At 39.3% G+C, this 144,179-nt stretch overlaps 2 protein-coding genes, 1 long non-coding RNA gene and 1 other non-coding gene across 9 annotated transcripts; 1 reads left to right on the top strand and 3 right to left on the bottom strand.

The window, feature by feature from the left end:
* Positions 1-11,664: 11,664 nt before the first annotated feature.
* On the bottom strand, positions 11,665-119,253 carry POC1B (POC1 centriolar protein B). 6 transcript variants are annotated; one of them, XM_027107160.1, is made up of 12 exons: positions 119,036-119,250; positions 118,283-118,367; positions 97,848-98,019; positions 93,431-93,610; positions 70,755-70,862; positions 70,509-70,624; positions 68,835-68,899; positions 66,678-66,746; positions 65,787-65,939; positions 51,220-51,300; positions 16,472-16,690; positions 11,665-13,138 (listed from the first exon to the last, which is right to left on the bottom strand). In XM_027107160.1, the coding sequence occupies exons 1-12, from the start codon at positions 119,048-119,050 to the stop codon at positions 13,034-13,036; spliced, it is 1,368 nt and encodes a 455-aa protein (XP_026962961.1). In that variant the 5' UTR covers positions 119,051-119,250; the 3' UTR covers positions 11,665-13,033. The 6 variants fall into 6 exon arrangements, with proteins under 6 accessions (XP_026962961.1, XP_026962960.1, XP_026962962.1 ...); XM_027107159.1 differs by having other exon boundaries at positions 68,835-68,968; positions 119,036-119,249; XM_027107165.1 differs by lacking the exons at positions 11,665-13,138; positions 16,472-16,690 and adding exons at positions 46,913-46,954; positions 47,956-47,958 and having other exon boundaries at positions 68,835-68,968; positions 119,036-119,253.
* On the top strand, positions 13,145-16,465 carry LOC113620817 (uncharacterized). The gene is made up of 3 exons (XR_003432930.1): positions 13,145-13,455; positions 14,207-15,227; positions 15,736-16,465. It is a non-coding gene; the product is annotated as an uncharacterized LOC113620817 (long non-coding RNA).
* Positions 36,383-36,484, bottom strand: LOC113621394 (U6 spliceosomal RNA). Its single transcript, XR_003433178.1, has one exon. It is a non-coding gene; the product is annotated as a U6 spliceosomal RNA (small nuclear RNA).
* Positions 113,085-118,276, bottom strand: GALNT4 (polypeptide N-acetylgalactosaminyltransferase 4). Its single transcript, XM_027107158.1, has one exon. The coding sequence runs from the start codon at positions 117,712-117,714 to the stop codon at positions 115,966-115,968; it is 1,749 nt and encodes a 582-aa protein (XP_026962959.1). The 5' UTR covers positions 117,715-118,276; the 3' UTR covers positions 113,085-115,965.
* Positions 119,254-144,179: the final 24,926 nt, after the last annotated feature.

The following is a 144,179-nucleotide window of genomic DNA, read 5'->3' on the forward strand; positions in this document are numbered from 1 at the left end:
CAGTGTGATGGTAAATGGGATTGTTTCCTTAATTTCTCTTTCTGATCGTTTGTTGTTAGTGTATAGGAATGCAAGAGATTTCTGTGTATTAATTTTGTATCCTGCAACTTTACCAAATTCATTGATGAACTCTAGAAATTTTCAGGTAGCATCTTTAGGATTTTCTATGTGTAGTATCATGTCATCTGAAAACAGTAACAGTTTTACTTGTTCTTTTCCAATTTGGATTCCTTTTATTTCTTTTTCTTCTCTGATTGCCAAGGCTAGGTCTTCCGAGACTATGTTGAATAAAAGTGGCCAGAGTGGACATCCTTGTCTTGTTCCTAATCTTAGAGTAAATGCTTTCAGCTTTTCACCATTGAGGATGATGTCAGCTGTGGGTTTGTCATATATGGCCTTTATTATGTTGAGGTAGGTTCCCTCTATGCCCACTTTCTGGATTGTTTTTTTATCATAAATGGGTGTTGAATTTTGTCAAAAGCTTTTTCTGCATCTATTGAGAGGATCGTATGGTTATTATTCTTAAACTTGTTAATGTGGTGTATGATACTGATTGATTTGTGGATAATGAAAAATACTTCCATCCATAGGATAAATCCCACTTGATCATGGTGTATGATCCTTTTAATGTATTGTTAAATTTGGTTTGCTAGTATTTTATTGAGGACTTTTGCATTTATGTTCATCAGTGATAATTGGCCTGTAACTTTCTTTTTTTGTGATATCTCTGTCTGGTTGTGGTATCAGGGTGATGGTGGCCTCATAGAATGAGTTTGGGAGTGTTCCTACCTCTGCAATTTTTTGGAATAATTTCAGAAGGATAGGTGTTAACTCTTGTCTTAATGTTTGATAGAATTCACCAGTGAAGCCATCTGGTTCTGGACTTCTGTTTGTAGGAAGTTTTTTAATCATAGTTTCAACTTCAGTACTTGTGATCAGTCTGTTCATATTTTCTATTTATTCTTGGTTCAGTCTTGGAATATTGTAACTTTATAAGAATTTGTCCATTTCCTCTAGGTTGTCCATTTTATTAGTATATAATTGTTTGTAGTAGTTTCTTATGATCCTTTGTATTTCTGTGGTGTTAGTTCTAGCTTCTTTTTCATTTCTAATTTTATTGATTTGAGCCCTCTACTTTTCTTTCTTTATGAGTCTGCCTGAAGGTTTATCAATTTTGTTTATCTTTTCAAAGAACCAGCTTTTAGTTTCATTGATCTTTTCCATTGTTTTCTTCATCTCTTTTGCGTTTATTTCTGCCCTGATCTTTATGATTTCTTTTTTTGTACTAACTTTGGGTTTTGTTTGTTGTTCTTTCTCTAGTTGCTTTAGGTGTAAGGTTAGGTTGTTAATTTGAGATTTTTCTTGTTTCCTGAGGTAAGATTGTATCTTGTAAACTTCCATCTTAGAACTGCTTTTGTTGCATCCAACAGGTTTTGGATCATCAAGTTTTCGTTTTCATTTGTTACTAGGTAATTTTTTATTTCCTCTGATTTTTTCATTGATCCATTGGTTGTTAGGTAACATATTGTTTAGGCTCCAAGTGTTTGTGTTACTTACAGTTTTTTTCCTTGTAGTTAATTTCTCATCTTATAGTGTTGTGGTTGAAAAAGATGCTTGATAAGATTTCGATTTTCTTAACATATACTGATTTTTGCTTTGTGGCCCAGCATGTGATCTGTCCTGGAGAATGTTCCATATGCACTTGAGAAGAATGTCTATTCTAATGCTTTTGCATGGAATATACTATAGATATCAACTAAGTTCATCTGGTCTAATGTGTCATTTAAGACCTGTGTTTCCTTATTTTCTGTCTGGATGATCTGTCCATTGATGTAAGTGGGGTGTTAAAGACCCCCCCCCCATTATTGTGTTACTGTCAGTGTCTCCTTTTATGGCTGTTAGTGTTTGCCTTATATATTGAGATGCTCCTATGTTGGGTGCATATATATTTCAATTGTTATACCTTCTTCTTGGATTGATCCCTTGATCAGCACGTAGTGTCCTTTGTCATGTGTAACAGTCTTTATTTCAAAGTCTATTTCTTCTGAGATGAGTATTGCTACTCCAGCTTTCTTTTGATTTCCATTTGCATGGAATACCTTTTTCCATTTCCTCACTTTCAGTCTGTATGTGTCCCTAGATCTGAAGTGGGTCTCTTGTAGACAGCATATATACGGGTCTTGTTTTTGTATCTGTTCAGCCAGTCTGTGTCTTTTGGTTTGAACATTAAATTCATTTATGTTTAAGGTAATTATCTATATGTATGTTCTTATTGCCATTTTGTTAATTGTTTTGGATTTGTTTTTCTAGGTCTTTTTTCTTCCCTTCCTCTTTTGTTCTCTTCTCTTGTGATTTGATGACTAACTTTAGTGTTGTGTTGGGATTGCTTTTTCTTTTGTGTGTGTGTGTATCTATTGTAGATTTTCAGCTTGCCGTTACCATGAGGTTTTGATATAGCCATGTATATATATATATATATATATCTCTCTCACATACAAGATTGTTTCAAGTTGCTGGTCTCTTGATTTCAAATGCATTTACAATATATCCTGCATTTGTACTCTCCTCGTGATTGCTGGTTTTGATATCATATTTGTATGTGGATGACTTCTTACCTTTACGTTTGCCTTTATCAGTGAGCTTTCCCATTCGTAATTTTCTCATTTCTAGTTGTGGCCTTTTCTGCCTAGAGAAGTTCCTTTAGCATGTGTCATAAAGCTGGTTTGGTGGTGCTGAATTCTCTTAGCTTTTACTTGTCTGTAAAGCTTTTGATTTCTCCCTCGAATCTGAACGAGAGCCTTGCTGGGTAGAGTATTCTTGGTTATAGGTTTTTCCCTTTCATCACTTTAAATATATCATGCCACTCCCTTCTGGCCTGCAGAGTTTCTGCTGAAAAATCAGCTGATAACCTTATGGGGATTCCCTTGTATGTTACATGTTGCTTTTCCCTGTTGCTTTTAGCATTCTCCTTGCTTTAATTTGTGTCAATTTGATTAATGTGTCTTGTTGTGTTCCTCCTTGGGTTTATCCTGTATGGGACTCTCTGTGCTTCCTGGACTTGGGTGACTGTTTCCTTTCCCATGTTAGGTAAGTTTTTGGCTATTATCTCTTCAAATATTTTCTCAGGCCCTATCTCTCTCTCTTCTCCTTCTGGAACCCCTATAATGTGAATGTTGGTGTGTTTAATGTTGTTCCAGAGGTCTCTGAGAGTGTTCTTATTTCTATTCATTCTTTTTTTAAAATATGTTTTGTGACAGCGATCTCCACCAATCTGTCTTCCAGCTCATTTGTTCTTCTGCCTCATTTATTCTGCTAATTGATTCCTTCTAGAGTATTTTTCATTTCAGTTATTGTATTGTTCACCTCTGTTTGTTTGATTTTCAAATCTTCTAGCTCTTTTTAAAACATTTCTTGTATCTTCTCAGTCTGTGCCTCCATTCTTTTTCTGAGATCTTGGATCGTCTTTACTATCATTACTCTTAATTCTTTTTCAGGCAGATTGTCTATCTCCACTTCACTTAGTCATTCTTCTGGGGTTTTATCTTGTTCCTTTGTCTGGAACATATTGCCCTGCCATTTCGTTTTATCTAACTTCCTGTGTTTGCAGTCTCCGTTTCTGAGGCTGCAGGTTTGTAGTTACTCTAGCTTCTGGTGTCCATACCCTGGTGGGTGAGGTTGGTCCAGGGGTTTGTTCAGGTTTCCTGGTGGGAGGGACTGGTGCCTGCCCACTGGTGGGTGAAGCTGGGTCTTTTCCCTCGGGCAAGGCCATGTCAAGGGGTGTGTTTAGAGGTGGCTGTGGGCTCAGGATGACTTTAGGCAGCCTGTCTGCTGATGGGTGGTGGTGTGTTCCCATCCTGTTGGTTGTTTGGTTTGAGGCATCCCAGCACTGGAGCCTGCAGGTTGTTAGGTGGGGCCAGGTCTCAGTGCCAAAATGGCGATCTCCAGGAGAGCTCACGCTGATGAATATTCCCCTGGGCCTCCACCACCGTCGTCCTTGTCCCCACAGTGAGCCACAGTCAACCCCCGCCTCCCCAGGAGTCCCTCCAAGACCCACAGGTAGGTCTGGCCCAGGCTACTGTGGAGTCACTGCTTTGCCCTGCATCCCAGTGCACATGAAACCTTGTGTGGACCCTCCAGGAGTGGAGTCTCCCAGTCCTGTGGAGCTCCTGCACTCTAGCCCTGCTGGCCTTCAAAGCCAAATGCTCTGGGGACTCCTCCTCCTGATGCCATACCCTCAGACTGGGGAGCCTGACATGGGGCTCAGAATTCTCACTCCTGTGGGAAAACCTCTGATATAATTGTTTTCCAGTTTGTGGGTTATCCACTCGCTGGTTATTGGATTTGATTATATTGTGAAAGTGCCCCTCCTACCATCTTGTTGTGATTTCTTGTCTTTGAATATAGAATACCTTTTTTGGTTGGTTCCATTCTTTTTTATTGATGGTTGTTCAGAAGTTAGTTGTGATTTTGGTGTTTTCATGAGATGAGGTGAGCTCAAGTCCTTCTACTCCACCATTTTGTCTCGAACATGTTTTGTTTTGCTGTTAAAATAAGGAAACCAACTCCTGTTGAGCCCAGAGCTCACTGTTTTTTGCTACATCTGGAGTGGCAGGTAAAATCCCTCTTGAATCCTGGATCCTTGTGCCATGGCTTTTTTTTTCCCCCTGAGCTTTCAGAATTATTTGAAGCATTTCTTGGGAGTAAACTTTCTGAATCTTGTATAGGTAGCATCCTTCCCAGTCTCTTCTGGGAATGCCTCTTGCATCTTATTGATTTGAGTAGATATTAAGAGATCTCATTAATGGCTGAATGATGAATCCTTTACATTAGAGAAACTTCTAAATTGGTAAATTTTTAGAGAGTTCTCATTATTAACAGCTGTTTCATTGGTAACTATAGAAAAACAAATTAGAAGGTGGAAAAAATATTTAGTGGTTAACCTAAGAACTCCCTTAATTTAAAACAAACAAACAGAAAAACGGTTTGGGAAGCCTTATTTGTGGTCTCCACTTCCCCTCAATGAGTCTCACAGATGCTAATAAAAACAGTAGGATTATTAACAGGTTGATTAACAGAGAATAAGAAAAAACTGAAGGAAAGTCTAGAGACTTCCTCCCAACGAGGTGGAAATTTTAAAAGTACTTGTCCCAAATGGATAAAGAAGTCTTTAGATGGTTATTAAGAATTGGGATAAATTAAATGGACATCAGTGGTATTAAAACAAAGATTTGACACAACAATACCTAAGGTTGGATGACCCAAAGAGACCCTCTTTTTGGTTCCCAACGTTAAAGCAACTCCAAACGAGTTTGCTGTATTTCTCCCAGCTTATACATATACTTAAAAATGTTGGAAGAAAATTACTCTGAGATATTTGATGAACAATTACTTGCAGCAACAGTTAGTCCTAGTTAAAATCAAGTTAAAATATTGATGAACGGGCCTGAGTCCCTTGGCTCAACCCCTCACTGGGGACCCCAGAGCCTTTTATACAAAAACAGATAAATGGTCAGGAATAAAAAGAAAGTAAAGCTTCTAGGACTCCTTGTAACAGCAAGGCTTTTTTATTGTGTCCTAATTGAAACTAAAAGCTAAACGTGTAAGAGTTGATATAATTGAGATGAAAGTTTATAAAAATTGGTATATTTAAATATGCTTTATTGAAGATAGTTACATCTCTTTTGCCTAATTTTATTGTGGGATAAACAGTATATCTCACTGGGGAATGCTTCCCCTGCTTGGTACTATAAGACAGGGCATATGAATCTGTCTCTCAGGAAACATTAATTAAACATACTAAGGAAACCAATGGGGTTACCTGAGACTGTACAATATAAAGTAAAATCTGCAAGGTAATATTCAGGGGCTAATAAAATAAAAAAACCACAACAGAAACTTTGCTCTGGGTCTAGCCTGTGCACTCAGAAAGCGGGACTTAGTTGAATGCTTTGTGCAAGCTTTTGAAGGCTTGATAAATGAAACTAAAATTCTAGAACATAGAACTCTTGAATTTCAGTTTAGTTGGAAATCTTCTCACTTATATGAAAAAAGCAAATGAAAGGAAATATAGTTGGGCAAATCAATCTTTTAATATCATTTAGGAGGCAGACCAGTTCTTTGGAGAATTAAAAGCAGCTATCTTTGTCTTGCAAATCTCTACAAATCAGAAGTTTAGATATAACCCACAATGACCTGAGACTGAGCCTTATCAGTTCAATCAGAAAGAACCTGAAGCCAAGGAGAGAAAAAGGGAAAAAGTGGCCTTTTAAAACTCGAACAACTGGAAAGGCTCCCTCACCTAGAATCTAAATTATATCCTCCTTAAGTGTTTATCAAGGACAAATAAAAATCTTACGTCTTTTCCACAAAGAGTAAAGCCCTAGTCATCTGAGCAAATAAATTTAACTTATTTCAACTATTATTTATAAACTAAGTTTATATTGTTTATAAACTTATTTTATATTGTAAGTTTATATCTAAGTTTATATTGTAACACCTGATTCATAACTAAGTGTTAAAGTGAAGCTATGAGATTTCTAATTATGTCTTTTTATGTCTGTGTATATTATACATATAACATATCTCTACCTCCAGAAAATATCAAAATTAAATTTATAGAAGAGCTTTGTTTGACTTGAAAGTAAGCACTTACAAATAAAATATTTCTAAATATAAAAGAAACTGGTCAGAATGAATTTGAGGGTCACATGATCTAAGAAATATCCAATATTAAGTTAATATCTGGTATTAAAGCTAGCTTAGGCTTGTTGGTTTATCAGTATAGGTCTTTTATTGTACCTAGGTTAACTGAAGGTCAGTAAGGTCATGTTATTTCTGTTGGAGAGTTTGTCAGCAAGAAGAAAAAGTTAACTTGGTATATTTTCATAACTTGTAAAACAAAAGTAAATGAGGAGTTTTCAGGTGAACTCCTTAGGAATTATATTTGGGGTATGTCTGTCTAAAATAGTTTCTCCAGATTTCTGGTAACTTGAGTTTTGCTAAGTTAAATGATGGGAAATTATTGACTATCAAAGTCATTTCAAATAAGATAAAATACTGGAACATTAAATGCTAAGCAGGTCTAAAATTACCTACCTTTGTATCCTTATAAGAGGGAAAGAGGAAGGAAATTATGCTATGAGAAGATGTATGTTTCTGGAGGTTATGGATTTTTCCAATCAGGAAATGCTGGTATGACAGAGTTCACAATTACTTGCTGCTTGTCAGTTTTTGCTAGAGATTAAGGTTTTTAAGGGTTAAAGTGGTAATACGTAGTTAAAGCTACTAAAAGTGAGGGAAACATTTCAGTATGCAAGGAAAATAGGATGTGTGTCTTCAGTAAAAGAAGGTATGAGGCATGGAAATACCTTTTGTTAAGTGAAAAGAGTGATTTTTGTTCTAGAGCTTGTTCTTGATGGAAAAATACGGGACAAACGCATATGGATTCAGAAAGTCATGAAAGGTTTATGGAAAGGGAGCCCTGAAAAGTCGTTTTGTGCATGGTTAGGCTGAGATTAAATTTAATGAGGTAAATGGATTTTGTTAAGTGGGCTGGTGCAGGACTGGATTTGGTTCCTCTCTTTGTTAAGAGAACAAATTTTTCTTGGAATACTGCTTTTGTGTTCCTTTACCTTTAAGTGATTTGTATTTGCTTTTGAAATATTTTGTCACTTACGTTAAGTAAGTATTGTTAAAAAAAAAATAATAAGTATTGTTTCACAGTGACCTATGATCCTATTTGACCAAGTGTCTTGAAACCTTTTTGATATTTTTGACAGACTTCTCAAATATCAAATTTAATTGAAGTTCTTTTGACCTCCAGCTAACTCAGGGATGCCTCAGAGGAGCCCTGAGGCACCTTAGAGAAATGTTAAACTAATTAAGCTTATTTGGTGTGTTAAATTACTTGAAGCATTGTTAAATGATTGGAGACAAACCTTAGGTTATATTGTATGGGTAAATGTCATTAATATAGATATTCCAAAATTTATATGAAATTCCTAAAAATCTGATATGTCCTGTTATGTTATCAGTCATAATTCTATTTATTATCTCAAAATGTTGTATGTCACAAAAATATCCCAAGTTTCTTGTCAATTGCATTGTAATTAGATCTTTAGCAATACCATTTTAAATCTTTGTCATTTAAAAACAATCATTGTTTTACTCTGATTGTATAAAATATGAGGATCTTCAGGAAGATTCATAAAAAGGACTTTTTGATAAATTAAGGTTTCTGATAACTTTTATATCATACAACTGAACTGGGTAGGAAAGTTTAAAACTCTAATGAAAAAACCTGATGACTTCATCCAGATCAACAGGAATTAGTTACATGGGACTGAATGAACTGATACATAAGACAGTTTTATGACTCTCTGCTGAAATATACTGCCTTTTAATCTTTTCCAGAAAATCTTTCCTCTTATGCTGTGACCTGCAACAAGTTGATAAAGTATACTTTTGTAAATGATTATGAAACATTTAGCTTTTTCTCTCTACCTGATTCTTCCAGAATTTGGCTTCTCCAGGTGGCTCCCCTGTGGACTTGATGGCTTATTGCAACCAGATTATAACTAGTTATGCTAATCATTGTTTTAATTTGCTCTCTTGTTGTTTTCAAATTATTTATACCTTGTGTCTCTCTCTGCTGTACTATGACCTTATTAATGTTACTAGCTATATTACTTATTCTGTCTATTTTATAGGATTGTTATCTCTTGCACTACCCAATGTATAACCAGGCCTCTGACAAAATTAATGATGGCTAAAAGTCTTGAGGTAGTTGATCATATATAACTCTACATAGAATAATTGTAATAGTGCATGCAACTCTAGATACGGGAAGAAGCAACAAAGGAAAACATTACCTGGATCATAATAGTCTAGTAAGACAGCTGATCCAGAGAATTTTAGAAGATCAATAGCCCTAATCCAAAAAATGAGCGGATTGAATAGCCTATCACACAATCTTCGCCTGATCTAGGGATGAGCCTTCCTAGCACTGTGGGACAAAATTGGTCATTAAATGCCTCCCAAACGGTGGTTGAATTTATGACCAAGAGGAAACGTTGTGGACATAGAATGTTACCAGCATTTCAGTAAACAAAGGATGCTGCAGCCACTGCAGCCACCAACTGTGCACCCTGAGGGGAATTCAGGATGGAGAAAAACAGGATACTGGCCCTAGATAGTTAAGGTGCATATCAAAGGAATAATTTCAATAAGCCCCGACTCTTGCATCTTCCCATACATGGAAAAGTGCTAAAATTCATTAACTTGAGATGTCTGGTTTTTCTCTAGCAGTAATCTTTTGATGTTCTGACTACCTGTTCTTGTTTGTTTTGTTTTGTTTGTATTGTTTTGTTTGCAAAACTCCTTTATATCCTGGCTCCTGTCTTAACCGCTTTGTAAATAATCCCTCAGAGCTATCTGAGAAGCTGTATCTTGGGCTTAAGTGCTCAGTAAGCCCACTGGATAAAACATAATGCTCAACTTTTAGGTTGAGCATTTTTTTTGGACACCTATCTGTTGAGCTCAGCCTATGAACGAGGTACTGTGATAGATGGGGAATATAAAGGTGACAGTGCTTGGTTTTTGAGAAGGTCGGTTCACAGTGGAAGAGGCAGGACTGTAACTGTGTTGCAACCTGTGTTGTACCAGAGCTATATACCAGAGGGAGTGAATGGAGGGTTACTATTCCATATAGGCTGGTTAGGAAGAGCACCTCTGAAGAGGCAGAATGTGAGCAGGGCTGGAATGTTACGAGGGATACCTGGGGACAGAGCTCCAGGCAGAGGAAATGGCAAGTGCAAATGCCCTCAAGTACAGATGCCCTTAGGTGGGAACCATTTTGCTTCTACAAAGGGAAGCAGAGAGGCCACTGCTGCCAGAGGGCAGTGAGTAAGGGTGACCCCCAAGGGGGAGGGGAGGTCTAAGGTGAAGAGGTTAGGAGCACATCACTACTGTCAAGTCTTGGGCTTTTACTCTAAGATGGTAAGTCCTGAAGGGTTTGGAGCTGAAGAGCCACATGTTTGAACTCGGGCTTTTCTTTTTTTTTAACACCTTTATTAGAGTATAGTTGCTTTACAATGGTGTGTTAGTTTCTGCTTTATAACAAGGTGAGTCAGCTATACATATACATATATCCCCGTATCTCCTCCCTCTTGCGTCTCCCTCCCTCCCACCCTCCCTATCCCACCCCTCTAGGTGGTCACAAAGCACCGAGCTGATCTCCCTGTGCTATGCGGCTGCTTCCCACTAGCTATCTATTTTATGTTTGGTAGTGTATATATGTCCATGCCACTCTCTCACTTTGTCACAGCTTACCCTTCCCCCTCCCCATGTCCTCAAGTCCATTCTCTACATCTGTGTCTTTATTACTGTCCTGCCTCTGGGTTCTTCAGAACCATTTTTATTTTTATTTTTTTTAGATTCCGTATATATGTGTTAGCATATGGTATTTGTTTTTCTCTTTCTGACTTACTTCACTCTGTATGACAGACTTTAGGTCCACCCACCTCACTACAAATAACTCAATTTCGTTTCTTTTTATGGCTGAGTAATATTCCATTGTATGTATGTGCCACATCTTCTGTATCCATTCATCTGTCGATGGACACTTAGGTTGCTTCCATGTCCTGGCTATTGTAAATAGAGCTGCAGTGAAAATTGTGGTATGTGACTCTTTTTGAATTACGGTTTTCTCAGGGTATATGCCCAGTAGTGGGATTGCTGGGTCGTATGGTATGAACTCAGGCTTTTCAAGAACCACTGTGGCCTGCTGTGCAAGGGTGACAGTGGGAGACAGTTAAGAGGCACTGCAGACATCCAGGTAAGAGATGATGGTGGCCTGGGTTTTGGTGGCTGATGGAGGTGTGAGAAATGATCAGGTGTTTCATATGTTCTCATGAGATTTGCTGAAGGAATGGGAGTGGAGAGTGAGACCAAGGATTTAAGGATAACTCTGAGGTCTTCAGCCTGAGCGCCTTGAAGGAGAGTTGCCATTTATGGAGATGGGAAGACGAGGGGAGGAGCTGGCTGTGGGTGGGGGTGAGGCGCAGCAGAGTTTGGCTGTGGACATATTCAGAGGCTGCCTGCCATGTTGTCCAAGTGGAGATGTTGATCATGCAGTGAACATGCAGCTAGGACAGATTGAGAGGCTGGCATCTGACGAAAAGAAGCCTCAAAAGCATAAAAGAGGTGTTGGGGGGCTTATAAAATAACCCTCCTGAAAAAGTGTCAAGGCTTTTAAACTTACATCATCACTGTTTTTATATCACTTATAAAGTTCTATGACTGTAAAAGGTGTGGCAATACCATGTTGCAGGAAGTGGCTATAGCTGGACAGTGGTTTCTAAAGTGTGGGCCTGAGGCCAAGAGCATTAAATCTCCTGTGAGCTTGTTAGAGATGCAGATTATTGGGCCTCACCAGACCAGACCTAGTGAATCATAAACCCGGGGCAAAGGGCCGGAACTGTTTTGACAACTTCTCCAGGAGATTGTTATGAAGGTTAAAGTTGAGTGAGCTAGATAAGAAGTTTAGCATTTCTAGATTTTAATCATTTAAAAAGAAACAACTTTTTTAAAGGTAAAATGTCTTTATTGTTTGAAGCATTAAAAAAGTAGATAAAAATTGGTATGACATTTCATTTCTTAGTCTTCTCAATGAGGTTATAAAAATACAGTGCCACTTAGTCTTATAAACTCTTGAATCTGTCTAGAAGTTCACACTTAGTATTATCTAAAAAGTCACTTAAAACACACGAGATGATAAAACAAAATCACCTCATAAATACAATCAAAATTGCTTTGAGAAATTTCTAAATATAGACTCCTAGATAAATAGGACTTTTTTCTTTTCCAAAGCATAGACAGTATTTTCCCCATGATATGCCTACAGGCATCATAAATGTGGACTGCCTTCTCCTACCTTCTGTTCTAGATATAGGTTAACAGAAATGCAAACTAAATTCAGTTTTTTTCAATTTAATCTCTTATTTTGTTTAAGATAAAATTCTTAATTTAAAACCAAGATCTCTTAGAATGCCTGGCTCATTTTCATTTTGTTTCAAATCACAATTCATTAAAAAGAAAATAGGAAGACGATGCAAATGTTCTTTATTCAGCTAAAAAATCACCCTAAACATTTCTGAAGAATGTGAACATACATGTGTGAATATTTTTAAATATTGCTGTTGCATCGTTCTGGGTTTTGAGGATTCTGCACTAACTTAATCTTTGTAAACTGAGATCACAGGTTTGGATACAACCAAAATCATTCAGTGCATTCATCTACGGAAGCAGATTTGTACACTTTACATATTTCTAACTCTTCTTTTAGGTTGGTCAAAGAATAAACAATGTATACCATAAGTTAAATCGAAACCCCCTGCCGTATGTCCTGTATGTGCTGTTGCTAATTAAAATAAGTGTATTCTTGCTGTGGAAATTCTGCGGTTTGGGAGTTGTATGAGATCATCTTTTCAAGGCATAGGTAAAGAATTTTTTTTTTTAACAGAAAGAAATACAAATCAGATCATTAATTCATTCTCTGCATACAAAATGCTGTTTTAGAGGTTCTGCATACAAAATGCTGTTTTAGAGGTAAGTGAATTATTTCACCCCAAGGGTACTGTTTACACTAAAGAAGTACACCAGGTGTTTAAGGAATTGCCTGAACGTGGTCAATTTGGAATAACAGTGAAATACAGAGATTTGACTACTTTACTGGCAGGATTTGGACTATTAATGAAAACTGACATTTAAAATAATATGGGGGAAAATACAGAGCCACTTGAACGTGTATCACTTTATTACTGCAATCATAAATGGTAATAATTTGAATTAGTCCTCGGCATTGATTTGTGTGTTTAAATTAGTCCTTAATTATGCCTTTTCTGCCTTTTGTTCACCCTTTTAAGAAATGCCATGATAATTAGCACATGGTTGTGTTGCATAAAGCATCTTGTACTACCTTCCTGAGTACGTGTACATGTGTTCATTTCTCGTGCCTCTGCTCATATCTTTCTATTCAACTTTTCTGTTGGATAGCATTGAAAAGCCTTTGCTGATTTTCAAGGCAGTCTTTCAGCTTATCCTCTGTCAAAGTCAGTCGCTGCTCCAGGATTGAAACAGTCTGCAAAAAAGGGGGACAAAATAATCAATGCCTGGTGACCTGGTGGTGAGGATGATGATGATAATCTCAGCATTGATCTTTTTCAGAACTGGAATGCCACCCTTTTGCCAGGAGGTTGGCTCAGAAATGAACCCCAGAACTTGCCCCGCTTCTGTGCCCTAACACAAGGCAAAGCACTGTCAAGCAGTTTGAGGAAAAGAAAAAAAAAGGAACCATTTGAGGAAGATGGAGTAAATGATCAAGCCTCTGTAGGCAATTCTGAAGTCTGATCTTCTAAAGCATTGCTGCCAGAGAAGAGGCCACAGGAGGCATGTTAGGTAGTGTCACAGGTGACATGGAATGTGGGAGGTGGGGATGGAATGCCACATAACCCCACCGCTACTTAAATGGCATCACTGGTCCTTCTGTCACAATCAATCCATGACGGACCATACCTATATTACCCTAGACGGCTGGATACCTAGCTTACTTTGAAAATATAGTGACTGCTACCCCTTTCTGCACCCAGAAGATGACAGCAACTCATAGGGTTGTTAGGAAGACTGACTAAATGAAATACCGCATGTAAAATGCTTAAGCTGGTGCCTGCCACACAGGACTTCGTGAATCTTAGATAGTCTAACTCCTTCAGCTCGTGAGTATATAACTACACACACGCGTGCGACTACTTGTAAATCTAATTGTGATAAACCACTTCATCTTCAGTCTTCTATCTTTTTAAAAAAACTATACGATAAAATAGATTCAGGAAGTTGCACAAAAAACGTGTGGCACTTAATGAACTCTCAGGAGAAAAGCACCCTTATGACCAACACCCAGGTCAAGAACTAGAACTCTGCCAGCCACCCCAGAGCGCCTCGCGTGCACCTTCCCCCATAACAGCCCCTATTCTGACCATTATAATAATCACTTTTCTGCAGGTCTTTATGGTTTTATCTTTCAAGTGTACATCCCTAGACACTATAACTATATCTTACCCATTTTCAAGATTTTATGTCATTTAAAGTCTTTTAATCTACAGATCCCTACTCTCTCCATTTATTTTCTTTATAATTTGTCTTTGGACAGGTTCAGGCCATTTGACCTGCAGTGCCTCTACCAGTCTGGATTTTAGGGACTGCGTACTCTGGGTACAGTTTAATCTGTTCTTCTACCCTCTGTATTTTATGTAAATTGGAAGCTGGATTCAAAGGCTTGGTAAGACTCAGGTTAGATCCCTCGGTAAGACTATTCTTTCTTTTGAGGGCACAATAATAACATTTGCTTCTTTTTCTGTGTTGTCAGTAGCTACTTAATGTCTAGATCTATCGATTCTTAGAGATTGCCAGTGATATTTTAATTCCATCATTTAAAAAATGTATTAGTTGGGATAATTTATACAAGACACTTCTCTCATATATTATTTGGTTACCTGCTAGTACAGTTCATATAGGAAAAGCAGCATAATAAATGCTTGGTTACAATTGATTCCCTACCAGCCTCTGAAGGCAATCAATCAGTTTAAAAAAAAAAAACTATTTTGCTCTCATATTCCATACTATAGCTCATGATTCATTGAAATTAACGGCAATGCTGATAATACTTTCTACTATTTCTTGAGTGCCTACTATGTGCCAAGCATTTTGCCTGATACTTATCACAATGTAAGATGCAAAAGCTTTTGATATGTGTATCATCAACACCTTTAACCCTGGTTAACTCCACTCACCTACCAACCATCTTAAAAGTTATAATGAGAAAGTGATACTACAATCTGTACTGAATTATAAGCACTGCCACTGGGTTAGGAGATGTTCAGTCATCTGTAATTAAAGTGAATCTGAATATGTTTATTTTACTTGTTATTTGCCCACAGATTCACACTGTTCCCATTTTGCAAGTGTGCTGTGCCTGCTTTTAACTTTTCATATTTGAAGGAAAGTCAGTCCTTAAAAATTAAAAGTAAAAAATTACAGACTTTCAATAAAGTTTAAAGGGATCCATTTTAACCTTAAATCAGGAAAAAAGAAGGCAAAATGAGTCACGAAGCTGACAGAGTAGAAGATGGAAAGACCCTAAAGAGGACTTGCCACCCAATGTGACAGTGCAGGTGAGGAAGCCAGGGCCCTGGGAAACAGGCCAACCAAAACTAAAGCTGGCATGAAGCTGAGAGAAAAACTGCCTTTTAAAGGAAAGTCCGATAAACACAGTCACCTCTAGCACAATACTGCAAAGCAAAAATTGATGATTTTCCTATTATTTTCATTGAACAGATCTTACGACTCCAAGGTCGTTCTCACAATTTGTCATGACCCACATCCACATCCTTTAACTCCAAGGCCCTGAGATGTTATCTAAAGGGTAAAATTTTTAATTACTGGCTCTTAACCCAAAATGGAACCTTAAAAGTCCGATGCCAGGGCCTTGAATTCTCTGGAGATGAGAACTGGACGTCTGAATGATTTTAACTGCCCTGGCGATTAGAATGTACAGCCAGGGTTGAGAATAAGAATTAGATGATTTCTATGCGTGAGCAATTTCAACTTGAAATATTTATTCTGCAAAAGTAACTGACGTCTTCTCTAGTTCACATTATAGCCTCTTTCTGTATAATTTAGGACAGTGTCTGCTCTGGATCCTCATTCTGTTTATCAAAGAGGAACAATAAGAATTCTTCAAAGGAAACACTGAGCAGAGCTGGAAGGGCAACCTCTGATGTATCCATCTTAATACACCGCTTCCATTAAATGACATCTGTATTTCCTGACCAAGAGTTGGAAGACCTTTGATATATTAAGATCCCTTCTTGCAAAAGTATATTGGCATCAAAGGACTGGGTAATATTCTAAAAGGGGAATGTGGAAACCTCACCTCCAGAAGAACAAGAGCATCAACGTAAGGAGCTTTGGAATGAGGGAAGTTAAACATTGGACAGAGAGAACTTCTTCAGAGTGAAAAACTAAAGCAATGCCAAAATTTCATTCTAACCGAAATGATTAATCCCAATACATTTTTCTTATTGCCCTAAATATTTCTTTGATAATGTCCAAATCTGAATACATGGCATCAGAAATTCTTACGGCAAAACATTACTGTCCAGAATCAAATAATACATTTGTAGCGTGAAGTACATGGTCTCCTCTATTCGCTTGTGGGCCTCAGGTGCTAGATAGAGTACAGTGTGTGTGTGCAAACATGCATACGTGTATATGTGTGCATGGGCTCTGACTTTGCCTCCATAAGGTTTAGAGTGGCTCAGCACAGCAGGCGCTGCTATATTAACTACCACCTTTGAGCTTGCCTTGCTAAGAAAGAAAAACTTCTTACGACCAAGTGAAAAGTGCGCCAACCCACCTGTGTCAAAACATTGAGCTGTTCCATGATATGCTCTAGCGCGTCGGTCACAGCGAGTGGTATGCTTCGCTGATTCTCAGAAGGGAGGTCACTCATTTCTTCTGTTTTCTTTTTCAAGGTTGTAGGTGAACATTCTGATGACATTAAAGAAGGGTTCAAGAAATATCCGCAGATCTCTTCACCCTTGTCTGGTAGAGTATGAACAGTGGTTTCCGTTGTCTTTGACACCATAGAAAAGATAGGAAGAGTTATACTTTCCAAACTTTAAAATGATATATATTAAAGTTTTCAACATTCCTCTTTTAAAAGCCCAGCTTTCATTTAATTGTTCATCTTCAACTACAGCAAATTATGGAAATTACAATTATAAGAAGGAAAAAAAGGCTAAAAAAGGATGGATGAAATTCACGATTTTCCTTGATTTTTTTTTTCAATAAAATTGTATGTATCTGTCTGAAAGATCAGGTGTTCTACCATTAAAAAAGTGGTTACATGCTAATTCTTGATTTTTAAAAAGTCACATCCATTAAGGTGAGTATTATTTGATTTCTAGGGGGAGGAGACAAGATGGCAGAGTGGAAGGACTTGAGCTTACCTCCCCTCATGAAAACACCAAAATCACAGCTAACTGCTGAACAACAATCGAAAAAAAGATGAGAACCTACCAAAAAGATACTCTACAGCCAAAGACAAAGAAGAAGCCACACAAGACAGTAGGAAGGGTGCATTCACAGTATAATCAAATCCCATACCACCAGGTGGGTGACCCACAAACTGGAAAATAATTATATCACAGAGGTTTTCCCACAGGAGGCAGAGTTCTGAGCCCCATCTCAGGCCCTCCCCCAGCCAGGGGGACTGGCATCAGGAGGAAGAGGAGCCCCCCAGAACATTTGGCTTTGAAGGCCAGCAGGGCTAGAGTGCAGGAGCTCCACAGGACTGGGGGAAACAGAGACTCCACTCCTGGAGGGCCCACACAAGGTTTCATGTGCACTGAGATACAGGGCAAAGCAGTGACTCCACAGGAGCCTGGGCCAGACCTACCTGTGGGTCTTGGAGGGACTCCTGGGGAGGCGGGGGTTGACTGTGGCTCACTGTGGGGACAAGGATGACGGTGGTGGAGGCCCCAGGGAATATTCATCTGCGTGAGCTCTACTGGAGGTCACCATTTTGGCACTGAGACCTGGCCCCACCCAACAACCTGCAGGCTCCAGTGCTAGGATGCCACAGGCCAAACAACCAACAAGGCGGGAACACACCACCACCCATCAGCAGACAGGCTGCCTAAAGTCATCCTGAGCCCACAGCCATCTCTAAACACACACCTTGACATGGCCTTGCCCACCAGTGGGAAAAGACCCAGCTCCACCCATCAGTGGGCAGGCACCAGTCCCTCCCACCAGGAAACCTGCACAGCCCCCTGGACCAACCTCACCCACCAGGGTGCAGACACCAGAAGGTAGAGGAACTACAAACCTGCAGCCTCAGAAACGGAGACTACAAACACAGGAGTTAGATAAAACGAAATGGCAGGGCAATATGTTCCAGACAAAGGAACAAGATAAAACCCCAGAAGAATGACTAAGTGAAGTGGAGATAGACAATCTTCCTGAAAAAAAAGAGTAATGATAGTAAAGACGATCCAAGATCTCACAAAAAGAATGAAGGCACAAGAAATGTTTCAAAAAGAGCTACAGAAGATGTAAAAATCAAAGAGGTGAACAATACAATAACTGAAATGAAAAATACTCTAGAAGGAATCAATTAGCAGAATAAATGAGGCAGAAGAACAAGTGAGCTGGAAGATATTGCTGGAGATCACTGTCATGGAACATATTAAAGAAAAAAGAATGAATAGGAATAAGGACACTCTCAGAGACCTCTGGAACAACATTAAACACAGCAACATTCACATTATACGGGTCCCAGAAGGAGAAGAGAGAGAAAGGGCCTGAGAAAATATTTGAAGAGATAATAGCCAAAAACTTACCTAACATGGGAAAGGAAACAGTCACCCAAGTCCAGGAAACACAGAGAGTCCCGTACAGGATAAACCCAAGGAGGAACACAACAAGACACACATTAATCAAACTGACAAAAATTCAAGGCAAGGAGAAAATGCTAAAAGCAACAAGGGAAAAGCAACATGTAACATACAAGGGAATCCCCATAAGGTTATCAGCTGACTTTTCAGCAGAAACTCTGCAGGCCAGAAGGGAGTGGCATGATATATTTAAAGTGATGAAAGGGAAAAACCTACAACCAAGAATACTCTACCCAGCAAGGCTCTGGTTCAGATTCGAGGGAGAAGTCAAAAGCTTTACAGACAAGCAAAAGCTAAGAGAATTCAGCACCACCAAACCAGCTTTATGACACATGCTAAAGGAACTTCTCTAGGCAGAAAAGAAAAGGCCACAACTAGAAACAAGAAAATTACAAATGGGAAAGCTCACTGATAAAGGCAAACGTAAAGGTAAGAAGTCATCCACATACAAATATGATATCAAAACCAGCAATCACGAGAATACAAATGCAGGATATATTGGAAATGCATTTGAAATTAAGAGACCAGCAACTTGAAACAATCTTGTGTGTGATATATATATATATATATATATATATATATACATACACACATACACACACACACACACCCCTATATCAAAACCTCACACCTATATCAAAACCTCACGGTAACTGCAAACTGCAAATCTACAATAGATACACACACACACACAAAAGAAAAAGCAATCCCAACACAACACTAAAGTTAGTCATCAAATCACAAGAAGAGAAGAGGAAGTGAAGAAAAAAGACCTAGAAAACCAAATCCAAAACAATTAACAAAGTGGCAATAAATACATATAATTACCTTAAACATAAAGGAATTTAAGGTTCAAACCAAAAGACACAGACTGGCTGAACAGATACAAAAACAAGACCCGTATATATGCTGTCTACAAGAGACCCACTTCAGATCTAGGGACATATACAGACTGAAAGTGAGCAAATGGAAAAAGGTATTCCATGCAAATGGAAATCAAAAGAAAGCTGGAGTAGCAATACTCATATCAGAAGAAACAGACTTTAAAATAAAGACTGTTACAAGAGACAAGGGCAGTACATGATGATCAAGGGATCAATCTGAGAAGAAGGTATAACAATTGAAATATATATGCACCCAACATAGGAGCATCTCAATATATAAGGCAAACACTAACAGCCATAAAAAGAGAAACTGACAGTAACACAATAATGGGGGTGGGGTGGGTCTTTAACACCCCACTTACATCAATGGACAGATCCAGACAGATCAATAGGGAAACACAGGCCTTAAATGACATGTTAGACCAGATAGACTTAATTGATATTTATAGTGCATTCCATTCAAAAGCAGCAGAATAGACATTCTTCTCAAGTGCACATGGAACATTCTCCAGGATAGATTACATGCTGGGCCACAAAGCAAACCTTGGTATATTTAAGAAAATGGAAGTCATATCAAGGATCTTTTTTGACCACAAGGCTATGAGATTAGAAATCAACTACAAGGAAAAAAACTAAAAAACACAAACACGTGGAGGCTAAACAATATGCTACTAAACAACCAATGGATCACTGAGGAAATCAATAAATACCTAAAGACAAATGAAAACGAAAGCACGATGTTCCAAAACCTGTGGGATGCAGCAAAAGCAGAGAAATTTACAGTGATACAGTCTTACCTCAGGAAACAAGAAAAATCTCAAATAAACCTAATCTTACACCTAAAGCAACCAGAGAAAGAACAACAGACAAAACCCAAAGTTAGTACAAGGAAAGAAATAAAGATCAGAGGAGAAATAAAACAATAGAGACAAAGAAAACAACAGAAAAGATCAATGAAACTAAAAGCTGGTTCTTTGAAAAGATAAATAAAATTGATAAACCTTCAGCCAGACTCATAAGGAAAAAAAAGGAGACCTCAAATCAATAAAATTCGAAATGAAAAAGAAGTTACAACAGACACCACAGAAATACAAAGGATCATAAGAGACTACTACAAGCAACTCTATACCAATAAAGTGGGCAACCTAGAAGAAATGGAAAAATCCTTGGGTATAATATTCTAAGACTGAACCAGAAAGAAATAGAAAATATAAACAGACCAATCACAAGTACTGAAATTGAAACTGTGATTAAAAATCTTCCAACAAAGAAGAGTCCAGAATCAGATGGCTTCACAGGTGAATTCTATCAAACATTTAGAGAAGAGTTAATACCTGTCTTTCTGAAACTATTCTAAAAAACTGAACAGTATAGAGGTTCCTTAAAAAACTAAAAACAGGGCTTCCCTGGTGGTGCAGTGGTTGAGAGTCTGCCTGCCAATGCAGGGGACATGGGTTCGTGCCCCGGTCCAGGAAGATCCCACATGCAGAGCGGCTGGGCCCATGAGCCATGGCCGCTGAACCTGCACGTCTGGAGCCTGTGCTCCGCAACGGGAGAGGCCACAACAGTGAGCGGCCCGCTTACCGCAAAACAAACAAACAAACAAACAAAACAACTAAAAACAAAACTGCCATATGACCCAGCAATCCCACTCCTGGGCATATACCCTGAGAAAACCATAACTCAGAAAGAGTCATGCACCCCAATGTTCATTGCAGCACTATTTACGATAGCCAGGACACGGAAGCAACCTAAATGCCCATTGACAGATGAATGGGTAAAGAAGATGTGGTACAGAAGATGTGGTACATATATATACAATGAGATATTACTCAGACATAAAAAAGAATGAAATAATGCTATTTGCAGCAACATGGATGTACCTAAAGATTATCATACTAAGTGAAGTAAGTCAGACAGAGAAGGGTAAATATATGATATCACTTATATGTGGAATCTGAAAGGATGATACAAATGAACTTAATTACAAAAGAGAAACAGACTCACAGACTTTGAAGACAAACTTATGGTTACCAAAGGGGACAGGTCAGGGGGAGGGATAAATTAGGAGTTTTGGATTAACATCTACACACTACTATATATAAAATAGATAATCAACAAGGACCTACTTATAGCACAGGGAATTCTACTCAATATTCTGTAAAAACGTATATGGGAAAAGAATCTGAAAAAGAATGGGGAGATATATATATATATATGTGTGTGTGTGTGTGTGTGTGTGTATATATATGTATAGCTGAATCACTTTGCTGTACACCTGAAACTAACACAACATTGTAAATCAATTATACCCCAATATAAAATAAAAAACTATTACTTTAAAAAATGAAAATAATAAGCGTTGGTGGAGAAATTGGAACCCTCATGCATTGCTGTGGGAATATAAAATGGTCACCTGATGTGGAAAACAGTTTGGCTATTCCTCGAAAGGTTACAACACAGAATTAGCATACAATCTAGCAATTCCACTCCTGAGTATATATCCACAAGAACTGAAAGCAAGGACTTGAACAGATACTTGTACACCAATATTCATAGTGGCATTAGTCACAATAGTCAAAAGATAAAAACAACCCAGTACCAATCAACAAATAAATGTATAAACAAAATGTGGTACACACATACAATTGAATATTATTTAACCATAAAAATAAATAGAATTCTACTACATGCTACAACATGGATGAACCTTGAAAACATACTAAGTGAAAACAAACAAGACACAAAAGAAAATACCATATGATTCCATTAGTATGAGGTACCTGGAATAGGCAAATTCAGAGAGAGTATAGGTTACCACGAGCTGGAGGGGAGAAGAAACATGGAGCTTATGTACCCATTGCTTAATGAGGACAGAGTTTCTGTTTGAAATGATGACAAAGATCTCAAAATAGTGGTGATGGGTACATAACATCGTGAATACTTAACGCCAGGGAACTGTACACTTAAAAATGGTTAAAATGGTCAATTTTACAATTGTATATTTTACCACAATAAAACAAATAAGCCCTCCGAACATATAGCAATAAAAATCTAAAAATAAAATTAAGAAAACAACTCAGTCTTCATGAGCATCAAAAAGAATAAAACGTTTAGGAATAAATTTAACAAAAACAGTGCAAGGCTTATATACCAAAAACTACAAATAAACCATCAATGAAAGAAATTAAAGACCTAAATAAATGAAAAGACATTCCATACCCCATGTTCATGGAACGTAAGACTTAATATTGTTAAGATGGCAATATTCCCCAAATTGATATATACAGGTTCAATACAATCCCCATCAAAATCCCAGCTGCCTGTTTAAAAGAAATTGACATGCTGGTCTTAAAAGGCATATAGAAATGCAAGGAACCCAGAATAGCCAAAAGAATATTGAAGGACACAGTTCAAGACTCACATTTCCCAGTTTCAAAATTCACTACAAAACTACAGTAATCAAGACAGCATGGGACTGGTATAAGGACAGACATATAGATCAATGGAATAGATAGACCTTTCCATATACGGTCAATTGATTTTTGACAAGGTTGCCAAGATAATTTAATGGAAAATAATAGTCTTTTTCAAGAAACTGTGCTGGAAAAACTATATTTTTAAATTCAAAAGAATGGATTTGGGCCCCTACCTCACACCATGTACAGAATTAACTCAAAATGGATCATAAAGTTAACTACAGGAGCTAAAACAATACAAATCTTAGAAGACAACATAGGAGTAAATTTTCCTCACCTTGGATTAGACTGAAGCTTCTTAGATACAATACCAAACTAACAAATGACAAAATAAATAACAAATTGGACTTTATCAAAACATAAAAACTTCTGTGCTTCAAAAGACAACAAGAGGGACTTCCCAGTGGTCCGGTGACTAAGACTCCATGCTCCCAATGCAGGGGGCCCGGGTTCGATCCCTGGTCAGGCGGCTATATACCACGTGCCGTAACTAAGAGTTTGCATGCCACAATGAAGACCCTGCACGCAGCAAAGAAGATCTTGCATGTCTCAACTAAGACCCGGCGCAGCCAAATAAATAAATATTTTTTTAAAGTAGGTAACAAAGTGGGAACAAATCTCGCAGAATTGGGGAAAATATTTGCAAATCATGTATTTGATAAGAGACTTGTATGAGAACATATAAAGGATTCTTACAACTCAACAATAAAAAGACAACCCAGGGGCTTCCCTGGTGGCGCAGTGGTTGAGAGTCCACCTGCCGATGCAGGGGACACGGGTTCGTGCCCTGGTCCGGGAAGATCCCACATGCCACGGACTGGCTAGGCCCGTGAGCCATGGCCGCCGAGCCTGCGCGTCCGGAGCCTGTGCTCCGCAACGGGAGAGGCCACAACAGTGAGAGGCCCGTGTACCTCAAAAAAAAAACCAAAAACAAAAAAAACCCAATTAAAAATGATCAAAGGATTTGAATAGACATTTCTCTAAAGAAGATGATACACAAATGGCCAATAAGCACATAAAAAGGCGCTCAGTATCATTAGTTATCAGGGAAATGCAAATCAAACCCACAATGAGATACCAATTCATACCCACTAGGATGACTAAAATAAAAAAGAAAGAATGTAACAAGTGTTGAAGATGTAGAGAAACTTGAATCCTCATACATTGCTGGTGGGATTGTAAAATGATGCAGTCACTTTGGAAAACAGTTTGGAAAAATTCCTCAAAACATTAAACATTGAATTACTATGACCCAGTGATTCCACTCCTTGGTATATGCCCAAGAGAAATGACATCCTTTACATATATCCACCTAAAACTTGTACATGAATACACAGCAGCATTATTTAGAATAGCCAATAAAATGGAAACAACCTATATACATCAGAATGTTGTGATAATTAATGGAAAAACAAAATGTGGTATTATCCTTACAATGGATATCAGTTACCCACAAAAAAAGAATGAAGTACTGATACATCCTACAACACGATGAACCTTGGAAACAGTAGGCTGAGTTAAAGAAGCCATACACAAAGGCCACATATTATGTGATTCCATATGTATGAAATAGTCAGAATAGACAAATACAGGAAGACAGACTGAGATTAGTGGTTGCCAGGGGCAGGGAGGAGGAAAGAATGGGCAGAGGTCCGTAATGGGTATGTGGGTGATGAAAATACTCTAAAATTATTTTTGGAGTGATTAAATATTCTAAAATTAGACAGCACTGATGGTTGCACAACTTTGTGAATATTCTAAAAATCATTAAATTGTACTCTTTAAAATGACAAGTTTTCTAGTATGTGAATTACCTCATTAAAGCTATTTTAAAAACAAAGAATCCAAATATATGCATCACAGAAATCACAGAATTTTTTAAAATTTTTATCAGTTTTTCATTCCTGGTTGTCACTGGCATATAAGAGTTCCAGACAGAAGGTACCTCAAACATGGCAAGTGTACTTCTAATGATGATGGTGGTGGTGGTGATGATGATGGTGACAATCAGCAAGTACAGAGCTTACTGTGTACTTGCATTGTTTCAAGCGCTTTACACATGTTAACTGGTTTAATCTTCACAATAACCCGATCAGGTATGTTCTGTTCTACTATTCTCATTTTTCAAACTAGGAAACAGAGATACAGAGAGACTAAATAACTCGCCCAAGCTCACACAGGTAGGAAAGGTGTATGAAACATAACCAATCATAGATCTAAGAGATGCCAAAGCACTCTGGGTATTGTAACCTTGGGATCAAAGCCACTGTTCTCCATGATCTTCCCAACCATTTTTAGGAAGATGAAAACTTTCAAATTTCCCTCTGTCATAATCTTACTAATTCATCATCTGTTGAAAATAATAAAAACAAACTCAAAATCTACCACCCCCAGTTCAAACTTATTTTAAAATATGCATAAAACACATCTCATTACTCCTACCCAGCTGAGTGTATCTGCTCTGGTTCTTTTTGTTTGTTCACTTAACAGATACTTCTGGAGCCTCGCTCTGTGTGAGGCGCAGTTCTCAATGGTGAGAACCCAGCAGTGGGTGGCAGGCCCCAAGACTCTGCTCTCCTAAAGCTTATGTTCTGGTACCTTCAGTCTTTTGGTACCTTATCTTTTCTACTTTTGTTCTGTTGCATACCAGCCTATGTTTATCTCCAAAACCATCCTGGTCTCTGAGCAGTTATGCTCTGTACCCAGTTTTCCACCTTTGTGATATACCTGACGATATTAGGGTCTGAACCTAAAATACCTGAATGAAAATGACTTTTTTTGGGCAGAAAGCACTCATTAAAATCCACACCCCCCAAAGAATCCTATTACTAATGCTTTGAATTACTTAACTCTGTGTGATGAAGAAAATCTAAAACTGTCCTTGAAATGTTCAGAAGCAAAACTAGCAATCATAGATCACAGAACAAGTTCACATAAAGGATTTTTAATGCCACTCATTAGCTGGGCCCAGAAGCACCTATGACCTACTTATTCATGTCCTGAGCTAAGGGAACTTAGAAAACAACCTACAGCACTTATCTACCGGGGTCCCCAGCTATTGGCTGGTGGCAAACAATGAAATGAAAGCAGTGTAAAAGTGAGTATGGAATATCTGAAGAATTCACCAAGAAGTCCTGTCTCACAATCACAGTCTGCATTCCTGGTCCTAGGCAGCCACCTCTGACTGGGGACATTGTATGGATGGCCATGCACAGCCATCCTCACCTTAAATAATTCCTGCTCAAAAGACAGACTTTTTTTTTTTTTTTTTTTTTAACACTGCTTCTGCTGTGCCTTCTCTGCCCTCCTAGCATGACTGAATCTTTTTTGATCTCCAAATTTCAGCTTGTCACATCTTCAGAAAAGTAGTCCCTGACCACCCTAATGAAGGTGGTCTGTCTACTGGCTACCATGGCCTCCTGATTCTTCCGTAACTGATCAGAGTTGTCTTTTCCTTCTCCATTGTCTGTCTCCCTCACTAGACTGTGCTATGCCTACTCTTCTGACCACTGTACCCCCTGGATTTAGCAGAAACATAAATATTTTTGAATATCTTAACCACTCACATGCAGAGTTTATCACCGTTCTCACAGATGGAAACCAAACTCTCTATGACCAGGACAGTCTTTTTTACACGGATCACAACATACCTAAGTATGTACACACATGGTCGCAAATATAACTAATTATAGTAGCAGCTCTGGCCCTTCGTGGGAAAAGCCTCAATCTAATTAACAAATTGGTCATCGAACCCTGGGGGAATTCCAGTCAGGGTGGTTAGTGAAAAAGGGCAGTAGGAGATGGGCAAAGAAAGATTTAAGGCCGTAGACAGTCTAGGCAGAAAAAGATCCCAATAACCTTAACAATAGTTTTCTTGTTTGGGATCCCCCCCAAAAAAATATATATATATACTATCATATGACACATAAAAATGAATAGAAAAGGGAAAAGGGTATGGGCAGAGAGACAAAAAAAGTACGAGATCTCCATCCCACTTAGCCAACTGACAGATCTGTTCTCTGGTCTCTCAAAGCTATCTGGACCTAGATATGAGCAGATTCTTTCCCACCGACCAAGCCTGCCTTTGCTTCCTGTTTGTACAGGAAAAGAACAAGATGCACAGCTTGGGGAAGTTTCAATGCTCTCATTCATAAAATTTTAAAAAAAATGAAAAGGGAAAAAAATATATTTAAGATTCTGGGTTATTAAAAGTCTAGCAAATGAGGCTGCAGTACCTGCTTGCTCCCAGTTCACTGAGGTCCTCTCCTACTTCAGAGTTGCTAATATTCATTTTTTGGGTGAATGCTTACTGAACACTGACATCATACTAAGCATTTACCAATGTTAAATGTGAGTACAATGTGATACCAGCAATCAAGGAGGAGTCTCTATTATGGGGAGAGAATTAAGACAGAGCAAGGCTTGGATCCCCTGCAGTGCCTGGCATATACCGGCAGTGAATAAGCAAGAAACACAAGCAAATGACTGTAAGAACAGAACAAATGCTTTGGAAGTCCATAAAAGGAAGAAATCACGCATGTTCCCTTACCTCTTACTTTCTTTGCAGACACTTGAAGTACAGCAGGGTAACAATAACATTCATTCATTGATTCAGCAAATGAAGGCCTCCTATACTTAGGCATTAAAGCTACAGCAAAGAACAAATCAGATATGGTACCTTCCTTCAGGAGCTTACAGTTCTCCAGGGAAGCAATTCCTTCAAATGGATGGCAGGGCAGTTACCACGCTTAAGTTCTCCTTGGATAAACTCATGGTTGCCATCTCAAAGATGGGAAATACAGCCTCACCAAGTGCACAGAATGAATGTGTGTGGCTAAGAAATCCTTCTCTCTACAGGTTAAAAGTCTCCACTTTCCCTCTGAACATACAAAATAGAGTAAAAAATACAGAGTTGACTGATGCAAACTACTTTGATAGTCCTGAGAGCTATATATAAAACCTGTCACATTCTGGGGACAAACGACTCTTAACAGGTTGTTTAAATGCCATGATTAATTTTAATGCATAAAGTTTCATTTGTCACATTAGAGAATGAATTCTTTTAATGCATCAACAGAAAGTGAAAATTGTGGCATTTGCAAGTAAATTTTTATTGGGAAATTAACCATTCAACAATGTAATCAAGGTCTACACATTTAAACTACTACTATTTATATCATTAACAATGAAACATTCAAGATACTGTGGTGCCCAATTACATACGGAAGTTCATGCATTATATTTATTCTCTTTCTTCCTCGCCTCTTCTCTCCCCCTCCTACTACCCTTCCTTCTTCCCCACTCAACTGTCTGGGCTGGCAAGTCAGAACTAATCACTGGCACCACTTCACTCTCGAGGAGGCAAAAGACCTGTACTCTGAAAACTACAAGACACGGATGAAAGAAATCAAAGATGACACAGACAGATGGAAAGATATACCACGTTCTTGGACTGGAAGAATCAATATTGTCAAAATGACTATACTACCCAAGGTAATCTATAGAGTCAGTGCAATCCCTATCAAATTACCAATGGCATTATTCACAGAACTAGAACAAATAATTTTTAAATTTGTGTGCAACACAAAAGACCCAGAATAGACAAAACAATCTTGAGAAAGAAAAACAGAGCTGGAGGAATAATGCTCCCTGACGTCAGTCTATACACAAAGCTACAGTCATCAAAACACTATGGTACTGGCACAAAAACAGAAATATAGATGAACGGAACAGGATAGAAAGCCCAGAAATAAACCCACGCACTTATGGTCAATTAACCTACAACAAAGGAGGCAAGAATATACAATGAAGAAAAGACAGTCTCTTCAATAAGTGGTGCTGAGAAAACTGGACAGCTACATGTAAAGGAGTGAAATTAGAACATTCTCTAACACCATACACTCTCATAAGTCTTTGTTGATGCCATTAGTAGAGCATTCATCACTTCTCATTATATTTGTGCTTTCATGTCTAATATTCCCTACCAGGTCATGGGGATTACTCTCGAGGGTAGGAGCCATAACTTGGTCATCTTTCTTCCTCAGGTGCCTAGCATAGTGCATGAGACACATACAGGGCTTAACATTTGTTGAACTGAATTCAACTGACCGTCCTGCATCTGCTGAGCCATCCTCAAAATGTAAATATTAATAATTTGACAGTATTTGGAGAGAACTATTGATATAAACTCAAAGTCAAGCCAGTACGATTCTCTACTAAAAATTACTATCTTAAAGGCCTCCTCAAAGGCACAATGAGGGAGCAATGGAAGCATTTATCACTTAACTGCAAATCACTTCTTGATTTTTATCCCCCAAAAGTGTATTTGATGGTTTCTGGTGAAATAGCATAAGGATCTTCTGACAAGTGTGAACATGCAAAAGGAGGTACTTCACGTGTACAGATAAGCAGTGACCTGAACTGCAGATACATATTTAATAAATGGGTTAAAATAAGTCAGTTTGGGCTTATACTTAACATTTCTAGTTTTGATTTAATTCTGTAAGTAGAGAACAAAACAGACCAAAGTCAGCAACGTCTATCCCAAAGTGGTCTTGATCCCTCTAGCTAAAGTGAGTTTCCCATCACTAAAGGTTCTAAAGTAGACTAGGGATGATCACTTATCAGGGATATTGTGAGAAGTATACAAACATCGGATCAGGAAATGCAAACTGAATGCCCTTTAAAAGTCTGTTCCATTCCTGACATTCTGAGATTTTTTTTTTTTTCCTGCGGTACACGGGCCTCTCCCTGCCGTGGCCTCTCCCGCTGCGGAGCATAGGCTCCGGACGCGCAGGCTCAGCGGCCATGGCTCATGGGCCCAGCCGCTCCGCGGCATGTGGGATCTTCCCGGACCGGGGCACAAACCCGCGTCCCCTGCATCAGCAGGCGGACTCTCAACCACTGCGCCACCAGGGAAGCCCCTGAGATTTTTTAAATCACTACACACACACACACACTCTTATAAAATGCCTGCCTGAAACAGACTAGGATAACAAAAAATACCTTTTGCCTGGACAAAAATAAAAGCAATTTCAAAGAAAGAATGGGTCATTTATCTTCAACAATAACAATTAGAATAGGGATTAGAAACTCCAATAATCTTTATATGGGATATAAAACAATGAAGACATACCATTTATTCAAACAAAATTGTTTTTACTTAGCACCTTCGTGCCAGGAAAATTCTAGGTGCCAGAGATATAGGAGTATATTAGTTTCCTACCACTGCTGTAACAAATTACCACAAGTTTAGTGGCTTAAACCAACACAAATTTACTTACTATCTTGAAGTTCTGAAGGTCCAAATAGATCTTATGGGGCTAAAATCAAGGTGTCAGCAGAGCTGTGTTCCTTCTGGAGGCTCTAGGGGAGAATCTGTCCTGGCCTCTTCCAGCTCCTGAGGCTGCCTACATTCATGGCTCTAGGCTGCATCACTCCAATCTCTACTCCTCTGATTCCTATGGCTCCCTCTTCCCTGTAAGGACCATTGTGACTGTATTGGACCATAATCTAGGATAATCTCCCCATCTCAAGATCCTTAACTTAATCACATTTGCAAAGCCCCTCTGCTGTGTAAAGAAACATATTCACAGATTCTGGGGATGAGAACTTGGACATCTTTACGGACCACTGCTCTGCCTAACACAAGAAATGATTACACAAAAGAGACCCTGTTGGGCTTCCCTGGTGGCGCAGTGGTTGAGAGTCCGCCTGCCGATGCAGGGGACACGGGTTCGTGCCCTGGTCCGGGAAGATCCCACATGCCGCGGAGTGGCTGGGCCCGTGAGTGAGCCATGGCCGCTGAGCCTGCGCGTCCGGAGCCTGTGCTCCACAACGGGAGAGGCCACAACAGTGAGAGGCCCGCGTACCGCAAAAGAAAAAAAAAAAAAGAGACCCTGTTGACATGGGGTTATATTCCAGTGAATAAATATATAGATATGTGATGTAATGTCAGGTAGTAACAATGGTTATGAAGAAAAATAAAGCTGGGCAACGTGTTATATTATGATTTAGCTCCACTGATGATGCATTTTTAAATTGGGGGCATGTTAAGTTTGAGATGCCTATGAGCCCTCCAAGGGGAAGAATCATGAATACAATTGGAAATGTATGATTCTAGATTTCTGTGGAGAGGTTGGGGCTGAAGATATAAATTTGGGAGTTATCGGAATATATATACATATATTTACCAGTTTTTATAAAGGATACAAATGAACAGCCAGGTGAAGAGGTACATAAGGCAAGGTCTGGAAGGGTACCAATTGCGGAAGCTTCTGTTCCCTTGGAGTTGGGGTATTCGGCATATAACTATTTACAGCCATGGCTCTATGATCAAACAAGAGGGAGAAGCCAAACAAGAGAACAGCTGCAAAGACTTTAGAAGGCAGGAAGAGAAGGAGCAGGAAAGGTGACTAACGACCCATGAGGTAGGAGGGGTACTGGACCCGAAGGTAGGTAAGGAAAAAGTTTCAAGGGGAAGGGAGTGATCACTAAGATCAAGTCCTATAGAAAGGCTAATTCGGATAAATACTGGGACCTTGACAAGAGTGGAATGGTGGGGACAAAAGCTTAACTGAAGTGGATTCAGAAGAGTAGAAAGTGAAGAAATGAAGACTGAATATATGCCTTTCTTTTGAGGAGTTTTGCTATAAAGGGGAGCAGAGCAATGAGACAGGACTTGGAAATGGATGAGGGGTCAAATGAAGTTTTCCTTTTTAAAGATGGGAAATACATTACAAACGTGGGCTGATGGAAAAGATCGAACAGAAAAAGAGCACTGATGTCACAGGACGGTGAGGAGATAACTACTTGGTAAATGGATTGCTAGGCAGTACTGAGTGCCCCTGGAGCTTTGTATAAATAAATTTAAAGGGAGATCAGTCAGCATGGCAGTCTAGTCGAATTCAGTTGCTTGGGTGTAGGTAGAGAGTCGGCAGAAAAAAACAGATTTAACCAGGCTGAAGTTTTTTGGGGTGAGTACAATGGAGAGAGAAAGGGGCAAGCGTATGGCTACGATGATGGACTATAGAATCCAACCCCATAAAGGCGAGACACACAGACACAGAAGGTGGGCAATGAAAAGGCAGAGGCTCAGTGGACTGGAGGTCCTTCTGGGGTTGATGAATTATCAAAACTGAAGGACTAGAGGAAGTGGTGGCCAGTGTGTGGGAGGTTTTACACTGAGTTTACTGTTAACACAAAGGATTTAGACAGTCACTGAGTTCATCTGACCAAGAGAGGATGGCTGTCTTTCAGAAGTGACTCAGAGTGTTGCTCTGTCTTTGGTTCTTTCCTTGAGATCAAAAGCCAGTGTTAACCAAGAAGTGGATGGATTAATCAGAAAAACAGAATGAAGAGCTATGGAGTCACCCATGTGGGGCTGTCACAGGACCACAACACAGGCAAGATTCGTTCCCAATTTCTAAAACTCTTAAGAAGAAAAGGCTGTTAATCCTGAAGAAGAAAACCACATCTCTTCTATGTTGTATCTGCACAGTGTATTGTATATCCTTGTAGGAACATACCCACCTGATCCAGTCTCATTGATTTAAAAATACTTCTAGGATAAAATCAGAGAATGTCATGTGAAATTTGTGTCTCCCAGACTAAAGTCGCTGAGCGGAGAAAGCCTTCTGTTTATCCCTTGGGAAAAATCATACATCTTTTTCTCAAAGAGAGAAAAAGAGGCTTTGGGGATAAGGTTTTACTGAGGGCTTTGATTTTTCTTCTTCAAACCAAATTGGACGTTTCATGTTTGTCAGAAGACTTGAAAAACCCCCCCGCCCCAATGCAACTATCAACTAGGAAATCTGAGTGATTAATTCAGTGCCCTTGAAAATGACAGCCGAGGCCATAAATCTATCTTTGTCTTTAATCTTTACTGTCATCTCCAGAGAAGCTTATTAATTTTGAAGCCATGAATAGGTAGGATACAGCTAGGACAAATAAAATCTGTACAAAAATTTCCTTTCATGTTTCACTATTTACATGATTAGGCAAACAAACTATGCATCCCTTAAAGGAATATTTGTCTTGTAATGCCTTATGCTGAGTCTAGAACTGTGCACTGCACCAGATAAATTTTAATTAATGATAAAGTACTTACCAGAATTATCTGGGGGAGGTGGAGGGAGACAGCAGGTAGTCAGTGAACTAGAATTAGTACTCTCTCTTCTGAGTTAATATAAAACTAAAAATTCTAATCCCAGTATTCTAGACAAGTAGAATACCAATAAAACTTTCTATAAATTCCAAAGAGAAAACAAGTAGTCATTACATCTTTTGTGAATCCTGCTGCTATACCCCAAAGGCCTACAGAATAAGGGATTCATTCTTATTATCTCTTCCATATAGAATCAACAAGAATATTTTATGCAAGTTGCTGAAATGACAAGGGCAGAAATCAACCATTATTTATAGCGATACCTTACTGTGTTCAAAAAAGGTGTGTGCACGTGTGAATCTAAATTCTGAGGCAGGTAATAACTTATATTGTACAATGATGTACTTTTTTAAAAGATATTTTACATTCAAGTAAGGATTACATCTTGGAGAAAACTGAAGTTTGACTTGGAAAACCACATTTGGTTTAGTTTCACCCACATCATGTCTCCAAAAAGCCATCTGTTCACCTTTCAGAAAGCTGCCCCTTCTTTGCATGCAGAACAGCAATCAAGTGAAATGAATACAGGCGTGAATAAGCAATGCAACCTCACTGCAACACTAACATTTCTGAATGAATCTGTAATCCCTCTTTTTATCTCATAATAACTGATTTTTTAAGTTCCAATTTTGCTTTCAAAAATTCGTTGAAAATAAAACTACTAAGTGAAGTAAGTCAGAAAGAGAAAAATATCACATGGTATCATTTATATGTGGAATCTAAAATATGACACAAATGAACCTATCTATGAAACAGAAACAGACTCACAGACATAGAGAACATACTTTGGGTTACCAAAAGGGTGGGGGAGGAATGGATTGGGAATTTGGGATTAGCAGATATAAACTATTATATGTAGAATGGATAAACCACAAGGTCCTATGGTATAGCAAGGCAACTATATTCAATACCCTGTGATAAACCATAATGGAAAAGAACATGAAAAAGAATGTATATATATGTATAACTGAATCACTTTGCTGTATGGCAGAAATTAACACATTGTAAATCAACTACAATAAAGTAAAAATTTTTAAAAATTCAATGAAGAGATATAAGAATAATAAAGCAACCCTCTCCCCTACCTTAAGAAACAAAGTATACCCTTTTATGACCTATCTCCCTACCTTTCCCTCTTAAAGGATACCACCATCTTGAATATTGTGTCTATCATCCCAATCTATGTCCCTTTACTTTTATCACATAGGTAGACATCCCTCAACAGCAGTATTGCTTTTGTGTGTATTCGAGCTTCACATAAAATAGTATTAGATCTCTTTAGTATTTTCTGTTAACCAACATTGTTGGATTTGTCTATGGTGTCGCAGGTAGGTCTACTTCACTTATTTTCCCTGCCAAATAGTATTCCATTGATTGGGTATTCCACAATTTATGTGTCCTTTGTACTGTTAACTAGCATTGAATTCCACAGTAAGCATTCTTATAAATGTCTCCTGTACACAGGTAGGTGAGTTCCTCTAACGTGTCATAGTTCAGTTATAGTTTTACCAGATACTTTCCCAAATGGTAGAATCAACTTACTCTTCCATGAGCAGAAGAAAATCCCCCTTTTTCTACAAAGTCAAAAATATTTGATTGTCAGGCATTTTAAATTTTAACAAAATTATGGGCAGGAAATGGTATCCCATGGTTGTAATTTCATTGTTTGTTTCCTTGATTATTGGTAACTTGAGCATATTTTATGTGTATATTGATCATTCTTCTGCAAATTACCTATTTAAGTCCTCTGTCCACTTTTTAGTTGGTCTGCTTTTTTCTAATTTATATTTAAGAGTTCCTTCTATAGAGAGAAATACAAATCAAAACAACAATGAGGTACCACCTCACGCCAATTAGAATGGCCATCATTTAAAAGTCTACAAATAACAAATGCTGGAGAGCATGTGGAGAAAAGGAAACCCTGTTACACTGTTGCTGGGAATGTAAGTTGGTGTAACCACTGTAGAAAACAGTATGAAGGTTCCTCAGAAAACTAAAAATAGAACTACATATGATCCAGCAATCCCACTCCTGGGCATATATCCAGACAAAACTATAATTCAAAAAGACACATACATCCCTATGTTCTTAACAGCACTACTCACAACAGCCAAGACATGGAAGCAACCTATATGTCCTTCGACAGATGAATAGATATATAAGATGTGGTACATATATACAGTGGAATACTACTAATCCATAAAAAAGAATGCCATGTGCGGCAACATGGATACAACCAGAGATTATCATACTAAGTAAAGTAAGTCAGAAAGAGAAATACCATATGATATCACATATATGTGGAATCTAAAATATGACACAAATGAACCTATCTATGAAACAGAAACAGAATCAGGGATATAGAAAATAGACTGGTGGTTGCCAAGGGGAGAGGGAGGTGGGGGAGGGATGGAGTAGGAACTTGGGATTAGCAGATGCAAACTGATATATAGAGAACGGATAAGCAATAAGGTCCTACTGTAGAGCACAGAGAACTATATTCAATGTCCTGTGATAAACCATAATGGAAAGAATGTGTGTGTGTATATATATATATATATGTATAACTGAATCACTTTGCTATATGGCAGAAATTAACACAACATTGTAATTCAACTATACTTCAATAAAAATTTTAAAAAGTTGCTTATATATTATGGATACCAATACTTTGTTTATATCCACATCCCCTACTCTGTGGATTGTGTTCACTTTTATGGGATTTTTTACAGAAGTTTTTTGTTTTAAATGTAGTCAAATTTATTAAACTTTTTCTTTTATGATTTGTACATTTTATATTTTGCTTAAGCAATCCTTGCCTACCCAGAATACATAAATATATTCTTCTGTTTTCCTTTAGAAGTTCTGAAGTATGGGGTTTCTCACTTAAGCCTTTAACCCATCTGGTATTGATTTCATTTGTGGTTAAAAGTAAGAATATAATTTTTTATTTTTCATATAGCTAGCTGTCCCAGCAACATTTATTGAACAGTTGACTTAGTGACAAACCCATCTTCATGGGTCTACAAAATCAGGCCTTTCATAGACCAACCATCTGCACTTGTGTGGGTCTGCTTATGTGCTCTCCATTGTGGACTCTTTGTCTCTCTAACAATATCACACTTAGAGCTTAAAGAGTCCCCAACCTTCAAATTTCTTCAAAATTGTCCTATTTTGGGACCTTTGCTCTTCCATGTATGCCATAAAATCAACTTTTTAGGTTTCATGAAAAATCTTAATAGGATGTTTATTGGAATTGCCTTGAATTTGTAGATTTATTCAGGGAGAACTAACGTCTTTATGACACTGAGCCTCCCTAACTACAAACATAATATTCCAAAACACGTGGAACATTTAATAAATTTCAACTTATCCTCTCGTGGAGGCCACTCTAATATTTTCTGTATCTTTTCAATTTTAGTATACGTGCTGCAAAAGCAAATACACCCCCACCGTTTTAGTATCATGATAATGTACATGGAGAGCCGACCAAACCAGCAAGCCAAATGTTGTCCTCAAATAACTATCCTCACTATTTTTATGAAACACAAAATTATCAGAGTCAGGATTATTTAGAATAAATTTATGAAAAATTATTTCCTGGGCTTGCTGACTCTCTTAAGGTAAATAATGCCATTCTTTGACCTTTTTTACAGGCCTATTTTCTGTTCCTCAAAACTCTTCAAGTGCCAAGTTCAGGAGAAGTGAGCTGTGTGTTAAAAGTCATGAGATAATTTTTTTTTTTTAATTGCACATACACAGGAACTCATGCTTTGCTCACTTCAATAAGACTAGCTTCTTTACTGTGTTTTAATACTATGAAGAGGCAATTTTAAGGCAGGAATTTATCCAATCATTTAACAAAGCTACATCCAGAAAACATCTTTTAGAGGGCAAATATTATATTTATTTATGTTCTATTCACCATCTAGCATAATGTGAACATTCTAGTACGATTAATGATAAAACTGTGATTATAACAGTATGTATATTCACAGCTGGGTATTGAGAACCACTCTTCTATTTATTGTTCATTATATCATTCAGAAGACAGAGAGTGAAAGCTTTCTATGAGATCGCAGTATACACAGTGCACTTTATGTAAGTTTGCTTCAATTTGCATTTGCAAAATAATGAAGTCTTTCCTCATCCTCCCCAAATAGATGCAATTTGCCTGTTCTAGATCTCTAGAAAAATTCAATTTTTTTTCTTAAAGGTAATTATCAATTTTCCCTGCATTTCTGCTGTTTGTGATACTGTATAATTATCCATGCTATCATATAATATGGCGCTATATTAATGGGGCATCAAGTCACACGGACTTGGGTTTAATCTTGTCTCTTCTGTGTACTGACTGTATGACCTTGGACAAATTACTTGGCTTCTCTAAGTGTTAGTTTCCTCACCTGTAAAATGAAGAAAATAACCCTGGGCTACATTATAAGGTTGCTGTGAGAATACAGGTAAAGAGTTTAATCTATAGTTTGTGATCAATTACCTATCATTATCAATATTATCAAATTGTGTCCTCCCCCCAACTCCACTAAAATCTAAATTGCACTTTTCTAGAAGGCAGAAGCCATAGCTCACCTTCTTTCGGATAGCTGACAATATGGTGAGTGCCTCCTATGTGTAAGGCATACATAAAGTAATTAATAAAATTTGTTGAATTAAAGATATTTTTCTATCCATTATATTCAAATTAAAAAAAAATTCTTCTGTCTGGTTTCTCAAATAAGTTAACAGGCTACTTAAGGGCAGGTGGAAGTTCAAAAAATAAATGAACAAGCCATACTAAATAAAGTAGTAAATGGATAAGCATATGCTGAATATACATTTAAAATGAAAATCACTGTTCAGCAAATCCAAAACAAAATATTAAGACATTTTCAGATATAGTTAAAAAAGAAAAAAGTTTCCATTTTCAGGCAGCTGCCTGAGAAATGTACATAATACTTTTTTAAAACACTTAGTAAACAAAGATACAACATCTTTTTAAAAATTCTGGTCCCATCATTTAATGTGTGAAAAATGATTTCCTAATAATAATACAGGAAGCCAATCTAACATCAAGCATTTAAATCTATGAATCTCATCTGAAATATTTAACCCCTTGATAAATATTATATAACTGGACATAGTTGAAAAATTATGGCATAAAATCTTCAGGACAAAGAGCTTATGAGTAGAAAATCAGTAACAAATACTTCATTATAAATAAGAGGCCATGATAACAATATTACTGTTTGATAGACATACTATATTTTTCTTTCCTACAGTTTTGTATATAGAAAGGTATGGGTGTTTTGCTCCTTTCTAATTTTGCTGGTGGAAGAAACTCAGAAACCAAAGGATAACAACAATGACTGATAACTAACAAGGACCTACTGTATAGCACAGAGAACTATACTCAATATTATTTTAATAACCTGTAAGGGAAAAGAATCTGAAAAAAAAGTATATATATATATATATATATATAAAAATATATATATATATATATAACGGAAACTAACACATTATAAATCAACTATACTTCAATTAAAAAATTAATTTTAAAATGACTGTCTTTATAAAGAAAGATTTTCCTTTCTTTTTTTTTAAACCAATTATCATGGGGAAAATGGTCCAGGAGAATTAATGTTCAAATGCTACCATAAAGTTCAAAAATATTTTTCACAGATGTCATGAGTCAAAGAGAATATGAACTATATTCTATAACTTTATTAAAAGTGTGGTTAAGAATCATGAAAATTTATCTACACTAAACACACACCCAGAGGAGTAAGCAGGAAGTTCTTAAAAAAGGAAGCCGTGACACCACTAATGCACGTCTGCTACTTACAGCCATTAAATGCAACCAGTTTTATCTGCTTTATATTTCAGTCACAGTATTCACCAAATAACCAGCATTATTCAAGCAAACAGTCTTCTAATTACCACTCCTGATGAATGAGATGAGATTACTGGTGATCATCTATTTGTCATAATCATTACCGTATTTAGTATGAAGCTGCAGTTCAGGGATCACCCTGTGGGACCTCACGGCTTGATCAATCAATTAAAGATTCCCAGATCTATACTTCTGCCTGGATGCTCCATACCCAAGACCGGTCTCTGTCCTATCTTGGTAAACAGTGCCATTATCTACTCAGAAGCTTCAAATTTGGGAGCTATTCTAGAGTCTTCCCTCTCCTATGTCTAATCAGTAAACAGAACTTAACTCTTTCTCTTCAAGATCTCACAGCTCAGTCTCCTCTTCTTCATTTCCCCCTATGTTACTGCTCAAGATCAAGCACCCCCCCCCCGTATCTAGATTATGACTGCACTTGCCTCCTAATTTTCATGCCTCCCAGCCTCACCTCCCTCTAACCCCTCCTTTATCACATCTCTAGAGTAACTGTCCTAAAACTCAAATTTGCTCTTGTCATGGTTCCCTGAATTCACCATCCCCTCTTAAGCCTTGTCACCTATACAAATGCTGAACTCTGTCCGTGTTCTGCATAATGGTAGGCAAATTCTTAAAGAAACAGCTCAAGTTTCAACCATTTCCAGGAAGTTATCTCTGATTAAGTTTTCTGTCCCCCACCCAAATTTTCTAGCACTCACACACATGCTCATGTGTACACACACACACACACACACACATACACACTCCTTATTTAACCACTCCACTGATGTACTACTCCCATAGCAACTTAGGCATTTATCACTATTATTGGACTCTTTCATCTGTGCATTCTCATTCCTTGGTATATAATAGACGCACAGCAAATGTATTCAATAAAAGAAAGAATAATCTATTCTAGCTGTCTCTTTGCTCACCCTGCCCCCTCCACTCACTGTTCAACTCACTTCATACTGGCTCGCACCTGTATTAGTCCATTGAAAAAGCTCTCCAAAAGGTAACCAAAAATTTCTGCTAAATTGATTATTATAAAAATCCTTCTCTTGGCTTTCAGCAATGTCGACACTCCCATCTTCTTTAAACACTCCTCTCTTGGCTGTCCTGATACCACATTCTCCTGCCTATCCCTGGGCTCCAGCCCTCTTCTCAGTCACTAGAGCATACCAAGGTCCCTGCAAGCCAGTCTTTGCATACACAGTTCCCTCTGCCTAGAACACTCCACTACTCCTAATCTTCTCACATCCACTCTTACTGAAGCTTTAGATCAGCACTTCTCAAACTTTAATGAACACATAAATCACCTGGGGATCTTATTAAAATGCAGAGTCTGATGCAGTAGGTCTGGGGTGGGACCCAAGACTCTGCATTTCTAAGAAGCTCCCAGGTGATGCTCAAACAAACCATGGACCACATTTTGAATAGCAAGGTTTTATATCTCAGCTTAAAACAACTTTTTCAGGGAAACTTTCTCTGATTTCGCCTCACCTATACTCCTGACTTAGTCAAATGCCCACAATTCATACTGTCACTGTACTATGTAACTTTCCATGATAGCTTTTGCTTATCATTATAACCCACATTCATCCTCCTCCCTCTCAACCCCCTACTCCTATCTAGTGCCTGGCATGTTCATTTTTGAGAAATGAATGAACAATGTCTATTGAGTCAGCCCCTAACTTAGGCTGAGTCACTTCCCTTCGTGATGCTGCACACCAAAGGTTCACTGCCCTGAGCTCAGCTCCTGCAGAAATACAGCTCATCTGTGGTTAGTACTCTGAAAGATTTTCTATTCCTGCCAAGATTTACTCATTTGGGGTCTGCAGAGCTATGGCAGGAGAGTAATTAATTCCATATGTACTCGTTTTGCTACTCTAACAAGCTGGTTGGCCACAGTCTACTAGTACTCCAGATTTTCTTGTGCCAGGTATATAAGCAGCAGAGGAAAAAAAGCAAATCCTAGTTAATGTGGTCAGATCCAAATCTCCCACCCTGGTGTGAGGACTGGCACCAGGAAGGGTAGAGGCAGGAGGAAAAGACAAAAACTTTCAGTACATTCTGATTTTTTTCCATTAAAATTTCATTGTTTAGCTTCTCATAAAATTCATTTTTCCTTTATATTTAGGAAAATAAGTTTGACTAAAAATACTGTAGGAAAAATTATATAAGTTAATGGCTGGATACAACAGCTAGAACATTTGCATGAAATAAGTTGTGATGGGGAATATACTGGAAGAGCTTAATTGCATAAAACATGACAAGTAGAAGCAATGCCACTGTTGCCAAGAGAACTGCCTGGAAAAAGTGCCAAAGCAAAACTAAAACAAATAAAACATAATTTGAGATAAACCCCAGGAATGTCATTTCGCTTGACTAATAAATACATAAAAATAATCATAGCACATAGTAACAGAAATAACAAGATCCTAATGCTTGATTAAAATATTAATCATATAATACCTTAGGGAAAACTATTGCTCTCTAAATAGAAAGTTTCAAATACATTTCAGGGAAGAGATAATTTATTTTTAAATAGAATTTATTTTTTCTCAATTCTGTGTCATAAACGTATCAGTTTACTCAATTTAAAAAATGGTGATATTTTAAAAAACATATTATTTGTTTAAAATTTTTCATGTCATTTAATTGTATATCAGAAAGAGGTTGTTTTCCCTGAGTTGGGAGGAAGAGGGTGTGACTCTCTGATAGATTAGTGCCCAAAATGTAAAACAGCCATAGTTTTATGGCATTTATAATTCACAGAACATATATAAACGATTTCTTGAAAAAGAACAAAGTTTTTAAATAGTGTTAACAGCTTGAATTTTTTTCAGTAATTTTACTGTGTACTGAATTTTACAGAAAGTACACAGAATTTTCTAAAAGTACAAATCTGGGAGAGTGCATTTCTTAGTCAAATTCTTCAAAATTTCAACTGATTTTCCAAAGCACACAACTGTCTTCACTTTATCTTAAAATAATGCATTTCCAGTTCTGTTTAAAACAAGTAATTATTTATCAACAAATAATTAAAATTTCATTAGATGATTAATTATTATCCCTAAAATGCATTGTTTCTGAATTTAGAATAACATTTACTCTGGTACTTTGCCTGATGCTAGATGTCATTTAAAATGAATTTAGTTTACACAATATCAAGCTTAGAGAATGGACAAAATGGGACACAGATTCTTTCTACTGAACCTGTAGCTTCAAACAGAAGAACTTTCCGAGTGAATTACAAAATGTCTTTTAAAGTTTCAGCTATGGGAACAAGGTGTACTATTACTGTAACACTGTAATTATGGATTTGGGCATGCTTTCAAGCGTAGCCCATAAGATTTCCAGCCCAATAAACAGAATATTTACCAAGAAAACATAGCTCTGCTTAAAAATAAAAGTCAATGGAAAATAGGATTCACTTCATAAAATTCACACTGTAGCCAAATCTGATGGAAACTATCACCTATTCCACAAAGGAAATAATATCTGCACACACCAGAATGAATAGCAATAACACCACCAAAGAAAACTTAGGCACACACAATTCTTGCCACAAAGAATACTCTTTCTTAAAAAAAAAAAAAAAAAAGAACAAACAAAAAAATGAAAATAATTGATTGGGTGAGGTTGGGGACCTGGGAAGAGCAGTAAAAGAAAAGTAACTACAAAGCCCTACCAAGGAGGTAAAGCCCATGCTCAATTCTTGTCAACTGGCATAGTGATGTTCTTTATGGCAATTCTTCTACTGACCCAGAATCAAATTCAGAATCATACACATGCATTTAGCTGTTGTTAAACATGGCATGGCTATATAATATTCCATCACTTGATGTACTATAGTTTTATTTAACTAATACTCTCTTAAAGGATATTTGACTTGTGTCCATTTGTTGTTATAAGTAATGCTGAAATAAACATCCTTGGATACAAGTCTTTTTCTGTACTTCTGTTTCTCTAGGATGGTTTAGGATCTTTAGGATGATCATTCAGGATCCAGCAGGAAAACAGAAACCACAACAGTTATTTTAGCAGAGAGAATTTAATATAGGGAACTGGTTAAAAAGGTTTGGAAGTCTGCAAAGGCTAAAAGGGATCACAGAGGTGAGAAGAAATAGTAAATGCATGAAGCAACTAACTCTAGGGCTGAAGGAACAAAGGAAAGAAGTTGGTTTGTTAGAAACTTAGACACTTAGAGGCCCCTCACTGAGTTGAGATGGTTTGTTCATAGGAGGGAAGAGGAATGTTCATTAAAAAGACATTCTGAAAGGAAGAGGAAATGCCTGACATTCCTTTTCTCCATCTCCCCTTCAACTTAAAACAAACAACATGTAACTCTTATGTGCTTCAGTAAAATAATCCAAACAAATACATGAAAAGTAAAGGAATTTTGCCACCATAAATGCTGAAACCCACCAAAATTCTGTAGTGATCTGGAAAGCAGTTTAAAAAGAACATATGATATAAAAACTGGGCTTTACAGTGGCCATCATTATCTCAAGTAAAGGAAAAAGAAAATACGTAGGAATTAGGGGAAAAAAATTATACCAGAACATTCTTCAGTTGTAAAAGTCATTCCAAGTCAGTCTCAATGTTTAAATTATAGGGGTTGATGGATCGGCTGGTTTGAAGCAGCAGAGTTTTCTGTGTGCTCAAGGATGTATGATTGTGCACACAGTATATCTTCTACTGACGCCTGACTGTTTCAGAAAGTAAAAGCAAGGAGACTGAAAGACATAGATGGAACTCGGCAAGAACCAGCACTGGGCATCAGCAGCCAGTTCACTCAGATTACGAGGGTTTTAATCCCTCTGAAGTCCTAATATAGTTTACATAACCTGACTTCATAAAGCACAAAGAACTGACTGAAAAATTCATTTCAGCAGACTTGCTGACTACTTCCACCGAACAATTAGCTGTCAGGTGGCTAAGTAAAGGAGCAAAGCCAACTAGCTTCACTGTATAAGCAGCACCAAATTACTCAAAACCAGATGGGTGTAATGTACAGAACAGCTGAAAGGGAAGCTCGCTATCTTCCAGGCAACTCTGCCAGACCTGCCAACGGCATTTAGCTCCATAGTAAACCATCCTCCAGGTCAGCAGGAAGCTCATTATGGGCTGACAGTCCAGGAGACAAGCACTTTGCAGAATGCTCCCCTAGTAATTTCCTGTGTGAAAAGCTCACTGCTGTTCCTGCATTCCTCAGGGTGCATTTCTTCTCATCTCCGAGGATGTTGCTCTTCCACAGGAAGAGGAAGGAACCAGTTGTTACTGGGTGTGTGGGCTGAGGCTGTCGGGCATTTTCTGCACGCCTCAGTTTCAACTGTGGGAACTGGGGATGTGGCTTAGATTCCCAGGCCTGTGACAGTCCAGATGACTGCAGCAGTTTAGAAATACAGTAGCTCAGGAAGTTGGAAGGCAGAAATAATACCTGGAACATCAAAACCTCCAGTTCCCAGAAATGTGCTAATTTTCTAAAGGAAATTAAAAAACGTATTTACTCTGTTGGGCTCCCAAATAGCATGTTTTATAAAATCCTTTTGTAGAGTTCTCTCTCTCTTTACATTTCATAAAGAAAAGTTTAAGTCCTAAATCACTTTTGTCAACAGGTTATAAAGACCAGTTTCACTGCATAAATTTTTAACTAGGACTATGCTTAAAAATTTACTTAGTATAAAATTTTTGGTAAAAGGAAACACTCATTAATGTAAGCTTTCTTTCTCGGTGACCTTGAAACTTAAAGGGAATGAGGCTCAAATTAGTTAAGTCGTTAAGGATAGTTAAATCAAACATTTGGGACTTATGATTATTATGATTTTTATCAAAAAGTATATTTTATTTGGAGGAAAAAATAAACCCTCTGACCCACACTATTACTCTCTTTTTACAATTGTACTATCTTAGTAAATCAACTTTTAAAAAAAAAAGCCACATTGCTTTAACAGACTAAAAGTTTTAGTTGCTTTTTTTCCCCTATAATCCCCAAAACACATTTTTTTTTAAAGGTCAGCTATCACATTCACAACTGTTGGTAGTTCTTATAACATACAGGTCATGATGTACTCCTAAAGCAAGGATGCAACGAATCTGGGAATCGTCTTCTCCTCTCTCATGTTTTCTCTATCTCGAAAATAACTTGTATCTGAAAAAACCATAAATGTGTTTTCTATTCTAAAGGGTGAGAGATTTGTGGAAGTGTATTTCTTCTTATTTACTTGTTAGTTTTATCATGTACATCTTATTTTTAAAATGCTTTATCTCTTTCAAATTCAAAGGGTAATGTTTTAAAATTATTTCTCAGCCCTGATAAGAATTCATCTTTTACTCCTACTAAGCATCTTAACTTTTTGAGACACTGGATTAAAAAAAAAAAAAAAAAAAAAAGAATCACTGTATCTCACTTGACATATTCACTATCATTTGAAATTAAGACTAAATAAGGATAAAAAAATATGAGGATAAAAAATGAGGATAATAAAATGAGGATAAACTGTGGAAAGCACCTCTGTGTACAGTCCATAGGCGGATTTTACAAATGCCTGTGTTCATTTTCTTTCAAACACTTCGAGTGGGAGCAGGAGAAAAGTCCCGAGGGCCACTGAACTGATGTCTAAAGATACCATGAACACGTCTGTTTCCTAAAGCTTAGCAAGCAACAACGTTACAAACATATCTAGTTTCAGAAATCATATGCCCCGAATTTACAAATCAAATGCTACCTTATAAACTGTTGCAAAGTTCAAACACTTAAAAAAGAATTTCACCTACCTCCAAATTTAGAAGCTGTTTATAGGTAAATGCAGGAATGTTAGCATACAGAAAAGCAGTGTAAGCAGGAGGTTTGCACAATATGATTTTTATTGATTTTCCTGGAAAGGTAAATGAGGTATCTGGGGACGATGCATCACATATTGCCATTTTACACTTTCAAGTTACAAATTTTAGTTTTGAACATTTAGGTTTCATACACTGTGTTCTTTCAAGTAAGTCTTTCCAAATCTTTGCTTACATAAGCAGTTAGGAACTGGAATAGCTCTGAACTGGTTACGCAATGTTGTCTAGTAACCAGGACGAACTGTTGCCACAACAACCATGGAGATATCCTCTCTGCAGCTGTAAGTTTACTCTTTGTATGTCCTTTTATTTTATCAATATATCAATATTTTTCAGAGAGCATATATCATATGACAATCTCCATGAAAGTGGATAACTTTTTTCTTCCTAAAAATAGGTTGATGCGACAGCCTTTCCAAAAGGGAAACCAATAAACATCGCTGAAAAATGCAAACCTAAAGGACACCTAGGAAGGAGGACTATGTTTTACCACTGTGGTTCTCAAAGTCACAGAAACAGCACAGCCTCCCTTGCTTTGATTCAGCTGATCACCTTCCTAATCGCAGAAAAGAAGACAGGGAAATCACAAATCTTTTTTTCTCTCAGCAACCCCTCTGGCCAAATGATGCTGAGCCAGGAGATAAGCTGGGCCACCCTGAGATTACTCAGGGCTGCGCTTTACTATCCCTGGGGAAAGGAGACGGAATCCCACAGCGGACATCCAGTCCATTGGCTCCACCTTCAAAATACATCCAGAATCAGATCGCTTAACACCACCTCCTCTGTTACGGCCCTGGATCAAGCCACTTCTGCCTTCTGTCTGATGATTTCATTAGCTTCCAAACTGGTCTCTTTGCTCCCCTCCACCATCACCCCCAGCTGATTCTCAACACAGTAGTCAGAGTGACCCTGTTAAAACACTCATGAGATTATGCCCCTTTCTCTGCAGGAAACCCTCCAGTGGCGGCTCCTCACTCCCAATCTGGCCTTCCAGCACTGCTCCCATGGCCTGGAGTACCTTCCCAGATAGTCATCTAACTTGTTCACGTCATTCCTTCAGTTCCTTCCACAAATGTCACCTTTCACATGACTCTTGTCCTGGCCATACTATCTAAATGCACCCTTCTTCCTACCTAACTTCGGTGCTATTTACACCTTTGCATTGTTTCCGTCTACTATACTACATGGTCTACTTTTTTTAAATCTGTGAATTGCTTGTCTCCTCCTCTAGAATATACAATGTAGGCTTCTCTGGGGCAGGTATATTTTGTTACTCAAGAAGTACTGATTGAGAGCTAAAAATGTGTGTGAGTAGGTATGCGCCCAGCATCCTACCACATCTGCTATCCACTGAGTTAGGCAACGCAGAGACTCCAGATTAGACAGCTGCACTTTTATTACCATGGTACATATTGTATTTTCAATTACTTCTAAGGCATCTACTTATACCTTGCTTTCCCCACCTGGAATGTCTCTATCAAAATCCTACCCATCTTCGGTCAGGTCAAGAACTGGTCAAATGTTTTCTGCTAGAGAAGTCTTCTAGTTTCCTCTAGCCCATTCATGACCTTTTCTGAATCCTTCTGTTAACAACCTTTCCTTTGACAATCATATACCCTTAGCATCTAGTATCTTGAAACTGCCACTTACTTCTTACACTGTTATTTCTCTCTGGCTTGGCTGTAAGTTTCTTGAGGTGAGGCGGCCAGCTTGACATCCTGTCTTCAGTATATCATATGATACCTCCATGCAGTGTGGCTTTAAATATTTGACTGATGGAGCAAGAAAAGACTGTAGACCTTGATTTTCTTCTATGATATAACTTCAGATTCTCAGTTTATTGTAAATAATTAATTTAACCTGAAAACTGTCCCTAATTCTAAAGAAAGGCATAAATACTACATTCATACTCTACACAGTTGCCAGAGTAAAGACAAGGACACTCTGAGTTCTCTGAGTCCAGTGCTTTGAGTCAATCAGAGTAATACTAGCAAGATCATCAATTTCATTATGTTCATTTGTTGGACAAATAGTAATAAAATACATCAAAACCTAGGAATATAGTTTACCTAAAAATAACAATTTTAATAATCCTAGAGTATTTTAAATAAGCTCTGTTTAGTTAGTATTTAAAAAAACACCACTTTATATAAGGACACAGAAGAGAAATTACTGTCTTATTTGCCTTTGGGGAGAGAGGAGCTGAGGATGTAGTCACACCACATGTGCTATGCTAAATGCCTTGTACAATTTTGATGACAAAACCTTCGTCTATTTCTAATAGAATAAATGAAAACATTAAAAGACTCAATGGGAATCTTGAACTAAATAATCTTTAGAAGATCAGCAAATAGCAAGAGACAACATAATTGGAATAAGATTCAGAAATTTGAGATCAACATTTTTAAACTATGTCTATGTGACAGCCAGTATATCCCTTTACAGAAACTTTTTTTTTTTTTTTTTTTTACAACAAAGCTTTAAAAATGCAGATTGGGAACAGCTTATTTTGATCCCGAAATACTGTATCAAATTTCCTGCCTGGCATTAGAGACACAAGTGCAAGCCACAAAGATACCAACTGTTACACTGTATGCCATAATTTCTTCTCTGTTGTAAGAAGGCATCAGAGCATAGATATCAATACACTTAGATCTAGAAATCATCCTGAATGTAATATTAAATCAAGTCAAAACAGGAACAGAAGCCAACTATTTCTTATACCATAAAAAACCTGCTTTTATCCTAAGAAATTTCACAAACTAAGTTTTAAAGAGTAACCTTTTTACATCTTATCTTGATGAAAATGAATTTCTAAAGAAACTTTCTTCCAGTCTGCAAAAACCAAACAAACAAATCCCCAAAATAAACAGCAACCACAATAACAAAAACCAAAACCATCTATAAATACTGATTTTTTTTCTTTTTTGCTTCCAATACTTCTCTGTGTCTTTTCATTATAATTACATGTAAAGTTCACACCACAATAGTGCTTCATGCCAGAATAGAAACAAATCTCCTTTACATTTATGTTTGATTTGTTGTGCAGAAGCAAAAGAAAAGCAGCCGATACAGAGGAGATGACAGATTAAGAATTACCACTAGATTAATGGAAAGGCAAACGATTACAGTGATTGCACTTTAGTTTTCTAACCACTTATCTATCAATGAGCAAAAGAAAGACACATACATTGAAAATTTAAAGGAAAGCTCTTTAAAGATACTCTTTATAAAAATCCAAATGCTTCATGAATATCTGTCTTCAGAAAATGTGTCAGTAAAATAAATAAAATCAGGAGTCCTTATGTCTTGCCAGGAGGCAAGCAGCTATCTTCCAGATTGTAAAAAAATCTAAGGGGGACATAATTAGCCTAATTCCAAACCAACTTATAGCAAACAAGTTTTTGTTTTGTTTGTTTTATTTTTATGTAGCATCAAGCACACAACTCAAAGTAACAGTGCAGTCTTCCTTTTAATGCTTATGTGTGGGGCTGAACCATGGGAAATCACTGATATGTATTAGATCGTTTTTGCCTACAAAATGGCAATATCATATAATTCAGCCTAATAGTATCCCTTATGTGGGTAATAACTGTACTCTTCAGTCTTATTATTCTGCTTTGTAACACAACTGCAAAAGTGTCACATGTTTATTATTAAAAATTGTCTTCCCCGTAGAGAACAGACTTGTGGTTGCCAAGGGGGACGGGGGGAATGGACTGAGAGTTTGGGGTTAGCAGATGCAAACTATTACATATAGAATGGATATACAACAAGGTCCTACTATATAGCACAGGGAACTATATTCAATATCCTGAGATAAACCATAGTGAAAAAGAATATGAAAAAGAATTATATATATGTATAACTGAATTACTTTGCTGTACAGCAGACATTAACACAACATTGTAAATCAACTATACTTCAATTAAAAAAACAAAAAAAGAATTGTCTTTTTGAAATCCCGTGTACCCTGTATTCCCGAGTTAGGGTTCTATAACATGGACACTTGACTTTGGCACTTCTGCATTACCATCCAGGGACAGACACCCTGCTATCGCTTGCTAGGTGGCACTTATGCCCACCTCCATAGCACACTACTGAGAACACATGGATTCCTCAGGTCATGAGGTTTTGCAAATTTCAAAGGGTAATGGCAGGGAGAGTGAGTCTCAAAGCTCTGATCAAAGATTTTTGATGATCTCTGATATCTTCTAGGCCAGAAACACCCAATTTTAGTCTACCAACTACCTCACAAGAAGGCAGCACATCTCAAAAACCACCTACCTTTTGCTCCTCTCACCAGTGAGGCAAAAACCCAACTCACCAGAATTTGTAAACTTCAACAGTGAGACTTTTGAGTAATTCATTGAACATAAGTATTGAGCACCTACTATAAGCTAAGCACTGTGGCAAGAATTCGATGTCTAGTTAATTTTTTTTTTTTTTTTTTTTTTTTTTGCGGTACAGAGGCCTCTCACTGTTGTGGCCTCTCCCGTTGCGGACCACTTGCTCCACGGCATGTGGGATCTTCCCGGACTAGGGCTCGAACCCGTGTCCCTTGCTTTGGCAGGCGAATTCTTAACCACTGCACCACCAGGGAAGTCCTCCCATTCGTTCTTATAACTAGTTTTGCCCTGACTAGCAGAATTGATGGCAGAAATAATCTGCTTTGCAAAGATTAAGCAGACTCAAATTGAAATGCTAAAACTCTCAATTTTTGAAGTCTTTGGATACACTTAGTAAATAAATTATATGTATGAAATTTTTAAAAACAAAATTGCAAGTGTTAGAAATACTTCTTAATTTCTGGATTATCCTTCAAGAGAGACGAACAAAGGGAAATGATTGCTTTTCTTACACCTTCTAAGGAGACTAGACGTAAGTTTAGCACCTCTGAAAGGCAATTACCAAAGAAGGAAATCTGTTCTGTGACAGCAAGTGAAATGTCACATGGGTGGCACCTTAACGGGAGATGAGACGGTATGGATTCTACTGAGCTCAAGGTCCTCAAATTGAAGCTTTTCTAGAAATTGGTACTGCTCCCCCTTGTGGTTATTTAGACACATTGTAAATATGACTTTTGTACAAGGTTTTTTCTATGCTAAGGTGTTAGGCTATTTAGCCCATTTTTTATGTTCTCTCCCACACACTTTTTTTTTTTTTTTTTTGTGGTACACGGGCCTCTCACTGTTGTGGCCTCTCCCATTGTGGAGCAACAGGCTCCGGACGCACAGGCTCAGCGGCCATGGCTCACGGGCCCAGCCGCTCCGTGGCATGTGGGATCTTCCCGGACTGGGGCACGAACCCGTATCCCCTGCATTGGCAAGCAGACTCTCAACCACTGTGCCACCAGGGAAGCCCTCCCACAAACTTTTTAAGGAAAATGGATTGTGCCAAACAATTAAATACCATTTAAATGCCAAAGAAAACTTACTGTGGTAGAATCAAAAGAAAGGATGTCCACAACAGGTGGAGTAGAGGTCTGCAAATCGACTACATCAAGCTTTGGATTAATCTGTATATATACATTAAAAAAAGCTAATATTAGATTTTTATACCATAGGAAAGTGGATGTCATTTCTAATAATCTAGAGGGTATTTCCTAATATATTCTAAAATGAAAATATCCATATATTAGCATGGATACAAAAATTTTAAATAAAATATTAGCCTATCAAATCTAACAATATATAAGAAAAGATCATTGTGAGCAAGTTGAATTTATCCCAGGAATAAAAAGTTGCTTTTACATTAGAAAATCAATGGGATTCACCTATTAAGGGATTTTAAAAATAAAATGAAATGACCCACCTCAAAAGATGCAGAAAAAAATCCTAGCCAGTTCAGTAAGACAAGAAAAGGAAATAAAAGCATTATGATGTAAGAATTAGAACAGAAGAAATAAAAATTGTCATTCATATATAATTATCTATAAAGAAATCCCAAAAGAATCTACTGCTGAATCATTAAAACTAAGAGAGTTTACTAGATCCAAAATTGATATACAAAGTCAATTACCTGTCTGTACTTCAGCACACAGAAAATGTAAATTTTTAAAAATCATAATTTATAATGCCATAGAAATTTTTTAATACATCAGGAAAAAACCCCAAAAATGCATATGACCTTTAAAGAAAAAAACCTCATATAAAGATATTAAAGAAGTCTTTAAAAAATAGGAAGCAATCTGATAAAGAGTTCAGAAGCAAAGCCCTGTATATATGGAAAACAAATACAAAGGAAAAATGGTGCCACAAATCAATAGAGGAAGGATGACTTGTACCTAAGAAAACGGGCTCACTAAATAGATCCCTGCCTAATACTACATACAAAGATGGACAGCAGATAAATTATAAACCTAAATGGTATGTTAAAACTACAAAGTTAGTAGAAGTAAATGTGTAAGAATATCTTTCTGACCCAGGGTAGAGAAGAATATCTTAAAAGCTGCAAAAGTAAAACCATAAGGCAAAAACTAAGTAAATTAAAAAAAAATTGATCCATCTGTTTGCCCCAAAACTAAGGATTTCTGTTTAACAATGGTTACCACAAAGTTAACAATCAGATAATGGAATAGGAGGAGATATTATATCTGAAACTGAAAAAGGACAAATACCTAAAATATATAAGAAAAACCTACAAATCAATGTGAAAAGAAGAGCAATCCTAAGGAAAAAATTATAGAAAACCTAACAGTTATCTAGAATATGAAGAGATTTTCAGAAACATTAGTAGTAATTAGAAAAAGGACGATTAAAGCAAAATACTGCTTAACACCTATAAGACTGCAAAAGCTAGAAAGCTCAATGATGGTGACATTGTTTAGAGCAACACTGTAATGGCAAAAACAGGAACAAACCACAGTCTTGCAGAAACTAACACAACATTGTAAATCAACTATATGTCAGTAAACAGTAAATTAATTAGAAAAACAAATCACAATCAGAAATCCCCACCTGTTTATCAACAGTAGAATAAATGTATAATCATGGGAATTACTACTGTAGTAAATTCACTGAAATCCTATACAGCTGTGAAAATGAATGAAATACAACTATGTGCAACAACATATGAATGTATGAATTCAGAATCCATGCACATGAATCTCAGGATTTTAATGCTAAATAAAGGAGGCTATAGTAAAATATATGCAGTATGATTCCATTTATATAAAGTTTAAAACTATCCAAAATGAAAAAAAATCTCATTACTGATTCAATCATAAATAGTAAAATTTGAAAGAAAAGCAAGGGAATAATTAGAGTGGTGACTACTTCTGAGGGAGATTATTTCAGAATTCAGAAAAACAAAAAGGGAAAGAAACCACATGATCACCATTTATTTACTAAACACTATGAATACAAAGAAGTAAACAAAGGGCAAGAGAGATAGCAGAACTTGGTATCAAATAAATGCTACCAGCAAAAAGCATACTGATGAACCTCAAAGGAGAAACTTGACTGAGCACTTAGTGAGAAAGGCTTCCCGTGGAGGAAACAGAGCTTGTGATGGCTCCTTTAGAAAAGGTTTATAAAACAAAAGCAAAAAGAGAGAGACAGAGATGAGGTTACAAGCCTCCCTGAGCATAGAGGCAGAATGCTGACACGATACTGCTGCACAGGGCAGCGACAAGAGAGGGTGGCAAGGGTCAAATTGTGAGGGGTGAAGGAATTTGGGAAGGCACAGAAAAACTGGAGGCTAAAATGTGCTTTACAAAGATCAATCTGACAGGAACATGTAGAGTATCAAGAATAAAGTAGGGGTTAACAGTGAGGACAACACTGCAACAGTCAGGGACTGTTACAAACAAGAGGAGTGGAATTATTTTAACAGCACTTATCAAGTTTGATGGGTACAGCTATAGTTTTTCAAATATTAATAAGCATTTACATCTATCCAGCCACTTGTGTCAGAAGTAGAGGTGTATACTCCCAATAATCCCCACACTGCAGTAAAGAAGGAATTAGAACCATGTAGGACTATCTGCTTGGCCCACCAACACCTATGTTTCTTTCTGGCCATTCCACAGAGCAGAACGCACAACTTCTTCCTATCAGCTCCAGAATCCAGAGTTGAGGCAAAGATAACAAACTTGAGGCTGACTCGCTTTCCTTTTAATCTTGGGTGAGCTGTCCAGAAAGAGTGCTTGCAGACACATCATTCTCATTTATCTACTGCCACCTAGTGTAGATATGAAATTGTTTACCAATGAAAAATACAATCTGGTTTTGCCATCTGAAACTGGAATTGCTCAAAAAACCACTAAATCACATGGAAATGGTCAGCATTTCTCATAGAGAAATCCTTGAGCTTCTACGAGCTGGGAAACTTTTGATGTAACAATATTTTACTGTATTGTACCACAGTTGCTGCCATATACGTTAAATGGAGCAGGAAATTCTTACTAAGTAAAAGTTTACAGTCTTCTCTGCAAAGAAAATATGCTGAGGCAGTGACACTTACAGTTGAGTTCTTTGCAAGCTAACCTCCATGAATATTAACAGTACTATCTCTCCATTTTTATTAAAGGAAAGAACGCTTCAATAACTACAGTTGCCTTGAAATGGGGTTGGCTGCCTTATGAGAGGCTGAGTTCTCCATCACCAAACAAGGGATTCATGCATGAGGGAGGGTTAGTATACACGACCTCACCAATACCATCCCACTCTGAGGTTCTGGTGTATCCATCATACTGAGGAGTCCACGAGCACAAACCCTGCTCTGACAAATTCTGAAGGGCAAGAAATGTGCCCATCTTGTTCACTGTTGCACACTCTAAAGCTAGTACGATGTCCAATATCTGTTAACAGGATGAGATTAACTTTTTATTCTACTGAAGCACTGCATCAAAATAGTTAAAGGTACAGAATGGAACCGGAGTGACTGGGTTGGAATTCTCATGTTGTTACTTACTAGCTTTAAGATTTACTTCACAGACTAGGAACCAAGATGGCAGAGTAGAAGGACGTGCTCTCACTCCCTCTTGCGAGAACACCAGAATCACAACTAGCTGCTGGACAATCATCAACAGGAAGACACTGGAACTCACCAAAAAACATACCCCACATCCAAAGACAAAGGAGAAGCCACAATGAGACGGTAGGAGGGGCGCAATCACAGTAACAGCAAATCCCATAACTGCTGGGTGGGTGACTCACAGACTGGTGAACACTTATACCACAGAAGTCCACCCGCTGGAGTGAAGGTTCTGGGCCCCATGTCAGGCTTCCCAACCTGGGGGTCCGGCAACGGGAGGAGGAATTCCTAGAGAATCAGACTTTGAAGGCTAGTGGGATTTGACTGCAGGACTTCAACAGGACTGCGAGAAACAGAGATTCCACTCTTGGGGGACACACACAAAGCAGTGTGCACATCGGGACCCAGGGGAAGGAGCAGTGACCCCAGGGGAGACTGAACCAGACCTACCTGCTAGTGTTGGAGGGTCTCCTGAAGAGGTGGGGGGTGGCTGTGGCTCACCATGGGGACAAGGACACTGGCAACAGAAGTTCTGGGAAGTACTGCTTAGCGTGAGCCCTCCCAGAATCTGTCATTAGCACCACCAAAGAGGCCAGGCAGGCTCCAGTGTTGTGTTGCCTCAGGCCAAACAACCAACAGGGAGGGAACCCAGCCCCACCCATCAGCAGTCAAGCATATTAAAGTTTTACTGAGCTCTGCCCACCATAGCCACAGTCAGCTCTACCCACCACCACTCCCTCCCATCAGGAAACTTACACAAGCCTCTTAGATAGCCTCATCCACCAGAGGGCAGACAGCAGAAGCAAGAAGAACTACAGTCCTACAGCCTGTGGAACGATAACCACATTCACAGAAAGACAGACAAGATGAAAAGGCAGAGGGCTATGTACCAGATGAAGGAACAACATAACCCCCCAGAAAAACAACGAAATGAAGCAGAGATAGGCAACCATCCAGAAAAAGAATTCAGAATAATGATAGTGAAGATGATCCAGGACGTCGGAAAAAGAATGGAGGCAAAGATCGAGAAGATGCAAGAAATGTTTAACAAAGACCTAGAAGAATTAAAGAACAAACAAACAGAGATGAACATACAATAACTGAAATGAAAATTACACTACAATTAATCAATAGCAGAATAACTGAGGCAGAAGAACAGATGAGTGACCTGGAAGACAGAATGGTGGAATTCACTGATGTGGAACAGAATAAAGAAAAAAGAATGAAAAGAAATGAAGACAGCCTAAGAGACCTCTGGGACAACATTAAACTCAACAACATTCGCATTATAGGGGTCCCAGAAGGAGAAGAGAGAGAGAAAGGACCCGAAAAAATATTTGAAGAGATTACAGTCAAAAACTTCCTTAACATGGGTAAGGAAATAGCCACCCAAGTCCAGGAAGCACAGAGAGTCCCATACAGGATAAACTCAAGGAGAAACATGCTGAGACACATAGTAATCAAACTGGCAAAAATTAAAGACAAAGAAAAATGATTGAAAGCAGCAAGGGAAAAATGACAAATACCATAGAAGGGAACTTCCATAAGGTTAACAGCTGATTTCTCAGCAGAAACTACAAGCCACAGGGGAGTGCCATGATATACTTAAAGTGATGAAAGGGAAGAACCTACAACCAAGGTTACTCTACCCAAGAAGGACCTCATTCATATTAGATGCAGAAATCAAAAGCTATACAGAGAAGTAAAAGCTAAGAGAATTCATCACCACCAAACCAGCTCCACAACAAATGCTAAAGGAACTTCTCTAAGTGGGAAACACAAGAGAACAAAATGACCTACAAAAGCAAACCCAAAACAATTAAGAAAATGGTCATAGGAACATACATATCGATAATTACCTTAAACGTGAATGGATTAAATGCTCCAACCAAAAGACACAGGCTTGCCGAATGGATAGAAAAACAAGACCCATCTATGTGCTGTCTACAAGAGACCCACATAAGACCTAGGGACACATACAGACTGAAAGTGAGGGGATGGAAAAAGATACTCCATGCAAATGGAAACCAAATGAAAGCTGGAGTAGCAATACTCATATCAGATAAAATAGACTTTAAAATAAAGAATGTTACAAGAGACAAGGAAGGACACTACATAATGATCAAGGGATCAATCCAAGAAGAAGATATAACAATTATAAATATATATGCACTCAACATAGGAGCACCTCAATACATAAGGCAACTGCTAACAGCTATAAAAGAGGAAATCAACAGTAACACAATAATTGTGGGGGACTTTAACACCTCACTTACATCAATGGACAGATCATCCAAAATGAAAATAAATAAGGAAACACAAGCTTTAAATGACACAACAGACCAGATAGATTTAATTGATATTTATAGGACATTCCATCCAAAAACAGCAGATTACACTTTCTTCTCAAGTGCGCATGGAACATTCTCCAGGATAGATCACTTCTTGGGTCACAAATCAAGCCTCAGTAGATTTAAGAAAACTGAAATCACATCAAGCATCTTTTCTGACTACAACGCTATGAGATTAGAAATCAATTATAGGGAAAAAAACGTAAAACACACACACACGGAGGCTAAACAATACATTACTAAATAACCAAGAGATCACTGAAGAAATCAAAGAGGAAATCAAAAAATACCTAGAGACAAATGACAATGAAAACATGATGACCCAAAACCTATGGGATGCAGCAAAGCAGTTCTAAGAGGGAAGTAGCTTTATAGCTATACAAGCCTACCTCAAGAAACAAGAATAATCTCAAATAAACAATCTAATGTCACACCTAAAGGAACTAGAGAAAGAACAAACAAAACCCAAAGTTAGCAGAAGGAAAGAAATCATAAAGATCAGAGCAGAAATAAATGAAATAGAAACCAAGAAAACAATAGCAAAGATCAATAAAACTAAAAGCTGGTTCTTTGAGAAGATAAACAAAATTGATAAACCATTAGCCAGACTCATCAAGAAAAAGAGGGAGAGGACTCACATCAATAAAATTAGAAATGAAAAAGAAGTTACAACAGACACCACAGAAATACAAAGCATCCTAAGAGACTAAGAGACTACTACAAGCAACTCTATGCCAATAAAGGGGACAACCTGGAAGAAATGGACAAATTCCTAGAAAGGTATAACTTTCCAAGACTGAACCAGGAAGAAATAGAAAATATGAACAGAACAATCACAAGTAATGAAATTGAAACTGTGATTAAAAATCTTCAAAGAAACAAAAGTCCAGGACCAGATGGCTTCACAGGTGAATTCTATCAAACATTTAGAGAAGAACTAACACCTATCCTTCTCAAACTCTTCCAACAAATTGCAGAGGAAGGAGCATTCCCTAATTCATTCTATGAGGCCACCATCACCCTGATACCAAAACCAGACAAAGATACTACAAAAAAAGAAAATTACAGACCAATATCACTGATGAATATAGATGCAAAAATCCTCAACAAAATACTAGCAAACAGAATCCAACAACACATTAAAAGGATCATACACCATGATCAATGGGATTTATCCCAGGGATGCAAGGATTCTTCAATATATGCAAATCAATCAACGTGATACACCATATTAACAAATTGAAGAATAAAAAGCATATGATCATCTCAATAGATGCAGAAAAAGCTTTTGAAAAAATTCAACACCCATTTATGATAAAAAGTCCTCAAAAAGTGGGCATAGAGGGAACCTACCTCAAAACAGTAAAGGCCACGTATGACAAACCCACAGCAAACATCATTCTCAATGGTGAAAAACTGAAAGCATTTCCTCTAAGATCAGGAACATGACAAGGATGTCCACTCTCACCACTATTATTCAACATAGTTTTGGAAGTTCTAGACATGGCAATCAGAGGAGAAAAAGAAATAAAAGGAATACAAATTGGAAAAGAAGAAGTCAAACTGTCACTGTTTGCAGATGACATGATACTATACATAGAGAATCCTAAAGATCCCACCAGAAAACTACTAGAGCTAATCAATGACTTTGGTAAAGTTGCAGGATACAAAATTAATGCACAGAAATCTCTTGCATTCCTATACACTAATGATGACAAATCTGAAAGAGAAATTAAGGAAACACTCCCATTTACCACTGCAACAAAAAGAATAAAACACCTAGGAATAAACCTACCTAGGGAGACAAAAGACCTGTATGCAGAAAACTATAAGACACTGATGAAAGAAATTAAAGATGATACCAACAGATGGAGAGATATACCATGTTCTTGGATTGAAAGGATCAATATTGTGAAAATCACTCTACCACCCAAAGCAATCTACAGATTCAATGCAATCCCTATCAAATTACCAATGGCATGTTTTAGGGAACTAGAACAAAAAATCTTAAAATTTGTATGGAGACACAAAAGACCCCGAATAGCAAAAGCAGTTTTGAGGGAAAAAAACGGAGCTGCAAGAATCAGACTCCCTGACTTCAGACTATGCTACAAAGCTACAGTAATCAAGACAATATGGTACTGGCACAAAAACAGAAACATAGATCAATGGAACAAGATAGAAAGCTCAGAGATAAACCCACGTACCTATGGTCAATGAATCTACGACAAAGGAGGCAAGGATATACAATGGAGAAAAGACAGTCTCTTCAATAAATGGTGCTGGGAAAACTGGACAGCTACATGTAAAAGACTGAAATTGGAACACTCCCTAACACCATACACAAAAATAAACTCAAAATGGATTAGAGACCTAAATGTAAGACCGGACACTATAAAACTCTTAGAGGAAAATATAGGAAGAACACTCTTTAACATAAATCACAGCAAGATCTTTTGTGATCCACCTCCTTGAGTAATGGAAATAAAAACAAAAATAAACAAATGGGACCTAATGAAACTTCAAAGTTTTTGCACAGCAAAGGAAACCATAAACAAGACGAAAAGACAACCCTCAGAATGGGAGAAAATATTTGCAAACGAAGCAACAGACAAAGGATTAATCTCCAAAATATACAAACAGCTCATGCAGCTCAATATTAAAACAACAAACAACCCAATCCAAAAATGGGCAGAAGACCTAAATAGTCATTTCTCCAAAGACATACAGATGGCCAAGAAACACATGAAAAGCTGCTCAACATCACTAATTATTAGAGAAATACAAATCAAAACTACAATGAGGTATCTATCACCTCATACCAGTTAGAATGGGCATCATCAGAAAATCTACAAACAACAAATGCTGGAGAGGGTGTGGAGAAAAATGGAACCCTCTTGCACTGTTGGTGGCAATGTAAATTGATACAGCCACTATGGAGAACAGTATGGAGGTTCCTTAAAAAACTAAAAATAGAATTACCATATGATCCAGCAATCCCACTACTGGGCATATACCCAGAGAAAACCATCATTCAAAAAGACACATGCACCCCAATGTTCATTGCAGCACTATTTACAGTAGCCAGGTCATGGAAGCAACCTAAATGCCCATCGACAGACGAATGGATAAAGAAGATGTGGCACATATATACAATGGAATATTACTCAGCCATAAAAAGCAAAGAAATTGGGTGATTTGTTGAGACATAGATGTATCTAGAGACTGTTATACAGAGTGAAGTAAGTCAGAAAGAGAAAAACAAATATCGTATATTAACGCATGTATGTGTAACCTAGAAAAATGGTACAGATGAACTGGTTTGCAGGGCAGAAGTTGAGACACAGATGTAGAGAACAAACATGGAAACCAAGGAGCGAAAGCCACGGGGTGGTGGTGGTGGTGGTGTGATGAATTGGGAGATTGGGATTTACATGTATACACTAATGTGTATAAAACTGATGACTAATAAGAACCTGCTGGGCTTCACTGGTGGCGCAGTGGTTGAGAGTCCGCCTGCCGATGCAGGGTACACGGGTTCGTGCCCTGGTCCGGGAAGATCCCACATGCCACGGAGCGGCTGGGCCCGTGAGCCATGGCCGCTGAGCCTGTGCGTCTGGAGCCTGTGCTCCACAACGGGAGAGGCCGCAACAGTGAGAGGCCCGTGTACTGCAAAAAAAAAAAAAAAAAAGAAAAAAAAGAAAAAGAACCTGCTGTATTAAAAAATTAATTAATTAAATAAAATTGAAAAATTTAAAAAAAGATTTAATTCACATGTGCCTCAATTTCTCATGGGATAAAAATGGTGCTTGCTTTATAGAGTTTTAAGGAAGATTTAATGACAATTTGTGTAAGGCTATTAGAAAAATGTTGCATGTGTTAGATATTAGTATTATTACTGCTATTATTATTATGTAATCTCTGAAGAACAGTTTTTGAGGTCCAAAACACTGTAGACATATAGCACAGCTAGAACTAAATTACAAAACTGATAGAGGAGTGGTCTTTTTTTTAATCATAAATCATAATGTTTCAACCTTAATAGAAGGTTGAGATAAAACCCAATCTCAGACTCCAAGACTTAAAATTGATCACTTGTAGTTTTGAACTATGAATCGTGGCCAGACTACCATAAAATATCATTATACAAATATTTGGTTAAGTTAAAGGAAGTTTTCCTTCCTGATCAATGTCGTACAGAATTTCCTATGCAATGTGTAGATTAAGGTAATCTCAAGTGGCCATTACAAAATTAGAAGCCATCAAAACAATTATTTTATTAACAAATTCTTTTTAACAAACTAACCATTATCCCTTCCTACAATATTCGGCAACTCTCCTAGAATAGCTATTTTGATGCCTTTCTGTCACCAAGATCTACCACCATCCCTTAGAACGGCTCTACGTCTTCCCATCAAAATATGCAAAAGGGTAGGGAACTGCTTGGGAGAAAAGTGTCAGGCACACACATTAAGTTAGTTCCTCCTTCAAGAAGGAAAGTTTGGTTTTGTCTGGGCGGCTGGACTAGGCAGTCCAGCTCGTGACAGTCTGAAGAAGACAAAGTCAGCACAAATTCGTGATGTGCCATTGAGCAATGCAGGCAGGGTTAAGATACCTTGTTTTAAAAGTGGGCTTCTTTCCCACCAAAAAAGGCAAGAAGTTGTTCTTATGTTTTAATTAAGACAGAGTGCCCAGGCCAGGAGCGTTACAAAGGCTCCCCAGTTAGATGAGCAGAAAGGATAGAGGAGGGGTCTGACACAGCAAGGGAAAGGATTTCATGCTTCCTGCCTTCTTTCATGTAACCTTCTTCTCTCATTTATTCTAAAAGCAATCTGGCTATCACCCTCTCTATCTGTGTAGGAATTAGTAATTTATATCTGTAGTCAGCTGGTACCCAACGTCTAAGACTCCACAGGATTCCCCACCTTCAAACAAGTGATGACTTTAAGGCTGACAAATGGATGGCTTTTGCAAAAGGCCAAATAATTTCACCCAGAAGACTGAGATTATATGCGATTCAAATGAGCCTCACAGAAAACACAATAAAATACAAATCATAGGAAAGATATGTTACTTCAAACTCAGAAATGAAGCATTCGTGGTTACTGTAAAAAGAGAAAGCTGGGGAAATTAGATTATTTAGATGCCATTTATTTCACATCTTCTAATAATACATTTTTATTCCTTTAGTCAGGAATTCTGACCTCAAAAAAAAAAAAAAAAGTTTAGCGCTTCCCTGGTGGCGCAGTGGTTGGGAGTCCACCTGCCGACGCAGGGGACACAGGTTCGTGCCCGGGTCTGGGAAGATCCCACATGGCGCGGAGCGGCTGGGCCTGTGAGCCGTGGCCACTGAGCCTGCGCGTCTGGAGCCTGTGCTCCGCAATGGGAGAGGCCACAACAGTGAGAGGCTGGCGTATCGAAAAAAAAAAAAAAGGTTTACTAGTTTCCAAATATTTCCAAAGTAACATATGTAAGCTGACCTTGCCTAAAGCTTTGAAAAAAAAAAATCTAATCCATCAAATTTAGTATTTCAAAGTAAAATTTGCTAATCTTAAATGAGCACAGTACAACTTCTGATTCATACTATTCTAAATGATATTTTAAAATTTATAGTCTTTTGGCTCTATGAGGGATTCACAGACATTACTTTAAAAAATAATTTGATATTTAATAATTATTTATTCATAATATTAAAGATGTTCTCTGTCCAGAAAACTTTACACCCTTGCTTTATTATAAGAGATTTTAAGGGAAAAAAAAAATGAACAGTTGGTTGTTCATATGCAGAATCGTGTATCATAAAATCTCTGGCATTTCATATCACAAAATCTGAATTTTGACAAATATTAAGTCATACTGTATACTTAATTTAAGCAGATAATAAATGTAAAGTGCCCAGGTAGTAACTGATATTTAATAAACGTTCAATACTCTCTATTACGTACTGGCATCTAGTAAGAACCAAGCCTTTTGGTAAATAAGAAAAATAAAAATAGTAAGTAGAGTTGTAGAGAATATCTATGTGCACAATCTGTATACTCTCCCGGGATATTTCTCTCATCACTGTCCTGTATACAAACCATATTTAGAGTGGTAAATCATGATTACTTGTTTACGCTTAGGGAGACAGAGCATTGGTTCCCCCAATCATCTTCTGTAACTAAGATAAGGGAAAGAAATGGATAATGACTCTTTATGAATTGGTCTCTGATCCCCTAGGATTAGAAACTGACATTCACTTTCTCAGAAGTGCCATTTTCTAAAATTTTTGTGGTAGATAAATGATAGATACTACAGTTGCTACTATAAGTTTATTTCAGTCCCCATTCAGTGAGTATGTATGAGTGTGTGCAGATAATTTAAACTGTACACAGAGGCTGACTTTCTTAAGGCAACAAACGTAATTCAGTCACAGTGTTCAAGATTCTGTATACTGTAACTGAGGTGTAACTCCAAGATGAAAAGCCAGTTTTTAATAGATTTTTTAAGGGTATATGTGAAAAATATGGGTTGAGAGTGGCTCTGCATGCCCTGGGTCATCTTGACCTAGCCATAGAAAGCAACCCAGCTGGTTTTACTGCTTTCTGGCTCCACTGTCAGAGAAGAGCTACTTAGAGAACTTGTTGACACTTTAAAGGAAGTCTAGGGCTTCCCTGGTGGCGCAGTGGTTGAGTCTGCCTGCCGATGCAGGGGACACGGGTTCGTGCCCCAGTCCGGGAGGATCCCACATGCTGCGGAGCGGCTGGGCCTGTGAGCCGTGGCCGCTGGGCCTGTGCGTCCAGAGCCTGTGCTCTGCAACGGGAGAGGCCACAGCGGTGAGAGACCCACGTACCGCAAAAAAAAAAAAAAAAAAAGAAAGTCTAGCACTCTTAAGTGAGCTGGGGCTGAGAGTAAATCACAGAGAAAATGGCTTGAATCCTCAGTGCTGAGGCAGTGTGATGTCATGGAAGTATAAATGAATTAGGAGTAAGGAGACCTGGGCTCAGCCTGCAGCTCTGTCACCTACCACACTGGAAAGGTAGGTGGCTAAGTGGATGAGAGGGCAGCAGCAATGTTGCTGATCAGGCCCAGCTAAGCTACAGAAATACTAGAATAAAAAACACCAAGAGTCAATAAAACCAGCTTAGGTAAAACAAGAAAAGAAAACTCAAGTTAAAATATATTTCACATATATTTGATGTGAACGCATGGGATCACAGGGGATCAACAAATGCATCCATAATTGCAGAAACTGAAACAAAAATGTGGTGAACCACAAATTACATTACATTCTTTCTTTCAAAGAAATGAAAGAGGGGGAAATGATAATACAATAAGTGGCATGAAGATGTAGTAAAGCACAATGGTAAACACTTTAGTTAGAAGGTCTGGAAAGATGGTCGGAAGTTGGAGAGGACAAAAATTATAGCAAAGAACTGAAAATAAACACTACCATTGAAAAACAAGGAAAGAAATCCCCAAAATGTGGCTAGATTAAACAAAATCTAAAAAACAGTCTAAAAGAATTAGAAGTTTTAAAAACTTAAATTTATGCATGCGTGCACATGCACACACCCATACACAAAACCTGAGACTAAAAGAAATACCTGAGGTAAGAGAAAAGGCTAAGACCAAGGAAACCAAAATTAAAGAACTGACATGGGGTAAGGAAGCCAGAGACCACAGAAGGGGGTCTGGAACTACAGCATGAATAACAAGCAGGAGGTGGCTGTGAACTGCCACTCAGGAATAATATCTTAAGAATTTTTAAGCATCTACTTGAAAAGCAAAGAAAGACTCTGCCAGTGATTGGGAAAAAAATTCAGATGAACAGATAATAGTAATTCCTGATATCTGCTCTTTCTGAGAGAAAAAACAACTTAAGAAGAATCATGCAATGGGAATTCCCTGGCAGTCCAGTGGTTAGGATTCAGCGCTTTCACTGCTGTGGACCCAGGTTCAATCCCTGGTTGGGGAACGAAGATCCCACAAGCCAGCAAAAAAAAAAAAAAAAAAAAGAATCATGCAAAATGGAAAGAAATAGACTAATACCAGCAAAGTACCCAGCAAAGACAGAACTTTTTTCTTTGAAGAGAGTAGAACATTTAAATCTATAGGACCTAAGGGAACTTGCCAACAAAAATTTACAGCTAAACAGATAATTATATACTTGAAAATATATGTTGGCAAACAGTAAAATGGTCTCAACTATTAGGTTTAATGCTTAAGTCTCTTCTTTTTACTGTTCATAAGACCTTTTATTTTATTTTTTATTGTAAAAGGGCTTCAAGATACCTATTTCAATAACTGCTCTAAAAATTCTTGCCCTTCAGCCCTGTTCTCTTGACAGCCATCACATGAGCTCCCTAAACGTGCCTAGAATATGAAGCCAGCTCAGACTTTACAGTCATCAGAGGTCTTAGATTTGATTCCTCATTTCCATTATTATTAACACAATTTTTAAGTTTTATTTCTAAATCTTCAAGAAGCAAATATGAGAGGCTTTAGTACTATTACACACTACCTTATTTACAGTTTTATTTTATTAGTGAAAATAATTGTTTCTTGAAGTGCTGCTGTTTTAAAGCAGGACTAGGTTTCATCTAATTAAGTATAATTTCAAGCATCTAGTTGACCAACAGCCCCAAAGTGTACACTTAACAAATGGTAGGGCAAATATGCACAAAGTACTCACTTCAACAGTTTCAATTTTTCCCTCCCGGGGATGTGGTGTCCTTGGGTAGATATCGAGAAGATGTGGTGGTGAATCAAAGTGTAATCTTTTGAGGTTTCTTTTAATAACGTCTTTACAATTCAGTTCATCAAAGTTAGTCTTCCACAATAAGACCTATACAAATTAATCAGGTTGGTAGTTATTGACTTGCATGTACAAGCAGTAGAAGTAAATTTTTAAAAAAATGAATATATAGAATTGTCTCTCAAAATAGTCAGGAAGGCTAGATATATATTCTGACAACATTACATCTCAACACTTTTTTTTTTTAAAGGGTGATAGGGAGAGATTTAGCATTTCAAATTGCCTTTATGTCCAGTTTAAAATTCATATTAAGAAAATAACTTATTATCTTAAAATCCTCTTTTATTTTTCCCAAAGCCCAAAATCATGTTTTTGGCTTTACTGTCCACCTTATTCAATAAATCTGGCTCTGAATGACTTTTGGTCATTTCAAATAAATGCAGATTTGCTATACAAACAATTTAATTTTACCATCCTCAAGGAGCTTAATCAACATTTGAAAAACAAGGCATACAGACAATAGATTAGGCAATAATTCAAGTGAAAGGGCCACACCAATATTAGGTATTCAGTAAGTGTCAGTTTTATGTATTCTAATTAAGTGTAAAGATGAGCAAAAGAAAATAACTGCTATTTGAGTTCCAAAAACTATCAGAACTGGAAGTATTTCAGCTATGAGATAGCAGACTTCCTGGCACTAAATTAAAATATAAACTCATTGATAATCATCTTAACATATACAAACTAGCTGGTTGTAAAAATCTTAGCTGAGGTCTCAGATTCCATGCCCCTAACCAAATCAAAGAGGGAGCCGAGAGATTTACAAACCTGTGCATCTGCACCTCCTGATGTAAACAGCTCTCCACCTTTTGAAAATGTAACAGTGAAGACAGGCCCCTAAGAAATAAAGGGAGATAAAAGAAAAACTTACTTGGTAATGTGTTCTCATGGCCAAGAAGGCCGTGAGTATTAATTTTTCATCCTAACTTGTGCAGACTATTTATGCAATGTCTTGAGAACATATCCAGCTGTTAGTAACTTATGCAGGCAAAGAGAATCAAAGAATCAACCCAATTACATTAAAACATCTATAAATGATACTAAGTGAAAAAAGAGATGCTAATAAAAATGAGAAAATACACTCTTCTCCCCTTTAAAGAAAAGCTTGTGCATAGGTAAGTTAGTAAGAATTTCTGTTAAGATTTTCTGGCTTTGGATTCTTTATTCAACAAATCACTAGCAGAAACTGAATGATAATTCTGTAGGTGATGGGAATGAGGCTGCATGAACAAAGCTTATTTCCTGACCACAACAGGCTTCACTGAGTTCTCCCTTCATGTGGGCAATATTGAGCCACTCAAAGTTTTAAGAGCAGGACATGGATAGAAGAGCTGTGATTGATGAAAATTGATATCACGATTGTGAGAATGATGAGTTGGAGTCAGAACAAATGGTTGCAGGGCAGTTAGGAAGTTACTGCAATTATCTAGGTGAGAGGTACCAGGAACACGAAATGGAGCAATGGCTGTGGAGCTGGACAAGACTATACCCGGCACAGTCACAACATGACCTCTAGGTCAATTTTCAGTCAGGATAAGAGTAAATCTTCCTCATTTCAAAAATATTCGTATACTGTTTGTTTTTAATATGTCCTTAATCTATGCAAGAAAATCTTGAAGGAAAAACATCTTATATTTTTCAAGTAGACCATCCCACAGACTCAGGTTATTATAGCCTCATAAACACCTTCACCTCCAGACTGTGAAATATTCCATATTCATGTGTAGTGCTTTTCTCCTAAATTATTTTATTTATCTTTTTTCTATTACTCTGTCCTTCTTCTATGGATATTTTAATCTTTGGCCACTTTTATTTGTTGTTCATCCAGCCTAAATCCATGGGTACACATATATCTGAGCTGGTTAGTGTCTATTTCTGCTTCACTCTAACACAGCTGCAGAACAAATGATAAAGCAAGCAGGAAGTCCGGCAGGATACATGAAGGCAGAAAAAAAAACTTCTCCCTTAGACCACAAAACCCATTCTATTTCTGGATATAAATAACTTATACTTGGTTAAAAGGAAGTACCTAGTACATCTTATTAAAAAAAAAAAGAGGATGCATTCTAAAAAATTTAGAGAAGTTTGAATATTTACCCAGAAAGGAAAGATAGTTTCTACACTTAAAAAGTTTTTCTTTAGTACATTATATACTAGTGTACATGTGTGTTTGTGTGTGTGTGTGTGATTGAATAGGCTCAATAGATAGCACCCCACTTCCCCACTGGTTTCCTAAAACAATTGAAAAATAAGACAAAAGAAATATTATCTTTCTTACTGATGAAGGCTTATAAAGAGAAAATGTGGCTTTATCTGTGGGCAACTGGGCTTTCTAGAACTGAATCCCAGAATGAGTCAGATTTGAGTACCCAGTCACAGGCAAGGCTGGACAAGGGCAGGCCTCCCCACAAGAAATATCAGAGGAAAACCATACAGACAGGTACAGGCTCCGAAGAGTAGAAGGCATTGGGCTCGACTTGTCAAATTTCTCCTTCTAAACTCGCCAATCAGATTAGTGAAAGGATAGAGTGAGGGGGTGTGGACGCTAAGAGGGTCAAAGCTAGTGGGACAGCCTCCACATGAGGGGAAAGATCAGAAGTAAGAAAAACATGTATCCATCACCATTTAACCAGTCAAACCTATACTACATACTGAGGAAGATAGCAGTAAAGGATTAAGTTAATGTCCACTGAAAGATACACATTGATTTTGACATGAATTACAATAAATAATATTTATTTAAAGATAAAAAATAATATTTATTTTAAAATAAAAAACATAGCCTTGGAAGCAAAAAAAAAACAAAACACATTGTGGTAGCAGCAATGTGTGCTACACTTGGAAAAATAATAAAGCCATATAATAAAATGGATCAAAACTTTTAAAGATATATTATTTAAGAAGTAAAAATCTTACTGTTCATACCGTATGTCCTTGAAGTGTATATATAAGCCTTCCTTCTAAGAGGTCCAGAATCTTAAGCATACCATCTGAAGAAGCAGTGATGAGGTAGTTACCCGAAGGATGGAATGACACACAATTAACTCCACCGCTGTGAACTGATTTGTAGAAAATTAAAGCAAAAAGTTCAGAGAATAATTCTTAATTCTAGAGATGCCCCTTTACCCTATTAGCAATACTAGGCTGAAAGAATCAATTCGGGGCAATGTCTCCACAGCAACCAAAATTCCACATAGCTCATGACACAGAATAGCTTTACAAATGAGAGTAAATCATGGAAGAATGATCTTAATAAACACATAACTATAAAATCTTCAGATATATTACCAATATAAGCAACCATTGATTACCACCAGCTCACATAAGGTATACATCTTAGCCTTAAACTAAATTTAATTACCAGTTAGTTGCTTGGGTCAAGGGGTGAAGAGTATGGAGATATATGTGGAGAAGGGCAGTCTTGCCAGCTTGAGAATTCATTTCTGGACAACCTCCTTCCAATAGGAGGCAGCATAACACAGCGATCAAAAGTTTGTTCATCACTGTATTTTATAAAAATGTACTTTATAAACAGAAAGTCCCACATCAGTTCTATCAATATTTTAGCAAGTAACTTAGCCCCTTTAAGCCTCAGTTTCCTTATCTTTAAAGTGGAGGTAACAGTAATACCTCTTAGGGCTGTTGTGAGGATTTAGCACAGTGTCTGCTACATTATAGTTATTAAGAAAGGGAAATGTGGGGCTTCCCTGGTGGTGCAGTGGTTGAGAGTCCACCTGCCAATGCAGGGGACACGGGTTCATGCCCCGGTCCGGGAAGATCCCACATGCCGCAGAGCGGCTCGGCCCGTGAGCCATGGCTGCTGAGCCTGCGCGTCCGGAGCCTGTGTTCCACAACGGGAGAGGCCACAACAGTGAGAGGCCCACGTACCGCAAAAAACAAACAAACAAAAACCAAAAAAAAAAAAAAGAAAGGGAAATGTGGATTTAATATAAATCTAATATACACTAAGAAATCAATTCATTTCTCTTTTAACTTCAATATATGGGCACAGTAGGATGTTGTTTTCTACCAGTTATAACACCTATCTGTGCTCAGGTATCTCCTTCTGAGTCAATTTCTACCCTGGATTCTTTTTTTTTTTTGCGGTACACGGGCCTCTCACTGTTGTGGCCTCTCCCGTTATGGAGCACAGGCTCCGGACGCGCAGGCTCAGCGGCCATGGCTTACGGGCCCAGCCGCTCCGCGGTACGTGGGATCTTCCAGGACCGGGGCACGAACCCGTGTCCACTCCATCGGCAGGCGGACTCTCAACCACTGCGCCACCAGGGAAGCCGTATCCTGGAGTCTTATACAAAGCAGATAATTAAGTTTGAAAATCTTACAGTAACCTTTTTTCTTCTTCTTTATTATTATTTATTTTTTTACAGCCCTGGCAGCATTTTTAAGGTCCCTCCACCCCCTTCTGTACGCTGGCCTCTACTCCAGCTCTTCTACTCTAACTCTTCTCTAGTCAGTTCAAAGTCAGCCCATCTTTCTCATTAAGAGGGCTAAGCCACACTGAGAAGGATAGTCTGTCAGCGTTAAGAACTTCCTAGAGGAGCCCATTTTACAACTGAATTTTGTTATGGAAATTGTTACCTTGATAATGCTGGAGTAACTTGTTCACTCTTATATCCCAGATTTTCACGGTATGATCAGAACCTGCTGAAGCTATGCATGTACCATTAGGGTTAAAATCCACAAAATTTGCAAACCTAGGAGGAAAGAATAAGATGGTCTAATAGTTTGATTTCTCTTTACTCTCATTTCTTTATTTGAATTGTAATAATTAAATGTCTCCGTATCAAACTAACCCATATAAATGCAAAAAGAGAATGGACTTACCCTACAAAATCTGAGAAGTTATTAACACATTGCTTATTTGTGGTATCCCAGATTTTAATAGTTTTATCCTCACTACATGATACAATTAGTCTTCCATCAGGTGAAAACCTGGAAAGCATAAGAAAGATAATTGTTCTGGAAGGCTCCTGACAATCACCCCCACCCCCACCATGACATACACATGACATGCATGTACATATTAAATACCCTAGGCCAGTGTTAGCACACCACGCAGCAAACTCCTATTCTGCTACCAACACCTTTTCCAACTAAAAATAAGCACAACGAATGACACTGATAGACCATTAAAAAGATGAAAATATACTATACAGATTAACTGAGAGTATTTTAACCTTTTATTCTTTTATATTTAAATAATTTAGTTTCAAGGTAGTTTCTGTCTGAGGTCTGCACTGCTTCCAAGCCAAGTACCTTGTTTTTTGGGTTTTTTTTGTTTTTTTTCTTTTTGTGGCATGCGGGCCTCTCACTGTTGTGGCCTCTCCCTTTGCGGAGCACAGGGTCCGGACGCGCAGGCTCAGCAGCCATGGCTCACGGGCCCAGCCACTCTGTGGCACATGGGATCCTCCCGGACCGGGGCACGAACCCGTGTCCCCTGCATCGGCAGGCGGACTCTCAACCACTGTGCCACCAGGGAAGCCCCAAGTACCTTGTTTTTTAAAAGTATTCTCTATTTCTTTCTACTGTCATTTTCTGGTGTTATCCATATGACCCAAGAGAGCATCTATTACTCATCCTACCAACTCTACAGTGAGGCTTTTTGTAAGAAAAGAACTGGTGTGTTGAGAATTAAAATTGAATGCTATCATCAACAAAAGAACCAACTACTCAAGCCTGTAACTTCCCGGATTGGGGAGGCCAGAGAGCTCCAACAGACTGAAAATAGGATAACTCATTTATACAAAACTGAAGTTCCTTCAGAGACACACCTATTATCCACATGCCCCATTAAAAAACAAATGAGAAAATTCTCAGACATCTTGTCTACTGCTTTTATACTCTTTCCCTTTAAAATCCTTTCCAAGGTTATTTTTCTCTCTTAAGTACCTTTTTAGAATGGAGATAGAAGAGCAGAAGGCTGAAAAGAAAATGAAAAATTTTAGACTATTAAGAAACTATGGAGCAGAAGCAAAAAGAACTACAATTGTGCAGCCTGTGGAACAAAAACCACATTCACAGAAAGATAGACAAGATAAAAGGCACAGGGCTATGTACCAGATGAAGGAACAAGATAAAACCCCAGAAAAACAACTAAATGAAGCGGAGATAGGGCAACCTTCCAGAAAAAGAATTCAGAATAATGATAGTGAAGATGATCCAGGACGTCGGAAAAAGAATGGAGGCAAAGATCGAGAAGATGCAAGAAATGTTTAACAAAGACCTAGAAGAATTAAAGAACAAACAGAGACGAACAATACAATAACTGAAATGAAAACTACACTACAATTAATCAATAGCAGAATAACTGAGGCAGAAGAACAGATGAGTGACCTGGAAGACAGAATGGTGGAATTCACTGCTGCGACACAGAATAAAGAAAAAAGAATGAAAAGAAATGAAGACAGCCTAAGAGACCTCTGGGACATTAAACGCAACAACATTCTCATTATAGGGGTCCCAGAAGGAGAAGAGAGAGAGAAGGGACCCGAGAAAATATTTGAAGAGATTACAGTCGAAAACTTCCTTAACATGGGTAAGGAAATAGCCACCCAAGTCCAGGAAGCACAGAGAGTCCCATACAGGATAAACCCAAGGAGAAACACATTGAGACACACAGTAATCAAACTGGCAAAAATTAAAGACAAAGAAAAATTATTGAAAGCAGCAAGGGAAAAATGACAAATACCATAGAAGGGAACTCCCATAAGGTTAACAGCTGATTTCTCAGCAGAAACTCTACAAGCCAGAAAGGAGTGGTATGATATACTTTAAGTGATGAAAGGGAAGAACCTACAACCAAGTTACTCTGCCCTGCAAGGATCTCATTCAGATTCAATGGAGAAATCAAAAGCTTTACACACAAGCAAAAGCTAAGAGAATTCAACACCACCAAACCAGCTCCACAACAAATGCTAAAGGAACTTCTAAGTAGGAAACACAAGAGAACAAAATGACCTACAAAAGCAAACCCAAAACAATTAAGAAAATGGTCATAGGAACATACATATCGATAATTACCTTAAACGTGAATGGATTAAATGCTCCAACCAAAAGACACAGGCTTGCTAAATGGATAGAAACACAAGACCCATCTATGTGCTGTCTACAAGAGACCCACATAAGACCTAGGGACACATACAGACTGAAAGTGAGGGGATGGAAAAAGATATTCCATGCAAATGGAAATCAAAAGAAAGCTGGAGTAGCAATACTCATATCAGATAAAATAGACTTTAAAATAAAGAATGTTACAAGAGACAAGGAAGGACACTACATAATGATCAAGGGATCAATCCAAAAAGAAGATATAATAATTATAAATATATATGCACTCAACATAGAAGCACCTCAATACATAAGGCAACTGCTAACAGCTATAAAAGAGGAAATCAACAGTAACACAATAATTGTGGGGAACTTTAACATCTCACTTACACCAATGGACAGATCATCCAAAATGAAAATAAATAAGGAAATACAAGCTTTAAATGACACAATAGACCAGATAGGTTTAATTGATATTTATAGGACATTCCATCCAAAAACAGCAGATTACACTTTCTTCTCAAGTGCGCACAGAACATTCTCCAGGATAGAACACATCTTGGGTCACAAATCAAGCCTCAGTAAATTTAAGAAAATTGAAATCATATCAAGCATCTTTTCTGACAACAACGCTATGAGATTAGAAACCAATTACAGGGGAAAAAACGTAAAAAACACACACACATGGAGGCTAAACAATACGTTACTAAATAACCAAGAGATCACCAAAGAAATCAAAGAGAAAATAAAAAAATACCTAGAGACAAATGACAATGAAAACATGATGACCCAAAACCTATGGGATGCAGCAAAAGCAGTCTAAGAGGGAAGTTTATAGCTATACAAGCCTACCTCAAGAAACAAGAAAAATCTCAAATAAACAATCTAACGTTACACCTAAAGGAACTAGAGAAAGAACAAACAAAACCCAAAGTTAGCAGAAGGAAAGAAATCATAAAGATCAGAGCAGAAATAAATGAAATAGAAACAAAGAAAACAATAGCAAAGATCAATAAAACTAAAAGCTGGTTCTTTGAGAAGATAAACAAAATTGATAAACCATTAGCCAGACTCATCAAGAAAAAGAGGGAGAGGACTCACATCAATAATATTAGAAATGAAAAAGAGGAAGCTACAACAGACACCGCAGAAATACAAAGCACCTTAATAGACTACTACAAGCAACTCTATGCCAATAAAAGGGACAACCTGGAAGAAATGGACAAATTCTTAGAAAGGTATAACCTTCCAAGACTGAACCAGGAAGAAATAGAAAATATGAACAGAACAATCACAAGTAATGAAGTTGAAACTGTGATTAAAAATCTGCCAACAAACAAGAGTCCAGGACCAGATGGCTTCACAGGCGAATTCTGTCAAACATTTAGAGAAGAGCTAACACCCATCCTTCTCAAGCTCTTCCAACAAATTGTGGAGGAAGGAACACTCCCAAACTCATTCTATGAGGCCACCATCACCCTGATACCAAAACCAGACAAAGATACCACAAAAAAAGAAAATTACAGACCAATATCATTGATGCATATAGATGCAAAAATCCTCAACAAAATACTAGCAAACAGAATCCAACAACACATTTAAAGGATCACACACCATGATCAAGTGGGACTTATCTCAGGGATGCAAGGATTCTTCAGTACATTTAATTCAATCAATGTGATACACCATATTAACAAATTGAAGAATAAAAACCATATGATCATCTCAATAGATGCAGAAAAAGCTTTTGAAAAAATTCAACACCCATTTATGATAAAAACTCTCCAGAAAGTGGGCATAGACAGAAGCTACCTTAACATAATAAAGGCCATATATGACAAACCCACAGCAAACATCATTCTCAATGGTGAAAAACCGCAAGCCTTTCCTCTAAGATGAGGAACATGACAAGGATGTCTGCTCTCACCACTATTATTCAACATAGTTTTGGAAGTCCTTGCCACGGCAATCAGAGAAGAAAAAGAAATAAAAGGAATACAAATTGGAAAAGAAGAAGTCAAACTGTCACTGTTTGCAGATGACATGATACTATACATAGAGAATCCTAAAGATCCCACCAGAAAACTACTAGAGCTAATCAATGACTTTGGTAAAGTTGCAGGATACAAAATTAATGCACAGAAATCTCTTGCATTCCTATACACTAATGATGACAAATCTGAAAGAGAAATTAAGGAAACACTCCCATTTACCACTGCAACAAAAAGAATAAAATACCTAGGAATAAACCTACCTAGGGAGACAAAAGACCTGTATGCAGAAATCTATAAGACACTGATGAAAGAAATGAAAGATGATACCAACAGATGGAGAGATATACCACGTTCTTGGATTGGAAGAATCAATATTGTGAAAGCAATCTACAGATTCAATGCAATCCCTATCAAATTACCAATGGCATGTTTTAGGGAACTAGAATAAAAAATCTTAAAATTTGTATGGAGACACAAAAGACCCCGAATAGCAAAAGCAGTTTTGAGGGAAAAAAACGGAGCTGGAGGAATCAGACTCCCTGACTTCAGACTATACAACAAAGCTACAGTAATCAAGACAATATGGTACTGGCACAAAAGCAGGAACATAGATCAATGGAACAAGATAGAAAGCTCAGAGATAAACCCACGCACCTATGGTCAACGAATCTATGACAAAGGAGGCAAGGATATACAGTGGAGAAAAGACAGTCTCTTCAATAAGTGGTGCTGGGAAAACTGGTCAGCTACATGTAAAAGAATAAAATTAGAACACTTCCTAATACCATACACAAAAATAAACTCAAAATGGATTAGAGACCTAAATGTAAGACTGGACACTATAAAACTCTTAGAGGAAAACATAGGAGGAACACTCTTTGACATAAATCACAGCAAGATCTTTTGTGATCCACCTCCTAGAGTAATGGAAATAAAAACAAAAATAAACAAATGGGACCTAATGAAACTTCAAAGCTTTCGCACAGCAAAGGAAACCATAAACAAGACAAAAAGACAACCCTCAGAATGGGAGAAAATATTTGCAAACGAAGCAAGGGACAAAGGATTAATCTCCAAAATATATAAACAGCTCATGAAGCTCAATACTAAAACAACAAACAACCCAATCCAAAAATGGGCAGAAGACCTAAATAGACATTTCTCCAAAGAAGACATACAGATGGCCAAGAAGTACATGAAAAGCTGCTCAACATCACTAATTATTAGAGAAATGCAAATCAAAACTACAATGAGGTATCACCTCACACCAGTTAGAATGGGCATCATCAGAGAATCTACAATCAGCAAATCCTGGAGAGGGTGTGGAGAAAAGGGAACCCTCTTGCACTGTTGGTGCAAGTTGATACAACCACTATGGAGAACAGTATGGAGGTTCCTTAAAAAACTGAACATAGAATTACCATATGATCCAGCAATCCCACTACTGGGCATATACCCAGAGAAAACCATCATTCAAAAAGACACACGCACCCCAATGTTCACTGCAGCACTACTTACAGTAGCCAGGACATGGAAGCAACCTGAATGCCCATCGACAGACGAATGGATAAAGAAGATGTGGTACATATATACAATGGAATATTACTCAGCCATAAAAAGGAATGAAATTGGGTCATTTGTTGAGACGTGGATGGATCTAGAGACTGTCATACAGAGTGAAGTAAGTCAGAAAGAGAAACACGAATATCGTATATTAATGCATATATGTGGAACCTAGAAAAACGGTACAGATGAACCGGTTTGCAGGGCAGAAATTGAGACACAGACGTAGAGAACAAACGTATGAACACCAAGGGGGGAAGGGGGGGGGGGGGGGGTGGTCGTGGTGGTGTGATGAATTGGGCGATTGAGATTGACATGTATACAGTGATGTGTATAAAACTGATGACTAATAAGGACCTGCTGTATAAAAAAAAAATAAAATTAAAAAATTAAAAAAAACAAAGAAACTATGAACAGTAATTTTGCTATTAATATTTTAGCAATAACAAAAACCAAAAAAAGATTTAGGTCACAGACCGATTATGTTTCAATTTTATTTGTAGTTTCCCTCTCTGCCCAGATTACTATAAAAGTGATTAACTAAGGGTGTGGGTTATAAGTGAAGGTTTTTCTTTTTGTTTTCTCACTGTCCCCTCCCTTGCCCCTCCCATTCTTAAGGTTGGCCGACAAATAATTCTTCCTAACAGAAGCTTTCAATCTGGAATTTATGAATTCACCATATTTTAAAAGCAACATAGATGAATAATTAAGTTCTATGTGAAATCGTTTTTAAAAATTCAAGAAAATAACCTTGCAAGGAAATATTTTCCACACCGGGCAGTTCAGCTTGATTTTATCATAATATTTTATTAATCTTTTCCTTTAGGAAAATATGTGAGGAAGATTCAAATATGAAACACAGTTTAACAGAAATGCTCCAAATAGATGTAACTTATTTTGTATAGACACTGGGGAAGAAAAATCTATTCAGTATCCCCATGAAAATAAACTTTACATAGTAATTATAAACAACTAATATAAGAAATCAAATTGTGTTTATTAATAAGCTCTCTTCTAAAAAATTATTTAATGTGAGCATTCTAAATGATAAGAATATTTCTAGGAGATGAGTTGATTCTGACATTTTAAGAAAGCAATGATTAAAAAAATGTAATAGAATGGAAGGATTAGGTTAAAAGCAAAGTACAAATATACTCATTCTATGATATTATTGGCCAAATACCACCACCACCACCACCACCATCATCATTACCCTGTCAACATTTACTGAGCATCTGTGTCCTAGAATGGTTCTTAACACTTTACCTGTAGCAACTCATTTAATCCTCAGAATAACCCTACAAAACAATTGCTATTGCCGGCCTCCATTTACAGATGAATAAACCAAGGCACATAAAGGGTCAGTAACTGCCAGTCACACAGCCAGGAAGATGTGAACTAGTCAGTCTGGCTCCAGAGCCAGATCTCTCAGCCACTCTGTTTACGTCTCTGACAGAAAGGAAAGTTTCTTTTACCGGCCAAAGTAGAGCACAGGAAGTTCTGTGTGGCTTGTGTAACCACAGAAAGTTCTAAAGTGGAGAAAAACCACTGGCAATGCTCTTAGGAGGCTATATCACTGGGCTCTGCCTGACAGGCTAACCACTAGGCAATCCCTTAATAAAAATCTCTGCGTCTGCTGCCATACCCGATCAGTGTCCTTGAGGAGTTTATGGGGAAGATAGTCATTCACTGGCTCATTGGAATATTTACTGAGCACCCGCCAGAACCAGGCACTGGTCACTGGCCTAGGTAATAGGAATACCACAGTGAAGGAGCCTGCTAAGACCCCTACTCTCATGAGGATTTCATACTAGGAAGGAGGGAGGGCACACAAATAATATAATTTTAGATAATGTTAAGAACAGAGTTGGTAACAAAAAGGTGCCAATTAGTTACCAGAAGAAACAGGATTTTAAAGAAACTTGTGAATTAAGGAAAAGAAGGTATCTCGACCAGCCAGAAATTCATCCTAAGCAGGAGGGGCCATAGCCTGGGAGAAATTTCCCCAGCACTAGAGAAATGAAGGGAATGTGAACCTCAGATAAGTGGGGAGTGGAGAAGCCGACTGGGATGAAAGAAGGCGGTGGCTGAGGGGGGCGTTTCTACCACCCCCCTCTGCACGACCAAAGCAGGGGTCAGGCTTAGGTCCTCTCACTTGCTCTGGACACTGTGTATAATCCCCGCATAAACTCTCTGTTGGCTCTTTTCGCCTTTGGAGGGGTTGAAAGTGAGGATGGCGGTTTGTATCTTCTCCTCTCTCTTTTTTTTTTTTTTTTTTTTTCCCTCCGGTACGCGGGCCTTTCACTGTTGTGGCCTCTCCCATTGCGGAGCACAGGCTCCGGACACGCAGGCTCAGCAGCCATGGCTCACGGGCCCAGCTGCTCTGCGGCATGTGGGATCTTCCTGCACCAGGGCACAAACCCGTGTCCCCTGCATCGGCAGGCGGACTCTCAACCACTGCGCCACCAGGGAAGCCCCTCCCTTTTATTTTTAATTAGATACATCAGAAATAGGTTCGTGCCAATAAAACAGGCTTCTCTTTGCCCTGACTTTGATCAGGAAAGGATAGTCCTTTTTTTGTCAGGGCTCAAACAACATCTGATGGGGTTATTAATTGGAAGAACGTTAAGAGGATATAAAATTTCTATCAAGACATAAAAAAAATTTCTAACACTCTAATTCAGTATCACCTAACCACCTTTTAAAACTTCCAGCAAGTGTGTCAAGAAGATGGATGTCACATTAGTCAACAGTGACTAATGGATCAGCAGACGTGAACTGTCTGTAAGGCATTTGCGAAGTTAACTACTTCCTATTCAAGCCTTTAAAATGTACTGGTACTCTTTGGAGAAAATGAGGAAATTCTTGAACTTTCTTCTGGAAAAACTGGTTCACATGTCCTTGAGAGTAGCCCAAGTTATGTAACAGGAGTTCTTTAACTTTGAATCTATGGAGTTCCTGAAACTATATATAAAATTATATGTCCATAAGTACAGTCACTGAGTTATTCGTTCATTAGCGAGCCAAACATGTCCATGAACCCTGAGAAGTTTTAAAGTGTTTTCATAAGAAATCAAAATTTTCATTCGGCTATTTCTTATCATTAGACTAAATAGTCTACAAAAATACAATATATACATGCATGTATCAAATCACCACATCGTACACCTTACGCTTACACACAGTTATATGTCAATTATATCTTCATAAAGCTGGTGGGGGAGGAACAAGGACACACAGCCCCCATCCCTGCCAGACACTCAACTGCATGGAGGAAGGGCTAAGCCGTCTGAGATGAGAGCTTGTGACTCAACCGTCCGCCCTCCAAACAGGAGGAGGACACAGAAGACTAATTTGAGAGTTAGATACGCCACATTTAGGAACTAGATATCGTCCCTGAGGACCAACCTGGACTCCAGGGGCTGAAGGATATCTATTTAGCATCCAATGTCAGCCACACTCACCAGCTCCACCTCTGGTTGGGGGGGAGGGGGGCAGGGTAAAAAAAAGGAAAAGAAATTAAAAATAAGGGAGGATAGAAAGGGAATAGTGGGAGAGAAGGAAAAAATGAAGGAAATACAGAAAGCAAAATATTCTCCAAAAAAAACCCCAAAACCAAAACCCTACATTTTTGGCCCTCAGGGCTCTGAGACCAGAGTAGGCACTGTTCCATGTCCCTTAAGAAACAAATCATTAGTAAGTGGTACTCTGAAGCCAGCAGCTATTCAATAGGAGGGGAAAGCAGTAAAAAGCCGTGAAAACAAGACTACCCAGTCAGTGCAGAGTCCTGAATTCTAAAGCCAATGTTGCAACTGCCCAGCTATGAAACCTTGTGAAACTCATAACCACCCTGGCCACCATTTTCTATTTGGATAATGAGAAATTCTGGCTTGCATTCAGGCCTAAAACTTTCACAGACATTAAAAAAAAAAAAAAAATTGGCAGTCTCAGAGTTTGCTTTGATGGGATTTTGGGTTTACATAGTGAAGGTGGAGTTCAAGGCAATAAGCAAAACGGTTATGCTTTTTAAGTGTTGGTCAGCATTAGAGGAGAAACCGTCTTTTGGTCGCAGTAACAAGATTCATTCCTATAACTGCTGAGAGACAAAAAGCAGATGAAAGAGACATAAGAAGATTTAAGTATGCCATGAAACATGCTAATTATTGCTGGGTCATTTACCATTTACACGCCCAGACTCCTCTCCCGGGATTTCCACCCATAAGTACAACTGCCTACTAAGCGTTTCCTCTTGGATATCCTGCAGGCACCTCTGACTCTGAACTTGTCCAAATCTGAACTCATTATCTTCCTCCCCGAACTGCTCCTCCAGCGTTTCTTTTCTCAGTAGATGGTTTCTCAAGACAGAAACCTAGGAGTCAAGTTTGATTCCTTTCTCCTCCACTTGCTGCCACATTCCAATCCATTATCAGGCCCTTCCTCTTCCAACCATAACAGGCCCTGCTGACATTCCATTCTCCACAATCAATAAAAGTGATCTTTAAATCTTAAATAAATTTTTTCTGATTAAAACCTTTCGGTGGTTTCACATTTCCCTTGGGAAAAAGTGACACCCTTACCACTGCTTCCTGGGTCCTCGAGGATCTGCCCTCCTGTCTCTTCATCTCCATCACCTTACTCTTCTTGGCACCACACCCCTCTTCTCTCGGGTCTTTCTCTTGCCTCAGGTGTTCCCTCACATGCTGTTCCCTTTGCTTCAAACACCACTCCCTACTCTTTATCTAGTTTTTTTTTTTTTTAATTTATTTCATTTACTTATTTTTGGTTGCATTGGGTCTTCGTTGCTGCGCATGGGCTTTCTCTAGTTGTGGCGAGCAGGGGCTACTCTTCGTTGCAGTGCGTGGCCTTCTCATTGTGGTGGTTTCTCTTGTTGAGGAGTGCGGGCTCTAGGGTGCATGGGCTTCAGTAGTTGCAGCATGTGGGCTCAGTAGTTGTGGTTCACAGACTCTAGAGCACAGGCTCAGTAGTTGTGGCACATGAGCTTAGTTGCTCCGTGGCATGTGGGATCTTCTGGGACCAGGGCTCGAACCCGTGTCCCCTGCATTGGCAGGCAGATTCTTAACCACTGTGCCACCAGGGAAGCCCTCTTTATCTAGTTTTAAATACCTTAGGGGATTTTACTCATCCTTCAAGTCTCTGCTCAGGGTCACTTCCTCAGGAAAAGCTTTCCTGAACTCCTCCCCGCAGTAGGTCTGCTCTCCAGTATGCATCTTAGAGTAGCTCACAGTCACACTTACAACCAATTATTCTGTTTGCTTCCCTAAGAGAATGTAAACTCCAAGAAGAGAGAAACAACATCTGTCTTATTCACTCACTGCTGTATCCCCAGGCACAGTATATGGTACTGAGTAGGTCCTCAGTAAATATGTAGGGCATTAAAAAACTTTTCAAGGGGATTTTCATCAGCCAATGAACGCTGATGTTTAAAATCTTTGCAATTATTTGCACAACATAAATGTACTTAATGCCATTGAACTGTATACTTGAAAGTGGTTAAATGGTAAATTTCATATTATATATAGTTTACTGCAATAAAGAAAAATCCTTGCAATTCAGATGATCAAAGGTCACTTGTAACACTACCAAACACTGAAAACTAAGGTCAGATTTCCCCCCTAAAATTAATGCTAGAAAGACAAAGTTGGAAAAGTCGTTCATCAGCCGCTACTTTTTTTTGCCTGAGGACACCTAAAGAAACATAAGTGATACCACAACACACATTATTTTTTAAAATACAGGATTATAACAATTTGAACTTTTAGAAAAATTCACCTGCCACTAAAAATAAATATTTCTCAACCCGCATATGTAGATATTTCAAACGATACATGTTTTCTTCATTACTCGTTAAAGACAAATTGCTTGTTTAAAAAAACTGGGAAATATAGTAAGTAAAAAAAGTCCACAGTGCAGCACCCAAACAAAATCATGTAATATTTTATGTATGTAGGTACTTTATCTTTTGTTCGTGTACAGATCTTTTATATTATAATCATGAGTTCTGAATTTTGCCCTTCTTACCCCACACATAAACATGTTTTTATGTCACTACTTACATATATTCACCTTTTAGTGGCTAAATAATAATCTAAATTTTTTTAACCAGTTTTCTTTATTTGGAAAACTTGGTTATTTCCAGTTTCTCATCATTATAAATTAAACTGAAAGCGGTATCTTTAAATACAAAGCTTTTCCTTTAAATACAAAAGAGTATTTATTTAGGATAGATTTACAGTTGTGGACTCACTGCAACAAAGACTCCTGATATATTTTGCAAATTGATTTCTAAAAAGACTAGAGTAATTTATATTTTTAAAGCATGAATATATCTCCCAATAGATGATATATCTTAAAAATAAGAAATATTTCTGTGAATCAAGATGTATGATCATAAACGATAGTTAGTCCAGAAAATATAGCTACTCATCTCTTCTTACACCAATGGGCACCATCTCTGTGCCACATGGAGTAGGTCTGGACTCCAGGGACAAACTCATAAGTACTAGGCCCAGAGAGAGACACAGAATTTTAATTACTCAAGTCCATGGCACATTTAAAATTCAAATACTTAAGGGCGAAATAATTGCTCTGTTGACCCTCTACATTCATTTAAATATGCTGTCCATGCATTGGAAGGAAAAGCAGTATCACTTAGACCATTTTTAATGTTTAGTTGTTTAATTTATCTACAATTTTTGTTAATGTGTGGTGTGCAATATAGATCCAACTTTAAATTTTTCCAAATAGAAACATAATTATCTTAACTACATCTAAAACAACTATTTTAATATATTAAATAACTATTTAATATTATCTTTTTTAACATCTTTATTGAAGTATAATTGCTTTACATGTTGTGTTAGTCTCTGCTGTATAACAAAGTGAATCAGCTATACATACACCTATATCCCCATATCCCCTCCCTCTTGCGTATCCCTCCCACCCTCCGTCTCCCACCCCTCTAGGTGGTCACAAAGCACCGAGGTGATCTCCCTGTGCTATGCGGCTGCTTCCCATTAGCTACCTGTTTTACATCTGGTAGTGTACATATGTCCATGCCACTCTCTTACTTCGTCCCAGCTTCCCCTTCCCCCTCCCCGTGTCCTCAAGTCCATTCTCTACGTCTGCATCTTTATTTCTGTCCTGCCCCTAGGTTCTTGAGAACCATTTTTCTTTAGATTCCATATATATGTGTTAGCATACAGTATTTGTTTTTCTCTTTCTGACTTACTTCACTCTGTATGACAGACTCTTGGTCCATCCACCTCACTACAAATAACTCAATTTCGTATCTTTTTATGGCTGAGTGATATTCCATTGTATATATGTGTCACATCTTCTTTATCCATTCATCTGTCGATGGACACTTAGGTTGCTTCCATGTCCTGGCTATTGTAAATAGAGCTTAGTAACTCTTTAATATTATCTTAACATTTTAAATAACTATTCATCCATTTCCCCACTGATTGGAAATGCCATCTTTATCAGAAAACATATATGGATCTGCATCTGAGCTTTCTATAACCTATTTTCCTAACGTGGTACCATGATCACCACACTTTAATTTCTATAGCTTTATACTGTGTTCTGAGAGCTGGTTAAACAAATTTCTTCCAATTTTTTCTGGTCATTTTTTTCTTGGCTATTTTCACACATTTAACTCATCTGTACAAACTCTGAAACTGGCTTGGCAGTTTCCACTAAATTCCTTCGGCAAAACTTCACGTTCCGGATAGGAGCAGTAATGATGATCAGACTTACTTCCCTACCATAAACAATCATACAACTCAGCAAAATACATGAAGCAATTGTTTTTAGGCACTGGACAAGAGACAGCACAGGGCTATGAAACTTGACAGACAGAAAACAAATGAGATAAACACAAAATCCATCCCAGATTTCTACCCAGGAGCATTTTCAGGCATGGCATAAGGACGCAGAGTCCAAGGAAACAGCTGCAGTCTCACTGAGCAGAGGAAATAGCAATTAGAATTCAGAACTGCTAAAGGGCTGGAATTTTGTGGGCAGGGTAGGTGAGAGGACCTGTGAAGAGCAGAAATCCCCCAAAATCTGCCGAGGAGTCTCACTGAGTCTTCGGTCAGATACAAACCTGATAATGCACAGGACAAGAAGGCTTGGCAGAGAACAACGGAGACTGTGAGCCAAAGCAAGATTCCTGAGGTTACACAGTACTGAGAGATGTTCAAGTTCTGAACCGATTTGGCTGAACACTCCAGGCATCCAGCTGAGGCCCTAGAAAGTCCACTAGTACTATAGCCCAAGAGTAAAGGCCACTCTGGATCCAGCCTAAAGTCTAAATCCAACACCATCTGGCCAGGCCAGCAGAAAGTTAATTGTTTACCAAAACAAAACTCAACACTTTTCAGAAGATGATAGAGTAACTCATACTCTCAAACACTGAGCAATGTTTGTGCATACAACAAAAAACTTAAAAAATACAGAGAAGCAAAAAATTTTGATCAAGATATGACATAAATGTTAGAATTAACAGACAAGGACTTTAAAATTGTTATTATAAATATGTTCAAGGATTTAAAAGAAAAGATGGGCATAATGAGCAAACAAATGGAAAATCTCATCAGAGAAATGGATAAGCTTACAATAGATTGGACAGTGCAGGGAAAAAAATACCACTGAACTTGAAAACAGGCCAATAGAAACTATGCAAACTGAAGCACAAAGAGAAGTTTGAGAAAATGAACAAAGCCTCAATAAATGATGGGACAATATCAAGTGGTCAAATGTGAATTTGGAGATCCAGAAAAAGATGAGAAAAAAATTAGGGCAGAGAAATAATGTATGAAGAAAAGAGAAAAACTTTCTAAATATGATGAAAAAAGATCAATCCACAGATCCATGCAGTTCGATGAACCACAAGAAAAATATACAAAACCATACCCAGGTTCATCATGGTCAAATCACTAAAAACAGAAGATTAAGCAAAAAAAAATCTTAGAGCAGCAGAGAAAAAAAAGACACATTACATACAGGAGAATAACGATAAAAATGACTGTTGCTTTCATTTAAAAAAAAATGCAAACCAGAAGACAATGGAATGATATCTTTAAAGTGCTGAGAGAAAAATTATCCACTGAAATAAAATTCTACATCTCAGCAAAAATATCCTTTAAAAAGGAAAAACAAAAAGCTGACAGAATTCATCACCAGGAGTCCTGGGATACAAGAAACAGTAAATGAAGTTTTTTAGGGTGAAGAGAAATGATATTAGATGGAAACTTGGATCTACACAAAGGAAAAGAGTGCAGGAAAAGGTAAATATAAAAGCCTGTTTTGTTTCTTTAGAAGAAAATGGTTGCTTAATGTATTATGGGTATATATGATATGTAGAAGTAAAACTGTCAAGAGGTGGGTGAATGGAGATGTATTTTTTTAAGTTCTAACATTAGAACTTTTATAAGTTCTAACGTTATATATAGAACAGCATAAAATTAATTCTAGACTATGATATGCTAAGGTTACCACTAAACAAAAATATAAGACCAAAGTTACCACTAAACAAAAATATAAGACCAAAAGTAAAGCTAAAAAGACAATAGAGGGACTTCCCTGGTGGCACAGGTGGCACATGGATAAGACTCCATGCTCCCAATGCAGGGGGCCCAGGTTCGGTCCCTGATGAGGGAACTAGAGCCCACATGCATGCCACAACTAAGGAGCCCACTAGCCGCAACTGAGGAGCCTGCCTGCCACAACTAAGACCCCAGGCAGCCAAATAAATAAATATTTTAAATAAATAAATAAAAAGACAATAGAGGAGATAAAATGGGATACTAAGAAATACTTGATTGATCCAAAGGAAAAGGAGTAAAAAGAAATAAACAAATAAGACAAATAGAAAACAAAGAGCAAGATGGTAGTGTTAAAATAAATCTAACCATAGGACTAGTTACATAAATTTAAGTGGACTAAGCACTCCAATTAAAAGGCAGAGATTTTCAGACACAAGCAGTTAAAAATAAAGTTACCCTCTATAGTTAAGTACATAAAATGCATTTAAAGGTTAATAGTAGTTACCCATAGCAGCAACCCCAAACACTATGCGCAAATGTGTGAAATGACTTTGGAACACAACCTAAAGGTGACTCCAGTAGAACTGCAAGGAGAAAAGGCTGGAGTGTGAGGGTAGTTAATAGCTGACATTATTTACATTCATTAACTTGTTCAGTTTTCAGGATGACTCTCTGAGGAAGGTACTCCTTTGTATCCATTTTATAAGGGAGCAGACTAAGGACCAGAGGAGTTATGTCACGTTTGCAGGATCACATGCTAGTGAAACCAATCAGCTCTACTGCACCACCTAAAAGATACTATGTCAAGAGAGAGGAGGTGCCCAGGAACCACCCGAGGCAAGAGCAAGAGCAATCATCCATCAGGGTGTCTCCAGCCTGGCCCAGGGAAGAGAGTACCTGACCAGCAGAACTGACTGTGCAGTTTCCTCGGCAGGTACGTATATGTGGAGGAGATAAGCCCATCTTACTACCCTAACCTGAAAAAACTATCCATCAGGATTTTTTTCAACAAACTTTCTTGGCTTAGTTCCAGGGCCCACTGAGCCCTTATTCTGCCTTTGTTGACAGAGTGGAAGAAGGCCCTGACCGAGGCATGCAAATGCCCTAGCCCCTCTGAAGGTTAGCGCTGTCACTGTCAATAAATTGTAAATTTGGCTTCTGTTTCAGACTCTCCTACGTTTATTAAGCCTGACTTAGTTCCCCCCTGAGCCTCCTCACCTCGGGCCAAAACAGAACTTCTGATCCTTCAGACATTTAGAAGAAAGTCCTGGACTAGAAGGACCCCATCAAGGCGAAGCTCTCACAGGAAGTTGCACAAGCACTGAGAGGCCGGGCCTGAGTGGTCAGTTAGGCCCTCCCAACTCTCTTGGACTCCATCTGCATTAAGAGGAGTCAAGAAAAAAGATGGTAATAAATGTGTGAGAAAGAACTCATGTTGTCGAGCACATCTATGGAAAGCCGGCCAAAAGAGGAAATCTTTATTCATTAAATTTAGCCAAATTTGTTACCAAAGAACATTCCTCCAGAGAGGCCTCTGCAGAATTCCACAGGAATCACTCACTCCAAACAGTAAGAGAACAACTGATTGAAAAATCAATCCATCAATCAATCCCTCAGATCCACAAGGTACCAGCAAAATAAAGGCATTCCATTAAGACCAGGTGTGCAGAGTATAAAAATTATCAATCTGATCAAAAATAAAACAAAACGGAAAAGTAGTGAAGCCACTTAAATATTCCTCATGTATAACATGCATGTATAGTACTCCTGAATTTGGTATAAAAAAATCCACAAAAATGACTCTTTCCTGAAGAAGCCCATGAAAACTCCCACCAAAGCCACCTGCACATTAGCAGTCAACCTTTCATGGATTCATTCAACCCACATTTTTACACAACTCCTCTGAGCCTTCCTCACCCTATAACTAACACTCTGCAGTGTCTCTCACACTGTATCTGACTCTAAATTCAACACTCTCCCCCGATACCCACACCTTATTAGTTCTCCCACTTCAGTCAATGTCACCTTAATAGAGCTGCCTTCCCTGGCCACCATATGTAGAAGAGCACCTCCCATCCCCGTCACTCTCTGTCCTGTTACCCGCTACAGCACTTTTCTGCAGAGCACATATCACTAGTATATTTGGTTATTGTCTGTCTCCTTTTGATAGAAGGAGTTCCATGACAGTAGGAATTTTGTCTGTTTTACTTTCTGTGGTATTTACAGAATTTAGAATGGTCCCTGGCGTGAGAATACACAATGAATAAAATACTTGTAATTCAAAGTCTAATAGGGAAGTGAGGCCTAAACTGGCAAACAGACCTCATTAACAGGGTAATGTGGTGGCATAAAGGAATCATAAGAGGCTCCCCCTGGGAGAGTTGGAAACACTTCTTAGAGGAAGAGATGCAAAGCAGGCTGGTGAAGGGAGGGTGGAATTGGGGGCATTCCAGGTATGGCAGGCAACATGTGAAGGGGCACAGAACACAACAGAGCATCGCACACTTGGGGAACCTTGTGTAGCTGCAATAAGGTGAATGGTGAAAAGGAAAGAAAGGCGAGCTTGTAACAGGAAGGCAGAGCAGATGTGGCAGGACAAGTGTGCCTGGACAGGAGTCACCGAGTGGCTTTAACCTAAGGAAGAGCACAATCAGATTTGCATTTCACAAAAGTCTCTTTGGAGGCCGTAGGGGAAGGAGGGAATAAATGCCAATCTGTAGTCATGGAAAACATTTAGGAGTTTATTGCAAAAGTCTCCACAAGTGATAATGATGCTGAAAACTAAGGCCGTGTTGGGGATGGAGATAAAACAGGAATCACGAGTGCACATGACTGGATGCAAGGATCAATCCCACTTTTCCAAAACTCTGCTTCACTATCACTTCCTATGGAAAGTGCCTTTTCAAAAAAGAGTGAAAAGAAATATTTTAAGGCTCATGTCTCTGTCTCCCTCTCCGGCCCCTCCCCACTCCCACTAATAATTCCAGGCATGGCTGTACCTAGAAACCACACCATGTAATCAGACAACAATTTCTGTCTTCCTCTCACAGCTCCGCTCTCCTCTGAAAGAACCAGCATCATTCTTAGGTCAGTATTTTGTGCACGGTGTCCCTCAGCAGTTCAGGTTTAAATAAGCCTCAAGATAGAAATCCCACAACAAAGGACTACAGTTCTAACAAGGCTCACTCTCTCCTGTAGAAAGGGGGATGCTCTGTCCCGTATGGCAAATCTGAGCTGAGCCTCCTGCTGGACCGGAGACAGGGCCACCACAGTACATAGAGGGACCGTCGGGGAGGGCTGGTTCCTCAGGGAAAATGTGGGCACTACCACCAGAAAATCATTCCACGGGGAATGATGTTAGGCAAAGTGCAAAATTCCACCATGGCTTTCTTCTCTTGATTTAAGGAAAAACAACATTTTCAAAGGCTCCCCCCACTTCCCGAGTTTCACCCTAGCAGACGGTGCTCAGCTGGAGGCACGGCAGTCCTGTGGCATCACTCAGTCCCAAACGCTGTAAACTGACATTTCTCACCCTCGCAACAGTCCACTTTGAGGAGCCTCATCACCCTCACTTTCCACAGAGGCAGAGAGCCGTGAACCGAAACATGCCCGAGGGTAACAAGGTGCTATATGTGGGCATGTGAATCTTGGACTATCTCATGCCAACCCTCTAAACGCAAAGTCATGCCAGTAGAATAGACCAATTAACAAAGAAGAGCTCAGATCACGCTTCTTCCAGATTCCAAGCTCTCTGGTGTCTCCGTATCACCTGCAGGATGAAGTCCAAAGTCTTTTCACATCATCCAGGACCCTGAACCCTGAGCCTTCCCATCTCCTCCTACACCTCACCCCACCTTATTTCCTGAGCATGGCCATAGGTGAACAGTTGACAGAGCACCACACTCTCTCAGCCACGGTGCTCACTCCCACTGATTCCCTCTGGAAGGTCTGCCACCCGCTTCCCGTCTGATGATTCGCCACTCCCTCCTCTTCTCCTCTCCCCGCCCCCCTCAGTTAGGGGCTCACAATGTCTCTTTTGACTTTTCCTCACACAAGCCTAGTTCAGTGCTCCACTCGCACACTCCCTCGTCATGTATATCATTTTCCCATAGGACACACCCTTTTATAATTATTTATATATATATTTTTTCCCTTGAATTATAAAAGCTCCTTGAGGCTAAGATGGTGTCTTTCATCTCTCCATACTTAACACCCAGCACAGATGTGTGGCTCGTATCGGGGGCTATGCTTATTAAAGGAATGTTTTGATGACGAAAATTTCACATTGGTGATCTTTCAACCTTTCATAAGTTCTATCTTACATTAGTGTTACCTTTTTTCCTTTTTAACATTTATATTATACATAGATAATTCAATACAAGGGCAAGGAATAAAGTATTTCCTAGAATCTACTCCAGGGAAAATTTTCTCTTATCTGAACAATTTGATAGGATTCCTTCTTGTTATTAGAAAATGGAAATATGTCAGCCTCCATCATTCCATTAATACCTGGGCTGCAGGAAACTCAGGCTACACCTCATGCCAAAACTGCACTAACCCAGGTTACGTGGTTCTAGATAGAACTGTCTCTCCATTCCCTCCAGTGACTGATGTATACATAGGTATGTCAGTTATTATAAACCACTTTAAATTCTTTATGAAAGGAAACAGAGATACGTAGGTCACAGTGGATAAATAACAGCTCTTATTATTAGTCAGAATATAGAGGACACATTCTGTCTTGATTAGTTAAATCAATATTCAGTGCTTTTGCTTATGTTGAGCTCCCTGATGAAAGTAACAGAAATCAGTCTCTTTACTGAACATATCCAGAGTTGGTACATAGTGGGAGCTAAATGACCCTTCCTAGTACCCGGCCCTGCCACCTATACCTCTGCTCTCCAGGCCCCAACCACTAGATAATAGAGCTCTGCCTCCTCTTATTTACAACATCATTTCATAAATAAATACAAATCGTGCCACCTCCTTAGGTGGGGAAAAATTATCAATTCAAGTTACATAATACATGTAAAAATTAAATAAGAATGAGATGTCCAATGATGGTGATGGGGATGATGGCTAAGATTTATCTACTGATTAGTATGTGGGCTTTTAAATTTACTCATTTAAATACCATGACAACCTAGGTGGCAGGTTACTGTTATCATCCTAATTTTACAGATAAGAAAACTGAGGCATGAGAAATCAGATAATTTCCCCAAAGGTCATACAGCTAGTAAGTGGTGGGGCTGGGATTTGAATCTATATATTTGTAACCACACAGACATATGGCATATATGGAAAATAACACTAAGATGGCCAGAGCCAAGAGTAGCTAAGCCCTTTAGAAGGAAAAAAAAAAGAAAAACTATTGACTAAAAGTATGATCTTCTATCCTTTTTTAGTCTGCTTAGACTCATTACCATAAATTATAATCAACACCTCCTGGGCAATAATGCCCCCCAGAGAGCATAACAAGGGTTAAGAGTTTGGACTGTAAGGCAAGACAGAGAGCTGGGCTCATATGCTCACTCCACCACATCCTAGCTGCGGACACCTGGCATGTTATGTCATATGGCGGGCACAAATCCAGGTGACCACAGGGTTCACAGTTTCCCCCACTGATTACCTCTGTACCAGCCCCCTTCTTGTGAGAACTCTCCTCTCTCTGCATCACCAGAAAACATGGTTGGTATGACCCCTCCTCCCCAGCCAGGGTAGCTTGTCTCAGTTGGCTGCCTGGATAAATTTGAACAATCACAGTGTCTCACTGCCTGGTGAAGGGATGGGTACAGGGTCCTAGCTGGGCCAGAGTCACCCCTGGGTACTTTTCTAACTGGAGCTGGGAGAAGCTTTTCCTCTCAAAGCTTAGAGTTTCCTCTCAAAGCTTAGGGTTTCTCAGAGAGGAAAGCTGGCATGTTAGAGAGGCCTATAGAGAGCTAACAGCATTGGAGTCCCTTGTTCTGGTCTCTCCTTCCAACTCCAAGGTTATCAAACAGGCAACAAAACCACCTTGAGAAGTGAAAAAGAATGGGTTTCTGTCATTTTCAGCTAGACGAGCTCTAACTCTAACTCTGAAACTTAGTTTCCTCATCTGTAAAATGGGGAATTTAGAACTGCCCTTCCCTCCCTGGCCAGTTCCGATGGGGAAAGGAGATATGTATTTTAAGTACTATAGCACTGTGTCTTAGGAATAGAGGGCTCCGCGGCTATTAGCAGACCTTAATAACACAATAGCACTTGTCCCAACAGACTGTTGCCAAAGATTATGGAGTCATTCTTGGTTTCTCTCATTCTCGTCACATCCAACACGACAGCAAGTACTTTTGGTTGTAACTTCAAACTACAGTTGACCCTTGAGCAACACGGGGGTTAGGGGCACCAACACTCCACAGAGTCAAAAATCCGTGTGTGACTTAGTTTGCCCTTGGAATCCAAGGTTCCTCCGTATTCACGCTTCCACATCTGTGGATTCAACCAACCTCGGTTTGTGAAGTACACTAGTATTTATCAACACTACTGAAAAAAATGCACGTATGAGTGGACCCCTGCAGCCCAAACCTGTGTTGTTCAAGGGTCAACTGTATAGATTATCTAAAATCCAACCACTTCTCAAAATCTCCACGGCCACTACCCTGGACCAAACCGGGATGAGAACCACTGCAACAGCCTGCACCTCCGGGCTCTGCCCTGACTTCTGACAGTCTACTCGCCACACAGTGGTCAGAGGGGTCCCGTTAAACTGTAAGTCAGAGAGATGAACATGCTCCAACGGCGCATCTACTCAGCGTGCCCGTCAGGGCTGTTCCCCGGCTTCGCCGCACTCTTGGCCGCCCCTGCCTTCTTGTCCTCACACAGCGACCCAGCTCCCGCCTGAGGGCCTTCACTCCTGCTTCCTCCACGCGGACTTTCCTTTCCCAAACATCTTCAACCCTCACTCCCTGCCCTCCCTCTGCTCAAAGGTCACCCTCTCTGGGAGCAGTCGCTGAACACTCTGTTTAAACTGGCAGCCCCCCTTCCCATCTAGCTCTGTTTCTCCCCGTAGCACTTACCACCATCTGACCTACCATATCCAGTTTCCCATTTGTTTATTGTCTGTCTCCCCTCCCCAGAATATAAGCTTCATGAGAGCAGCGGTTTCTGACCGTTTTGTTTACTATTGTTCCTGGCACATGGCAAGCACACAATACATATTTGCTGAATGAATGAACAAATGAATGAATGAATTTGCCCTCAATCTCCTTTTCTGGGAGTTGGGGGGGGTAAAACATGGACTATAGCAGGAAAAAAAAAATGTGGAAACCTTACTGTGAAACTTTGCACTTACTTGGCACAGCGAACCCAGTGTGTGTGTCGGTACAAAGAATATAAGAAGCGCTGGCGATACATGTTCCATACTTTGATAGATTTGTCTTCAGAAGCTGTAGCAAGAAACTGGCCATCGGCTGAAAAGTCCACACTTCTAACTGGAGCTGTGTGAGCTTTAAATTCAGAGGATTTCCCTCTCCTGGAGACAAACAGTTTAATATTTATAACATTTGATTTAATTATCAGTATACAGACTTTGAAACATATAAAATAGTTTGTTGTAAAAACTGACAGAAGTGTGAAAAGGCTGTGTTGTACTGTACTCTTCACTGACACTGTTCCAAGCTGGTTTTGTTAAAGTCACAGCTGACACTAAACAAGTGAGAGCCTAGTGGTCCCCACCCTGAAATGCATTTGCTGACTTTGCTTTAATTGGAAGCTACGGAATAATATTTTGAACAAGTTCCTGTTGTTCCTCTAGAAAGAGCAACATACAGTTTAAATGAACTGCAAGCTAGAAAACATAAGATTCATTAAGTGAAGAGCTCTAAGGTAGCGTTTTCAAACTGGGCTCACGTGGAAATTGTGTGGACTGGCAGTCTGGCTTGGGAAGGAGGAGATGTTCCCTATGTCACTTGCCTCTATGCAGAATGTCCCTGGGTGATCTGACTTTCCTGCTTTCACCCACCAGCAATGCGAACTGAGATCCTGAGGTATACCTAAGGCCTTGCTCAGCCCTGAGCCCAATCTTACATTCATAAGCAAAACAAAAGATAAATGGTAATAACATATTGATCCTTCAGTTCTCAACACCTTGAAATTTCAGATACTTTTTTTTTCTTGGCTAGGGTGGGAAAAAGAGAATAGGAAAAAAAAGGTGGAGAAAATAATGTGTGGCATTTAAGGAGAAGCAGCAGGAAAAATGCTGACATAATTAGGGGTAGGCTAGTAGACAGCGCTGGAGTTAAATGGTGACATTTGGGAAATGCTACTTTGTGTCAGCGTTTCCAAGTTCCCAAGGTACTTTCACTTTATACTACATTTAGACTTAGCAATTTTTCCATTCAGAAAGTCATATTTATACAGGTGATGCCTTATGGGAAAAATCACCACAAGTGTTTGAAGAAGATCAGGCAGCAGAATTTGCAGAAGCCTGGAAGTTACACTCAGCTCCTCCCCAACATCCGATAGGTCAGCAACCTATTTAATGTGATAGTGAGACTGCTATCACCTCCTAAATATCTTTTGAATCCCTCCTCTTCTTTCCATCCCAGCTATGCTTGCATTAAGGTAGATATACATACCCTCAATATCCTTCACCTAGATTACTGCAAAAGCCTCTTAACTGGTCTCCCTGCTCTAATCTTTCATCTCCCTTCAGTCACCTACATACTGTGCTTACAGCCTTGCTAAATGTATAATTCTAAGCATGTAAATCCCAGTGTAAACGTGTCATGGGCTGCTCTCCAAGAAAAAGTACAACGCCCAAGCTCTCTGGCGAGACATCCTGCCACTGCACTGACCTTTGTACTCTTACAACAGTCTCACTGCTTCAAACACACCTCTGGCTTTGTACTTACAGCTTTCTTAGCCTGACTACTTTCCCCTACCAGCAAAGCCCCCTTGACCAACCCAGACAGGCTTAATTGTTCCCTTTTTATTATAGCTATTTTGCTTATTACATTATACAGTAATTTTTGTTTTAAAATAGTCCTGTTTCTCTCCTATTAGGCAGTAATTTTTTGAGGACAGGAAAGTTGACTTATTCATCTCTAAAAGACCAGCATCTAGCACAATGTCAGGCATGGAAAAAGAACTCAGTACACTTTGCTGAATTCTGCTGGGAAGAGTCAATACTTAATGGTTCTTAGATCCATCCTGGCTTTCCCTTCCAGTGGCCTGTAGAAGGCAGAGGTGACTTTGTCATAAATCTCCATCACCTGATATATGACATACCAAGAATAATTAAAATCAATATTTAGAAACAAAATAGGAGGGAGCATTCAGGGACTACTAGGTCAGTGAGGTTTCAAGGGAAAATTCTTTGAGTAGAAGTCAGGAGTACAGTATGGCCTGACTTTAAGCATAAAGCCTAGAGAAAACAAAGAAAAGACTTGGCATCTGCTATAGCCAGGAAGCCAAGAGACAGCTGGTATCATCAAAGTCTGCCCTGATCTTTCTTCTGCACTCCATACTGCAGGAGGCTTTCCTGCTTGCATTCTTTCTAAAAGCCGCTCCTCTCGGCTACAGGCTGGCCCAACAGCCAGATCCAGGTCCGGTCTCAACAGGAAGCATCTAGGAAACCGAGATAAGAGTGCCTAGTGTTTGTTGTGCTGGTGCTTAACTGGTTTCTAGCTCCTCACGTTGCCTTCACACGGGCTTTCCACCTCCCACACGTTCACCTGCCCTTTCCACCCAAATTCTCTTGACTGCCGACTGTGATAACGCCAGGCCAGACCTGCCTCCGAACTCGCTCCTACTATGCTTTCTTAGCCTTCCCGTCACCAATTCTGGTGTTTGCTCATCCGGCTGCCCACAATTCCCCTCATCCCTGTGCACACACGCCACTCCTCCCCATGGGAGGTGGAATCCATCGATTTCTCCTCCCTTTGCATCTCGGCTGGCGCTGTGACTTACTTTGACCAACAGAATGTGGCAGAAGGGATACATACTGTGCAAGTTTCAGGACCAGCCTTTAAAAAGTCTAGCAGCTCTGGCTTTTACCATCCTAGAATCCAGCTGCCATGCTGTAAGGAGGTCCTTATAGTGCTGGAGGACCACGGTGCCCCAGCCAATAGCCGGCACTAAGGCCACAGGTGTATGAGGGAGGCATTGGACCTGCCAGCCCAGCTGCCAGCTTAATGAAGCTGCGTGAGTAAGAGCCAACATCAATGGGGCAGAGGAGTCATTCAGGCAACCCAGAAAATTGTGAGAAATGATAGTTACTGTATTAAGCTACTAAGTTTTGAGGACTGTTATGCAGCAACAGGTAACTGGTTAGTTTCCTTCTCCTTGCCATGACCCACTATTGCCCTGGCACCACTGTGATCTGACTTAGGAAGAGGAACTAGACGCGTCTACACAAGCCTAATTGTTGTACTTAGATTAGCCAGTACGAGTTAATGATTCAGTGTGCTTTCACCTCATCTACCCTCGTGCAGTTTACTGAGATTTCCCTGAATTAGCGATGGGAGACAGGCTGTGCTGAGAATAACAAACCACTAGTCCTAAATTCCTAAAGTGAAGGATTTTAAAAAATGCTTTCACTTTTGGACCCCAAATCAGCCTCTTGTCCTTACAGTTCCCTCTACATTGCCATCTGCAGTATCATAATACGTTACTTCTCCTCAGTAGTGTTTGCTACCTCGGGATAACGTTCAGATTTCTCAGTATGGAGATCCTTTGGGTAGTGGCAGGAAGAAAGTGCCCACTGGCAGGGAAATGCCCCTGGAACTTTCATTCATTTGCGAGTGCCTGAGCCTCTTCAGGCACGTACCACAAATCAAATCCTGCCACAACAGAGTGAAGAAAAACACTCGTTTCTTATTATCCTAAGTATTTATGAAGGAAATGATATGATGTGTGAGATTTGTTCTAATAATACGTATTCCAGAAAAGAAAAAAAAAAGGTGTGTGGCAACGGGGGAACAGATGAAACAAGACTGACAGAACGCTGATAACTGCTGGATATGGGGGATGGTTATGTGGGGAGGGAGTTGTCACGTCACCCATTCTATTTTCATGTATGCTTGAAATTCTTTATAATTAAGAGTTTAAGAACTTTTAAAATAATCAAGGCTCAATAATTGCTTAAAATAGATGGGCTATCAGCTAGGATTTAAAAAACCTCTTATAGAGAGGTTTGCTATGACAGGATAGGACTATGCACAAATGCAATGAGGTTTATACATTTGTCAGAAATTCTCTTTAACAAGAAAATTCTGGAGCCCAAATGAATGATATGCATCAAAGAATAGCTAGCCCCGGGGTTTTTAATAGAGATTCAAAGTCCCCTCAAGGATCCGCGATGGGTGGTAGTAGGTTAATAAACTGTCTTGATTAGACAGGCTGATGTATATCCCTCTGGAGGACGATCTAAAGCTTACATCAGATTTATAAAGGGATTGATAACCATCACCCTTCCTAACCACCGCCCCCCCCGCCCCAAGAAAACCTTAGGACATATTAAGCATATTTCCATGGTTAGAAATAGTTTTCAAACAGAAGACACAATTATGAGTTAAAGATGAGGAAAAAACGGTAAAGAAATAGTCTGACTTTACGACAAGGGCAGTACACCCTGTTTGTGACTCAGACTAAAGATGTGCAGGTAACTAGGGGTGTGGGCATTCCAAGAAGCACACAGGGAACAGCCCGCCTCCAGTATTCTTTCACATTTCTAAATCCAGAGCATAACAGGTGTTCGTTTCTCTTACTTATCAGGAATCCAGAGTCTAACGGTCCTGTCTCGTGAAGCAGATGCCAGTAAGTTTCCAAGTGGAGAAAACTGCACGCTGGTTACAATGTCCTTGTGACCCACATATCTGAAAGCTCTAGCTTGCGGCTTGAAACTCCACAGCATGAGAAACGTATCCCAAGAACCGGTAGCTATTAAGAAATAGAAGAACAAAACCACTGTGTGTTAAAACACAAATGTAGGCATGTCTCATTACAATGGGCAGCATATCTAAGAACAAGACGTCCAGGTAACAGAGGGGCCTGGAGGTTGTGAGACAGACCAAGCAATGGCAAAAAATTTGTAAAAGAAACCCAAAGCCACATCACTAATATGCAAGCTTGGCTGTGTCCTATGTAGCCACAGAGCAGGATTATTGGCCCCTGTATTTGGTTAGAACTCAATGACTATTTACTAGAAGAAGGCAGCACAATACAACAGAGACACAGGAGTAGGAGTCAGTTCTGTCTCTCTCAGGTTGACTGCGAAAGTAACTTAATCTTTGTGTCATAAGGACTGAATGCTTTTCCTGAGAGGGCTGGATGAGAATGATTTTTTTAAACTGTTTATGCAGAGATAACTTCACAGTTATAGAACAGTCATAAAAATAGTATAAAGAACATTAATATACCCTTTACCAGATCCACCTGTTGTTACTATTTTGCCCCATTTGGTTTATAATTTGCTCCTGTGCGCACTCTTTTTCTGTACACAAGCATTGTATGTGTGGGCACACATACAAACACACAATTTTTTCTTCCTAAGCGATTCTGGGGTAAGTAAATTCATCATCATGGCACCTTTATTCCTAAATACTTAAGTGTATTTTTCTAAGAATAAAGATATTCCTTTACATACCAATAGCACTATAATCAATTTCAGAAAATTTACCAGTGACAGTACTTTAATCTACTGCTTTCCAGTTTTGTTAATTGACCAGTAATGTCTTTTATAGCTAGATAAGGTAATCTTAAAACACACTTTTTGCTCTGTTATGACATTCTACAATTAATAAAAGAGTCATGTGTTTCAGACATTAACTTAAGGCTTTAAGAAAAGGAAAACAAATGAAATCAACAGTGGAAATAAATGCCTTAAACAAGGAATGAAGAAATAAACAAATGAAAGATAGATCTAACTCTTGCCCTAAAACCAAATTTTATATATTCATGTAGCCCCAAAATAGCCCCAGTGAGAGGAACCAGGTCAATGAGAATCACTAAGTCTAGACTGTAGAATGTTTAGAAAAAAAAAACTTTATAAACTTGAAATACAATTAGTATTACTGTTAGAAGAGAAATATAAAGTCACTGAAAACCTTCTAAGTTCCTTAGCCATAGATAAAATTCATTTTGACTTGGCCTATGCAATGTTTCCATGTAAAATAGTTAAAGTGAGTTTATAAGCTGTATACTACCCCCTTTTTTTAAAAGTACAAAAAGTTGACATTCCATTACAGCTCATCAAATTATTAAATAAATCAGGGTTTGAATTATCTGGGGCTAATGTGGACAAACTAGGGAAAACAATGAATTATCATGTACATTATATTGGGGACTCTGAGTTCTAAGGTATGCTACAAACAAGAGCTACAAAAGGGAGTAAGACACAACCTCGTGCCCTCAGGGAATCACAACAGAGCAGGAGATGCTTCATTAGACTGTAATATCATACATGTTCAGAGGACTTTTATATATTATTTTTTTTTCTTCCAGGTTTGAGATATACATCATGAAATGATTACCACTATAGGTTTAGTGAATATTCATCATTTCATATTTCTCATTAAAGAAAAAGAAAAAAAAAATTTGTTCTCCTTGTGATGAGAACTCTTAGGATTTACTCTCTTAACTTTCACATATAACAGACAGCAGTGTGAATTATATTAATCATGTTGTACATTACATCCCTAGTACTTATAAGTGGAAGCTTAAACCTTTTGACCATATTCTTAATGTTATATGGGGTAGTTAGTGGTCCTTTCCAAGGAAGGGACATGCGAGCAGAGACTTGAGTGAAATGAGGAGTGATCCAGGCTAAGACGTGAAGAAAGAGCACTCTGGGCAGGAGGGCTCCACATGTGAGGGCCTGAGACAGCCATGCACTTGTCAACCTGAGGAACAGCAAGGAGACCAGCATGTCCACAGGGGAGGGGAGAAAAAGAGAACAAGGGATGGAAGCCCAGAGAGAAGCTGATGCCAGCAAGGAGCCATGGTGAGAGGTGTGTATTTAGTTCTCAGCCACTGAAGGATTATAAGCAGGAGGACCTTGTGATCTGATTTAAGAAAACTGCCGCTCTGACAGTGAGAAAGGATGATCTTTGCAAAAATGACGTTGGGTCCACTGGGTATTCACAAGGAAAAAAAATGTACCTTGACTTCTACACTATACTGTACACAAAAGTAATTCCGCATGGATTGCGGATCTAAATGTGATCGGTAAAACAATAAGCTTTTAGGAGAGAACTTAGGGGAATATCTTCATGGCCATTGGGGTAGGCAACGATTGCTTAAATAATACCGGAAAATGACTAAATTACTAAAAGAAAAGAATGATAATTTGTACTACACTAAAATTAAGAAATTTTGCTCATTGAAAGATACCGCCAAGCAAGGGAAAACGCAAGCCACAGAGACGAAAAAGATATTTACAATACATTTATCCAACATATAATAAAGAATATATAAAGAATCCTACAAATCAATAAGGAAAGGCAGTAAAATACGACAGGCAAATACATAGGCAAAGGGCTTAAACAGGCACTTCATAAAGGAGGCTATGCAAATGGCCGATAAACATATGAAAAGGTGCTCAAATCCATTAGTCACTAGGAAAGTGCAAATTAAAACCACAATAAGATATCACTACACTCTCATTAGAATGGCTACAATAAAAGAGATAAATAGTACCAAATCTTGGTGAGTATGTGTAACAAGTGGAGCTCTCAAATAATGGTGGTCGTTTTAAGCACCCTTGGAAAATTGTTTTGAAATCTGTTGAAGCTGAATGTACACTTACCATCTGACTCAGAATTTGACGCCTAGGTATATACCTACAGCAATTCTTATGCATGTTTAGCAGAAGACATGTACAATAATGTTGTGGAAGTACTATTCAAAGAAGACCAAAACTAGAAACCCAACTGTCCATCAAAGTAAAACGGATACAAAAGCTGTGGTATATTCATACCGTGCACCTAACGTGTAATTAAATTTCATTTATACGAAGTTCAAGAAGCAGCAAAACTAATCTATGGAGTTAGAAGTCAGCATAGAGATCATGTGGGTGGTAGGGAGGGAGGACAGTGGCTAGAAGGGAGCACAAGAGGGCTTCTCACTCTGGATGTTGGCAAAATGGGCATGTCACAGTTGTGGAAATTCTGCAAGCTGTCCAATTGTGGTACATATCTTACACTTTAATAAAATGTTTAGACGAAACGAACAAAAAATCTCACTCTGGCTGTTGTGTGGAGTATGCACAGCAGGAAGAAGGAAATCACTCAGGAGGCTATTGTAATAATCCGGCCAGAAGGTGGTGGTTTGGACTAGGCTGAAGGCTATGGAAATAGTAGAAGCAGTCAAAACCAAGATATATCATAAAGACGGGAGTCCACAAGGCTTGCAAACACATTAGATGTGAAGGGGAAAGAAAGAAAAGAAACAAAGGTGCCCAGCTTTTGGCGTGCGCACCCAGGTAAATCTTAGAGAGATTTAATGAAATTAAGGCATTTAAAGTATTAAGTGAAATAATACTCAGAAGACATGCGTGGCACATAGAAAACGCTCAAATGTAGCTATTATTACTGTCGTTTTAATTTGTGTTACTGTCAGCAGCAACAGTGTAGATAATACATTAAAGACTGGAAACTGGATGGGATCACTCAGGCAGTGAGTCTAGATAAAGAAGAGGGTGCAGATACTTAACCTGGAGAGAAGGGAGAGACAGGAAGGAGCCATAAATGGAGGGGGAGGGGGCAAGGAGACTGGTGTCCAGGAATTCAGGATGTGTTCCAAGAGGCTGACGGGCTGTGTGAAGTGCTTTGAAGAGATCTGGTTAAGATCAGGCCTGAACACGACCAGCTACATAATTTGGGGGGTCCAGTGTAAATGTGGAGGCCCTTGTGGGAAATCATTAAGAATTTCAAGACCATGATAGCAGAGCATTAAACCAAGTATGAGACCTACGCAACGATACAGGTCATTTGCCCAAGAAGCCAGCCCTAGGCCCGAGGATCAAACGTTGGCTTGGCAACAAGATTTGTTTCAGTGAAGTGGTGGGATCAAAGCTGGAATGGTGTGGGTGGAGGAGAAAATGGGAGGGAGGCAGTGGAGGGAGTTAATACACAATTGATCCATGAACTCACTGAAGGTTTACAGGGTCACTAATGTTTAATATGACAAGGACCAGAAAAAATGTTATTATAGGATCATGGTGAAGCAACAATTGATTAGGGGTGGCATGGGCTGGGTGGGGGGGAGGGGCAGAGGGCAGAGCCAGAGGAATGAGAACATGACACTTAACTGAGAAGGTGCCACAGGACTTGAGCCTTTACATATTTTGTCAGAAAAGGAAAAGGACATCTTAAGCAGAGTAGATGCTCAAAAATCATAAATTTAGAGTTGATGGCTACATTAAAGCAACACTTGGCTATTATCAGCCTGAGACCCGCTAAAGAGAAGTGATGAGAGGGCAGGATGAACGCGTGGTTTAAAGGACACCAAAACCTTACAGCAAGGTGGCATTTCCAAGCCCTAATAATTATGAAACACTAGAGTCAGGGATGTCCCAATTACAACTGTGTGGCTCAGGGTACACTCTACTTTTTCTTCCAAATTTCAAGAAAACAGAAAAAAAGACTAACAATCTACAAAAAGCCCATGAATGCATTCTTATTGGAAACTCTGAAAACCAACACTGAATTTCCCTCCTTACTTCCTTAACCCTGCGCCACCAAACCCTAATACCACAATAATAAAAGGTGTTTGATTATTGGTGTCAATGTTGTACAGTGTCAACCTGGAATTTGCTTTCATACATTTCTAGTGAACCACACCCTCTATAAACATTACCACATCATTTAAAATGTCAAAGCTTGTACCTAATCGTCATCTGACTCATCTATTTTAAGATAAACTATCAAAGGGAGGAAGTTAAAAATTTAACCATTAAATCTACCCATTTAAAAAAAAAGTATTTATATTTTATAACAATAATCTATTGTTTCAAGAAATCCTCATTAGGACAAAAGAAAGAACAAAGTCCACAGTCACCTAGGCCAGTGTCAGGTCTCTGGAGGTGACAACAAAGAGCATACTAATGGTTTGCTCTCCATAATGTCCAAAAGGCCAACAGTTATTGCGTCACCTTAAGTAGCAATAACTTTCTTTCCTCAACCCGAGCTCTCTCATTGATTTAACCAAAATCAACTACAGTTAACTGGAGGTTTGCTTTGCGAGGAATACCTTTTTCTGGAAAGAGATGGTACTGCCTCCCAATTATTGCATTTGTTGTTAAATTATCTTTTCTAACGGTAATAAATGTATATGATGCAGAATTCTAGTATTACAAGAGTATTTACCAAATTTCCCTCCAGCCCTTGGCCACCTGGTTTCCCTTCCTAGAGGCATAGTTAACATATTTGTTTAAGCACATAGGAGAGAGGATACTCATTTCCTTGAGTATCCTCCCGTGTGTTTAAGCAAATATGTGTGTCAAATTACTTTTTTTTCTGGATTTTTTTCTTCCATTTTTATTGAGATATAATTGACATACAGCACTGTAGAAGTTTACGGTGTACAGCATAATGATTTGACTTACACACATCAAATGATGACCACAGTAAGTTTAGTGAACATCCACCATCTCATAGAGATCCAGTAATGAAATAGGGAAAAAAATATTTTTCCTCATGATGAGAACTCTTAAGAGTTTACTCTCTTAACAGCTTTTATATACAACGTACAGCAGTGTCAATTATAGTTATACACCCCTAGTACTTATTTACCTTACATCTGGAGGCTTGTACCTTCTGACGACCTCCATCCAAATCCCCCTTCCCCCACCACTGCCTCTGGTAATCACAAATCTGATCTTTTTTAATGAGTTTGTTTTTTTCCTGTTGTTTCCTTGCCATTAGATTCAGGATATACACTTTTGACAAGAACACCACAAAAATTATGTTGTGCCCTTATCAGTGCATCATATCAGGGTACGCTTGGTATCTGTCCCAGTACTGGTGAGATTAACTTTGATCACTTGGCTTAGGTAGTTTTTGCCTTGTAAAGTTAGTATTTTTCCACTTTGTAATTAATTAGTATTTTTTCGGGAGATACTGTAAACTATATAAATATCCTCTTCCTCAATAAACTGTCACCCACTAATTTTAATTAATTATTTATTTTTGGCTGCGTAAGGTCTTTGTTGCTGTGAGAGGGCTGTCTCTAGTCACGGAGACCGGGGGCTACTCTTCTTTGCGGTATGTGGGCTTCTCATTGCGGTGGCTTCTCTTGTGTGTTGCGGAGCATGGGCTCTAGGCACGTGGGCTTCAGCAGTTGTGGCGCACAGGCTTAGTTGCTCCGCAGCATGTGGGATCTTCCCGGACCAGGGCTTGAACCCGTGTCTCCTGCATTGGTGGGCGGATTTTCAACCACTGTGCCACCAGGGAAGTCCATCACCCACTAATTTTAGCACCCTTCAATGATTTTCCAACCCATTATTCTTCCTATGGTTTACTAATTAATGTTTAATTAATGAACTAATGTTTAATTTGTTAATTTGTTACTTTAAGGAAGAATCTTCTCTTTTTCTCCACTTATCTACTTATTCAGATACTTGTTCGTATCAGTGTGAACTCAGATTATTTTACTGTGGGTTATAATTCAAAGCTATCATTATTTATTTTGACTCATATTGTTCCAGATTTGGCTAGTAAGAGCCCCTTAAAGCTGGCCTCTGTGTCCTTCTGATATGTGTCCATCATTTTGAATACTTCCTTACTTCTAGAATTACAAGATGTTCCAAGATGTACTTTCCCTGCTCCAGCCCTGGAATAGGTCTTTTCTCCCCAAGAAGCTCTGATTCCTCTTAATAGAGAGTGGTATTTAGAAACCAAGATCTGGAAACTATGTTTGCTCATTGCTACTGCTGTGACAGCTAACAGAACTAAGAAATAAGGTATAAATAGAAATCTCAGCAGGCAGAACTAAGAAAGCAGATATAAATAGAAAGCTGTATCTATCAATATGTAGAAATGAAGATAAAGATATTAAAAACCATGAGTTCATATTGATAACTCTAATTCCATCTAACAGCACCAAATACATTCCAGCCCTCCCTCTTCTTACATTTATAACTCTCTTCCCCCACAGTAAAAAATCTGGCTCACGTTACACTCAATATATTTTTGTTCAAGTCTAGAGCACGCAAACGGTTTCAGAATCACTAACCCACACCCCTGCAAAAAGCGGTGCTACTAACTAGAGTTCAGGGTGCAGTTTTACTCCTTTTGATCTTGCCAGCCTTGGTTTTATTCTTTATTAGAGCAAATCTACTTCAGTTTTAAATTTAGTTTTCGGGCATGCCCTTTATTTCAGATGTGGTCCTGATGCCTAAGGCCTGGCCTCCCTGGTGTCTCGCCTGAGATGCTGGGCAAGATCTCCCCTTTGTCTGAGCTAGAGCTGGAGCGCTCTAGCCCGGCATGGTCACTGGGCTCACCACTCCTCTTTCAGCCCGGCAGGAAGGGGTCTCCGCTAGACCTCACACTCTCTCAACTTGCACCTCAGCCAAAACTGCAGCAGGCCCCACAGACATCTGAGGCCACGTACCCCACTCAGCAGCAGCTTCTCAGGAACCCTGCCACACGCATTCAGCCCGGACACAGGCAGAAGAACTAAGACCTCTGCTCCGCTTTGCTCTACCTCTGCTGTGCAGCAGGAAGAGTGCCCCTGGGGAGAAAGCCAAGTAGGGAGGAGCTCACCTTCGTTGCAAGAAGGTGTTTCCTTCTTGCAAGGATCACCGGTTTACATTCCCTGTTTGCTCAATGCCCGAAAACAGTTGCCTCATATATTCTGTCTCATTTTACAGTTGTTTTCAGCTGGAGGGCAAGTTTGGTTACCAGTTACTATCGTGTCTGGAGGCAGAAGTTGGCCTTAGTCTTTTTAATAGCTGCATAGTATTCTATGGTGTAGCTATACCTTAATTTATCTAAGCAGTCTACCCTATTTAGGTTGTTTACAAATGATGCTGCAATGTACATGTGTCATTTCTGACATATGCAAAATAACACTGTGATAAATGCCCAAAAGAATTATTGATGGGTCAAAGAGTACATATTTTAGAATTTACTAAAAAGGTCCATGTTCATAATATAGTATCTTTCACAACTTTATAAATTTGGATTATATTCCTCTTAGGCCTTTTCATTCCATAATCAAGAGAGTCCTAATAACTCAATCACCTCCATATAGAAATTCTTGAATTTTTCAATTATTGCAGAAGTCCCTCAATATATTTCCTACCCTCATTATGTTCTGCTTTAAAACCCACTACCAGAATGAAACTCAGCTCTCTAGTTTGAGGGCACCATGATTTTGTACTTTCTGTTGCATTTCCAGGTTCATGGTGGTCTTTGGTTCACAACAGAAACACTGGACCACCTTCTTCAGGAAAATATAAACAAGGAAATCTTCTAAGGAAATCTAAGAGAAGGAGTTCACTGTAAGTATTTTTTTTTTTTTTTTTTTTTTTGCGGTACGCGGGCCTCTCACTGTTGTGGCCTCTCCTGTTGCGGAGCACAGGCTCCGGACGCGCAGGCTCAGCAGCCATGGCTCACGGGCCCAGCCGCTCCGCGGCATGTGGGATCCTCCCAGACCGGGGCACGAACCTGCGTCCCCTGCATCGGCAGGTGGACTCTCAACCACTGCGCCACCAGGGAAGCCCAACTATAAGTATTTTTAAGAAAAGAAAAATAAAATGTAATCCCCAGGCATACACATCCATAAACCCAGACAGAAGGGAGATGGTTGCACAATAAAAAGATAATATTCTAACCGTAACTAGATAAACTTTAATACCCTATCTAATACTTTCAGAATTGTTTGTACAATCCAAGCACTATGTAATAGTATAATTAAGTGATGGCACTGACTTAAAATTCCTGTCTGAATGAGGGAATAATTTTCTTGCTAGCTGACACTAAGTAGTTAGCTTGCTGGTGTAAGCAGAGTCTCAAAGGAGTTGTGACTGCTTTAAGAATAATCTTTAGTAATGACAATGTGGAGAAATTTAACGTATTCAAATTCTGTATCTCGATGAGGGGTGACAATCTTAACACAAACCCTTCTCGAGTTGTCACTGCGGGAGTACTTTTAAGAACTTGGTAAACATCCTTTTACATAATCCTCACAATGACTTAGGTGACCATTATTATCCCTTTTTTACAGATGAGGAAATGAGGCTTGGTGAGGTGAAGTAACTTGCCCAGAGTCACGCACGTTGAAAGGAGTAGAGCTCTGTGTTTAACCGGGTCTATCAGACTCCACAGCCGGGGCATTTAACCAAGAACCCAGTGCTTGGAGAAGCTCTGGGGATTTACTGATTATCCCCATTGGAATTACTTGGGGACCTTGTGAAAAACGTGTATTTCTAGTAAGTTACATTCTCTGGAGTAAAACCCAGGAATCTGAACTTTTGATCACTTTCTCAGTCCATTCTGATATATGTGGACATCTGAGAAATACTGCACTCTGCTACTGCTTCTCAGTGTGTACCCGAGCTTACTTTAGTGCTTGGGAGCAATTTTTAAAACTATAACAGTAGGAGGAACTTAAGTAAATCTGCTACACAGGTTGCCATCAAGAACCAGAATAGAAAAAGAATTTCTGGCAAACTTTAATTATAGTTTCACTGTGAGGAAAATAACTTAAAAATTCACAATTTCCTTCTGCCTCTATTCAGAAAGAAAAAGGAGATATAAACTTGTCCTATACTGTCATTTACTCTACAAACGTCCCACAGATTAAATAGGGAATGAATCAATGACAGGGTAACCTTGAACACAAAAAGAGGAAAAGGTGACAACATCAATGTTAAAATATATCGTTTTAAATGGAAGCTTCTAAAGTGCAGCTCAGATTGTGCACGTCACATGAAAATGCTCTTAAACTCTTCTAACATTTGTATAAACTTAAGTGTGCCCCTCTGGGAAACTGCCCTAATGGAAAAGAGTGTGGCTCCAGAGGCCGACTGGAAGTCAGGCTCACCCAAGCTCTGCTGCTTACTAGCTATACCGCCTCAGCAAAGTTACTCAACTTCCAGTTTCTGTCTGCATAAAGAGGGATGGTATTTCACAGGTGGTCATTTTTTCCCATCCTCTCCTCTCTGATCACCTTCCAACTCATCCTGTGAAACCCAAGAGCCCACCACCTTCCAAGAGGCTACTGAGTATAAATCCACCATGCTTCATGCTGTTTCCTCCAGTCATGACCAGGAATTTAAGTCTTCAGCCTCTCTGGTCATCAATTACCCTGCACTCTCTCCCATAATGCTCCAGATAGCCCCTTAGCTGACCCTGGTACCCATGCCTGCTCTCCTTCCCCAAAGCTACCACGGGCCAGAGAAACACCCACTACATGATCCCTCTTGTATACACATCCTCCTCTCTGAAAGTCCCTCCTCCTACTAACCTACTTACACTTTGACTCTGCTCGGGGACATCAAGTTCCCTGCAGCCCTTTCAAGCAACAATCATTTTCTCTTTCACGCTTCAGGTCTTTCTCTCCGTTCTAACTCCTGGTATTATTAGTTCATTCAACAGATATCTCACCCCTACCACATGTAAGGCATGGTGGGCGGGGTGGGGAGAGTCCTAAGTAACGATACAGGCAAAAATCTCTGAATAGGGAGCTTAATTTTTTTTTTAAATTTAAGTTTGTGTGAAGCTTTATTTCATTTAAGTAACTTCTTTGGGTTTCAGTAGACGCATTGTTTTAATGAACATTTCAATAAATGCAAAATCAAATATGCTGGCAGGTCACAAACTTATCTGAAAATTGCAGGAGAGCTCTTGACTCGGGCAGCATTTTCAAGTGCTAAAATCTATACTGCATCTCAGACACAGGATCTTAATGGAAGAAAATATCTTTCTCCAAAGCCATGTGAACAGTACACCTATCACCGTTCTCCCAGCAAAATCTGCTTTAGCCATGCTAACACCCAAAGCAAAGACCAAAGATTATCTTGCCAGCACTTGTCCATGTGCCTCTTTGTGCTGAACTACTTTATTTGTAAAACAGGGAGCCCTGGTATAGGCTTAAATTTAAGCAGAGAAGAGGGAAACAAGTCAATTAGCAGGCAAGCATATCACTTTAAATTGTGCTAAGAGACATGAACGATAAAGCAGGATGTCACATGAGAATTTTTCATGGGCATAGAATACTTTATTCAGATGGAGTAATCAGTGGCATTTTAAGTGGAGGCGTGAAGCACAGGAAGGAGCCAGCCAACCAGAGTGAGGTGGTGAAGAATATTTCAGACTAAAGGGACAACCAGGCCTCTCCAAAGACCTTTTCTTCCATGCTTCCTCAGCAGCCCATTCCATGGTCAAACCCTGGATTTTGTCGCCAGCAGAACCAACACTTCCCTGATTGCTAAATGAAACCCACTACCCTTTGACAACATGCTTTTCTTATAGCTTCTTTTCTGGATGAGCTTCTAACTCATCCAGAACTCCAATCCATTGACCTATGTTCTCCACTGAGGCTCTCTATCACTATCTTCATTTCACTATCTGATTTATAATCCTCACTGCTCTCCTTATCCAAATTATAAACCCCTTCTTACACATATATTCAATCCTTTGACTTTTCCTCCTTCCTTCAAATTCCTCTGGCAAAATCCCAGTCGCTCTGCCTTTTCTGAGACTGTATCTGTGCCAGTGAGAATTGCTAGACACACTCCCAGGAAGACTGGAAATACTATAAATTCATGATCGCTAATTGCACACGGATCTTCCACACTACCCAGTGGTGCTCAATTCTATAATAGTTCCCTTCCCCACTCTTTCTAATGACTATTTAATATCTTCTTCTCTCTCTTCTACATTTTTACTCCACTCTATCTACACCTTGGCTTTCATAATACCTTACTATAATGGGTTCCCCTCCTATTTTTCCGACTATTCCTTCTTTGATTCTTTTGTCATTTCCTCTTCTGATCCAAAGGTTGGAGAGCCTTAGGACTCAGAAATGGACCATTTGCCCTCATTGTTCTATGTTTTTCCCAGGTGACCTCATCTATTCCCATGACTTTAAATACCATTTGTATGCTAGTAACTCCCAAATTTCTCTTTCCCAGGCTATCACCGAGTTTGAAGACCACCATCCTAGTCTGAACCACCATCATCTCCTGCTGATATAATAGCTCCTAACTGATTTCTCTACTCACAGTGGTTCAATCTCCACGTAGTAACCAGAGTGATATTTTTGAGGTATAAATCATATTGTATCATTCCCTCATTTAAAATCCTTCAACAAATTTCCATGACTCTCAGAACAAAAGCCTAAAACATGCCCTCTTAGTTTCCTGTGGCTGCCATAACAAATTACCAAAAGCTTGGAGGCTTAAAGCAACAGAAATTTATTCTCTCACGGTTCTGGAGGCCAGAAGTCCAAAATCAAGGTGTTGGCAGGATCACACTCCCTCTAAAGGCTCTAGGGATTTCATTCCTTGCCTTTTCCAGCTTCTGGTGCCTCCAGGAGCTCCTTGGCCAGTGGCTCTATCATTCCGATCTCTGACTTCACGTGGCCTCCTCCTCTTATCTCCTCTGTATGTCTCATTTTAGGGCCCACCCAGATAGTTCAGGAGGATCCCTGCTCAAGATCCTTGATTACATCTGCAAAGACCTTTTCTTTCAAATAAAGTCACATTTACAAGTTCCAGGGATTAGGACATGGACATATCTTTTGGGGGGTCGCCGTTTAACCCACTATAGCCTCCAAAGACAACTCAAGCTGCCTCGGCCTCCCCCTGCAATTTCACCTCCCAAAGCTCTCTTTCTTCATTTGTTTACAGGCTCTACCCATTCTGGCCTTCTTTTATTTCCTTGATCAAGGACAAGCTCTTTCCCACCCTTGATTTTTGCTTATTCTATTCTGTCTCTAGTCTTTGCCTAGCTAGCTCCTCCTTCAGGTCTTGAGCTAAATCTAACTTCCACGGAGAAATGTTCTTTGACCCCATAAACTTAAGTACTTTGCCCCAGTTTTCATCCCTCAAAGAAACCTGTTCCTTTTCTTCACAGCATTTGGTTGTTTTCCAGTTTCAAGTTGTATCTGCACATGATTTGTATGTTTACTTGTTAATATCTGTCTCTATCACTGGACTGTGAATTCTTCATACCATCATAAGAAGCACACCTGTTTTGTACATCTCTGTATGTACACCCAAGCATAAGACAGCACCTGACACATAGCAGAATTAACTTTAAAGAAAAAAAAAAAAGAGTACTAAGTAAATAGAGTACCTCCTATTCCTTTTATGAAGAGGATTAGATAAGTGTAAATAAATGGGTTAGAATGATGATCAGACAGCTGAGGACACTGCTGGCCTGCAGCAGACATCCCTTCCCAGCCAGCCTGGGAAATGATCAAGTTGGGCACAAAAGGAAAAGTAGTGTCTGACTACTAACTAGCAAGTTAGAAGGAGTTCTCTAGTCTTCAGTTCTGCCACAGACAATTATATACTCTGGGAACTCGTTTCACCTTGTATAATAATCTCTACCTCCTGTTCAAAAGGATTGAGGTTTTTTTGAAATCTTAAGAAAAAACTCCAATACAAACTGGTTTCCACCTGCACCCTCATACGAAGCTCGGAGATTCACATATTTATCTAACTTCCTTAATTCTGCTGAATTACAGCATGACTCAAGTATCAACAATAAATACTGCTGGCCTGTTTTAAAGTCTACTATGCACAGAGGGACAGAGAAAAGAGCAATCTTTTCTGAGACACATGAAATTCTCCAGCCTCTTTTTCTCCCCTGAACTTTTTTTTTAATTGAGATACAATTCACATACCACAAATTCACCCTTTTAAAGTGTACAATTCAGTGTTTTGCCCAAAGTTGTACAACCACCGTCACTAATTCCAGAACATTCTCATCACCATCACCACACCCTCCAAAAAACCCATCCTCATTAGCAATCATTCTCTATTCCTGCCTCCTCCAGGCCCTGGCAGCCACTAATATTGTCTCTACGGATTTTCCAGTGTTTTCTAACGTTCATGAAACTGAAACACAGAGAGATGAAATGATCTGCATAGGGTTGCAGTCATTTAGAAACTTACTAGCAAGATTATATTACTCATTATTAGGAAGATTATAACATATATTTATAGTAACGTTTTAAACTGTACATAAAAAAAAAAGATCAGTGAAAATATGTTTAGCTTGACTACACATATCCTAAACGTGGCTATAAGACATCTGATATACAAAGCGGAGTCCTTGGGCTGGTGATGCTCAGGCAGTGTTTCAGGCCAGGGAGAGGCAGGGGTGGAGGGTGTTTGGAGGGAATCACTAAAAGAGGGACAGAGATGCTACTGGTGGACAGGAATTGCACTTAGGGACAGGGTGATGCAGAGAGAAGGTTGAGGGAAATGGGAAGCTATGCAGTTTACAGGACAGACATTTCTTTTCGGCCCAGGGTTCTGAAATTTGTGCTAAGGTGCCCACGTACCCACTTGCCTCCTTCTATAGTGTCCCCAATTTGTCCCAGAGATCTCCGATCATTTCCAGTTTGTTTATGAGTAGTTAATGCACGAGTAGTGTTAACACCACTTCAGAATACTTGCTGGTTAATGACACTTTGCAAGATAATACATGAAATTCAACTTTTTAAAACATTCTACTGCCTGCATTGTCAAATAAGTAAAATAATTACAAGCTAACTTACTTCTATAACCATCAATAAATGTGTACACAGGAAGAGTGACCCCAGGGACTAAAATCATCAGAATCCATTTGCAAAAATAATTAGGCACACATTTTATTTTATATGTCTTAATCAATATTGCAAATACCATTGACAAAAGGAAAGAAGGATGGAAACCGCTCATCACACACAAAAAAATTCATCGTTCAAAAGAGATTAATCTGAACCTCAACATTCCTTGTGCTCATTTTAAAACATTATTAAAACATCAATAGAAAAGGACAAAAAAGTCAAAACTAAGTATTTTATTAATTAAAATTGAGACCCTAAACCAACTAAAATTACACAACTGAAAAATAACCTCCTATCATCAACCTAGAAAAGTGAGATTTGCCAACAATTAATGAATACTCAGGAGCCTACTACTGGGTGCACAGACAAATCTTCGTTTACAAACAAGTTATTCTGAGTTATAGAGATCCTGTAGATGACCAGATTATCATTTTTTTAAATGGCTGCTAAAAATGACTATTTACTCAACATATTCATAGAACTGAACACTAAATAACATAGTGACCATTTAAAGTTGAAACTTCTTGTCTACCAAATTTTTTATAAAACTGTTTTTAAGCATATAAATTAAAAGATCAACTCTTAATTATCTACTGCAAAAGACAGCTTTGGTACCAATAAATTAGAAGTAGGCAATCAAAATATACTTTGTAGTTTTACAGTGTATTTTAGGAATTAAATTGGAAATGCCTATATATGAAAATTGGGTCTCATTCTTCCGTTACCTACATTACTGTGAGGAATGAACAGCCCACTGATTCCAAATTACTGATATAAATAAAACACTAGCCTAAAATTTCTTCCAAAAAGATTAACAGGTCACACCCTGCAATTTAGGCAAAAGGTAAATAAAGAATTAAGCGCTTTACTTTTCAATGCTCCCTTTTTTTTCGATGGGAGCAGCAAGATTCTAGAATAAAAATAATTCCAGTAAGTACATTTAGAATATGTCAATCTTAGTTTCCCATTTGATAGGGGGATAAGAAGAACAACAAAAATAAATAAAAAGAGAAAGGGTGATTTTTAAAGACGAAAAGGCAGACTGAGCAAGGGGTGAGGGTGGGTTTAGGAGCATATCTGCTGCCAATTAACCACATCAGAGCAGATTACAAACCCTCCTAAACTGTACCCAGGGCCATGCACACTGCACATGGAATCTGGACAATTCTTTGCTACATAACATAAAGTTATTAACACATTTTTATTTTAAGAAACAAAAGAGAAACAAAATATTCAAAATACATAGCAATTTTACTTTTTGAAATGGTTATCCTACAAACTTTTCTTAAATTTAGATTTTGCAAAGTTCCTACTCTCCAAGTCATCAAGTAGACACCGAAAACAACTTCCGAGTACTGTGGACTGATGCTTTATGGAGCATGCATTTTTCACAAATCTAGACCACAATGAACTAATTAAGATTTAATTCTGAATTCAGCCTGTGATTGAATTCTGGATACAACATTGGAATAAAACCAGTAAAAATAATTTTTTAAAGTATGTTTACTTCTTGCATAATTTAGTTTGGAAAATATTCATATTCTTAACCCAAAAGATAACTTTTAGAGTTTGAAAGATTAAAGATAAAAAACAAAAATTGGTTCAGCAATTGTCAAAATAAAATGAATACAAACACTGACCACAACTCTCCATTCAATCCAAAATAAACCACTTCAGTTGAGCTCAGCTCACTTAATTTTTAAAACCATTTCTTTTTTTCCAGCTTCATAACTGGACTGAACGTTGCGCAACAACATTACCTACGTTAGCAGGGAGGAAATAAAGGTGTTGTAAAGATTGCACAGTGACTGAATGTACAAGCATAACATTTCAGAGCTGGAGAGATCTTCAAGACCTGCTCCAGCACCCACATTTTACAGATGAGAAACTGAGGCCCAAACTAAGTCAATCAAATGACTTGACCAAAGTCACAATCATCAGCTGAGCCATTCATTCAGTCAGTCATTCACCCACAACTACTGACAGCTGCCTAAGCACCAGGCTCAGGGTTAGGTGCAGAAAACAACCTGGAAGGCAGCATCCACCATTGCCAAGGCTATCTTTTCCCCTTGTTTTCTTAAAATTGATCCTTAAAAGTCCTAATCAGCAAGAAGTCTGTAGGAGAGTTCCACAGTTTTTGTAGATGTGGGCCCACTTTCAGTTTCACACATTTCAGTAAATGCAGCTGTCCTCTATTGTGTTAATTTTAAGTGATTAAGCATTTACTTTAAGTGATTAAGCATTAACAAAGAGAAGCACAGTATTCTGAACGAGTCCCTCTCCAATACATTCATAACTTAAGGAAGTGCAATCAGAAAATGCCCTACACACACAAACAAGTTCACAGAGAGGACAGCTTACAAAATCAGAGTGATGTGAGGTATCAATATAGATCAGTTAAGTCCAATAGCTCAAGTTTGCAGTCTGGAATGTAAATATCTCTCATTTCATTCAGATATGGGTATATTTTTCTGAGATGTCTGTATGTTAAAAAGACCTCTAAACTTACATTCAAATTCACATCTAATGACACATATGTCTAAACCAGGTCTTTCTCCTTAAGATTAACTTTCCTTGATTTCTATTTGAGTAAAGGAAAATTAGAATTAAAAAAATAAACAAAACCTAAAATTTAATGTGCTGGCTAAAGGAAATTCAAATTCTATGTACAATAAAAATAGCAATAGCTCAAACTGCACATTTATGAGTTGTTTTTTTTTTTTTTTGATGGGATGCGCAATGAACTTACCCATCAAAATAAATCATCCCTCGTTTTGCATGGACTTTTACGTTCTTTAACATTAAGTCTGGCACTTAAATGTTTTGTGTATCTCAAGTCAAATTCATTAAGAAGAGACCATATTGACAAAGCTCTTAAATAAAACCCATAAGTAAGGCACTTTGAAATATTAAACAGCAGCTCTCTGTGTACCCAGTTTCAGTGTTTTTACCAAAATGATCCACAGCTTTTACAGAGCTCTTGCAGATGACCACTGGGTGAATGCTGATAAACTTAATCTTCACTGAGGCTCTCTGAAGGCTCTTTGACTTTGCTCAAGCTATCGTCAGCTCAGGACGAGAAAGTGCTGTTATGCTCTTCTATTTCTCAAACTTCCAGATTTGATTTTTATCTAGAGCATCACAAGTTCTCATTTGAACATCAGGTCGGCCCTCAGGTGTCCGGTAAGCACTAAGACACAGTCCTGAGTGGGGATGAAAAATGGTTCCATCTTCTTTAAAATACCAAATAATGTTTGCTGGAACAGGAAACCCATCTCTGGGACAATTTTGCATTCCCACGTGACTTTTTTGCTCAGGAACCTCTGCACATAACTCTGTCACTGAATTAAACCTTATTTCTTTGTTCGAAGTATATTCAAAGAATTGATTGCCTCCTTGACCGTGGCATCCAAACAGTGAAAGGTTAGCACCTGTGGGGTTGTTGTCAGGAGAATTATAATCTAAACATTCAGAAGAGATCCCAATACTGCGAATAGCTCCGTGCCAGCCTGGCCTATCCTCTGGAACATGTAAATTAGAAAACACATTTTTCAAATACCAGTCAAAGCTCTTGCACCTCAGCCGTTCTCGTAGTAACTTTCTTTCAGAAATATCGCCATAAGCTTCTTTCCTTGCTGGAGGGTTTCGATTGTAGAAATGCTCTTTGTACCCGTCCATCCACACTTCCGCTGCCCGAGCAGTATTCTGCAGGAAATTGGGCCGAGCATATGGCGCCCGCTTGGGGAAAACGTGGCCCACGTGAGAACAGGGGTGGATCTCCAGTTTACCTCCACACTGCCACACCCTAAAAGACAGCTCCAGATTTTCACCTCCCCACACTTCCATCCCAGTGTCATAAGTTCCAAGGTACTGAAAATATTTTTTGCTGACAGCAAACAGTCCTCCAGCCATGGTGGGTGATCTGATTGGGTCAATTCTCGATTTCCTCCTCTCCCTTTCATGTTTGGGGACAGAATGCCACTGGAACGTTAGACGCCAGTCAAACCCACCAATCATGGGCTCCCCAGTCTGCATATAGAATTCAAAAGTATTCCAATCAATGGTGTCTATAACAGGACAAACAATTGCTGTTTCATCTTTAGCAATCCTTTCCAAAAGTGGCTCCAGCCAACCAGTATTACACTCACAGTGACAATCCAGGAAAGTGAGGACATCCCCAGTGGCAAAAGTGGCCCCAATCAGACGGGCCCTAACCAGCCCCTCCCGCTTATTTGTTCTAATCAAGCGGACTCTATCGAGATTGCTGATATAAGTTTCAAGTTGTGTCTTCAAATAAACTCTGTCGCTCAAGTCATCGACTAAGATGATCTCCTTCAAAAGGACTGCAGGAGAAGTTTCTAAAACACTGTGGATGGTGCGGAGCAAAGTCGACCAGGCTTCATTATAGAAAGCAACGATAACAGAAGTGGTGGGAAGTCTCCTATAGTTAAATTTCTTGGATTTACACTCATACATTCTTTTATCCTCTATGTGGCGGTGCAGGGAAATCCTGTCACTGAGGTAAATATTAATGGCATATCTCTCAATGAGTTCTTCTTGCTGCTTCAGTTCACCCTCCTTGAGCTGGAGTGTGCTGGCCTTCCCCCACTCCCCAAGTGCATGGGAATCTGCAGGGGGCTTCTCATAAAGCGGTCGAGACAAATCCACTGCTTTCTTCCCGGAGTCTGAGAGCTGTCTTGGGCCCCGCTCCCTGGTAAGGCCGGCTCCTGGGGAGGCATGGAGAGTGGAGACGGAGAGTTCCACCAGGAGATAGGCCACTGTTAAAAGCGCCAGCAGCAGGCAGCTTTTGCCTGCCCACGTCCACCTCACGGCCATCCGGATCCTCATTGCTGGGGCGCGGACGCGGCCACCAGAGCCACCACGCAGGGGAAAGGCTGCGGGACCCGACGCTGGAATTCCGGGCTCAGGTAGAAGCGAACTTCCCAGCAGGTTCCTCCTTTCATGCAGGCGCTCGGCTCCTTTCCAGCCGCGGGGGCTCCTCGGGGGTCACTTAAGACCACCCTGTGCTCGACCTCCGGAACAGCCCCAACGCCTCTCTCCCCACTTCCTCCTGCTGGTCTCACAACTTTTCACAAACTCTCCAGCCAACACCCCTCCCTCCCGGGGCCGAGGACAAACTCCGCCCCTTCCCACTTACTCCTCCTGGTGGTTAGTTCGCGAAAGTCGTCGGCCAGGCCCAAGCCTACAGGCGACCCTGCGGGGCCGGGCTGTGGGCCGGGATGACCAAGGTGGCCCCAGCTCGGGCCCACTCTGGCTCCGAATGCATCTCGGCCGCTTTCAACACCACCTCCACCCATACGTCCTCAGTGGTTCTCGCGGGGGCCCGGCGTGGACAGGAGGCAAGGGTTCTGACCGGTTGAGCGTCTCATTACAAAAAGAAAAAAAGAAAACTTACCAAGTTGTTTGCCGTCGGGACTAAAGTCCGCGGAGGTGATCGCCGCTTTGTGGCCCTTAAAATAGCGCTGCAGAACGGGGTCCTCCTGGGAAGGAAAGTTGTCAAGTTTTGAAAGCAGATGCTGACCTCGAATTTGGAGGGGTCGGGCATCAACGCTGTCCCCTCCCCCGGAGGCCGGCCCGGGAACGGCCGCATCGAAGGTGGGTGTGCAGAGCAGGAGCGCCCCGCGCGAGCACACGCGGCCACCGCTACAGGGGGACGCCGAGCGCCAACTTCCCCAGCAGAGCCGGCCGAATCCTCCACTCGCGCTTCCCAGAACAGAGCGCACGCGAGGGACCACCTGGGCAGCTCCATTTAAATGCACGTTCCGGGACCCCGCCCGCCGGCACGCAGTCACAGGTGCGAGGCGGGACCCGGGCTTCGGTACTTTTCAAAAACTTCCCAGGTGATTCTGACGCAGGCTCTCCACGGAAACCCTCAGAGAATTCTGGGGTCCATGGAGCTGCCGTGGCTGTCGGAACTCCGGGACTCGGGGAGGAGTGCCCGGGAGCTCGGCCAGGGCTCTGCGCTCCCGGTGTCCCAGTGGCAGAGGACGAGTCACCGGCGCCCCGGAGCGAGGGGCGAGGAGCTAGCGGCTCGGGACCCAACTGAGGACGTCTGCTTCCATCTCCCGCCAGGTGCGGGCGCGGCCCCGACCTGGCTCCCCAGCCGGCGGGACCGGCTCCGGGGAGGCGCACCCCAGCCCGTCCTTACCGGGGCGGAGGCCATGGGGGAAGCGGTTGGCTCCTGGCTCCTGCCCCCTGCCCGTGTGGGGAATCGGGGAAAGGGAGGGGGCGAGGTAGGAAGGGGGACCTTGCGGCGCCCGGAACAGTCTGCCCGGAGCGGCAGCGCCTCGCGGTCACTACAACAACGGCCCACTCAAACCCCGCGCTCCAGGCATGGCCAGCCGAGCCCCGAGGCTCCGCCCGCGCCGTAGAGAGCCTGGCCTCCGCCACCTGGCAAGCGGGAAGCCCCGGGGTCAGGTGCCGGCACACATCAAAGCCAACTTTTACTAACACCTGCGCTCCCCACGACTTGACACAAGTAGGAGGGTAGTAACTGGGATAGAAAAGAGACCGATGGGTGGGAGAGGGTAATGAGCCTGTGATCGATGCAATCAGAGTTCTATTACACGTTAAAGAGACAGCCCGCGCGAATTTCAAGCTGGTCCCAGACAGCTTATGACGCACAAGAGAGTTTGATGCGAAATGGGGCCGCTTGCTATTTATTAATATACCCAAAGGAACTAAACCTCTGGAGGACAGGCTTGAATTTATTTAATCACAAGTTTTCACACAATGCCTGGCTTGTTGTAAATACTGTATAAACGTGATGAATGAATTAATGTTGTGAATCCACTTAATGTTTTTCTGCTGTGCGTTTTCTATTCCAATCTCATTTGCATATGCTTTAGAGCAGCAAATTGATACAGCAGCATATTTAAACTTTTTAGGAAGACGTAGAAAGGAACATATTGTTTTGTTTAAATTATTGGGCAATATAGTAACAATAGCCTTTGCTACAGTAGGCTTTCTTGCACAGAATATCATTGAGCTTCAGCAACACTATGAAGTTAATAGAGTTACAAAATGTGACCAACCTTTACAAATTATAAACTTGATTCTTATTTTAATTATCAACGATCACACACAGCTCTTCCAGTTCCAAGTCCATACCCTTTTTTACCCTGCCTCAAAGCTTGAAGGACTCAGCTGAAAATTATATACAGAAGATTCTTGGCAGCATAAGATGGCATAATAGACCACAACTGGTTAAGATACACATTCTATGCAAATGAAAGATAAACTATACACCAAAATTACAGATTAACTAGTTGTCTAGTGATAGAATTTAGTTTTAATGAGTACTATACATAGCAATCAAGCAAGTAGGAAATAGCTTTAGACTGCAACATTAGTTCAAGTATATGTTTGTCGAATATCTCCTGTATATTTGGCTCTGAGGAGTACAGAGGTGACTGAGGTATTTTCCCGGCCTTTAAGAACTCAACAATCTAGGTTTCTGAGTCTCATATTTTAACATGAATAATGATGATTTAGGGCAGGGGTCCCCAACTTCTGGGCCGCGGACCGCTGCAGGTCCGCGGCCTGTTAGGAACCTGGCCATACAGCAGGAGGTGAGTGGCGGGCGAGCCAGCAAAGTTTCATCTGCCGCCCCCCCATCGCTCCCTCGCTCGCATTACCGCCTGGACCTTCCCCCCACCTCCCCTGCCACACATACACACACTCACCCCCCGTGGAAAAATTGTCTTCCACAAAACCGGTCCCTGGTGCCAAAAAAGTTGGGGACAGCTGATTTAGGGAACCTCATTCCCCAAAATGCTGAATCAGCATATAGGGGGTGGGCTCGAGGACCCTATAGATGTAATAAGCCCCTTAGGTGATTGCCATGGGAGTCTCAGCTGTGTACATTGGGAAACATTGCTCTAGTTTAGGAGGTGATGTGTCCAGATTGTTGATACCAGCAATTTATCAGCAAACTGTGGCAGGACTCTAAGCTTTGCTACTTATTCCCAGTCTAGGTTTGACTTTTTTTTTAAAAAAAAAAAAGAGCAATATATTTAAAAATAATGCTGGATGCTGGTGGGAATGTAAAAGGATATAGCACTGGGGAAACAGTTTGGCAGTTCCTCAAAAAGTTAACTCCTAGGTATATACCCAAATGTATTAAAAACAGGGACTGGAACAGATACTTGTACACCAATATTCGTAGCAGCATTACTCACAATAACCAATAAGTGGAAATAATTCACGTATCCAACACGTGAATCAATAAACAAAATGTGATACCTACATAAAATGGACTGTTATTCAGTCATAAAAAGAAATTTTGATACATGTTATAACATGGGTGAACCTTAAAACGTTAAGCTAAGTGAATAAGCCAGACATAGAGGAACATATATTGTATGATTCCACCTATATGAGGTACCTCAAATACATGGATTCATAGAGAGAGATAGTGGAATGGAGGCTACCAGGGGATGGGGATAAGAATGGAGAGTTATTGCTTAACGGGTGTGGAGTTTCTGTTTGAGATGATGTTCTTCCAGTTTTGTTGAGATATAACTGAATTACAGCACTGTATAAGTTTAAGGTATACAACATAATGAGTTGACTTTCATACATCATGAAATGATTATCACAGTAGGTTTAGTGAACATCCATCATCTCATATAGATACAAAATAAAAGGGTACGCAGCTAAGGAAGTGGCAGAGCTTTAGATTTTAGTGGGCACTTCCAGACTCCACCTCTTAATCACTAAGTCATGATGCCTTTTTTGTGCTTGCAAGGGTATGATAAATGTAAAATTCTGTATCCTACCTAATGCTTTACCAGTTTACAAGATTTACAAAAGAAAAACTGTAACACCTTTATTTCCATTCCACTGTCCTCATTTATTACTCCCAAATGCCCCTCCCATGATTCTCTTCCATATTTGATTTTATTTCTTTTTGCTCTTCCTAACCTTTGCAAACAGCAAAAGCTCAGAGGTGGATATTTGGAAATGTGGCCCAAGTTCGGGATTTTTTTTCTAACCCTAAGCCTGCTTCAGTTCATGTAATTCTACTTGCTACAGTAATTATTTGGGACCACCTCAAATTGCAAATTTATTAATCTGGATGGGAGTCACAATATTTAAAAATCTAAGGTGTCATTGGAGGCCAGGTACAAAGGTCGGGTAAAACTGACTCTTTAATTAGCCCTCCTTTTCCAGATCCCCTTCAAATCAGAAATTGAATTTATCCACTTGAACACTACAAAGGGTTGTTTCTGTTTTAGCACGAGTCATTCCGAGGTTACTTCCCTTCAAAGTGGAGAATTCAGGCATAGCACAAAAGTGCCATCTACTGTTCATTTCCCTATGTGGCACTTGGACTGAAAGTATAGTTGACCCTTGAACAACATGGGTTTGAACTGCACAGGTCCACTTATACGTGGATTTTTTTAAAATAAAGATATTGGAATTTTTTTTTGAAATTTGCAACAATTTGCAAAAAGCTTTCTAGGCTACTTTTTTGTAGCCTAGAAATCTCAAAACATTAAGAGAAATTTAGGTATGTCATGAATGCATAAAACTATGTAGATTAGTCCATCCTTCATAGGCATAAGGTGAGTGATATTGAATATTAAATTAATCATGTATTAGTCTTCTTACTGTTTTATAACTTTGCTTTCAAAGAATTACATTACCATATGGTATGCCTCTCTCTTGTAATTAGAGAAACTGCATATCAGCCAATCATCACAGGTGTTTCTTTAAATGTAACAATGTTTCCAATACTGTACTCTGAATATGACTGTATGCCATAAAATTTTTATATTGATTCATTCATTTAGTGTATAGCCTAGGCTACCATGAAGCATTTGCATTGATTGCACTAGACTACACGATAAAGCAATGATATTGCTGCTGCTTCATTATCAATGCATGAATCGTTATACCTGAAAATAAACATGGATTTCCTTTTCACATTATCTTTTCATTTTTGATGTCTAGTGTTAGTAATATGTATAAGATATACAGTGGTTTGTATTATATAAGATAATATTGATGTAGATACAGGCAGATGATTCATCTTGTAAACAGATGACCTAAACTTATGGTATTGATAAATATAGTACAGTACTGTAAATGTATTTTCTCTCCCTTATTATTTTCTTTTCTCTAGTTTACTTTATTGTAAGAATTTAGTATATAACACATATAACATACAAAATAGGTGTTCATCAACTGTGTATGTTATCAATAAGGCTTCCAATCAACAGTAGGCTATTAGTAAAATGTTTTGAGGAGTCAAAAGCTATACATGGGTTTTCAACTGCCCCTGGGGGGGTCAGCACTGTTCAAGGGTCAATTATTTTGTAGCCTGTTGCCTGGCAGTGTAACTCTCTTCTGGATACAGTTACTTCAAAGTATAGGAGAATACATAGAAATGAAAGTACCAGATCCTTCTGAATCATTAAAGCATTAACCTTTAAAAAAAAAAAAAGACTGAATGATTTGTCAATCAACATTAAGTTGCCAAATCCTACCCACTATATCCTCACAACAGATTTTATCTTCCTATCCTTCTGTTCTTTGGCCCCAGCCCCTCTGCCTCTGCCTTCTAGAGTATTTCCATAATCCCTAAATTACTTTCTGACTTCAAGACTTACCTGTGTCTGTCTATCCTGCATGTTGCCAACAAACACATAAGAATCACCTGGGTAGCTTAAGTACCAATTCTTGGGCCCCACCCCAGATATTTTGATTTAGAAATGCTGATGTGAATGCAAGAAATCTATATGTTCTTAAACAAGCTTTCTAGGTGATTATAATGTATATCAATATTTGGGAGCCACGGGGCAAATCATGCCACGGGACTTCTTTAAAATGCATTTTGAACCTCAATGCATGAGGTGCATTGCATGGTCTGAACCTCAAACCAACTCTTATTTTATATCCAACAGCCCAGCTTCCCTAGGCCAATAGTTAAGCCATTGCAGAAAACTCCTGCAGGAAATGGGCATTAGGATCACCTGAAGGACTTGTTAAAATGCAAATAGCTGGCTCCCACTTGAGAGTTTCTGGTTCAGTAGGTCAGGGGTCCAAGAATTTGCATTTATATTTCCTAGATGTGACGCTTATGCTATCAATGAACCATTCTGTGGCAATCAGCAGACTAAATAAAGAGTGGTGTTGGGGACTTTCCTGGTGGCGCAGTGGTTAAGAATCCGCCTGCCAATTCCGGGGACACGGGTTTGATCCCTGGTCCAGGAAGATCCCACATGCCACGGAGCAGCTAAGCCCATGCACCACAACTACTGAGCCTGTGCTCTACAGCCCATGAGCCACAACTACTGAGCCCACGTGCCATAACTGCTGAAGCCCGCGCACCTAGAGCCCGTGCTCTGCAAAGAGAAGCCGCTGCAATGAGAAGCCCACGCACTGCAACGAAGAGTAGCCTCCGCTCGCTGCAACTAGAGAAAGCTCATGCGCAGCAACAAAGCCCCAACGGAGCCAAAAATTAAATAAATAAATAAATAAGTTTATTTTTTAAAAAAGTGGTGGTGGGATGCAGGGAGGAGACAGGAAGTAGAATGGTGGTTGCTAGGGGTGGAGGGGAGGAGGAGATGGGGAGTTACTATTTAATGGGTACAGAGTTTCAGTTTGAGGAGATAATGAAGTTCTAGATGGATGATGGTTAAGAGTTGCACAACAATGCGAATGTACTTAATGTCACTGAGCTATATACTTACAAATGGCTAAATAGTAAATTTATGTTGTGTGTATTTTACCACAATTGAAAAAAAAGAGACGTATTGAAGGGGAAGAAAGTACATAAATAAAGGCATCTCTTTCATGGGATGAACTTCAGTAGAATGGAGAGCACTACAGGAATGGGGAATTCTGGCATTGTTGGAGTACTGGCAGTAGGGATGTAAAGAAATTGATGGATGTGTGCAAGTGTGACATAAATAAAATGAAGGGGAGGGGGCAGAAAAACTGTGAATGCTGTCCTTGGTCCTGAACCAATAGTACCTGTTGGCAAATGGTTATCTGACCTACTTTGAGGCACTGGTAACTCCTCTTTTCGGGCTTACAGTTCAATATTTAATTTTTTAAAAAAGAACGAAGATTTTACTGTCTCAGAACAAATAAAATCCCGAATTATTATCAATTTACCTAGCTTATTCCTTGTACTTTGACCGTTGTATCAGGTTACCACTTGTAAGAATTTTCTCCTTTTTTTTTTTTTTTTTTTTGCGGTACACGGGCCTCTCACTGTTGTGGCCTCTCCTGTTGTGGAGCACAGGCTCCGGATGCGCAGGCTCAGCGGCCATGGCTCACGGGCCCAGCCGCCCCGTGGCATGTGGGATCTTCCCGGACCGGGGAATGAACCTGTGTCCCCTGCATCGGCAGGCGGACTTTCAACCACTGCGCCACCAGGGAAGCCCCTCCTTTTTCCCATTAGAAAGAAAAGGCAGTCCATGCCCCCTTTCCCTCTCCATCCTAATCATAAGCTTATACATTGGAAGGTCAGTTGAGGTGAAGTATCACTAGGACTTGTCAAGTGACTGTGTAAGAGGGATGAAGGGGAAGATGGAATTGAAGATGGCTGGCAGGGTTTTGCTTAAACGACACCCCTCAAAGAGGCTTCAGAGACTACCCTATTTGGTGTGGCTCCTCTTTCCAGTCATTCCCTATCCAATTACCATGTTTTATTTTCTCCATAGCCCTTGCTGATCCCTCTGCCTTTACTTCCCTAAAATCTTTGCATGACCCCCTTCTTTTACTTCACTTAGGTCTCACAAGCTTTTTTAAAATTCATGCCCCCACTCATTCCTTATCACATTTAACTTTTATTTTTCTTCAAACATGTATGCCTCACAACTAAAAAATAGGCAAATGATTTGAAAAGACATTTCACCAAAGAAGATATATAAATGGCCAGAAAGCACATTAAAAGATTCCCAACATCATTAGTTATTAGAGAAATGCAAATCAAAACCACAATGAGATACTACTTCACAGCCACTAGGATAGCTATAATCAAAAAGATGAATAATCCTAGGTTGCAAGGATGTTTCAACATATGCAAATCAATAAATATAATACACTACGTTAAAGGAATGAAAGACAAAAATCATATGATCATCTTAATAGATACAGAAAAAGTACTTGACAAAATTCTACATACTTTTATGATAAACACTCTTAATAAACTGAGTATAGAAGAAATATACTTCAACATTATAAAGGCCATATATGACAAACTCACAGGTATTCATACTCAGTGGTGAAAAGTTGAAAGCTTTTCCTCCAAGATCAAGAACAAGACAAAGGTGCCCACTCTCACCACTCCAATTCAGCATAGTACTGGAAATCCTAGACAGAGCAGTTAGGCAAGAAAAAGAAACAAAAGGCATCCAAGTTGGAAAGGAAGAAGTTAAATTGTGTGTTTGATGATGACATAATCTTGTATATAGAACATCCTAAAGACTCTACCAAAAACACTGTTACACCTAATAAACAAATTCAGTAAAGTTACAGGATACAAAACCAACACACAAAAATCAGCTGCATTTCTACACACTAACAATGAACTATCTGAAAAATAAAGAGAACATCCTGTTTACTATAGCATCGAAAACAAAATACTTAGGAATAAATTTCACCAAGGAAGTTGATGAGCTATACATGAAACACTATAAGACATTGATGAAAGAAATTGAAGAAAAATAAGTGGAAAAATGTCCTGTGTTCATTAATCAGAAGAATTACTATTATTAATATTAATTTGTCCATACTACCCAAAGCCATTTATAGAGTCAATGCAATCCCTATCAAAATTGCAATGGCATTTTTCACAAAAATTGAAATAAAAATACTAAAATTTGCATGGAACCACAAAAGACCTCAACTAGTCAAAGCAATCCTGAGAAGAACAAAGCTTGAGGCATAACCATTCTTTGTTTCACACTATAATATAAAGTTATAGTAATCAAAACAGTATGGTAATGGTATAAAAACAGACACAAGTCCAATGAAACAGAATCGAAAGCCCATAAAAACTCTCACATATATGGTCGACTAATATTTGACAAGGGAGCCCAAGAATACTCAATGGGAAAAGGACAGTCCCTTCAATAAACTGTTTTGAGAAAACTAGATAACCACATGCAAAAGGATAAAACTGGACCCTTATCTTACACCACTCACAAAAATTAGCTGGAAATGGATTAAAGACCTAAACGTAATACCTGAAGCCATACAACTGCTAGAAGGAAACATAAGGGGAAAGCTCCTAGACACTGGTTGTAGCAATGATTTTTTGATATGACATCAAAAGCACAAGCAATAAACACAAAAATTAATAACTGAGACTACATCAAACTAAAAGGCTTCTGCACAGCAAAAGAAACAATCAGCAAACTAAAAAGGCAACCTATGGAATGGGAGAAAATACTTGCAAATCATATCTTTGATAAGGGGTTAATACCCAAAGTATATAAAGAACTCATACAACTCAATAGCAAAAAACAATCTGAATAAAAAATAGAGGAACTAATATATATTTTTCCAAAAAAGACATATAAATGGCCAATAGGTACATGAAAAGGTGCTCAAAACCACTAATCATCAGGGAAATGCAAATCAAAACCATAATGAGAGAATCACCTGTTAGAATGGCTATCATCAAGAGAATGAGAGATACCAAGTGTTGGTAAGGATATAGAGAAAAGGGAACCTTTGTGCACTGTTGGTGGGAATGTACATTGGTGCAACCACTATGAAAACAGTATGGAAGTCCCTCAAAAAATTAAAACTAGAACTACCATTTAATCCAGCAATCCCACTTCTGGGTATATATCCAAAGGAAATGAAAACAGGATCTCAAAGAGAAATTTGCACTCATATTTATTGCAGCATTATTCACAATAGGCAAGAAATGGGGGAAAAGAAATATATGCCATTAAAAAACAGAAGGGGGGGCTTCCCTGGTGGCACAGTGGTTGAGAGTCTGCCTGCCAATGCAGGGGAACGGGTTCGTGCCCCGGTCCGGGAAGATCCCGCATGCCGCGGAGCGGCTGGGCCCATGAGCCATGGCCGCTGAGCCTGCACGTCCAGAGCCTGTGCTCCACAACAGGAGAGGCCACAACAGGGAGAGGTCCGCATACTGCAAAAAACACACACACAAAAAAAAAACCAAAAAAAAATAACAGAAGGGAATCCTGCCATTTGTGACAGCATGGATGGACTTTGAGGGCATTATGCTAAGTAAAATAATTCACACAAAGACAAATACTGTATGATCTCATATGTGGAATCTAAAAACATCAAACTCATAGAAATAAAGTAGAATGGTGGCTGCCGGGGCTGAGGAGTAGGGTAAAAAGGGAGATGTTGGTCAAAGGGTACAAACTTTCAATTATAAGATGAATAAGTTTTGGGGATCAAATGTACAGCATGGTGACTATAGTTAACAACACTGTATTGTAAATTTAAAAGTTGATACGAGAGTAAAGCTTTGATGTTCTCACCCTAATAACAACAACAACAAAAAAATGGTAATTATTTGAGGTAAAGTATGTATGAACTAACCTTATTATGGTAAACATTTTGCAATATAGCTGTTTATCAAATCATCACACTGTACATCTTAAACTTACACAAAGTTATATGTCAATTATATCTCAATAAAGCAGGGGAGAAAAATGGAAAATAACAAGTGTTGGTGAGAATGTGGAGAAACTGAAACACTCCTGAGTAGTGGCAATGTAAAATGATCTGGCCACTTTATACCTAGGAGTAGAATTGTTGGGTGATATGGTAACTTGATGTTTAACTTTGTGAAGAATTTCCAAACTGTTCCTCAAAAAAGTTAAACATAGAGTTACCATATTACCAACCAATTCCACTCCTAGGTAAGTACCAATGATAAGTGAACATATATATCCACACAAAAACTTGGACACAAATGTTCATAGCACTATTACTCATAATAGCCAAAGGAAGAAACAACCTAAATGTCCATCAACTGATTAATGGCAAACAAAATGTGGTACATCCATAAAATGGAATATTATCTGGCAATAAAAAGGAATGATTTATGCTACAACATGGATGAAACATGAAAACATTATGCTAAGTGAAAGAAGCCAGTAAACAATATTTGATCCTGTTCACAAGACATTCTCAGAACAGACAAATCCATAGAGACAGAAAGTGGATTCATGGTTGCCAGGGACTGCAGGGAGGAAAGAATGAGGAGTGACTACTAATGAGAAAGGGGCTCCTTTTTGGGGGAGATGAAACTATTCTGGAATTAGATATGGTGACAGTTTCACAACTTAAGTATAAAAACCTTGCTTTTTATACTTAAAATATTAAATAAACATTTTTCTTTAAATGAATAAACACAGGTAACCACTTATGTTTTTAAAAAAAAAAACATCTTTATTGGAATAAAATTGCTTAACATTGTTGTGTTAGTTGCTGCTGTATAACAAAGTGAATCAGCTATATGTATACATATATCCCCATATGCCTTCCCTCTTGCATCTCCCTCCCACCCTCCCTATCCCACCCCTCTACGTGGTCACAGAGCACCAAGCTGATCTCCCTGGGCAATGCAGCTGCTTCCCACTAGCTATCTATTATACATTTGGTAGTGTATATATGTCCATGCCACTCTCTCACTTTGTCCCAGCTTCACCTTCCCCCTCCCCATGTCCTCAAGTCCATTCTCCACGTCTGCGTCTTTATTCCTGTCCTGCACCTAGGTTCATCAGAACCATTTTTTCCCCCACATATGTGTTAGCTACAGAATTTGTTTTTCTCTTTCTGGCTTACTTCACTCTGTATGACAGACTCTAGGTCCATCCACCTCACTATAAATAACTCAATTTTGTTTCTTTCTATGGCTGAGGAATATTCCATTGTATATATGTGCCACATCTTCATTATCCCTTCATCTGTTGATGGACACTTAAGTTGCTTCCATGTCCTGGCTATTGTAAATAGAGCTGCAATGAACATTGTGGTACATGACTCTTTTTGAATTATGGTTTTCTCAGGGTATATGCCCAGTAGTGGGATTGCTGGGTCGTATGGTAGTTCTATTTTTAGTTTTTTAAGGAACCTCCATACTGTTCTCCATAGTGGCTGTATCAATTTACATTCCCACCAACAGTGCAAGAGGGTCCCCTTTTCTCCACACCCTCTCCAGCATTTATTGTTTGTAGATTTCTTGTTGATGGCCATTCTGACTGGTGTGAGGTGATAACTCATTGTAGTTTTGATTTGCATTTCTCTAATGACTAGTGATGTTGAGCATTCTTTCATGTGTTTTCTGGTGATCTGTATATCTTCTTTGGAGAAATGTCTATTTAGGTCTTCTGCCCATTTTTGGATTGGGTTGTTTGTTTTATTGATATTGAGCTGCATGAGCTGCTTGTAAATTTTGGAGATTAATCCTTTGTCGTTGCTTTATTTGCAAATATTTTCTCCCATACTGAGGGTTCTCTTTTCATCTTGTTTATGGTTTCCTTTGCTGTGCAAGAGCTTTTAAGTTTCATTAGGTCCCATTTATTTTTGTTTTTATTTCCATTTCTCTAGGAGGTGGATCAAAAAGGATCTTGCTGTGATTTATGTAACAGAGTGTTCTGCCTATGTTTTCCTCTAAGAGTTTTATAGTGTCTGGCCTTATGTTTAGGTCTTTAATCCATTTTGAGTTTATCTTTGTGTATGGTGTTAGGGAGTGTTCTAATTTCATTCTTTTACAGGTAGCTGTCCAGTTTTCCCAGCACCACTTATTGAAGAGGCTGCCTTTTCTCCATTGTATATTCTTGCCTCCTTTATCAAAGATAAGGTGACCATATGTGCGTGGGTTTATCAATGGGCTTTCTGCCCTGTTCCATTGATCTATATTTCTGTCTTTGTGCCAGTACCATCCTGTCTTGATTACTGTAGCTTTGTAGTATAGTCTGAAGTCAGGGAGCCTGATTCTTCCAGCTCCGTTTTTCTTTCTCAAGATTGCTGTGGCTATTCGGGGTCTTTTGTGTTTCCATACAAATTGTGAAATTTTTTGTTCTAGTTCTGTGAAAAATGCCAGTGGTAGTTTGATAAGGATTGCATTGAATCTGTAGATTGCTTTGTGTAGTAGAGTCATTTTACAATGTTGATTCTTCCAATCCAAGAACATGGTATATCACTCCATCTGTTGGTATCATCTTTAATTTCTTTCATCAGTGTCTTATAGTTTTCTGCATACAGGTCTTTTGTCTCCTTAGGTAGGTTTATTCCTAGGTATTTTATTCTTTTTGTCCCAATGGTAAATGGGAGTGTTCCTTAATTTCTCTTTCAGATTTTTATCATTAATGTATAAGAATGCAAGAGATTTCTGTGCATTAATTTTGTATCCTGCTGCTTTACCAAATTCGTTGATTAGCTCTAGTAGTTTTCTGGTAGCATCTTTAGGATTCTCTATGTGTAGTATCATGTCATCTGCAAATAGTGACAGCTTTACTACTTTTCTGATTTGGATTCCTTTTATTTCTTTTTCTTCTCTGAGTGCTGTGGCTAAAACTTCCAAAATTATGTTGAAAAATAGTGGTGAGAGTGGACAACCTTGTCTTGTTCCTGATCTTAGTGGAAATGGTTTCAGATTTTCACCATTGAGAACAATGTTGGCTGTGGGTTTGTCATATATGGCCTGTATTATGTTGAGATAAGTTCCCTCTATGCCTACTTTCTGGAGGGTTTTTATCATAAATGGGTGTTGAATTTTGTCAAAAGCTTTTTCTGCATCTATTGAGATGATCGTATGCTTTTTCTCCTTCAATTTGTTAATATGGTTTATCACATTGATTTGCATATATTGAAGAATCCTTGCATTCCTGTGATAAACCCCACTTGATATGGTGTATGATCCTTTGTTGGATTCTGTTTGCTAGTATTTTGTTGAGGATTTTTGCATCTATGTTCATCAGTGATATTGGCCTGTAGTTTTCTTTCTTTGTGGCATCTTTGGTTTTGGTATCAGGGTGATGGTGGCCTCATTGAATGAGTTTGGGAGTGTTCCTCCCTCTGCTATATTTTGGAAGAGTTTGAGAAGGATAGGTGTTAGCTCTTCTTTAAATGTTTGATAGAATTTGCCTGTGAAGCCATCTGGTCCTGGACTTTTGTTTATTGGAAGATTTGTAATCACAGTCTTAACTTCAGTGCTTGTGATTGGTCTGTTTATATTTTCCATTTCTTCCTGTTTCAGTCTCAGAAGGTTGTGCTTTTCTAAGAATTTGTCCATTTCTTCCAGGTTGTCCATTTTTTTCACATATAGTTGCTTGTAGTAGTCTCTCACGATCCTTTGTATTTCTGCAGTGTCAGTTGTTACTTCTCCTTTTTCATTTCTAATTCCATTGAGTATTCTCCCTTTTTTCCTTCATGAGTCTGGCTAATGGTTTATCAATTTTGTTTATCTTCTGAAAGAACCAACTTTTAGTTTTATTGATCTTTGCTATCGTTTCCTTCATTTCTTTTTCATTTATTTCTGATCTGATCTTTATGAGTTCTTTCCTTCTGCTAACTTTGGAGTTTTTTTGTTCTTTCTCTAATTGCTTTAGGTATAAGGTTAGGTTGTTTACTTGAGATGTTTCTTGTTTCTTGAGGTAGGATTGTATTGCTATAAACTTCCCTCTGAGAACTGCTCTTGCTGCATCGCATAGGTTTTGGGTCGTCTTGTTTTCATTGTCATTTGTTTCTAGGTATTTTTTGATTTCCTCTTTTATTTCTTCAGTGATCTCTTGGTTACTAAGTAGTGTAATGGTTAGTCTCCTTGTGTTTGTATTTTTTACAGATTTTTTTTCCTGTTATTGATACCTAGTCTCATAGCGTTGTGGTCAGAAAAGATACTTGATATGGTTTCAATTTTCTTAAATTTACCAAGGCTTGATTTGTGACCCAACATATGATCTATCCTGGAGAATGTTCCATGAGCACTTGAGAAGAAAGTGTATTCTGTTGTTTTTGGATGGAATGTCCTATAAATATCAATTAAGTCCATCTTGTTTAATGTATCATTTAAAGCTTGTGTTTCTTTATTTATTTTCATTTTGGATGATCTGTCCATTGGAGAAAGTGGGGTGTTAAAAGTCCCCTAGTATGATTGTGTTACTGTCGATTTCCCCTTTTATGGCTGTTTAACATTTGCCTTATGTATTGAGGTGCTCCTATGTTGAGCACATAAATATTGACAATTCTTATATCTTCTTCTTGGATTGCTCCCTTCATCATTATGTAGTGTCCTTCTTTGTCTGTTGTAATAGTCTTTATTTTACAGTCTATTTTGTCTGATATGAGAATTGCTACTCCAGCTTTCTTTTGATTTCCATTTGCATGGAATATCTTCTTCCATGCCCTCACTTTCAGTCTGTATGTGTCCCTAGGTCTGAAGTGGGTCTCTTGTAGACAGCATATATACGGGTCTTGTTTTTGTATCCATTCAGCCTGTCTATGTCTTTTGATGGGAGCATTGAATCCATTTACATTTAAGGTAATTATCGATATGTATGTTCCTATAACCATTTTCTTCATTGTTTTGTGTTTGTTTTTGTAGGTCTTTCCCTTCTCTTGTGTTTCCTGCCTAGAGAAGTTCCTTTAGCATTTGTTGTAAAGCTGGTTCGGTGGTGCTGAATTCTCCTGGCTTTTGCTTGTTTGTAAAGGTTTTAATTTCTCTGTCAAATCCGAATGAGATCCTTGCTGGGTAGAGGAATCTTGGTTGTAGGTTTTTCCCTATATTACTTTACATATGTCTTGCCACTGCCTTCTGGCTTGCAGAGTTTCTGCTGAAAGATTAGCTGTTAACCTTATGGTGATTCCTGTGCATGTTATTTGTTGTTTTTCCCTTGCTGCTTTTAATATTTTTTCTTTGTATTTAATTTTTGATAATTTGATTAATATGTGTCTTGGCATGTTTCTCCTTGGATTTATCCTGTATGGGACTCTGTGCATTTCCTGGACTTGATTATTTCCTTTCCCATATTAGGGAAGTTTTCAACTATAATCTCTTGAAATATTTTCTCAGTCCCTTTCTTTTTCTCTTCTTCTTCTGGGACCCCTATTATTCAAATGTTGGTGTGTTCAATATTGTCCCAGAGGTCTCTGAGACTGTCCTCAATTCTTTTCATTCTTTTTTCTTTATTCTGCTCTGTAGCAGTTATTTCCACTATTTTATCTTCCAGGTAGAACTTATCCATTCTTCTGCCTCAGTTATTCTGCTATTGATTCCTTCTTTAGAATTTTTAATTTCATTTATTGTGCTGTTCATCATTGTTTATTTGCTCTTTAGTTCTTCTGGGTCCTTATTAAATGTTTCTTGTATTCTCTCCATTCTATTTCCAAGATTTTGGATCATCTTTACTATCATTACTCTGAATTCTTTTTCAGGTAGACTGCCTATTTCCTCTTCATTTGTTTGGTCTGGCAGGTTTTTACCTTGCTCCTTCATCTGTTGCATATTTTTCTCTCTTCTCATTTTGTTTAACTTACTGTGTTTAGGGTCTCCTTTTCACAGGCTCATAGTTCCCGTTGTTTTTGGTGTCTTCCCCCAGTGCGTAAGGTTAGTTCAGTGGGTTTTGTTGGCTTCCTGGTGGAGGGGACTGGTGCCTGTGTTCTGATGGATGAGGCTGGATCTTGTCTTTCTGGTGGGCAGGACCGCGTCTGGTGGTGTGTTTTGGGGTGTCTGTGAACTTAGTATGGTTTTCGGCAGCCTCTCTGCTAATGGGTGGGGCTGTGCTCCTGTCTTGCTAGCTGTTTGGCGTGGGGCGTCCAGCACTGGAGCTTGCTGCTCTTTGAGTGGGGCTGGGTCTTAGTGTTGAGATGGAGATCTCTGGGAGAGCCCTCGCTGATTGATATTACTTGGGGCCAGAATGTCTCTGGTGGTCCAATGTCCTGAACTCAGCTCTCCCATTTCAGAGGCTCAGGTCTGACCCCTGGCTGGAGCACCAAGACCCTGTCAGCCACACAGCTTTCCAGGTTGTTGACACAAGAGCGAAGTACTGACATCCTAAATCAATTCTTGTTCCTGTCTTGAGAACTGCTGTCAGCTTTCTGCTTCAGCACTAGCCTTTGTCCCCGTGGTTTCAGCTGCTTGCCTTGCAAGTGACCCAGTTAACCCAGCTAGCTCGTATGGGATAACCACTTATCTTTTACCAGAATGTAAAATTTATATCAGTCATCCTCACGGAACAGAATGAAAACATCACAAACAAGATAAAATTTATTAGTAAAGGAGTCAACTATGTTTATGCTAGTGAAAAGTTAAATAGCAGTGTGTTTTCAAGTAAAATGAGTAAGTAACTGGGGGGAAAAAGGCTCAGAGAGTAGCCTGGAAATTTCTATTTATCTCCATAAAATAAATGAGAGTCATCCATTTTAGAATTTAACACCACAGAGCGAATATGGGTATTATTACCTCCTGCTGCATGGCAGATAGTAAGTGTTTAATAGCAGTTGGAGACTTATCCTTCTGTTTTCTGATCCCCCCTAAGTTTTGAGTAAATACTCTTTTATCACAGAAGGGAGATGGGAGGCAGGTCAGAGGACAGCATTGTTGTGTCTTAGCTTCCCCAGGCCCAGGAACTCAGTCTGAGTCTCATGGAGAGAGGGAGCAGAGGGAGAAGCAGGAGAAGCTGCTTTGTGGTTGAGTCTGGTGAGACACTTAACACAGGCTGCACTGCTTGGGCACCCTGGAAGCTAAGTGGAAAACGAGGCACCAGAGGAGAAGGCTCCCTCCCAGGTCTGCATGGACCACAGCATGGCCTCAGCACCATGAAGACTGCAGGGACCTTACCCTGCTGCGTTTCTGTGAACTATTCAATTCAATTGGATCATCTAAATCAGTGGTTCATAACTAGGGACAATCTCCCCCCACCACACACCTTCCTTGGGGGGACATTTGGCAATGTCTAGAGAGAGACATTTATGGTTGTCACAACTGGGGGTGTGGGTGCTACTGGCATCTGCTGGGTAGACAGCAAGGATGTTGCTAAACATCCTGCAATACATAGGGCAGCCCCTTGCAATAACTCTCCAGTCCCAAATGCCAATAGTGCCAAAGTTGAGAACTCTTGGTTTAAATGAAAGCACTTAGCACAGTGCCTGACACTTGTTAAAAGCTCAAGAAATGTTGATTCACTGTTATGGGCTGGTCTTCTCCTGGTGTTCAGAATGTTTCAAATAATTGGCAATCCCCTAAACTCACCATATATATACTACAGCTTCTTCACTGTAAGACATACTTTAAAAAAAAAATCACTGTTTCAGTTTTTTGACTTGGCATGAGATGTGATCATTTATATATTTTCTCCCTAAGTAGCTGTTATCAAATCTTGGTGGATGTCAGTTAATCACCTCTTGAACTTCCAAAAAAGCAGTCTACTGTGTACCCTTCTAGGTTTCTATTTCCTGTGTTAGATCAGGAGTTCCTGAAATAGTGCCTGGAGACATGAAAAAGTAACCTATTCATATGTGAGTTGATTTATTATCACCAATACAGAGTCACTAATTGACTTTTCTCCTGCTGCTGCTGACAAATACTGCTGTCAAGCTCTGCACATGCTAACCTTTTTCTGATGAATACTTAGAACAACAAAAAGCTGCAAAACATTAGCTTTGGTCGGGGCCCTGGGAAGTCTTTCAATTCCTTTCTATTAGAGATGAGAAACTAGAGATCTCTGAAGGCTCGTTGACTTTCCCAACTCCCTTCAGCTAGACCATCACGGAGCTCCGTGGTGCTTTCCACAGACACTAGAGGAAAGGTAACCAAAATGCCCAGTAGGATGGAAATGGCATGGATACCGGTGAGGTGGGGAAAAAAAAATGTACACCGCAGGAGATCAGGAAGGACTGAACAGAAGACATGGCTGTTGAGCCATCACCTCTAAACAGGAAAGGGGATTGGGATTGGGTAAAGGCCAGGGAGGAGAGTGGGTTGTAAAGGGTTTGGATGTCGAGTGTGTAAGGGCACTGCAGATGGATGAAATAATCTGACAATCCTGGAGCGCTAAGCAGCATATTATAGTATGGAAACTGTAAGTAGTTGGTTTGTTGGAGCGGAGGGTACCAGGGAGGTGAGGGAGAGATGAGAGTTTCAACCTGAGGAATTTGGACATAGTATGAGTAGAATCTGTCAGGAGCCAGATGCCACTCTCAAATAGGGGAATTGAGGAGAGCTTAATAAAGGGACTGTTTACAATGGTGTGGCAGGATTAGGGGAAACAATTGAGATATGCTGTGCTATGGGGGTAATAACAGCACAAAGCCATTTCCATCCCTAGGTCTGAAGGGGGACATGGAGAGTCAACACCAAGGGACCAGATATCCCAGAGTCTGCATGACAGGAGCTGTGGGCTTTGCTATAAGGGTACTGTCTTCTCTTAGCAACCTGGCTGGGAGGGGCCAGGGGAAATAATACCCCAGACCTCAATGCTCGTGACTTCCACTGGTTAAAATAAACTGGAAGTTAGTGGGCAAGGGAAGCAATGGAGGCAGTCTTTACAGGTCAGCATCCAGGGGCCCAGAGCAGAGCAGAAAGTGGTGGAGAGTAGACCCAAAGGGACAAACAGAAAACATTCAGCACAGAAGAAGTGACAAACAGCTGGAGGAATCAACAAAATCTCAGAAAGCATCCCGTGGGTCTCAGGACATCACTGAAGATTTCAAAGTTGGAGCACCACTGGCCTCTAGGGGGCGCTCAAGGATTTCTCTCCTTACACTCAAATCGCGCCAGAGAAGAAACGTCAATAGAGGCTAAGGACAAAAATAGATTCCACAAAATGAGCCCTTCGCTAGGGGATGGAACTCAGAAGTGGAAAGGGATTGTTCCCAGAAATGGAAATTTCCCCTTTGCACTTAGATTTACTACATTTGGATTGATTTGTAATAATACCAATTAAATAAATCAAAGCTAACACTATTCTTCACTGTGTGCCAAGTTTAGCACAACATTTAGTACAAGTCTTCGAGGTAAACACCATTTAAAATCCCATTTTACAGATTAGGAGACTGAGAGCACCTGGATTTAGACCCACATTACACTGGACTATTCTGCTCTTTTTTTCTCCCGGGTTGCTGGTTTAGTCCACTAGGTCAAAGCTTGCCCTTCCTTAGAAGCTTAATAAAACCAGGGCAGGGTCCAGTGAAAAGGAGGCTTGAAAAAACAGGAAACTTTCTATGTTAGGCTTTATTTTCATTTAACAATTTAAAGCACATATTTAATGATTGAACACTGACTACCTGCCAGGCTTTGGGCCGGGTGCCAGGGATACCCAGGTGAACAACATGAGAGGCACCACAGTGTAACACCTGAGAGATTTCAGAGCCTGATGAACAGATGTGAATCCTGAGTCTACCACATGCTGCCCATGTGACCAGGGTCAGTCACGTAAATCACTTAACACTCTTGTTTCCTCACTGTCTAAAATATAATAGATAAATACACTTAGAACAACGCCAGGCATGTTGTTAATACTACAAAGGTATGCTATCCTTACGACATACTGTCAGGCTCTGAAGCTTTTTCAATAGATGGAGAGACACAGAGCCGTGCAAAAGGCCGTGTTGTCTGCCGCTTTGGCAAGGCCTGGGGTTATAAGGGCAAAAGGGGTTCTGGAGGCTCTAATCGGTCCAGTTCAGCTGTTGGGTTTGGGGTCAAAGCTCTAGTTCCGAGGTGGCAGACAAGTTCCTGTCTGGCATTCCGAGTCCAACCAGTTGATACCAGTAAGAGGAATTCTCAGACTGCACGTAGAGTTAATGAGAAACCATGCCATGAGCCATAAAGGCTTCCTGCCATTGACAGTACTGAGAGCAGATGGCTCTTGGTTCTAGAATAGTTCTTTGCCTGGAATGTCCCTCCAGCACAGGGATCTGGGGAGGCCTCAGAGGTCCTGACAAAAGTCACAGATGAAGGTAACCAGTCACCCCAGTTTGTCTAGGACTGTCCCAGTTTTAGCTCTGAAGGAATCATCCTGCATCCGAGGAAGCCCCTCCACCTTAGACACAACCCAGTTAACGTCACAGGCTTTTTCTACCTGACAACACTTAAAAAAACAACAACTATAAACTCTGACCAGTAGGGATTCTTTTTTCAGCCTGTGAAAAGGCATGTCTTCTGGCCTGCTGTAATATGCTGGCCTGTACATCCCTAACTTTCCCTTCACCTCCCAACAGCCAACGGTATAGCTCTCTCATTTCTCAGCTATTCCCCTGCTCTATCCATTGAAGTCTTAGCAGGAAACAGATGGCACCCTCAAAGGGGTTTAACTGAAAAGCATTTCACGCAGGGATTATTTACAGAGGCGTGGGCAGGGTTCACGGAACCAGCAAGATCTGGGGAGACACCCAGGGATTAGCCCTCAGCCCCAGAGAGGGGTGCTGCTCCTGGCCTGCGGAGAGCTGAGCTGTGCAGAGAGGCCCTGGAGCCTCAGCCGGGAGGAGCGGGCAGGCGGGAGGAGGAACCCCTGACCTGGCCCCCCGCCTGCCCTCCAGCCTCTTGCCGGTGCCTCCCGATCAGAGGGCGAGGGAAGCACACCAGGCAGCAGCAGGTGTGGTGGCCGTCAGCCTCCCAAGCCCCAGAGTCTGGCCAGAAAGAGCTGAGAATAACCAGGCCAGGCCATCCTGTTGTCACTCAGCTTCCGTTCTAGTCCTTTCCTCGCTGAAGAAACTCAGGCCCCCAACAACGAGAACACTCAACATCGCGTCGCTGAGGGGTGACAGAGTTCAGTCCTGCTCCTTCCTGGAAACTAAAGCCAGCAGGGTGCAAGGCAACCAGGAAAGCGAGACAAAGAAACAATGACCACAGCATGTAGTGGCTCCAGCCTTGCGTCTGAGTGGAACTAATGTGACAATCCTGACTTCCTTCTTCCACCGTTCAGTCCATGACGCCCTTACTCTCGACAGCACCTTGGAGGTGAAGGTGTTCTTACCTGAAGGGATGAGCCAACCTTCAGTCTCACAGGACCCAGGTACTTAATGGCTCTGTCTTTATCGAGTTGCTGCGGTCTCCCACTGACCATGACTATTGAACAGGGAGTGCAATAAATTCCATGGGCTCCAGACATAGCATTGTCCCCATTTTGTAGCAACAATCCAATTTCTCCCTGATAAGCAGAATCAATCACACTGGCCCATTACAGGCACCCAATTCTCTGCCCTTAATTAGTGGCAGGCACAGCCTGAGGGGGCAGTTTCAGTGTTGTCCAGTGGAAATATTCCTCCCTGTTTGGCACAAGGACCTCAAACTCACTAGATACAATGTTTCAGGGACAGGAAGATAATCTTCTTGAAGAGGGTTATTAAGGGTAACATTGAGAGAAGCCACTGCCACCTCCACCCCTGGATTCCCAGGGCCATATACTCAATACCTTGTATTGACTACTGACCTGACCACTCGACAAACACCACCCCAGCCTCACAAGATGTTGTCTCCCCCGCCTCCATGAACTGAGCCTTCAATAAGTCAGACAAAGACAAATATCATATGACATCACTTATAAGGGGAATCTAAAAAAAATGATACAAATGAATCTAAAAAAAGATACAAATGGACTTATTTACAAAATAGGAACAGACTCACAGACTTAGAAAACAAACTTTATGGCTACCAAAAGGGAAAGGTAGGGGGAGGGATAAATCAGAAGTTTGTGATTAACATACACACACTACTATATGTAAAATAGATAATCAACAAGGACCTACTGTATAGCACAGGGAACTCTACTCAATATTCTTTAATAACCTATGTGGGAAAAGAATCTGAAAATGAATGGATATATGTATGTGGATAACTGAACTGTACACCTGAAACTAACACAACATTGTAAATCAACTATAATATAAAATAAAAACTGAATTGAAAAAAACCCTGAGCCTTCAATATGACATTCCATCATTCCATCAAGCCAGGTGCTTCTAGGTGATGTGAGAACAATGGGTTTCTTAGCTCCTCGGTCAGAGGCGATGATGTGTGTGATACCATGGGGGTGAACAGGCAGCCTATCGATCACATATGGTGGTGCTGGCCGAAGCATCACCGGTAGGAAAGGGGAGTCACTCTCCAGGATATGCAATTATTTCCATACAGACACATTACTGCCCCTTCCAAAATGGAGTGGTCCAAAAGAATTGACCTGAGTGGCAGGTGCTCCCAGGAAACGATGCCAAGCAAGGGCTCAGTGTTAGATTCCGGTTTAGAAAGTTGGACACTCAGCAGTGGCAGAGGCCAGCTCAGCTGTGGTGAGAGGACGTGCCTGTCTTCATTCCCATATATCGTGTCTATTTCTTCCCACAGCCACTTGGTACTTGGGCCATTTATGCGAGCTCAGAGATGGCCGGGGAAGGGGCTTGCTGACAAACAAGGCATAGGTCGTCTTGGCCTCCTCCTTACTTAGCCTTCCATGAAATGGATGTCCTCTGGGGGGCATTTACATGGGGCTCAAATGGCTTTGAACACTGTAGCCATTCTTAGGGATCCATGACGTAATTTCCCTACAGATGGTCTTGGCTCCAATCTTCCAATATGTTTAAAAATTGCTAAGTCCCTGATAAGTTGACCAACCTGGTTAGCCATTGCCCATGAATCAGTGTATTTCAGGAAAACTCAGGTTATCTCTTTTTTCATGTCAAGTGACCAACCAGATGTAGTGCCCAAAGTTCTATCTACTGGGAGATTTCCCTCTGACTTGCAGAGCCACCCTAGACAGATAGCTCCTTGAATCAGGCCAGCATCCCCCTGTCTTCTGATTGTTTGCTCAGAGGGAATTCCCTGGGGCCAGAGGTAGGGTTTGAGGGAGAGGCAGGAAACAGTAGGAAGTCTGAGTCGTGTGGTTCTGCAGGGAAGAGAAGGGCTGAGAATAGAATTGGGGATGTGAAGGGATAGAGGATAACAGCTCACCCACATATGTGCAAGTTCTTTACCCTTAAATTTAAATGGAGCTTCAGTAACCTTACTTCTTACTTTATATGAGAAAATTCTTACAGACAAAACAGCATCAACATTCAAGCCAAGAAGGCAATAAAGGAATAATAACTTAGCACTTGACATATATTTCTGACAAATAGTGTATTTCATGGTCCATCCTGAACGCACCTGAGGTAAAAGTAGATGCATCCAACATCTAAGCTTAATTGATTTTTGCCAGAAAGTCTATTTTGAAATGTGAGCTTCTGATACATTCCTTATGTTTGTGCTTTTTAAAACAAGTTTCATTTTTATATTTTCTTTGTCAGCAGGGGAAAAATCAGATCAATTCTATAAGATCAGTTCTATACAAGCATTATTGAAACTGTTGGAGTCCCAAGATGGAGTCTTTAAAATAAATGTGCTTAAACTAACCTATGATGTCAGAAGTCAGGAAAGGTAGCACAAGGGGGCATCTAGCGGCTGATAATGTTGTGTTTCCTCCTCGGGGCATTGGTTACATGGGAAACTTCATTTCGTGAAATTACAACAAGCAGTGCACTTATGATAGATGTTCTATTGTATATGTCTATTACACTTCAATATAAAGGGAGAAATGGAATGTGTTTTATATAATCATGACATTCTTGCAAACGTTTTCATGAACTAGAAACTAGATTAGACAATTTCACAAAATGCTGCACAATTAGTGCATTCTTCCAGCTAACCAGCCCATCAAAATCATTTATTGAAGGTGTAGAATGCAAGGCATTGCATTAAATATTGTCTATAGACTTGCGGGGAAGGCAACATATCTACATTTAAAACAATTAATCACAAGACAAATATTTACTGAGTACCTGCTAAGTAGCGGGCACTAGTCTAGACCTCTGAGCTTACATGAGTGAGCAAAACAGGCAGAATTCTCATCCTTGTGGAACTGATGCCTAGTGAGAGAAGACAGCCAATTAACAACAAACAATAAGTAAATTGCATGATTTGTCAGATGGTGATAAGGGATGTTCAAGAAAATCGAGCAGGGTAAGAGAGATTGGGAGTGTTGTAGGGGAAGTTTGCAATTTTAAATAAGAAGTTCAGGTGGGCATCACTAAGGAGGTGATACTTAAGCAAAGATGTAAAAAAGATGTTACCCATGTGTAGAGCTGGAGAAAGAGAATCCAGGCAGAGGACACAATGAGTCAGAAAAGGACCTGATGACTTCAAGCCAAAGAAACCAGTGTGATTAGGATAAGATGAGCTAAGGGGAAAGGAGTAGATGTGAGGTCAGGGAATTAATGAGAGGAAAGATAGTTTTAAACTGTTGTATGATTCTGGTTTTTACTTTCAATGAAATGGGACACCATTGCAAGAACTTGAGTAAGGGAGTGGCATGAGCTGACTTACATTTTTAAAGTATCTAGTTGCTATTTGGTGAATAGACTACAAAGGAGGAAGAGTAGTAGAAAGAGGAAACCTCCTACACTGTTGGTGGGAATGTAAATTGGTGCAGCCGCTATGGAGAACAGTATGGAGGTTCCTTTAAAAACCAAAAATAGAGCTACCATATGATCCAGAAATTTCTGCATATATGGGCATATATGCAGAAAAAACAAAAACTCTAATTCAAAAAGATACATGCACCCCAATGTTCACAGCAGCACTATTTACAATAGCCAAGACATGGAAGCAATGTAAATGTCCATCAACAGATAAACAGATAAAGAAGATGTGATACACACACACACACACACACACACACACACAATGGAATATTACTCAGCCATAAAAAGAATGAAATAATGCCATTTGCAACAACATCAATGGACCTAGAGATTGTCATACTAAGTGGAGTAAGTCAGATAGAGAAAGACAAATAACATACGATATCACTTATATGTAGAATCTTAAAAAAATGATACAGATGACCTCATTTACAAAACAGAAATCGACTCACAGACATAGAAAACAAACTTATGGCTACCAAAGAGGAAAAGGGTGGGGGGATAAATTAGGAATTTGGGATTAACAGATACACAATACTAATATAAAATAGATAAACAACAAGGACCTACTGTACAGCACAGGGAACTATATTCAATATCTTTTTAATAACCTAATGGAAAAGAATCTGAAAAAGATTTTATGTATAATATCTTAAAATATATATTATATATAACTAAATCACTTTGCTGTACACCTGAAACATTGTAAACCAACTATACTTCAATTTTAAAATATTGACAAAAAAGAAAAGACTAGTAACGGGGAGACCAGTCAGGAGGCTGTTGCAATAATCCAGGTGAAAAAGGATGGTGACCTGGACCAGGCTGGTAGCAGCAGACGTGTAAATAATTGTCAGCGTTTGGATACATTTTGAAGATTGAACCAACAGGAT

The sequence above is a fragment of the Aethalodelphis obliquidens genome, unplaced genomic scaffold (assembly GCF_003676395.1).
Source record: "Aethalodelphis obliquidens isolate GAN/ISIS:26980383/991018 unplaced genomic scaffold, ASM367639v1 scaffold8, whole genome shotgun sequence".
In the NCBI taxonomy this organism is placed as follows: Eukaryota; Metazoa; Chordata; class Mammalia; order Artiodactyla; family Delphinidae; genus Aethalodelphis; species Aethalodelphis obliquidens.

Coding starts and splice junctions, on each gene's coding strand:
- GALNT4 (XM_027107158.1), bottom strand. CDS start 117,714: ATGAGGATCCGGATGGCCGTGAGGTGGACGTGGGCAGGCAAAAGCTGC.
- POC1B (XM_027107159.1), bottom strand. Junction 51,301..65,786: donor GAAAAATTGAAACTGTTGAA/GTGAGTACTTTG, acceptor GTATATATACAG/ATTAATCCAAAGCTTGATGT. Junction 13,139..16,471: donor AGCTCAATGTTTTGACACAG/GTGGGTTGGCGC, acceptor CCTTTTTTGCAG/ACTGTTTCAATCCTGGAGCA.